The sequence below is a fragment of the Hordeum vulgare genome, chromosome 7H (assembly GCF_904849725.1).
Source record: "Hordeum vulgare subsp. vulgare chromosome 7H, MorexV3_pseudomolecules_assembly, whole genome shotgun sequence".
Lineage (NCBI taxonomy): Eukaryota > Viridiplantae > Streptophyta > Magnoliopsida > Poales > Poaceae > Hordeum > Hordeum vulgare.
Window position 1 is genome coordinate 606,663,240 of NC_058524.1, and position 116,075 is coordinate 606,779,314.

General features: G+C 47.7%; 6 protein-coding genes across 6 annotated transcripts; all 6 read left to right on the top strand.

Moving 5' to 3' along the window:
- Nucleotides 1-725: 725 nt before the first annotated feature.
- On the top strand, nucleotides 726-1,235 carry LOC123412940 (SKP1-like protein 1A). The gene has a single exon (XM_045105899.1). The coding sequence runs from the start codon at nucleotides 726-728 to the stop codon at nucleotides 1,233-1,235; it is 510 nt and encodes a 169-aa protein (XP_044961834.1).
- Nucleotides 1,236-22,868: 21,633 nt separating this feature from the next.
- Nucleotides 22,869-23,378, top strand: LOC123412993 (SKP1-like protein 1A). Its single transcript, XM_045105941.1, has one exon. The coding sequence runs from the start codon at nucleotides 22,869-22,871 to the stop codon at nucleotides 23,376-23,378; it is 510 nt and encodes a 169-aa protein (XP_044961876.1).
- A 21,977-nt stretch (nucleotides 23,379-45,355) lies between these two features.
- On the top strand, nucleotides 45,356-45,865 carry LOC123412994 (SKP1-like protein 1A). The gene has a single exon (XM_045105942.1). The coding sequence runs from the start codon at nucleotides 45,356-45,358 to the stop codon at nucleotides 45,863-45,865; it is 510 nt and encodes a 169-aa protein (XP_044961877.1).
- Nucleotides 45,866-67,919: 22,054 nt separating this feature from the next.
- LOC123412992 (SKP1-like protein 1A) lies at nucleotides 67,920-68,429 on the top strand. Its single transcript, XM_045105940.1, has one exon. It carries the CDS (start codon nucleotides 67,920-67,922, stop codon nucleotides 68,427-68,429), a length of 510 nt encoding a protein of 169 aa, XP_044961875.1.
- A 22,084-nt stretch (nucleotides 68,430-90,513) lies between these two features.
- On the top strand, nucleotides 90,514-91,023 carry LOC123412991 (SKP1-like protein 1A). Its single transcript, XM_045105939.1, has one exon. It carries the CDS (start codon nucleotides 90,514-90,516, stop codon nucleotides 91,021-91,023), a length of 510 nt encoding a protein of 169 aa, XP_044961874.1.
- Nucleotides 91,024-94,513: 3,490 nt separating this feature from the next.
- Nucleotides 94,514-96,365, top strand: LOC123411503 (alpha carbonic anhydrase 7-like). Its single transcript, XM_045104461.1, has 5 exons — nucleotides 94,514-94,681; nucleotides 94,766-95,193; nucleotides 95,310-95,477; nucleotides 95,676-95,729; nucleotides 95,969-96,365. The coding sequence occupies exons 1-5, from the start codon at nucleotides 94,573-94,575 to the stop codon at nucleotides 96,053-96,055; spliced, it is 846 nt and encodes a 281-aa protein (XP_044960396.1). The 5' UTR covers nucleotides 94,514-94,572; the 3' UTR covers nucleotides 96,056-96,365.
- Nucleotides 96,366-116,075: the final 19,710 nt, after the last annotated feature.

A 116,075-nucleotide genomic window follows, 5' to 3' on the forward strand; every position in this document is an offset into this window, starting at 1 on the left:
ACAATGCAGAAAATCGAAGATTGTTAAAGATTCAATTGATAAAGAGAAGATGCACGCAGGGACATGGAGAGAAGGATGAGGAGATGGAAGGTAGGGTTTCCTAACACACGTTTGCGACGGAGACCCTACCCTAGGATTATGACCCCATCAGGTAGGGTTTCCTAACACGCGTTTGCGACGGAGACAAATGGTGCCGGACGCTTTAAATCGGTTCAAGGGTTCAATGATGACGACTGTAGCTACAGGGCATCCGTCCTTAAGGGCTAGTGCATGCAGTCTCTCTGACTGTCATCGACAAGGTCATGCCAACTTCAACAGGGGAGAAGCGACAACGGCATGCCGACAACTCGTTTAGTGGCAGTAGTGGTCGTTCACTGGTCTAGAGACTTCAATGTAATTTTCGTTATGTTGACATATCTTCAGGTTTAGCTAAGGAACTTGAAAGATTTGGATTCTTTTTCATAGAAAAGAAAACACGTGTGATAAAGTCACGCACTGTAACGTATACGTGCGTACTCTTGATCACGACGGTATCCGATAACCGATCGATCTCTAAACCTGACTAAGATATCGATTCGGTTTCTAGCTTCGTGCCTTGTCTCCGTTGTCTGACCCTTTAAATATAGGATAGGAGGTAGCACCCAGCCCAACCTGAACCAAATCCATCCAAGAAGCTTACGAGCTTTCCCTTCCCGAGGAGAAACCAAGGAAGCAAATCGAGAACCATGGCTGATGCGACGCCGGCGGAAGCAAGCAGCAGCGGCGATGCCGCGGGCAAGATGATCACGTTGATCAGCTCGGACGGGGAGAGCTTCGAGGTCTTGGAGGAGGCGGCGGCCATTTCGCGGACGATCAACCACATGATCGAGGACAACTGCGTGGAGAACGGCGTGCCGCTGCCCAACGTGCCCTCCAAGATCCTCGCCAAGGTCATCGAGTACTGCAACATGCACGTCCCCAGCAGCTCCGACGCCGCCGGCGGAAGCGGTGAGAAGGACCTGAAGAGCTTCGACGCCGGCTTCATCGCCGTCGACCAGGCCACGCTGTACGACCTCCTCCTGGCCGCCAACTACCTGGACGTCGAGGGGCTCCTGGACCTGTGCTTGCAGACGGTGGCGGACATGATCAAGGGCAAGACGGTGGAGGAGATACGCAAGACGTTCAACATCGAGTGCGACTTCACGCCCGAGGAGGAGGCGGAGATCAAAAAGGAGAACCAATGGGCCTTCGAGTAGAGTAGACACGTCTCCCACTACAACTTTTTTTAATCTTCATCTGCAGCTGCATGCTTAAGTCAATTGTATTTTGCTCTTTTTCTTGTTCAATTAATTACTCTACTACTTTAGGCTACTTTACTTGGTCTTTTGGAGCCGTGATCAAAACCATATCGGATGCATAGATATTTGGTTCGCTTATAGACTATTACTGGAATGTATGGGATATTTCAGGCGAAATGAGTTATGCACTGTGCTTCTATATACATCCGTATGTAGTCCAATAATGGAATCTCTAAAAAGACTTATATTTAGGAACGGAGGGAGTAGTAACTAAAACGCTAGCTATTGTTCCTCTTTCTGTCTCGCGACTGCGGCGTCTAGGGCACTTACCCCTCCTCCTCCCCCCCCCCCCCCTCTCCAATGTCGGAGACGGGAATCCCGATGCCTAGGCTGTGCGTTCGCAGGGCCGTCTCCAGGAATTTGGGGGCCCGGTACGAAACATAGAATATGGTTTAGATTTTTTTTAAATTCATATATGACTAAAAAGGTTTTCAAAGAATACCTCATATTGCGGGGGTCAAATAATACCCCATAGCTATCCATGGAAAACCTCATGCCAAAGCATACATAAATTTGCTGGACTGCACAATATATCTAGAACTGATAGTCAATGTTTAATGATCAAATCAAATAGATTAAAAATGAAAAAAAGACAAATAATAATAAAGGATACAAAAGAAACCAAATCGAATAGTTTGCTTCATCCACTCCTCCCATCTGTGTAGATATTATACACTCCTGCTGTTCCAGATCGGCAATGAAAAAATTATTTCTTCATCTTATTTTTCTGCAATAAGAAGTAAAATTGATATAAAAGTTAACTAATTCGGATTTAATCCATACATACACACAGTTATTTTTCAGTTTAAAACCAGTTAACTGTTCAAATGCATCAATTTAGAAATCAACACATACAACATGTGAGTTCAAAGTTAGAATAGAACTCCTATTGTTGTTTGCCTGTCTTGGTCTAAGTAATAAATAAATTACCTATATTGGCCGAGGAGACCAGAAGCACTTGTTTTTCTTGGCTTTGGGTGTTAATCATCGGTTTAGTGCCCAGTGGCTGGACGGAGGACGAGAATCACTTTCGGGCAAAATACGAGTGCTAGCAAGGAGCAACTACGCGGCCGCTGGCGATGATCTGCAGAATACTAGCACTCACGGATTCACTGGGAGCATGCCAAATCACGAGAGACGGCGCCCGCCTACGAAGGCGAAGGACTGGGGAAAGCGGTCACGACGCTATAGGGCTTACGCTGCAGATGGACAACACACACGATGTACCTTCACGATTTTTCTTCAACCGAGGGCCCCACGATTTTAGGGGCCCTGTGCGGTCGCCCACTTTGGCCTCCCTCGTCGACGGGCCTGTGCGTTCGGGGGATGATGACGCTTTACGGAGTGAGCGGAGCTTCAACATAGATTCATGTCATCTACTTGGAGTATTATCCCCACTGAAATTTTTACTATGTTTGGAGTGTATTTGTTATGAATGATAGATCTGGATCCTTCTTCTTCTTAAAACTAATAATCCACTAGTTAACTGCCCGTGCGTTGCCACGGTCCCTTTAAGGTTTTCATCATTTCATATAGTATGGACATAATGGATGTCGAAAATCACAAGTGTCATAGTAATATTCAAAAAGAATACAATTCGAGAAAAACTAAAGGAGGACACATTCCTGAAGCAAAAAAGTGTGAGTGGATTTGAATATGGCACTTAGTTTGTCTGCGAACGCATTTTGGCTAAATTTTAGCATACAAAAATGTCGTTGCTTCTGAAATGGAGATAAAAGATGTATGCATTTTTATATGATGAATGGGAAAGATTGCACACATGCGTGACTTTAGCCATATGCAAGATAGAAGTAAATCATGAATGAGCGATCTTTGGCTACAACACTGTAACCGCAAGGATATATAATCATGATAATTTCAGAAAACAATGTATCATATGAATGTCTTCTTCGTTTATTTGTGAGAATTTTAAACTTCTACGTTCTATTTCTATTCAAGTTTTAACTTATTCAGACAATAGATTGGACCTAATATGTCATTTGCAGAACAAAAGAAGAAGAAAGCAAGGAGAGCCTTACCGGATAAAATGCACAAAATAGAGTGGTACACAATCAAGTCATTATTGTGCTGCTAATTAGCAATACATGTAGCACATGAATGCTTTGTTTTTTTCTTAAAACAAATCGTTTGATGAAACGTAAAGGCCTTCACACGAGAAACATGTCATCAAAAAGTTACGCCACTGAAAAATAACAAAGAGTGTAATAAATTGTTATTAAGCTTTGACATACAAGAATAGGACAGAAGTAACACGATATGTCCCTTTGCCACAAAGCAGAGTATCAAAGAGTATCTCCCCTCGGTGTAAAACAACAGAGTCTGTATGTTTGCTACAAATCAGCTCATGCCTGGATGTACTTTCAGCCTGTATTTCGCCCTCTAAGTGCACCACATACCTCCACTCCACTCACCTCTATCAATGGGGCATGATCTCTTTGGTTTGTCAACTTCATTAATGTTTAATGAAAAAATTATCATTGATCATGTTTTATAGTTTGAGACAACACATATATACCGGTACATAAAACATGTACATACAATTTCCCCTTCATCAGATACGTACTTTGGATTATGTTACAAACAAATGCTCCACATACATCAAGCAACTCGAGGCAATGCTCGTGGATGGCAACCTTTGTTGTATGTATTACTACTTAATTAAAAAAAGGTGTGCATAGTTGAACAAACTTTGACCCTCTTCTTACATTAGATAAAGCAAGATTTGCCTACAACATGATGAAAACCAAAGTCACCTACTGCCTGCTAGTTGAGTAGAACATAAAAATAATATATAAGCCAAGACCATTGTGTTTAGTGAGATCAGGATCTTATGACTATATTTCGGTCATCTTAAAAAAACTCGTGATGTCCTTGATGCTTATTATAATTACCTTCCTTGGTGAGAAACACTTTTTTAATACCACCTAGCTTAGAAGATCAAGCATAATCCCTTTAGGTTAGTTCTATATGACACAAGGTGTGGGAATGTTTACATGTGGATCTTAATCTGAACAAATATGACTACTGATAAAGAAAAATTATATCATCCTCACCTGTGCTATTAATTAGTTAATGCGCAAACAGTTGTTGGCATAGTTGTCCCTGCGAGGGTAACCGCGACGTCCACCCTTCCATGTGCATGCATTCCCCGCGGTTGCACAATTCCACTCGCCCTTACTTCTGCCACCCCAAAATTCAGAAGTAGTTATTCCCTACAATGCAAAATTCTTTAAGAAAATTGAGAAGTACAACAACCCTACATACATCAAAAGCTGATGGGACAGTCTTATGCAGTAGTTTGCAATGACAAAATGAGACGTGTCAAGAATGCTCCTAGTCAGCTCAAAACTCCGAACACCAGCAAGGCAACGACCATTTTCTCCAACCTGAGAATTAAGAACTCACCAAGACTGTTTCCTATCCCCATCTCAAATTCCAACAAACTTCAGCCCAAAAGTCCATCCATTTTATGGGTAATGATAGACAAGCCTGATTAGAGCAGTATTACATCAACCGGTATTCAGAGTTGTTTTTTGGTTTGGGGAAAAATTGAAGATCTGAAGCTAAATACGTTGAGTACTAAAAGAATGAAGGTACATGGTAGTGCCGTAACTCCTTGTATACCAAATATTTCATGGTTTTTTCTTCAAGATGTAGATCTCAAAGTACACAAAAATAATCAAGTTTCGTGGTAGTTATAATAGCTCATTTCATTTCCAATGAAAATTCAGAGGTGTTCTTTAAACTAAAATATAAGACCTTAAAATAAATAAAAAATAGGTGTTCCCTTAAAAAAATGTGGAGACAACAAACTATCAAGTTCTTCTATCTATATGTAACCATGCATCACTAAGCTCAATATAACTCACTTCTAGCCGAAGTCAAGATCGATTGTAGATCAATGCAAGCAGCTTCAGTATTGCACCTTCCATATGGAATCCATTCCCATGTCTATGCATTTCCACGGTCAAAGTTGATTCCAATATTTCTATGAGTATCTCTACAGTTGCAATATCATTAGCTTCCGAGTTCTGGCAGTTGCTCCCCTGATATAGTTCAAGCAAGAAAAAAATATTCAGTAAACTGAAATGAAAACATCCTAGGGAGTAGAGGGGCTCAGTGTCAAGTAATGGTTTTAGGTAACTATCTGGTTCAACCAGGTATGCCAATGCGTATGTCGTCTCCCATATTTTCACCTTCTAATAATCATGGAAAATGATTCACTTCTCATTACGTGATATAATTAATTGTATTGTGGTCAGCAGCAAGAGGAATGTCTAAATGAGCAGCAATTCAAATAAAACTAACGTCTCTAGGATTGTGTTCTGAAAACTTAGAAATGGAAGACGAGGTAAATTTTCCAACATCCACTACACTCTTTATGATGAGTGGACTGGCAATCATAATTTATTGATGGGCTATGAGTATTATATTCAGCAACCAAAATGACATACTAATTGTGGATTGCCAGAAAGAATCTCTGTGTGTGAACTATTTTCCTGCTTGCAAACATGCGGCAACGCATTTTCATTTTCATTTTGTCAGTGTATTGTTACCAATTGGTGTCAAAATGAAAATATTCAGTAAACTGAAATGAAAACATCCTAGGGAGTAGAGGGCCTGAGTGTCAAGTAATGGTTTTAGGTACTTTCAGAACAATACACTGACTAAATTTTCATACACCGAGCCCCTGCTGAACATTTTCATTTTGTCAGTCCATGGAAAACTGCTGGACACGGATAAGGCAGCCAATACAATTATTTCACTCGCAAAACACATCAAATCCTCATTTCCTCAAGAGAGTAATAAACCACCAAGAGCTACCTAAATCAAACAAAACATAGACCGGAACAAATGATAATACAAACATGGACACATATATGATTTAACGAATATTGGGATCATTGGAGGCAAGGCTGCGAGAAACTGGTCGGCGAGAAAATCATCGACCACAGCGCAACCTCGTACTATGAGACCACTGCATTTGATCTAGGGCCCCAATTTCCGAGCACCCCGCAGAGAACCTGCAGGTATTCCGAAGCTACTGAAAGAGCTTCCCCAAATGGCATGGGGCCCTTGAACGTGCATTGCAACCAAAACGTATGACTGACCTAATATGACATCATTTCAACACTTATGAGCCTCAAATTAGACCAAGGTCCTTGGATACCTGAATCATCTAGACACAACTGCACTCATTCCTGAACTCCTAACCTGACGAGCAGAAAAGGGACACAATCACTGAAACAAACATACTATATACGAGCATAAACCACTGGAGAATTACTGTTCAACAATCCATTCTACCTTAGGTGCTGCTGGGGTACATGAAGACGCGAACCTTCTCGCCCTGCAAAACAAGAACCGAGTACATCAGCGACGGGTACGACGGATCACGATGACGTGTGAAGGCGCAAGCGAAGGAGAGACTTGTACCATGGAGGTGAAGGCGCAAGCGAAGGAGAGACTTGTACCATGGAGGTGGCAGGGAGGTTGGACCGGAACTGCGCACGGACGACGCCGGAGTCGCCGTGGCGGCGCGTGACCTTGCCCCAGATGCAGCGGAAGGTGGTGGCGCTCGAGGGCGAGGCGTTGACGTTTTTCCCGGGAGAGGAACACCGGGCTCGGCTCCGCTGCGTCCAACGCTGGAGGCGATCAGGGAGCAGGATCCGCCGGTGTGCCGGTGGATCACTCGAAGAACACTGGCTCATTTCTATACCAAAAACTAAATGTGTCATGAACATATGTCATACGTACATGATTGCTTGAACTAAAATTGCAAATGGCAGGCTGCATTGTAGGATCATCGATCAGGCACTCACTCACATGGAGCTAGATTTGTACATGACCGCCTTGTCGAACAGGTGAGCTCCCCATGGCCCCGTGGACTCGCGCTTCACGCACTGCTTCAGGTCCTTGGTGAGGTCGTAGACGACGGCGTCGCCGTAGGAGAAGTCGACGCCGATGGCCTCGAAGTAGAGCGCGTGGTTCGTCAGCGTGAGCCTCCGTGCGACAATGTGGACGGATCACCTTACATGAGGCCCTCCTGAAGGAGCACGGACCAGCAGCACCGGCACACAAATTTACCATAGGGAAGGTGCTTAACCAGGCCACATGGACGTGCCGATGTGCTGCAGGACCGGCTGCGTCATGGCGGCGCCGAAGATGTCGAGCACCACCTCGCCGTCGCAGAGGTCCAGCGCCGGCGCCTTGTGCCCGCCAGAGATGCATTTCGTCGATCTCAGCACGCTGAAGATCAACAGAGACATGGAGATCACGCAAATGTCGTACGCTGTGACAATGGCGGGAGCAGAGGATGTCTGTCGTGTCACCTACTTGTCCAGGCTCTTGAGGTACTTGTGGTAGATGAGGAAGTGGAGGCGGCCGCGGGTGGAGTTGGTGAGCGCGTCGAAGAGGTTGCGGACGGTGATCGGGTGCGCCATGGCCGGGCAGGCGGGGGCGATCTTCTCGAACGCCTCCGGCCCGACCGTCCTCCTCCCGTCAACCTGCACATCCATTCCAGAATCCACCAACGAATCATTATGGAATCGATTGAGCAAGAAGAACAGAGCACAATATATAGTGAGGAGGCGAAGCGGTGGGATGACCTGAATGGCCGTCTTGGTGGGGCTGGAGTAGAATATGGACCCGCCATCGTCGTCGTCGTCGTCATCGGCGCCGTCGCCCCAGCTGAACGCCATTTTCTACAATGATAGGACCGTCGATTAATGTTGATGATCGATCTATTTCAACACACATACACACACAGATGACAGACCTGGAGCTCTGCTTCGGTGTCGGGGTCAGGCGCCTCCCAGGCGAGCATCATGTCGTAGGTGAGGAAGTGGAACTCCCTGTCGCCGAGGTGGTCGTGCCGGCGCCTGGTCTCGGCGCGCAGTGCGACGTAGGAGCAGTACTCCACGATGCTCCTGGCGTAGGCGAGCGGCGGCTGCTCGTCCGGCTCCAGCCGCCGCACCAGCTGCTCCACCGGCACGCCGGCGATCCGGGAGAGGGCTTGACGCGCGGCGGTGGCCGGCTTGCAGCATCGGCGGAGCGGCTCTCCTTGCGGGCGGACTGGAGGCCGAAGAAGATCTCCTGGAGGTCGTCCACGCGGGTCTTGGCGCGGTCGCGAAACTGCTGGTGGCGCATCGACGAGCGGGGACCCTTGCCCGCTGCGGAGCCGCCGCCGCCGGTCGGGTCACCCACCATCGGTGCCAATCAGGGCGGTGCTGGTGGTGCGGTTGCGGCGATTGGGAGTGGGGGGTCGATTCGCCTTTGGGGTTGCCAGCGTTAGCGTATCCAGAGGTCGAACCATCGCTCTGGTTGAACAATCACGACGGCAGATCCCCTTTAATAGTAGAAGATGTGTGCCATCGGTTCCTCCTCTCAACCATACCAGTATATTTTTAGATGAAGCTTCATTTTATTACTTTTTGTATTTATATTTTGTTTCCTTTTTTCATAGAATTCATTTTTATTTCCTGTTTCACTTTCACCTTTTGTTATCTTTTTTGGAATTTATTTGTTTTCACTTTCACCTTTTTTACACAACTATATGTAGACCTTCTAGTGGTACATAGTTTTTTTTTGCATTCATTATTATTTTCTTTAAAGTGCATGAGAATTTCTCATGGATTACATGTACATCACTTTCGAAATACATGAAACTTTTTCCTAACCAAAGCAAATATTTCTTGAGTGCAGTGTTTCTGTGCCCAGGCTCATCTCCACCTGAACAGGAAAAAAATCAAAAGAAATACTATTTTTTTAAATCGAATTGTTTTTCCCATGGTACATAAGTTCTTGCATGAGGTCCGCTCCATTTTTTAGATCATTTGGACACCTGAGCAACTCGCAGCAAAAAAGACAAATCGGATAAAAGCTGTGGATGAAGAATAAACTATGGATTTTTTTGCCGAGAGTTCCTCATATGTCGAAATAATTCAAAAATTGGAACGGACCTCACACATAAAATTATCTACCATGCAAAAAAATTAGAATTTTTTAAATTTTTAGTATTTGTTTCAAATAAATATTCAGCATGGCTGTAGATGAGCCTGCGCTCAGAAATGGATTTTCGATATTTCTTTTGATTGTTTTTGTTATTATCTAAACACTTCATAAGATAGCCGCAGGATGGGCGAACCAACCCTAGGGTTTGTCGGCAGGCAAAGCCCGAACGACGCCGGCGGCAGGGGAAGATGTTGCTTATCAAGAACCAGTATGGAGGAGCTGGCAGGCTGTTGCCAGATGATGATAGTGCTGCATGGCCGGGCTTCGACTATTGGGAGGCAATGTTCAACGGCCGGTGGCGCTCGTGATCCAACAAAGTGATCTTCAACGCTGGCACGACCTAAATAGGTCATCGAAAAAGAGGGAGTTGGTGCATCGTCCTGGATGGCTATGAGCTCGACATAAGACTCCGACCTGTCGTGCAACAACATGGAGATTTTTTCATGTTTTATTTGGGGATACTTTGAGTTCGTTTGGGGTAAGGAGGTGGCAACACTGCCTCTATTTAGGGACAATGTTTTCACCGCTCTATCCTCGTTCCGTTGATGTGTTCATCGTCGGCGGAGGGTGTGTGAAGCCTTGTCTTCAACGTGTCATTCGGTCGGTCTACGTTTCTGGTGGAACCGCCTGGATTCGGCTAGCTTTCATGGTATTCGGAGTTTCTACAAGATCTTATCAACCGAACATGGTATATCATAAACACACCCGAAGTTATATGATATCCTGGCAGTAAATCGTACTTCAATAATCCTTCACAAAAAATAGTTTCATGATGAATGAGAGTTCTGTTTTAAAGTATAGTGGAGATCTTTGTGACTTAACTATTCATAGTTTTTAAGCTAAAACTTGCAAAGAGAAAAAGTTAGACTTTATATTGCTATAATTAATGGAGATAGGCAGGCCCAAGTTTTCTGCTCCGCTCCTTCTTCGTACTTTTGGAGGTCTTAACTTTGCATAGTATTGTCTACCTCCATAAGGGAGATTCGATAGTATTTTGCTCAATGTTAATAGAGACGCACTTACTCGGTGCTTGTAATATGGATGTGTCCTACTTATGCGTCAAGTTTCATGATGTGTGATGGTTTTGATTGTGCTCTGGTGGCAGTCTAGAGGACTGCACAATCAGGTGTCACATTCATGTTCCTCGTGGAGTTGGTTCAAATTTGTGGGACATCAGCTCTACCTATGGATGTTGGTGGGTGGGGATTTCAACATCATGCATTGTCGCAGATGGCACCAATCCCGCTTTGTCGGCGGTGACAATGTATGTGTTGGCATAGGATTGGACAAGCCATCCTTCAAGAAATAAAGGCCGTGGAGGGGTTAGAAGGCGAAATGAGCTGCTTTTTTGTTCAAGGCGTACAAATGACTTTTTTTAGGGGTAGCGTACAAATGACTCGGTATTTTTGTTCGAGGCATGGAGATGAGTTGGGTTGGGCTCTTCGTTAGTGAGTGGGGGGCTTGAAGATCAGCTTACCGGGCCGGTCTTGGATTAGTCCAACCAAGTTGCTTTTCTATTTTTTCTATGATGTCTTACTTCTTAGACAATGACTTTCAGAATGGGTACAAAAACAAGTTCTCCCCGTCTCCAGCAAGGGAGGGGTGATGGCGGTGACGCGCCTTGAAATCGTTTCAGTGCTGGTAGTCCTTGGTTGTCTATGAATCTGCATGTAATTTATTATTTCTGGTGATTGTTGTCTTGTCATGTTTGATGATGGATAGATCGGAAGTTCTAAAAAAAAAGTAAATTGGATGTACAAATTATATTTGCTACAGTAGTCAAGAAAATGATATCAAGAGGAATGTGGGATCTATTTTTAAATCAAGAAGGACGGGGCGTGTGAAGCCTGACATGTGGCAACCGATAATAAGGTTGGAGACTTGGAAGTTCTAAACCACACTATTAATGGCACAACATATGAAAAGTATGATGACATCAAGCTCTTATACAAGTAACAAAAGAGGATCTAGAAGGGACTCATGATGCTTCTCCTCCACCTCAACCTTAAAAGGATGTTACTAGCACCTCTTACGCATCAATTGCGGCTTCTTTGTTTTCCCATCTACTTAATGGAATGGGTTAAGTTCGATCGTGGGGCTTCAAGAACCAGGAATACCCTAACTTGTAGAAAGGTGGCATCATTCTTTGACCAAAGAGGAATTACCCAACTTAATCCCTAACTACTATTATAGTTACTCTATTCACATCGCACATTAAATATTATCATACATAATGTGGTCATCGCTATTGAAGATGGTGATTTTTTTTCTCCCGTTGCAACGCACGGGCCCTTTTGCTAGTATGTCTAAAAACTGGATTCCTTCCTCGGCATCATACACAAAACTGGGTAACACGACATCCATGTCAATAATCTTTGTGGGTCGTTTATTTTCCTCTCGCTACCGACACTAAGCTGATTTTTATTGGACAAATAAAAATTGCACAGGAAACTAATCTAACAAATTTTGCAGAGAGGCGGTTGTAGAAGTGAGGGTCAGATCTTGAGCGGAGTAGAGAGAAGGAGGGGGGGGGGGTGAACTCACGGGTCCAGAGAGATGATATGAGGTAGTGCCGGCATCCCCGGCAACTCCTGGCCCCTTGCGCACCCGGCGGCGCTACAACGCCGCAAACGGCTTTCTCCCGGTGACGCGACCAGATTGTCGAACTGGTGGAGGTGATGATGACGATGGAGGCGCTTCCGGCGGCTGTCGTCTGTGAGTACACGGAGGTGTCGTGGAGGAAGAGGAGGCGACGCACGGAGGACCAGCGTGCGGCGGCGAGGGAGCGGGGCTGTCGAGTTGAGGCGGAATCACGTTATCCTGGGATGGTTGGCTTCGTGGGGAAGGAAGGAAGTAAATTTTATCAGGTGAATACGTTATCCCGGGACGCATTTTCTTCTGCCATTCACTTTTTTTACTTTAATAGTACAGTAAATCGGGGACGTGGCATGCGCAAGCGGGCGGCCTCACCTTCGCTCTTGGAGAGTGTAATACAGGAACTTACAGGCAGTGTTGTCGCATATTCCATGACTCCATCAGAACCCGCCCGGCTTGGAGAGAATGAAGCAGCCCCCACCAACCACGCTCCTGCGACGCGTCTCCCCGACGCCCGCAGCCACCAACAACGCCGCTGTCGCCGCCGACGCGCCCGTCGGCCACCCCACCCTCGCCGGGCCGGTAAGCCCGCCAACATCCCCAACCCTGTGCTGCCAAGCTGAGTTCCCGCCGGGCTTCACGCCGCCCAGATCCGGGCCCCGCTCGCAAGCCGATCTGGATCTGGGGCCTCTCAAATCCCAGCCTCGCGGATCTCCGGTGTCAGGCTCCACCATCGTTCTCGAGTCGCCTCCGGTGCCCGCGGCACCTTCTGCCCCCTGCGTGGGGGCACGTCCTACCCGACGCGTGCGTTTCAATGTCCCCGACCTACCGGCCGCCGGGATGGGGAATAAGGGCACGTGCCGGCCAAGCGGTACTGAAGACACCTGCATCGACGTTCCCTGGGTGCTGGATTAGACGCTGCTGCCTCCCCCGCCTCTCCTTTCAACACGTGCGACGACCAAGGCCGTGGAGGTGCCCGCAAGTGCGTCTGCGTCCGGGTCCTCTGGGCATGCTCTGACTTCACTCCCCAGGCCGTCATCAATGGTGCCCGCGTTACCGGCAGGGAGTTCAATGTGCGCGGCGCCATCCCCCACCCTGCCGCGTCCTTGCGGATCCTCTGGTGGATCCTCTGGTATGGAGTTACTGCAGCAAGTTCAGCCCAGCGCGAACGCCATCAATTTTCGCAGCTGGCGGGTGGTTCGGCCGGCTCACTGGTGGCGTAAACAGACGGCATTCATGTCTCACCAGTGACAGATGGGTTCCCCAGGACAACATTCAAGGCAGAAGCGAGAAGGAGCCACACTCAGACAGAAACAGAGGAAGGTGTGGAAGGAGGTCACCTGCTATCGCTGCCGGGGCAAAGGCCATTTCTCCTACGACTACAGAGACCCTGTTAAATGCTGCCGCTGCTCAAAGCTTGGACATCGTGCCTAGGAGTGCAAACGCAAAGCCGAGTCCACTCCTCCTCCAAGCTACTGCTCCCTCCCAGCCGACGGTTCAACCATGCCGCGTTCGTCCTCACGCCGCCGATCACCGGCTGCTGCTAACCCTTCGACGGGGGGTCTGGGTGACCCGGAGTTCCGGCCTAAAGAGCGCTACGTCACCTTAGTCGCCACGGCGGCCATGGAGCCACAAGCCACACTGCTGGCCAGCAACGCCGCAGTGCTGTGGCTGGGGGGCTCCCGCCCTCTTGCCACCCTCGAAGACATCAGCGAGGAGATCCACGCACACACCCATGTCGAGAAGGACCTGTTCAAGCTGTCGCCACACTTCCTCGAAGACTACATCGTCCGCTTCGTCTACCCGCACCACCGCGACTTGCTGACAACCCGAGGGCGCTTCGGGAGTGGCCGCCTCGATATCCATGCCAACAAGTGGCGGGCAAATGCACACGTCGACGTCACCAAGATTTGCTTCCATGTCCACCTCTCCATCGACTATGTGCCACTCCATGGGTGGGACACTCAGCTCATCTCCAGTCTCATCGGCGACGACTGCGTGCTGCACTACTTCGACTCCGAGACAACCCTCAAGCAACATGCCTCCGCGGTCAAGCTTTGGGCATGGTTCTTTGACCCCGCTCTTATCCCGCGGGTCAGCTGGCTGTCCATCATCGACAAGCAGCCATCTGACGCGATGGGGCGCTCTGGCCTCGCCGGCAGAGTTATCATCCACCTCGAGCGGGTCGAGGACTTCTCCCCGGATGCTGACGGGAAGGTGCCAAGGCGGCCCTGGGCCTCCAAATCCTTCCAGTGGCGTCGCGGGGTGGTGGACGGCGAGGTGGAGTGAAGGGACGACGTGCGGCCCCCTGCAAGAGACCACGGACATGGGCGCCGCAACGACGACCGCAACCGGCGCCGCGACGACGTTGATGATGACAACCGTCGGGGCCGTGAAGAGGGTCGCAGCTAGGCTTCGAGGCTCTTCAGGAGCCGTTCGCACGCTGCACCATCAGCTGATGATCGTCGTCGGTCTGACCGGCCCACTGACGAGCGGCTCTCTGACAGGCGCCCAGACGAGGACCGCAGGGACAGAAGAAGGGAGATGCCACACAGCCGCAGAATTGACTTCGCCTTAGTGCAGCATCTTCCGGATGGCACTGTCATTCCTGCATCGGGACGATGCCCTGCGCACTCTCCACCGACCACGCCAAGACGCGGTGATGCTGCCAGGGGACTGGGATCTGATCGCGGTCGCCCAGTTTATCGCCCAACACGCACCAGTGACCCCTTGGTCATGCCTTCCGAGGATGCCACTCCACCAGCAGGCCCTATCAGCACCAATACCATCCATCCCAAGGAAACACCAGATTTTTCAACGCCAGTCAGCAACGATAACAACCGGTGTGGGGACGCCACTGCCCCCTCAACTTTAGGTGGCCTGGTGGTCGAGTGGGAGATCGACTGCGGCCGGTCTCTGACCCAGGAGGCCACTGGTGGGGCGACCACACCGCCGACGCTGTTCACCACCGTCTGCGCACCTTTACTCCATTCCCCACCACCACCCCAAAGAGCAGCCACGAACAGGAGGAAGACCATGGCTGCTATGGACATCACCATGGGGGGAGGGTGGATTCACCTTGAGACGGTCCAACATCTGAATCAAGAACAAAGGCTGCGTCACACCCATTGCAAAGATGGCGGAGAAGCTGCTGTGCCGTCGCATGGGCATCGTCAACGAGGGTGACCAACTCACCGAAGAAGCCATTGGGAAGTTTGCAGCTTTGTTTCATGGGCGACTGCCTGTCATCGCGATCGATGCTCTTCGTGCCCTTTTTCGTCTAGACTGTGACCTGACCAGGGCGGTCGAGGATGCCCTGATGGCACATGGGGGTGCAGGTGCGCTGGAGCCCCCTTCTGAGGACGCAGTTCACCCTTCGGCGACGCTGGAGCCCCCCTCCGAGGACGCAGTTCAGATGGATGCTGGAACTGCGGCGGCAGCCTGATACGGTCAGCTGTCAGCGACCTGGGCTTAGATAGTTCCCATGTTAGGTTCCAATTGCAGTAATGGGTGTAGGGGGTGTGTCATCCCAGCTTATTGTGGCACGGTGGGGGTTAAAGCTACTGTTAGTTGGCTCGAGCTTTCCACTCTGCTTGTATCGCATGTATCCAGACCATGGTATCTTTCAGCAATCAGTTTCTATTCCAGGGCTACCAAATTTGCTCCCAGGATGGTTTCTTCAACTAGTTATGCATCAAACTGGACTCCCCACTGGACCCCTTGCAGATCATGTCAAGCAGGTTTCGGGTTTTATAGGTTCCAATGATAACACAAGATTGCAATATCTTATGCTGGAATGTCCGCGGTCTAAACAACATGGACAGAAAGACTACCGTGCATGAGACTATAGAAGCGGCGCAATGCCAAATTGTATGTTTGCAGGAGTCAAAACTGTCGGACGTGGATCATTTCACGGCCTCCTTCCTGGGTGGACACAGGCTAAAACAATTTGCACAAAGACCCGCACAAGGCACTCGTGGAGGCATCCTTCTTCTCTGCGACGAAGACAAGGTTCGATGCTCCAACATCCAAGCGGGCGAATTCTGCCTATCGGCACAGGTTCTCATAGTTTCATCAAACGAGCACTTGAAAATCACGACTGTCTACGGCCCAACTGCCTCAAGTAGAAAGGAGGACTTCCACGCCGAGCTGCTGGGGCATAAACCACCATTAGGTGATCGGTGGCTAGTTTGTGGGGACTTCAACCAAATCCACAGAGCTTGCGACAAAAACAAACCAACTTTCAACAGGCTAAGAATTAGGAAATTTCGGGAGGCACTGGCGAGGGGGGAACTAAGCGAAATCCATCTCCAAAATCGACGTTTCACTTGGAGTAATGAACGGGAAACCCCCACCCTTAGCAAGCTTGATTCATTCTTTTGCAACTCGGAATGGGATACCTCCTTCCAGGGTCACATTCTTCATGCGCTATCTTCCTCCCTTTCGGACCATTGCCCGCTGCTCCTATTCCAAGCGCATGGACCGAAATGCCCTAAGACCTTCCGTTTTGGAAACTTTTGGATTTCGATGCCCAACTTTGGGCGAGTCGTTCAGGAGGCTTGGGAGACGGAAACTGGTCACAGTGAGCCATACCACATACTGTTCCACAAATTGCAAAAAACAGCCTCCATGCTTCAAGGTTGGAGCAAACAACTTTTCTCCAACACAAAAATTCAACTTCATGCGGCCCTACACGTCATTCTTCACCTCGATATGGCCCAAGACTCGCGACTACTCTCTCAACAAGAATCGAATTTGAGAGCTAGATTGAAGAGAAGAGTCATTAGCCTTGCCGTTCTCGAAAGGACGAGGAAAAAGCAATGTGCGAGAATCAAGGATCTCAAAGCCGGAGATGCAAATACCAAATACTTTCACACGAGGGTCAATGCGAGGAGAAGGAAGAATTACATTCATAGGCTCAAAGTTGGACCTGGTTGGGTAACCTCTCATGCGGAAAAAGAAAAGGTGGCACACGAGCACTTCTCTGCTATCCTTCAGAATGGGGTCCCTCGGTCCCGGGACCTTAATTGGGAAGGCCTACAATTCAATCAATGCGATTTAACCAGCCTCGGTGACGCCTTTACGAAGAACGAGGTCCTCTCCGCCATCTCGCAAATGCCGGGCGACAAGGCACCAGGACCGGACGGTTTTACAGGAGCTTTCTTTAAGTCTTGTTGGTCGATCATCAAAGTGGACATGATGAAGGCGATCAATGCCTCCTCGAATCTACAAACCACACACCTGCACTGGTTAAACTCGGCAAACATCGTGCTTTTACCCAAGAAAGACGGCGCATAAGAGATTTCAGATTTTCGTCCAATAAGCCTCATACATGCTTTCACAAAGATTCTGTCCAAAATCATGGCATCTCGGCTAGCCCCCTTCATGAATGAATTAATCTCCAACTCTCAAAGTGCTTTCATCAAATCCAGAAGCATCCACGATAATTTCATGTTTGTTCGGGGCTTTGACCGCCGTCTACATAGGAACAAGACCCCTTCATTGCGGCTTAAGTTGGACATTATGAAGGCCTTTTACTCCATCCGCTGGGACTATATTTTGGACTTGCTACAATGCCGCGGCTTCCCTCCCAGATTTAGAAACTGGATTACCGCCATTTGGGCTTCCTCATCTTCGAGAGTCCTTATCAATGGTATCCCGGGCGAGCCAATAAAACTTGGAAGAGGGCTTCGACAGGGTGACTCCCTGTCTCCGTTGCTGTTCGTCATCGCTATTGATCCTTTACAACAGCTTCTTGATAAGGCCACTGATCTTGGCCTTCTCCACCGTCTTCGTGGTCGGGCTTCCACTATGCGTACCTCTCTCTACGCCGATGGCGCTGCTATCTTTATGGCTCCTATCAAAGAGGACATACAGAATCTTGCGGTCATTCTTGCTAACTTTGGGGAGGTCTCAGGCCTCAAGGCTAACCCTCACAAGAGTATTGTCGCACCCATTCACTGTGCCAACGTTGACCTCGATGACATTCTTCAAAGCTTCCCTGCCACTAGAGCTGCTTTCCCTTTGCGTTATCTTGGCCTACCTCTGTCCACACACAAACTTAAGAAATCTGATTGTCAATTTCTGGTGGACAAGGTGGCTAGAAAACTTCCCCCATGGCAAGGATGGAACATTAACATCGCGGGGAGAACCACACTGGTCAAATCCGTACTTTCCTCTCTAGCCATATACTTCATCACCGCACTCAACATTCCGGCTGGGACCTCCGCAGAAATAACGAAGATTCAGAGGGCCTTCTTATGGGCAGGCACCAACTCGGTCTCTGGAGGTCAGTGTAAGGTCAACTGGAAGTTGGTTTGCAGACCATTACATCTTGGAGGATTGGGGATCCTCGATCTAGAAAAGTTCTCCAAAGCCCTCAGACTACGATGGTTATGGTTCCAGTGGGCTCATCCAGCAAGGGCGTGGGTCGGGTTTGACATTCCGTGCGGAGATGACGAGATGGACTTGTTCTACTCGGCCACAACGGTGATCATAGGGGATGGCAAGAAAGCGAGTTTCTGGTTCGCTCCTTGGTTACAGGGGCAAAAACCTAAGGATTTGGCTCCGGACATCTTCGCCCTTTCCAAGTGCAAGGCGGCAAGTGTGGCCCATGCATTGACGAACGATGCTTGGATTAGTCGCATTGACATGCAGAGAGGGTTCTCTTTGGAGGCCATACAACTGTTCATTACTCTTTGGACCAAGATTCAGGAGGTTCATTTGGAGGGCGGCACGGAGGACGCCATTCGATGGAAATTCACGGGAGATGGCCGCTACACTGCCGCCACGGCTTACCAGATGCAATTTGCAGGGGCAATCAAATCTGACATGCCCACGAGGGTATGGAAGGTTTGGGCGCCGCCAAAAGTTAAACTTTTCTCATGGTTAATTATACAAGACAGAGTGTGGACTGCCGATAGACTAACCCCTAGGGGCTGGCCAAATTGTGGTCTTTGTCAACTGTGCAAGGCTGTTCCTGAAACTGCTTCACACCTCTTTTTTAAATGCCGCTACTCAGTCAGGATTTGGAACTCCATCTGCGGATGGCTTGGATTTCAATCGCAGACCAATGTTTGGGCTGATCTTCCGTCTGTGAACAACTGCTGGGATGCTCACGGTCACATCGGCACACACAAAAAGGCTTTCAAATCCATGATGATGCTTGTCTGTTGGGCGATCTGGAACGGGAGGAATGCTAGGGTTTTTCAGAACAAGGCATCTTTACCTTCCCATGTAGTGGCTCCCATCAAGGCTGACGCAATATTACGGACGAAAGCGGGCGCTAGGTCCTTGGGGAGTATTATCCCAGGAGAATAAGTAATTTCTGTCTTTTAGCTTGGCCTGTGTGGCCATGTAATCGATATTCTATGCTACTTTCTTCTTGATTAATGCAAGAGGCAAATCTTTTGCCTCCGTTTCAAAAAAAAAGAACCCGCCCGGCCAATCGTGCTGCTATCTTTATAAAACTTATACGCCTGGTCTGGTGTCGCGTGTAGAACCTGGTAGTAATTCTTAACGAAGAAAGATACAAGCCCTACCACTTCATGTGGAGGGGTTTGATGAGAATCAGCCTGCATTGCCACTGCTGAAAGGAAATTATACATTAATAATTGGTAGATAAACTGAGTTGAGATATTATATATGAGCATAAAGAGATTCTAACATTATTTAATTAGAAGGAACAATGCAGAAAATCGTAGATTGTTAAAGATTCAATTGATAAAGAGAAGATGCACGCAGAGACATGGAGAGAAGGATGAGGAGATGGAAGGGGCGACGTTACCTCGATCAAGCAGCACGGAGGAGCCGATCATACGAGACTGAGGACGAGTCACCGGCTAAAACCCTAGAAGCCACACAAAACAGCACGGGAGAATAGGTTTTTGTGGGACACGCCAGCGAGCACAACAGCAGGGGAGGGGGCGTCCGGGTTAATTTAGAATGCAGTTATCCGATTCTGGTTCCTCTTTCCCTTGCCGTTTGTGCGGGCGTGCGGCTGACCGACATGCATGGGGTTTGTCCAGGAGACGGTGGCCGATCTCCTTTGTCTACATGATGACTACATGGAGAGTTGGAGACGACGGTGACCACGAAATCACCAATTGAGCAGTACTTATTTCAAGAGTCACTTCCACCTTCTCAAGTTGGAACAAGTGGCCTAACGCATGTGTGTCACTTATAGTAACCTATGATTTTTCTTTATTTCGTAGATCCTTCATTTAAAAATGTTTCATCTTTTATACGGTGCGTCATACCTTCGTCCCTGAATTCCTCGCATTGAGATTTTCAAAACGAAATCCCATGTTGATAAGTTTTGACAAACTATTTTTTCAAGACAAAAATCAAACAAAAAAACCGTGCCTCTCGCGAAAGAAAGAAAGCTACCGAGAGGCACATAGGAAGCAAATCTCTATCTTTTGCGAAAGCAAAATCGTGCTTCTCCGAGAGGCGCGACCTTGTCTCTCGCGAAAGCAAATCAATGCCTCTCGCGGAACCAAAATTGTGCCTCTCATGGAATAAAAAACAGAAAACATTTTTTTTTGTTTTCGAGTTGCATGACCGTGTCTCTCATGAAAGCAATTCCGTGCCTCTTGTGAAAGCAAAATTGTGCATGTCATGGAAGGAAAAAAGACATTTTTTCATTTCGGAGCGGCACGGCCGTGCCTCTTTTGAAAGAAAAACAAACTCATTTGTTTTTCGTTTTTGTGTCTCTCACGAAAACAAAACCGTAGCTCTTGAGGAAGAAGAAAAAACGTTTTCTTTTTCATTTTCGAGAGGCGCGATCGTGCCTCTTGTGGAAGAAAAAACAAGCCTCTCGAGAAAAAACATGTTTTTTACGCAAAAATATTGTTTTTGAATTCTTTTCGTCCAAAAACTGTCGGGTCCTCGATCCTAAGCCATACAATTCCAGTTTGTAACACATCATATCACTTTGTGACCTCACGCACGTTAATCACCTCGGCTGCCACCTTATCTTGGCCTGGACCGTTTGTGCCTTTTGGCTCACGTATATGACTATGTTGCCAACAATCATATGTCAGAGAACCTGGGTCGGCATGACTAGTTATAAACCCAAGTGGCACAACCATACAGGAACATGCATCCATAAAACCCAACAATGCAGGTGTCAGTCATCATCGTGTGTAGACGAGTCGTTGCAAGCTACATGGACTCCATGACACCATGTGACATTTCCCCGTGGGGACAGACACAACAACAAAGAAGGATGCATGTCGGTCAATCAATGTGTCCGGAGCAGTAGCAAGCTACCAAGGCTCAGTGAAAGCATAAAGAGGCATTTTCCTGTAGAGCAGGCTACCATAGGCACACAACTAGGTGTCGAATCTCATACATACCAATGCATTTTAAACATACACATAATATGCATGATATGTGTAGATACAACATGGCATCACAACATATAACTCTACAACACATCATTTATTTAGAAGGCTCCCAAGAGCCAACGTAGTATAATGTTACAAATAGAGGGGTCACATGACCCAACATTCAGAGCATACGAACAACAAGCGGAAGTTACATGTCTGGATACAGACATCTATTAAAAGCGGCTGGAAGAGCCTGAAAAGCTGCAACCACCCTACCATAGGAGCCAGATCACTATCTAGGTTCCCAAGTTATTCCTTCGATGTGAACGTCAACACGAGAACATACAATGAAGAACGTCTATGTCTGTCAAAATGTAAATAAGCAACACTGAGTACAAAGGTACTCAACAAGACTTACATCACAACTAACTACATATGCATCATGCATCAATGAACGGGATTGTAGGGTTTACTGCAGAAATGCCAGCTTTGGCCTTTCGCTAACCTAGACAACGACAATGTTTCATACCTCTCTCGTCTCCCTATGAGAGAGCGCACACGGGTTCACATATCCATCATATCAATACACCACCATGGATCCTCTCGTCATCCTACGAGAAAGCCATCCATAGCACTCACACTTATCTTGATCATTTTAGAGTATCCGTTAAAGTTGTTTATCAAACATGCAAGTATTCAAGTAGTCTATATCCAAGGAAGCGGCTATTCGAATAGATAGTTACCTTATAGGGGTGTACTTCATCACAAATGCTCCCGCCACTTATGGCCACGTGCACATAAAACAAGCACCTCGGCAACCTAGCAGAAGCCCAGTGAAGGAGTCGGGCTGTACTTCACTTATCGCAACAGGGGTGTACTTCATCATGGGAATTGTCTTTCGCCACTCTCGTACAAGTGGCAGCATATCAAATCCCTCCTTTGACATATTTGACGGAGCTCTGGCGTAGATTCTTGATGTCTCTTCGGGCGATGAGGGCAGGGTTTCCTAACACGCGTTTGCGACGGAGACAAATGGTGCCGGACGCTTTAAATCGATTCAAGGGTTCAATGATGACGACTGTAGCTACAGGGCATCCGTCCTTAAGGGCTAGTGCATGCAGTCTCTCTGACTGTCATCGACAAGGTCATGCCAACTTCAACAGGGGAGAAGCGACAACGGCATGCCGACAACTCGTTTAGTGGCAGTAGTGGTCGTTCACTGGTCTAGAGACTTCAATGTAATTTTCGTTATGTTGACATATCTTCAGGTTTAGCTAAGGAACTTGAAAGATTTGGATTCTTTTTCATAGAAAAGAAAACACGTGTGATAAAGTCACGCACTGTAACGTATACGTGCGTACTCTTGATCACGACGGTATCCGATAACCGATCGATCTCTAAACCTGACTAAGATATCGATTCGGTTTCTAGCTTCGTGCCTTGTCTCCGTTGTCTGACCCTTTAAATATAGGATAGGAGGTAGCACCCAGCCCAACCTGAACCAAATCCATCCAAGAAGCTTACGAGCTTTCCCTTCCCGAGGAGAAACCAAGGAAGCAAATCGAGAACCATGGCTGATGCGACGCCGGCGGAAGCAAGCAGCAGCGGCGATGCCGCGGGCAAGATGATCACGTTGATCAGCTCGGACGGGGAGAGCTTCGAGGTCTTGGAGGAGGCGGCGGCCATTTCGCGGACGATCAACCACATGATCGAGGACAACTGCGTGGAGAACGGCGTGCCGCTGCCCAACGTGCCCTCCAAGATCCTCGCCAAGGTCATCGAGTACTGCAACATGCACGTCCCCAGCAGCTCCGACGCCGCCGGCGGAAGCGGTGAGAAGGACCTGAAGAGCTTCGACGCCGGCTTCATCGCCGTCGACCAGGCCACGCTGTACGACCTCCTCCTGGCCGCCAACTACCTGGACGTCGAGGGGCTCCTGGACCTGTGCTTGCAGACGGTGGCGGACATGATCAAGGGCAAGACGGTGGAGGAGATACGCAAGACGTTCAACATCGAGTGCGACTTCACGCCCGAGGAGGAGGCGGAGATCAAAAAGGAGAACCAATGGGCCTTCGAGTAGAGTAGACACGTCTCCCACTACAACTTTTTTTAATCTTCATCTGCAGCTGCATGCTTAAGTCAATTGTATTTTGCTCTTTTTCTTGTTCAATTAATTACTCTACTACTTTAGGCTACTTTACTTGGTCTTTTGGAGCCGTGATCAAAACCATATCGGATGCATAGATATTTGGTTCGCTTATAGACTATTACTGGAATGTATGGGATATTTCAGGCGAAATGAGTTATGCACTGTGCTTCTATTCGTTGGATAATGATATCAAGCTTTTTTTTTTTTTTTTTTGGATTGGACGTGTTAAATACTCCCCCGTTCTTAAATATAAGTCTTTTTAAAGATTCCAACAGGGGACTCCATACGAAACAAAACGAGTGAATCTACACTCTACAATATGTCTATATACATCCGTATGTAGTCCAATAATGGAATCTCTAAAAAGACTTATATTTAGGAACGGAGGGAGTAGTAACTAAAACGCTAGTTATTGTTCCTCTTTCTGTCTCGCGACTGCGGCGTCTAGGGCACTTACCCCTCCTCCTCCCCCCCCCCTCTCCAATGTCGGAGACGGGAATCCCGATGCCTAGGCTGTGCGTTCGCAGGGCCGTCTCCAGGAATTTGGGGGCCCGGTACGAAACATAGAATATGGTTTAGATTTTTTTTAAAATTCATATATGACTAAAAAAGTTTTCAAAGAATACCTCATATTGCGGGGGTCAAATAATACCCCATAGCTATCCATGGAAAACCTCATGCCAAAGCATACGTAAATTTGCTGGACTGCACAATATATCTAGAACTGAAAGTCAATGTTTAATGATCAAATCAAATAGATTAAAAATGAAAAAAAGACAAATAATAATAAAGGATACAAAAGAAACCAAATCGAATAGTTTGCTTCATCCACTCCTCCCATCTGTGTAGATATTATACACTCCTGCTGTTCCAGATCGGCAATGAAAAAATTATTTCTTCATCTTATTTTTCTGCAATAAGAAGTAAAATTGATATAAAAGTTAACTAATTCGGATTTAATCCATACATACACACAGTTATTTTTCAGTTTAAAACCAGTTAACTGTTCAAATGCATCAATTTAGAAATCAACACATACAACATGTGAGTTCAAAGTTAGAATAGAACTCCTATTGTTGTTTGCCTGTCTTGGTCTAAGTAATAAATAAATTACCTATATAGGCCGAGGAGACCAGAAGCACTGGTGTTTCTTGGCTTTGGGTGTTAATCATCGGTTTAGTGCCCAGTGGCTGGACGGAGGACGAGAATCACTTTCGGGCAAAATACGAGTGCTAGCAAGGAGCAACTACGCGGCCGCTGGCGATGATCTGCAGAATACTAGCACTCACGGATTCACTGGGAGCATGCCAAATCACGAGAGACGGCGCCCGCCTACGAAGGCGAAGGACTGGGGAAAGCGGTCACGACGCTATAGGGCTTACGCTGCAGATGGACAACACACACGATGTACCTTCACGATTTTTCTTCAACCGAGGGCCCCACGATTTGAGGGGCCCTGTGCGGTCGCCCACTTTGGCCTCCCTCGTCGACGGGCCTGTGCGTTCGGGGGATGATGACGCTTTACGAAGTGAGCGGAGCTTCAACATAGATTCATGTCATCTACTTGGGACAGTGAAGTTAGGGTTTTTCATCTTATGTGCACAACGGTGAAATTTGGTGGCAAGCGCTTAGGAACGATTAATGAGTTTAACGGCGACAATTGTGGCTCCGAGGCGCATGTCCTTAAGCATGTACGCAATGGAAAACTTGCTCCAGTGGGGGAGCAATGAGAGCGCCTGGTTCTAGAGGAGGTAGTTACGCTCGACGGTGTATTATCCCCACTGAAATTTTTACTATGTTTGGAGTGTATTTGTTATGAATGATAGATCTGGATCCTTCTTCTTCTTAAAACTAATAATCCACTAGTTAACTGCCCGTGCGTTGCCACGGTCCCTTTAAGGTTTTCATCATTTCATATAGTATGGACATAATGGATGTCGAAAATCACAAGTGTCATAGTAATATTCAAAAAGAATACAATTCGAGAAAAACTAAAGGAGGACACATTCCTGAAGCAAAAAAGTGTGAGTGGATTTGAATATGGCACTTAGTTTGTCTGCGAACGCATTTTGGCTAAATTTTAGCATACAAAAATGTCGTTGCTTCTGAAATGGAGATAAAAGATGTATGCATTTTTATATGATGAATGGGAAAGATTGCACACATGCGTGACTTTAGCCATATGCAAGATAGAAGTAAATCATGAATGAGCGATCTTTGGCTACAACACTGTAACCGCAAGGATATATAATCATGATAATTTCAGAAAACAATGTATCATATGAATGTCTTCTTCGTTTATTTGTGAGAATTTTAAACTTCTACGTTCTATTTCTATTCAAGTTTTAACTTATTCAGACAATAGATTGGACCTAATATGTCATTTGCAGAACAAAAGAAGAAGAAAGCAAGGAGAGCCTTACCGGATAAAATGCACAAAGTAGAGTGGTACACAATCAAGTCATTATTGTGCTGCTAATTAGCAATACATGTAGCACATGAATGCTTTGTTTTTTTCTTAAAACAAATCGTTTGATGAAACGTAAAGGCCTTCACACGAGAAACATGTCATCAAAAAGTTACGCCACTGAAAAATAACAAAGAGTGTAATAAATTGTTATTAAGCTTTGACATACAAGAATAGGACAGAAGTAACACGATATGTCCCTTTGCCACAAAGCAGAGTATCAAAGAGTATCTCCCCTCGGTGTAAAACAACAGAGTCTGTATGTTTGCTACAAATCAGCTCATGCCTGGATGTACTTTCAGCCTGTATTTCGCCCTCTAAGTGCACCACATACCTCCACTCCACTCACCTCTATCAATGGGGCATGATCTCTTTGGTTTGTCAACTTCATTAATGTTTAATGAAAAAATTATCATTGATCATGTTTTATAGTTTGAGACAACACATATATACCGGTACATAAAACATGTACATACAATTTCCCCTTCATCAGATACGTACTTTGGATTATGTTACAAACAAATGCTCCACATACATCAAGCAACTCGAGGCAATGCTCGTGGATGGCAACCTTTGTTGTATGTATTACTACTTAATTAAAAAAAGGTGCGCATAGTTGAACAAACTTTGACCCTCTTCTTACATTAGATAAAGCAAGATTTGCCTACAACATGATGAAAACCAAAGTCACCTACTGCCTGCTAGTTGAGTAGAACATAAAAATAATATATAAGCCAAGACCATTGTGTTTAGTGAGATCAGGATCTTATGACTATATTTCGGTCATCTTAAAAAAACTCGTGATGTCCTTGATGCTTATTATAATTACCTTCCTTGGTGAGAAACACTTTTTTAATACCACCTAGCTTAGAAGATCAAGCATAATCCCTTTAGGTTAGTTCTATATGACACAAGGTGTGGGAATGTTTACATGTGGATCTTAATCTGAACAAATATGACTACTGATAAAGAAAAATTATATCATCCTCACCTGTGCTATTAATTAGTTAATGCGCAAACAGTTGTTGGCATAGTCGTCCCTGCGAGGGTAACCGCGACGTCCACCCTTCCATGTGCATGCATTCCCCGCGGTTGCACAATTCCACTCGCCCTTACTTCTGCCACCCCAAAATTCAGAAGTAGTTATTCCCTACAATGCAAAATTCTTTAAGAAAATTGAGAAGTACAACAACCCTACATACATCAAAAGCTGATGGGACAGTCTTATGCAGTAGTTTGCAATGACAAAATGAGACGTGTCAAGAATGCTCCTAGTCAGCTCAAAACTCCGAACACCAGCAAGGCAACGACCATTTTCTCCAACCTGAGAATTAAGAACTCACCAAGACTGTTTCCTATCCCCATCTCAAATTCCAACAAACTTCAGCCCAAAAGTCCATCCATTTTATGGGTAATGATAGACAAGCCTGATTAGAGCAGTATTACATCAACCGGTATTCAGAGTTGTTTTTTGGTTTGGGGAAAAATTGAAGATCTGAAGCTAAATACGTTGAGTACTAAAAGAATGAAGGTACATGGTAGTGCCGTAACTCCTTGTATACCAAATATTTCATGGTTTTTTCTTCAAGATGTAGATCTCAAAGTACACAAAAATAATCAAGTTTCGTGGTAGTTATAATAGCTCATTTCATTTCCAATGAAAATTCAGAGGTGTTCTTTAAACTAAAATATAAGACCTTAAAATAAATAAAAAATAGGTGTTCCCTTAAAAAAATGTGGAGACAACAAACTATCAAGTTCTTCTATCTATATGTAACCATGCATCACTAAGCTCAATATAACTCACTTCTAGCCGAAGTCAAGATCGATTGTTGATCAATGCAAGCAGCTTCAGTATTGCACCTTCCATATGGAATCCATTCCCATGTCTATGCATTTCCACGGTCAAAGTTGATTCCAATATTTCTATGAGTATCTCTACAGTTGCAATATCATTAGCTTCCGAGTTCTGGCAGTTGCTCCCCTGATATAGTTCAAGCAAGAAAAAAATATTCAGTAAACTGAAATGAAAACATCCTAGGGAGTAGAGGGGCTCAGTGTCAAGTAATGGTTTTAGGTAACTATCTGGTTCAACCAGGTATGCCAATGCGTATGTCGTCTCCCATATTTTCACCTTCTAATAATCATGGAAAATGATTCACTTCTCATTACGTGATATAATTAATTGTATTGTGGTCAGCAGCAAGAGGAATGTCTAAATGAGCAGCAATTCAAATAAAACTAACGTCTCTAGGATTGTGTTCTGAAAACTTAGAAATGGAAGACGAGGTAAATTTTCCAACATCCACTACACTTTTTATGATGAGTGGACTGGCAATCATAATTTATTGATGGGCTATGAGTATTATATTCAGCAACCAAAATGACATACTAATTGTGGATTGCCAGAAAGAATCTCTGTGTGTGAACTATTTTCCTGCTTGCAAACATGCGGCAACGCATTTTCATTTTCATTTTGTCAGTGTATTGTTACCAATTGGTGTCAAAATGAAAATATTCAGTAAACTGAAATGAAAACATCCTTGGGAGTAGAGGGCCTGAGTGTCAAGTAATGGTTTTAGGTACTTTCAGAACAATAAACTGACTAAATTTTCATACACCGAGCCCCTGCTGAACATTTTCATTTTGTCAGTCCATGGAAAACTGCTGGACACGGATAAGGCAGCCAATACAATTATTTCACTCGCAAAACTCATCAAATCCTCATTTCCTCAAGAGAGTAATAAACCACCAAGAGCTACCTAAATCAAACAAAACATAGACCGGAACAAATGATAATACAAACATGGACACATATATGATTTAATGAATATTGGGATCATTGGAGGCAAGGCTGCGAGAAACTGGTCGGCGAGAAAATCATCGACCACAGCGCAACCTCGTACTATGAGACCACTGCATTTGATCTAGGGCCCCAATTTCCGAGCACCCCGCAGAGAACCTGCAGGTATTCCGAAGCTACTGAAAGAGCTTCCCCAAATGGCATGGGGCCCTTGAACGTGCATTGCAACCAAAACGTATGACTGACCTAATATGACATCATTTCAACACTTATGAGCCTCAAATTAGACCAAGGTCCTTGGATACCTGAATCATCTAGACACAACTGCACTCATTCCTGAACTCCTAACCCGACGAGCAGAAAAGGGACACAATCACTGAAACAAACATACTATATACGAGCATAAACCACTGGAGAATTACTGTTCAACAATCCATTCTACCTTAGGTGCTGCTGGGGTACATGAAGACGCGAACCTTCTCGCCCTGCAAAACAAGAACCGAGTACATCAGCGACGGGTACGACGGATCACGATGACGTGTGAAGGCGCAAGCGAAGGAGAGACTTGTACCATGGAGGTGAAGGCGCAAGCGAAGGAGCGACTTGTACCATGGAGGTGGCAGGGAGGTTGGACCGGAACTGCGCACGGACGACGCCGGAGTTGCCGTGGGGGCGCGTGACCTTGCCCCAGATGCAGCGGAAGGTGGTCGCGCTTGAGGGCGAGGCGTTGACGTTTTTCCCGGGAGAGGAACACCGGGCTCGGCTCCGCGGCGTCCAACGCTGGAGGCGATCAGAGAGCAGGATCCGCCGGTGTGCCGGTGGATCACTCGAAGAACACTGGCTCATTTCTATACCAAAAACTAGATGTGTCATGAACATATGTCATACGTACATGATTGCTTGAACTAAAATTGCAAATGGCAGGCTGGATTGTAGGATCATCGATCAGGCACTCACTCACATGGAGCTAGATTTGTACATGACCGCCTTGTCGAACAGGTGAGCTCCCATGGCCCCGTGGACTCGCGCTTCACGCACTGCTTCAGGTCCTTGGTGAGGTCGTAGACGACGGCGTCGCCGTAGGAGAAGTCGACGCCGATGGCCTCGAAGTAGAGCGCGTGGTTCGTCAGCGTGAGCCTCCGTGCGACAATGTGGACGGATCACCTTACATGAGGCCCTCCTGAAGGAGCACGGACCAGCAGCACCGGCACACAAATTTACCATAGGGAAGGTGCTTAACCAGGCCACATGGACGTGCCGATGTGCTGCAGGACCGGCTGCGTCATGGCGGCGCCGAAGATGTCGAGCACCACCTCGCCGTCGCAGAGGTCCAGCGCCGGCGCCTTGTGCCCGCCAGAGATGCATTTCGTCGATCTCAGCACGCTGAAGATCAACAGAGACATGGAGATCACGCAAATGTCGTACGCTGTGACAATGGCGGGAGCAGAGGATGTCTGTCGTGTCACCTACTTGTCCAGGCTCTTGAGGTACTTGTGGTAGATGAGGAAGTGGAGGCGGCCGCGGGTGGAGTTGGTGAGCGCGTCGAAGAGGTTGCGGACGGTGATCGGGTGCGCCATGGCCGGGCAGGCGGGGGCGATCTTCTCGAACGCCTCCGGCCCGACCGTCCTCCTCCCGTCAACCTGCACATCCATTCCAGAATCCACCAACGAATCATTATGGAATCGATTGAGCAAGAAGAACAGAGCACAATATATAGTGAGGAGGCGAAGCGGTGGGATGACCTGAATGGCCGTCTTGGTGGGGCTGGAGTAGAATATGGACCCGCCATCGTCGTCGTCGTCGTCATCGGCGCCGTCGCCCCAGCTGAACGCCATTTTCTACAATGATAGGACCGTCGATTAATGTTGATGATCGATCTATTTCAACACACATACACACACAGATGACAGACCTGGAGCTCTGCTTCGGTGTCGGGGTCAGGCGCCTCCCAGGCGAGCATCATGTCGTAGGTGAGGAAGTGGAACTCCCTGTCGCCGAGGTGGTCGTGCCGGCGCCTGGTCTCGGCGCGCAGTGCGACGTAGGAGCAGTACTCCACGATGCTCCTGGCGTAGGCGAGCGGCGGCTGCTCGTCCGGCTCCAGCCGCCGCACCAGCTGCTCCACCGGCACGCCGGCGATCCGGGAGAGGGCTTGACGCGCGGCGGTGGCCGGCTTGCAGCATCGGCGGAGCGGCTCTCCTTGCGGGCGGACTGGAGGCCGAAGAAGATCTCCTGGAGGTCGTCCACGCGGGTCTTGGCGCGGTCGCGAAACTGCTGGTGGCGCATCGACGAGCGGGGACCCTTGCCCGCCGCGGAGCCGCCGCCGCCGGTCGGGTCACCCACCATCGGTGCCAATCAGGGCGGTGCTGGTGGTGCGGTTGCGGCGATTGGGAGTGGGGGGTCGATTCGCCTTTGGGGTTGCCAGCGTTAGCGTATCCAGAGGTCGAACCATCGCTCTGGTTGAACAATCACGACGGCAGATCCCCTTTAATAGTAGAAGATGTGTGCCATCGGTTCCTCCTCTCAACCATACCAGTATATTTTTAGATGAAGCTTCATTTTATTACTTTTTGTATTTATATTTTGTTTCCTTTTTTCATAGAATTCATTTTTATTTCCTGTTTCACTTTCACCTTTTGTTATCTTTTTTGGAATTTATTTGTTTTCACTTTCACCTTTTTTACACAACTATATGTAGACCTTCTAGTGGTACATAGTTTTTTTTTGCATTCATTATTATTTTCTTTAAAGTGCATGAGAATTTCTCATGGATTACATGTACATCACTTTCGAAATACATGAAACTTTTTCCTAACCAAAGCAAATATTTCTTGAGTGCAGTGTTTCTGTGCCCAGGCTCATCTCCACCTGAACAGGAAAAAAATCAAAAGAAATACTATTTTTTTAAATCGAATTGTTTTTCCCATGGTACATAAGTTCTTGCATGAGGTCCGCTCCATTTTTTAGATCATTTGGACACCTGAGCAACTCGCAGCAAAAAAGACAAATCGGATAAAAGCTGTGGATGAAGAATAAACTATGGATTTTTTTGCCGAGAGTTCCTCATATGTCGAAATAATTCAAAAATTGGAACGGACCTCACACATAAAATTATCTACCATGCAAAAAAATTAGAATTTTTTAAATTTTTAGTATTTGTTTCAAATAAATATTCAGCATGGCTGTAGATGAGCCTGCGCTCAGAAATGGATTTTCGATATTTCTTTTGATTGTTTTTGTTATTATCTAAACACTTCATAAGATAGCCGCAGGATGGGCGAACCAACCCTAGGGTTTGTCGGCAGGCAAAGCCCGAACGACGCCGGCGGCAGGGGAAGATGTTGCTTATCAAGAACCAGTATGGAGGAGCTGGCAGGCTGTTGCCAGATGATGATAGTGCTGCATGGCCGGGCTTCGACTATTGGGAGGCAATGTTCAACGGCCGGTGGCGCTCGTGATCCAACAAAGTGATCTTCAACGCTGGCACGACCTAAATAGGTCATCGAAAAAGAGGGAGTTGGTGCATCGTCCTGGATGGCTATGAGCTCGACATAAGACTCCGACCTGTCGTGCAACAACATGGAGATTTTTTCATGTTTTATTTGGGGATACTTTGAGTTCGTTTGGGGTAAGGAGGTGGCAACACTGCCTCTATTTAGGGACAATGTTTTCACCGCTCTATCCTCGTTCCGTTGATGTGTTCATCGTCGGCGGAGGGTGTGTGAAGCCTTGTCTTCAACGTGTCATTCGGTCGGTCTACGTTTCTGGTGGAACCGCCTGGATTCGGCTAGCTTTCATGGTATTCGGAGTTTCTACAAGATCTTATCAACCGAACATGGTATATCATAAACACACCCGAAGTTATATGATATCCTGGCAGTAAATCGTACTTCAATAATCCTTCACAAAAAATAGTTTCATGATGAATGAGAGTTCTGTTTTAAAGTATAGTGGAGATCTTTGTGACTTAACTATTCATAGTTTTTAAGCTAAAACTTGCAAAGAGAAAAAGTTAGACTTTATATTGCTATAATTAATGGAGATAGGCAGGCCCAAGTTTTCTGCTCCGCTCCTTCTTCGTACTTTTGGAGGTCTTAACTTTGCATAGTATTGTCTACCTCCATAAGGGAGATTCGATAGTATTTTGCTCAATGTTAATAGAGACGCACTTACTCGGTGCTTGTAATATGGATGTGTCCGACTTATGCGTCAAGTTTCATGATGTGTGATGGTTTTGATTGTGCTCTGGTGGCAGTCTAGAGGACTGCACAATCAGGTGTCACATTCATGTTCCTCGTGGAGTTGGTTCAAATTTGTGGGACATCAGCTCTACCTATGGATGTTGGTGGGTGGGGATTTCAACATCATGCATTGTCGCAGATGGCACCAATCCCGCTTTGTCGGCGGTGACAATGTATGTGTTGGCATAGGATTGGACAAGCCATCCTTCAAGAAATAAAGGCCGTGGAGGGGTTAGAAGGCGAAATGAGCTGCTTTTTTGTTCAAGGCGTACAAATGACTTTTTTTAGGGGTAGCGTACAAATGACTCGGTATTTTTGTTCGAGGCATGGAGATGAGTTGGGTTGGGCTCTTCGTTAGTGAGTGGGGGGGCTTGAAGATCAGCTTACCGGGCCGGTCTTGGATTAGTCCAACCAAGTTGCTTTTCTATTTTTTCTATGATGTCTTACTTCTTAGACAATGACTTTCAGAATGGGTACAAAAACAAGTTCTCCCCGTCTCCAGCAAGGGAGGGGTGATGGCGGTGACGCGCCTTGAAATCGTTTCAGTGCTGGTAGTCCTTGGTTGTCTATGAATCTGCATGTAATTTATTATTTCTGGTGATTGTTGTCTTGTCATGTTTGATGATGGATAGATCGGAAGTTCTAAAAAAAAAGTAAATTGGATGTACAAATTATATTTGCTACAGTAGTCAAGAAAATGATATCAAGAGGAATGTGGGATCTATTTTTAAATCAAGAAGGACGGGGCGTGTGAAGCCTGACATGTGGCAACCGATAATAAGGTTGGAGACTTGGAAGTTCTAAACCACACTATTATTGGCACAACATATGAAAAGTATGATGACATCAAGCTCTTATACAAGTAACAAAAGAGGATCTAGAAGGGACTCATGATGCTTCTCCTCCACCTCAACCTTAAAAGGATGTTACTAGCACCTCTTACGCATCAATTGCGGCTTCTTTGTTTTCCCATCTACTTAATGGAATGGGTTAAGTTCGATCGTGGGGCTTCAAGAACCAGGAATACCCTAACTTGTAGAAAGGTGGCATCATTCTTTGACCAAAGAGGAATTACCCAACTTAATCCCTAACTACTATTATAATTACTCTATTCACATCGCACATTAAATATTATCATACATAATGTGGTCATCGCTATTGAAGATGGTGATTTTTTTTCTCCCGTTGCAACGCACGGGCCCTTTTGCTAGTATGTCTAAAAACTGGATTCCTTCCTCGGCATCATACACAAAACTGGGTAACACGACATCCATGTCAATAATCTTTGTGGGTCGTTTATTTTCCTCTCGCTACCGACACTAAGCTGATTTTTATTGGACAAATAAAAATTGCACAGGAAACTAATCTAACAAATTTTGCAGAGAGGCGGTTGTAGAAGTGAGGGTCAGATCTTGAGCGGAGTAGAGAGAAGGAGGGGGGGGGGGTGAACTCACGGGTCCAGAGAGATGATATGAGGTAGTGCCGGCATCCCCGGCAACTCCTGGCCCCTTGCGCACCCGGCGGCGCTACAACGCCGCAAACGGCTTTCTCCCGGTGACGCGACCAGATTGTCGAACTGGTGGAGGTGATGATGACGATGGAGGCGCTTCCGGCGGCTGTCGTCTGTGAGTACACGGAGGTGTCGTGGAGGAAGAGGAGGCGACGCACGGAGGACCAGCGTGCGGCGGCGAGGGAGCGGGGCTGTCGAGTTGAGGCGGAATCACGTTATCCTGGGATGGTTGGCTTCGTGGGGAAGGAAGGAAGTAAATTTTATCAGGTGAATACGTTATCCCGGGACGCATTTTCTTCTGCCATTCACTTTTTTTACTTTAATAGTACAGTAAATCGGGGACGTGGCATGCGCAAGCGGGCGGCCTCACCTTCGCTCTTGGAGAGTGTAATACAGGAACTTACAGGCAGTGTTGTCGCATATTCCATGACTCCATCAGAACCCGCCCGGCTTGGAGAGAATGAAGCAGCCCCCACCAACCACGCTCCTGCGACGCGTCTCCCCGACGCCCGCAGCCACCAACAACGCCGCTGTCGCCGCCGACGCGCCCGTCGGCCACCCCACCCTCGCCGGGCCGGTAAGCCCGCCAACATCCCCAACCCTGTGCTGCCAAGCTGAGTTCCCGCCGGGCTTCACGCCGCCCAGATCCGGGCCCCGCTCGCAAGCCGATCTGGATCTGGGGCCTCTCAAATCCCAGCCTCGCGGATCTCCGGCGTCAGGCTCCACCATCGTTCTCGAGTCGCCTCCGGTGCCCGCGGCACCTTCTGCCCCCTGCGTGGGGGCACGTCCTACCCGACGCGTGCGTTTCAATGTCCCCGACCTACCGGCCGCCGGGATGGGGAATAAGGGCACGTGCCGGCCAAGCGGTACTGAAGACACCTGCATCGACGTTCCCTGGGTGCTGGATTGGACGCTGCTGCCTCCCCCGCCTCTCCTTTCAACACGTGCGACGACCAAGGCCGTGGAGGTGCCCGCAAGTGCGTCTGCGTCCGGGTCCTCTGGGCATGCTCTGACTTCACTCCCCAGGCCGTCATCAATGGTGCCCGCGTTACCGGCAGGGAGTTCAATGTGCGCGGCGCCATCCCCCACCCTGCCGCGTCCTTGCGGATCCTCTGGTGGATCCTCTGGTATGGAGTTACTGCAGCAAGTTCAGCCCAGCGCGAACGCCATCAATTTTTGCAGCTGGCGGGTGGTTCGGCCGGCTCACTGGTGGCGTAAACAGACGACATTCATGTCTCACCAGTGACAGATGGGTTCCCCAGGACAACATTCAAGGCAGAAGCGAGAAGAAGCCACACTCAGACAGAAACAGAGGAAGGTGTGGAAGGAGGTCACCTGCTATCGCTGCCGGGGCAAAGGCCATTTCTCCTACGACTGCAGAGACCCTGTTAAATGCTGCCGCTGCTCAAAGCTTGGACATCGTGCCTAGGAGTGCAAACGCAAAGCCGAGTCCACTCCTCCTCCAAGCTACTGCTCCCTCCCAGCCGACGGTTCAACCATGCCGCGTTCGTCCTCACGCCGCCGATCACGGCTGCTGCTAACCCTTCGACGGGGGGTCTGGGTGACCCGGAGTTCCGGCCTAAAGAGCGCTACGTCACCTTAGTCGCCACGGCGGCCATGGAGCAACAAGCCACACTGCTGGCCAACAACGCCGCAGTGCTGTGGCTGGGGGGCTCCCGCCCTCTTGCCACCCTCGAAGACATCAGCGAGGAGATCCACGCACACACCCATGTCGAGAAGGACCTGTTCAAGCTGTCGCCACACTTCCTCGAAGACTACATCGTCCGCTTCGTCTACCCGCACCACCGCGACTTGCTGACAACCCGAGGGCGCTTCGGGAGTGGCCGCCTCGATATCCATGCCAACAAGTGGCGGGCAAATGCACACGTCGACGTCACCAAGATTTGCTTCCATGTCCACCTCTCCATCGACTATGTGCCACTCCATGGGTGGGACACTCAGCTCATCTCCAGTCTCATCGGCGACGACTGCGTGCTGCACTACTTCGACTCCGAGACAACCCTCAAGCAACATGCCTCCGCGGTCAAGCTTTGGGCATGGTTCTTTGACCCCGCTCTTATCCCGCGGGTCAGCTGGCTGTCCATCATCGACAAGCAGCCATCTGACGCGATGGGGCACTCTGGCCTCGCCGGCAGAATTATCATCCACCTCGAGCGGGTCAAGGACTTCTCCCCGGATGCTGACGGGAAGGTGCCAAGGCGGCCCTGGGCCTCCAAATCCTTCCAGTGGCGTCGCGGGGTGGTGGACGGCGAGGTGGAGCGAAGGGACGACGTGCGGCCCCCTGCAAGAGACCACGGACATGGGCGCCGCGACGACGACCGCAACCGGCGCCGCGACGACGTTGATGATGACAACCGTCGGGGCCGTGAAGAGGGTCGCAGCTAGGCTTCGAGGCTCTTCAGGAGCCGTTCGCGCGCTGCACCATCAGCTGATGATCGTCGTCGGTCTGACCGGCCCACTGACGAGCGGCTCTCTGACAGGCGCCCAGACGAGGACCGCAGGGACAGAAGAAGGGAGATGCCACACAGCCGCAGAATTGACTTCGCCTTAGTGCAGCGTCTTCCGGATGGCACTATCATTCCTGCATCGGGACGACGCCCTGCGCACTCTCCACCGACCACGCCAAGACGCGGTGATGCTGCCAGGGGACTGGGATCCGATCGCGGTCGCCCAGTTTATCGCCCAACACGCACCAGTGACCCCTTGGTCATGCTTTCCGAGGATGCCACTCCACCAGCAGGCCCTATCAGCACCAATACCATCCATCCCAAGGAAACACCAGATTTTTCAACCCCAGTCAGCAACGATAACAACCGGTGTGGGGACGCCACTGCCCCCTCAACTTTAGGTGGCCTGGTGGTCGAGCGGGAGATCGACTGCGGCCGGTCTCTGACCCAGGAGGCCACTGGTGGGGCGACCACACCGCCGACGCTGTTCACCACCGTCTGCGCACCTTTACTCCATTCCCCACCACCACCCCAAAGAGCAGCCACGAACATGAGGAAGACCATGGCTGCTATGGACATCACCATGGGGGAGGGTGGATTCACCTTGAGACGGTCCAACATCCGAATCAAGAACAAAGGCTGCGTCACACCCATTGCAAAGATGGCCGAGAAGCTGCTGTGCCGTCGCATGGGCATCGTCAACGAGGGTGACCAACTCACCGAAGAAGCCATTGGGAAGTTTACAGCTTTGTTTCATGGGCGACTGCCTGTCATCGCGATCGATGCTCTTCGTGCCCTTTTTCGTCTAGACTGTGACCTGACCAGGGCGGTCGAGGATGCCCTGATGGCACATGGGGGTGCAGGTGCGCTAGAGCCCCCTTCTGAGGACGCAGTTCACCCTTCGGCGATGCTGGAGCCCCCCTCCGAGGACGCAGTTCAGATGGATGCTGGAACTGCGGCGGCAGCCTGATACGGTCAGCTGTCAGCGACCTGGGCTTAGATAGTTCCCATGTTAGGTTCCAATTGCAGTAATGGGTGTAGGGGGTGTGTCATCCCAGCTTATTGTGGCACGGTGGGGGTTAAAGCTTAGTTGGCTCGAGCTTTCCACTCTGCTTGTATCGCATGTATCCAGACCATGGTATCTTTCAGCAATCAGTTTCTATTCCAGGGCTACCAAATTTGCTCCCAGGATGGTTTCTTCAACTAGTTATGCATCAAACTGGACTCCCCACTGGACCCCTTGCAGATCATGTCAAGCAGGTTTCGGGTTTTATAGGTTCCAATGATAACACAAGATTGCAATATCTTATGCTGGAATGTCCGCGGTCTAAACAACATGGACAGAAAGACTACCGTGCATGAGACTATAGAAGCGGCGCAATGCCAAATTGTATGTTTGCAGGAGTCAAAACTGTCGGACGTGGATCATTTCACGACCTCCTTCCTGGGTGGACACAGGCTAAAACAATTTGCACAAAGACCCGCACAAGGCACTGGTGGAGGCATCCTTCTTCTCTGCGACGAAGACAAGGTTCGATGCTCCAACATCCAAGCGGGCGAATTCTGCCTATCGGCACAGGTTCTCATAGTTTCATCAAACGAGCACTTGAAAATCACGACGGTCTACGGCCCAACTGCCTCAAGTAGAAAGGAGGACTTCCACGCCGAGCTGCTGGGGCATAAACCACCATTAGGTGATCGGTGGCTAGTTTGTGGGGACTTCAACCAAATCCACAGAGCTTGCGACAAAAACAAACCAACTTTCAACAGGCTAAGAATTAGGAAATTTCGGGAGGCACTGGCGAGGGGGGAACTAAGCGAAATCCATCTCCAAAATCGACGTTTCACTTGGAGTAATGAACGGGAAACCCCCACCCTTAGCAAGCTTGATTCATTCTTTTGCAACTCGGAATGGGATACCTCCTTCCAGGGTCACATTCTTCATGCGCTATCTTCCTCCCTTTCGGACCATTGCCCGCTGCTCCTATTCCAAGCGCATGGACCGAAATGCCCTAAGACCTTCCGTTTTGGAAACTTTTGGATTTCGATGCCCAACTTTGGGCGAGTCGTTCAGGAGGCTTGGGAGACGGAAACTGGTCACAGTGAGCCATACCACATACTGTTCCACAAATTGCAAAAAACAGCCTCCATGCTTCAAGGTTGGAGCAAACAACTTTTCTCCAACACAAAAATTCAACTTCATGCGGCCCTACACGTCATTCTTCACCTCGATATGGCCCAAGACTCGCGACTACTCTCTCAACAAGAATCGAATTTGAGAGCTAGATTGAAGAGAAGAGTCATTAGCCTTGCCGTTCTCGAAAGGATGAGGAAAAAGCAATGTGCGAGAATCAAGGATCTCAAAGCCGGAGATGCAAATACCAAATACTTTCACACGAGGGTCAATGCGAGGAGAAGGAAGAATTACATTCATAGGCTCAAAGGTGGACCTGGTTGGGTAACCTCTCATGCGGAAAAAGAAAAGGTGGCACACGAGCACTTCTCTGCTATCCTTCAGAATGGGGTCCCTCGGTCCCGGGACCTTAATTGGGAAGGCCTACAATTCAATCAATGCGATTTAACCAGCCTCGGTGACGCCTTTACGGAGAACGAGGTCCTCTCCGCCATCTCGCAAATGCCGGGCGACAAGGCACCAGGACCGGACGGTTTTACAGGAGCTTTCTTTAAGTCTTGTTGGTCGATCATCAAAGTGGACATGATGAAGGCGATCAATGCCTTCTCGAATCTACAAACCACACACCTGCACTGGTTAAACTCGGCAAACATCGTGCTTTTACCCAAGAAAGACGGCGCATAAGAGATTTCAGATTTTCGTCCAATAAGCCTCATACATGCTTTCACAAAGATTCTGTCCAAAATCATGGCATCTCGGCTAGCCCCCTTCATGAATGAATTAATCTCCAACTCTCAAAGTGCTTTCATCAAATCCAGAAGCATCCACGATAATTTCATGTTTGTTCGGGGCTTTGACCGCCGTCTACATAGGAACAAGACCCCTTCATTGCTGCTTAAGTTGGACATTATGAAGGCCTTTTACTCCATCCGCTGGGACTATATTTTGGACATGCTACAATGCCGCGGCTTCCCTCCCAGATTTAGAAACTGGATTACCGCCATTTGGGCTTCCTCATCTTCGAGAGTCCTTATCAATGGTATCCCAGGCGAGCCAATAAAACTTGGAAGAGGGCTTCGACAGGGTGACTCCCTGTCTCCGTTGCCGTTCGTCATCGCTATTGATCCTTTACAACAGCTTCTTGATAAGGCCACTGATCTTGGCCTTCTCCACCGTCTTTGTGGTCGGGCTTCCACTATGCGTACCTCTCTTTACGCCGATGGCGCTGCTATCTTTATGGCTCCTATCAAAGAGGACATACAGAATCTTGCGGTCATTCTTGCTAACTTTGGGGAGGTCTCAGGCCTCAAGGCTAACCCTCACAAGAGTATTGTCGCACCCATTCACTGTGCCAACGTTGACCTCGATGACATTCTTCAAAGCTTCCCTGCCACTAGAGCTGCTTTCCCTTTGCGTTATCTTGGCCTACCTCTGTCCACACACAAACTTAAGAAATCTGATTGTCAATTTCTGGTGGACAAGGTGGCTAGAAAACTTCCCCCATGGCAAGGATGGAACATTAACATCACGGGGAGAACCACACTGGTCAAATCCGTACTTTCCTCTCTAGCCATATACTTCATCACCGCACTCAACATTCCGGCTGGGACCTCCGCAGAAATAACGAATATTCAGAGGGCCTTCTTATGGGCAGGCACCAACTCGGTCTCTGGAGGTCAATGTAAGGTCAACTGGAAGTTGGTTTGCAGACCATTACATCTTGGAGGATTGGGGATCCTCGATCTAGAAAAGTTCTCCAAAGCCCTCAGACTACGATGGTTATGGTTCCAGTGGGCTCATCCAGCAAGGGCGTGGGTCGGGTTTGACATTCCGTGCGGAGATGACGAGATGGACTTGTTCTACTCGGCCACAACGGTGATCATAGGGGATGGCAAGAAAGCGAGTTTCTGGTTCGCTCCTTGGTTACAGGGGCAAAAACCTAAGGATTTGGCTCCGGACATCTTCGCCCTTTCCAAGTGCAAGGCGGCAAGTGTGGCCCATGCATTGACGAACGATGCTTGGATTAGTCGCATTGACATGCAGAGAGGGTTCTCTTTGGAGGCCATACAACAGTTCATTACTCTTTGGACCAAGATTCAGGAGGTTCATTTGGAGGGCGGCACGGAGGATGCCATTCGATGGAAATTCACGGGAGATGGCCGCTACACTGCCGCCACGGCTTACCAGATGCAATTTGCAGGGGCAATCAAATCTGACATGCCCACGAGGGTATGGAAGGTTTGGGCGCCGCCAAAAGTTAAACTTTTCTCATGGTTAATTATACAAGACAGAGTGTGGACTGCCGATAGACTAACCCCTAGGGGCTGGCCAAATTGTGGTCTTTGTCAACTGTGCAAGGCTGTTCCTGAAACTGCTTCACACCTCTTTTTTAAATGCCGCTACTCAGTCAGGATTTGGAACTCCATCTGCGGATGGCTTGGATTTCAATCGCAGACCAATGTTTGGGCTGATCTTCCGTCTGTGAACAACTGCTGGGATGCTCACGGTCACATCGGCACACACAAAAAGGCTTTCAAATCCATGATGATGCTTGTCTGTTGGGCGATCTGGAACGGGAGGAATGCTAGGGTTTTTCAGAACAAGGCATCTTTACCTTCCCATGTAGTGGCTCCCATCAAGGCTGACGCAATATTACGGACGAAAGCGGGCGCTAGGTCCTTGGGGAGTATTATCCCAGGAGAATAAGTAATTTCTGTCTTTTAGCTTGGCCTGTGTGGCCATGTAATCGATATTCTATGCTACTTTCTTCTTGATTAATGCAAGAGGCAAATCTTTTGCCTCCGTTTCAAAAAAAAAGAACCCGCCCGGCCAATCGTGCTGCTATCTTTATAAAACTTATACGCCTGGTCTGGTGTCGCGTGTAGAACCTGGTAGTAATTCTTAACGAAGAAAGATACAAGCCCTACCACTTCATGTGGAGGGGTTTGATGAGAATCAGCCTGCATTGCCACTGCTGAAAGGAAATTATACATTAATAATTGGTAGATAAACTGAGTTGAGATATTATATATGAGCATAAAGAGATTCTAACATTATTTAATTAGAAGGAACAATGCAGAAAATCGTAGATTGTTAAAGATTCAATTGATAAAGAGAAGATGCACGCAGAGACATGGAGAGAAGGATGAGGAGATGGAAGGGGCGACGTTACCTCGATCAAGCAGCACGGAGGAGCCGATCATACGAGACTGAGGACGAGTCACCGGCTAAAACCCTAGAAGCCACACAAAACAGCACGGGAGAATAGGTTTTTGTGGGACACGCCAGCGAGCACAACAACAGGGGAGGGGGCGTCCGGGTTAATTTAGAATGCAGTTATCCGATTCTGGTTCCTCTTTCCCTTGCCGTTTGTGCGGGCGTGCGGCTGACCGACATGCATGGGGTTTGTCCAGGAGACGGTGGCCGATCTCCTTTGTCTACATGATGACTACATGGAGAGTTGGAGACGACGGTGACCACGAAATCACCAATTGAGCAGTACTTATTTCAAGAGTCACTTCCACCTTCTCAAGTTGGAACAAGTGGCCTAACGCATGTGTGTCACTTATAGTAACCTATGATTTTTCTTTATTTCGTAGATCCTTCATTTAAAAATGTTTCATCTTTTATACGGTGCGTCATACCTTCGTCCCTGAATTCCTCGCATTGAGATTTTCAAAACGAAATCCCATGTTGATAAGTTTTGACAAACTATTTTTTCAAGACAAAAATCAAACAAAAAAACCGTAACTCTCGCGAAAGAAAGAAAGCTACCGAGAAGCACATAGGAAGCAAATCTCTATATTTTGCGAAAGCAAAATCGTGCTTCTCCGAGAGGCGCGACCTTGTCTCTCGCGAAAGCAAATCAATGCCTCTCGCGGAACCAAAATTGTGCCTCTCATGGAATAAAAAACAGAAAACATTTTTTTTTGTTTTCGAGTTGCATGACCGTGTCTCTCATGAAAGCAATTCCGTGCCTCTTGTGAAAGCAAAATTGTGCATGTCATGGAAGGAAAAAAGACATTTTTTCATTTCGGAGCGGCACGGCCGTGCCTCTTTTGAAAGAAAAACAAACTCATTTGTTTTTCGTTTTTGTGTCTCTCACGAAAACAAAACCGTAGCTCTTGAGGAAGAAGAAAAAACGTTTTCTTTTTCATTTTCGAGAGGCGCGATCGTGCCTCTTGTGGAAGAAAAAACAAGCCTCTCGAGAAAAAACATGTTTTTTACGCAAAAATATTGTTTTTGAATTCTTTTCGTCCAAAAACTGTCGGGTCCTCGATCCTAAGCCATACAATTCCAGTTTGTAACACATCATATCACTTTGTGACCTCACGCACGTTAATCACCTCGGCTGCCACCTTATCTTGGCCTGGACCGTTTGTGCCTTTTGGCTCACGTATATGACTATGTTGCCAACAATCATATGTCAGAGAACCTGGGTCGGCATGACTAGTTATAAACCCAAGTGGCACAACCATACAGGAACATGCATCCATAAAACCCAACAATGCAGGTGTCAGTCATCATCGTGTGTAGACGAGTCGTTGCAAGCTACATGGACTCCATGACATCATGTGACATTTCCCCGTGGGGACAGACACAACAACAAAGAAGGATGCATGTCGGTCAATCAATGTGTCCGGAGCAGTAGCAAGCTACCAAGGCTCAGTGAAAGCATAAAGAGGCATTTTCCTGTAGAGGAGGCTACCATAGGCACACAACTAGGTGTCGAATCTCATACATACCAATGCATTTTAAACATACACATAATATGCATGATATGTGTAGATACAACATGGCATCACAACATATAACTCTACAACACATCATTTATTTAGAAGGCTCCCAAGAGCCAACGTAGTATAATGTTACAAATAGAGGGGTCACATGACCCAACATTCAGAGCATACGAACAACAAGCGGAAGTTACATGTCTGGATACAGACATCTATTAAAAGCGGCTGGAAGAGCCTGAAAAGCTGCAACCACCCTACCATAGGAGCCAGATCACTATCTAGGTTCCCAAGTTATTCCTTCGATGTGAACGTCAACACGAGAACATACAATGAAGAACGTCTATGTCTGTCAAAATGTAAATAAGCAACACTGAGTACAAAGGTACTCAACAAGACTTACATCACAACTAACTACATATGCATCATGCATCAATGAACGGGATTGTAGGGTTTACTGCAGAAATGCCAGCTTTGGCCTTTCGCTAACCTAGACAATGACAATGTTTCATACCTCTCTCGTCTCCCTACGAGAGAGCGCACACGGGTTCACATATCCATCATATCAATACACCACCATGGATCCTCTCGTCATCCTACGAGAAAGCCATCCATAGCACTCACACTTATCTTGATCATTTTAGAGTATCCGTTAAAGTTGTTTATCAAACATGCAAGTATTCAAGTAGTCTATATCCAAGGAAGCGGCTATTCGAATAGATAGTTACCTTACAGGGGTGTACTTCATCACAAATGCTCCCGCCACTTATGGCCACGTGCACATAAAACAAGCACCTCGGCAACCTAGCAGAAGTCCAGTGAAGGAGTCGGGCTGTACTTCACTTATCGCAACAGGGGTGTACTTCATCATGGGAATTGTCTTTCGCCACTCTCGTACAAGTGGCAGCATATCAAATCCCTCCTTTCACATATTTGACGGAGCTCTGGCGTAGATTCTTGATGTCTCTTCGGGCGATGAGGGTAGGGTTTCCTAACACGCGTTTGCGACGGAGACAAATGGTGCCGGACGCTTTAAATCGATTCAAGGGTTCAATGATGACGACTGTAGCTACAAGGCATCCGTCCTTAAGGGCTAGTGCATGCAGTCTCTCTGACTGTCATCGACAAGGTCATGCCAACTTCAACAGGGGAGAAGCGACAACGGCATGCCGACAACTCGTTTAGTGGCAGTAGTGGTCGTTCGCTCGTCTAGAGACTTCAATGTAATTTTCGTTATGTTGACATATCTTCAGGTTTAGCTAAGGAACTTGAAAGATTTGGATTCTTTTTCATAGAAAAGAAAACACGTGTGATAAAGTCACGCACTGTAACGTATACGTGCGTACTCTTGATCACGACGGTATCCGATAACCGATCGATCTCTAAACCTGACTAAGATATCGATTCGGTTTCTAGCTTCGTGCCTTGTCTCCGTTGTCTGACCCTTTAAATATAGGATAGGAGGTAGCACCCAGCCCAACCTGAACCAAATCCATCCAAGAAGCTTACGAGCTTTCCCTTCCCGAGGAGAAACCAAGGAAGCAAATCGAGAACCATGGCTGATGCGACGCCGGCGGAAGCAAGCAGCAGCGGCGATGCCGCGGGCAAGATGATCACGTTGATCAGCTCGGACGGGGAGAGCTTCGAGGTCTTGGAGGAGGCGGCGGCCATTTCGCGGACGATCAACCACATGATCGAGGACAACTGCGTGGAGAACGGCGTGCCGCTGCCCAACGTGCCCTCCAAGATCCTCGCCAAGGTCATCGAGTACTGCAACATGCACGTCCCCAGCAGCTCCGACGCCGCCGGCGGAAGCGGTGAGAAGGACCTGAAGAGCTTCGACGCCGGCTTCATCGCCGTCGACCAGGCCACGCTGTACGACCTCCTCCTGGCCGCCAACTACCTGGACGTCGAGGGGCTCCTGGACCTGTGCTTGCAGACGGTGGCGGACATGATCAAGGGCAAGACGGTGGAGGAGATACGCAAGACGTTCAACATCGAGTGCGACTTCACGCCCGAGGAGGAGGCGGAGATCAAAAAGGAGAACCAATGGGCCTTCGAGTAGAGTAGACACGTCTCCCACTACAACTTTTTTTAATCTTCATCTGCAGCTGCATGCTTAAGTCAATTGTATTTTGCTCTTTTTCTTGTTCAATTAATTACTCTACTACTTTAGGCTACTTTACTTGGTCTTTTGGAGCCGTGATCAAAACCATATCGGATGCATAGATATTTGGTTCGCTTATAGACTATTACTGGAATGTATGGGATATTTCAGGCGAAATGAGTTATGCACTGTGCTTCTATTCGTTGGATAATGATATCAAGCTTTTTTTTTTTTTGGATTGGACGTGTTAAATACTCCCCCGTTCTTAAATATAAGTCTTTTTAGAGATTCCAACAGGGGACTCCATACGAAACAAAACGAGTGAATCTACACTCTACAATATGTCTATATACATCCGTATGTAGTCCAATAATGGAATCTCTAAAAAGACTTATATTTAGGAACGGAGGGAGTAGTAACTAAAACGCTAGTTATTGTTCCTCTTTCTGTCTCGCGACTGCGGCGTCTAGGGCACTTACCCCTCCTCCTCCCCCCCCCCTCTCCAATGTCGGAGACGGGAATCCCGATGCCTAGGCTGTGCGTTCGCAGGGCCGTCTCCAGGAATTTGGGGGCCCGGTACGAAACATAGAATATGGTTTAGATTTTTTTTTAAATTCATATATGACTAAAAAAGTTTTCAAAGAATACCTCATATTGCGGGGGTCAAATAATACCCCATAGCTATCCATGGAAAACCTCATGCCAAAGCATACGTAAATTTGCTGGACTGCACAATATATCTAGAACTGAAAGTCAATGTTTAATGATCAAATCAAATAGATTAAAAATGAAAAAAAGACAAATAATAATAAAGGATACAAAAGAAACCAAATCGAATAGTTTGCTTCATCCACTCCTCCCATCTGTGTAGATATTATACACTCCTGCTGTTCCAGATCGGCAATGAAAAAATTATTTCTTCATCTTATTTTTCTGCAATAAGAAGTAAAATTGATATAAAAGTTAACTAATTCGGATTTAATCCATACATACACACAGTTATTTTTCAGTTTAAAACCAGTTAACTGTTCAAATGCATCAATTTAGAAATCAACACATACAACATGTGAGTTCAAAGTTAGAATAGAACTCCTATTGTTGTTTGCCTGTCTTGGTCTAAGTAATAAATAAATTACCTATATTGGCCGAGGAGACCAGAAGCACTGGTGTTTCTTGGCTTTGGGTGTTAATCATCGGTTTAGTGCCCAGTGGCTAGACGGAGGACGAGAATCACTTTCGGGCAAAATACGAGTGCTAGCAAGGAGCAACTACGCGGCCGCTGGCGATGATCTGCGGAATACTAGCACTCACGGATTCACTGGGAGCATGCCAAATCACGAGAGACGGCGCCCGCCTACGAAGGCGAAGGACTGGGGAAAGCGGTCACGACGCTATAGGGCTTACGCTGCAGATGGACAACACACACGATGTACCTTCACGATTTTTCTTCAACCGAGGGCCCCACGATTTTAGGGGCCCTGTGCGGTCGCCCACTTTGGCCTCCCTCGTCGACGGGCCTGTGCGTTCGGGGGATGATGACGCTTTACGGAGTGAGCGGAGCTTCAACATAGATTCATGTCATCTACTTGGGACAGTGAAGTTAGGGTTTTTCATCTTATGTGCACAACGGTGAAATTTGGTGGCAAGCGCTTAGGAACGATTAATGAGTTTAACGGCGACAATTGTGGCTCCGAGGCGCATGTCCTTAAGCATGTACGCAATGGAAAACTTGCTCCAGTGGGGGAGCAATGAGAGCGCCTGGTTCTAGAGGAGGTAGTTACGCTCGACGGTGTATTATCCCCACTGAAATTTTTACTATGTTTGGAGTGTATTTGTTATGAATGATAGATCTGGATCCTTCTTCTTCTTAAAACTAATAATCCACTAGTTAACTGCCCGTGCGTTGCCACGGTCCCTTTAAGGTTTTCATCATTTCATATAGTATGGACATAATGGATGTCGAAAATCACAAGTGTCATAGTAATATTCAAAAAGAATACAATTCGAGAAAAACTAAAGGAGGACACATTCCTGAAGCAAAAAAGTGTGAGTGGATTTGAATATGGCACTTAGTTTGTCTGCGAACGCATTTTGGCTAAATTTTAGCACACAAATGTCGTTGCTTCTGAAATGGAGATAAAAGATGTATGCATTTTTATATGATGAATGGGAAAGATTGCACACATGCGTGACTTTAGCCATATGCAAGATAGAAGTAAATCATGAATGAGCGATCTTTGGCTACAACACTGTAACCGCAAGGATATATAATCATGATAATTTCAGAAAACAATGTATCATATGAATGTCTTCTTCGTTTATTTGTGAGAATTTTAAACTTCTACGTTCTATTTCTATTCAAGTTTTAACTTATTCAGACAATAGATTGGACCTAATATGTCATTTGCAGAACAAAAGAAGAAGAAAGCAAGGAGAGCCTTACCGGATAAAATGCACAAAATAGAGTGGTACACAATCAAGTCATTATTGTGCTGCTAATTAGCAATACATGTAGCACATGAATGCTTTGTTTTTTTCTTAAAACAAATTGTTTGATGAAACGTAAAGGCCTTCACACGAGAAACATGTCATCAAAAAGTTACGCCACTGAAAAATGACAAAGAGTGTAATAAATTGTTATTAAGCTTTGACATACAAGAATAGGACAGAAGTAACACGATATGTCCCTTTGCCACAAAGCAGAGTATCAAAGAGTATCTCCCCTCGGTGTAAAACAACAGAGTCTGTATGTTTGCTACAAATCAGCTCATGCCTGGATGTACTTTCAGCCTGTATTTCGCCCTCTAAGTGCACCACATACCTCCACTCCACTCACCTCTATCAATGGGGCATGATCTCTTTGGTTTGTCAACTTCATTAATGTTTAATGAAAAAATTATCATTGATCATGTTTTATAGTTTGAGACAACACATATATACCGGTACATAAAACATGTACATACAATTTCCCCTTCATCAGATACGTACTTTGGATTATGTTACAAACAAATGCTCCACATACATCAAGCAACTCGAGGCAATGCTCGTGGATGGCAACCTTTGTTGTATGTATTACTACTTAATTAAAAAAAGGTGCGCATAGTTGAACAAACTTTGACCCTCTTCTTACATTAGATAAAGCAAGATTTGCCTACAACATGATGAAAACCAAAGTCACCTATTGCCTGCTAGTTGAGTAGAACATAAAAATAATATATAAGCCAAGACCATTGTGTTTAGTGAGATCAGGATCTTATGACTATATTTCGGTCATCTTAAAAAAACTCGTGATGTCCTTGATGCTTATTATAATTACCTTCCTTGGTGAGAAACACTTTTTTAATACCACCTAGCTTAGAAGATCAAGCATAATCCCTTTAGGTTAGTTCTATATGACACAAGGTGTGGGAATGTTTACATGTGGATCTTAATCTGAACAAATATGACTACTGATAAAGAAAAATTATATCATCCTCACCTGTGCTATTAATTAGTTAATGCGCAAACAGTTGTTGGCATAGTCGTCCCTGCGAGGGTAACCGCGACGTCCACCCTTCCATGTGCATGCATTCCCCGCGGTTGCACAATTCCACTCGCCCTTACTTCTGCCACCCCAAAATTCAGAAGTAGTTATTCCCTACAATGCAAAATTCTTTAAGAAAATTGAGAAGTACAACAACCCTACATACATCAAAAGCTGATGGGACAGTCTTATGCAGTAGTTTGCAATGACAAAATGAGACGTGTCAAGAATGCTCCTAGTCAGCTCAAAACTCCGAACACCAGCAAGGCAACGACCATTTTTCTCCAACCTGAGAATTAAGAACTCACCAAGACTGTTTCCTATCCCCATCTCAAATTCCAACAAACTTCAGCCCAAAAGTCCATCCATTTTATGGGTAATGATAGACAAGCCTGATTAGAGCAGTATTACATCAACCGGTATTCAGAGTTGTTTTTTGGTTTGGGGAAAAATTGAAGATCTGAAGCTAAATACGTTGAGTACTAAAAGAATGAAGGTACATGGTAGTGCCGTAACTCCTTGTATACCAAATATTTCATGGTTTTTTCTTCAAGATGTAGATCTCAAAGTACACAAAAATAATCAAGTTTCGTGGTAGTTATAATAGCTCATTTCATTTCCAATGAAAATTCAGAGGTGTTCTTTAAACTAAAATATAAGACCTTAAAATAAATAAAAAATAGGTGTTCCCTTAAAAAAATGTGGAGACAACAAACTATCAAGTTCTTCTATCTATATGTAACCATGCATCACTAAGCTCAATATAACTCACTTCTAGCCGAAGTCAAGATCGATTGTAGATCAATGCAAGCAGCTTCAGTATTGCACCTTCCATATGGAATCCATTCCCATGTCTATGCATTTCCACGGTCAAAGTTGATTCCAATATTTCTATGAGTATCTCTACAGTTGCAATATCATTAGCTTCCGAGTTCTGGCAGTTGCTCCCCTGATATAGTTCAAGCAAGAAAAAAATATTCAGTAAACTGAAATGAAAACATCCTAGGGAGTAGAGGGGCTCAGTGTCAAGTAATGGTTTTAGGTAACTATCTGGTTCAACCAGGTATGCCAATGCGTATGTCGTCTCCCATATTTTTACCTTCTAATAATCATGGAAAATGATTCACTTCTCATTACGTGATATAATTAATTGTATTGTGGTCAGCAGCAAGAGGAATGTCTAAATGAGCAGCAATTCAAATAAAACTAACGTCTCTAGGATTGTGTTCTGAAAACTTAGAAATGGAAGACGAGGTAAATTTTCCAACATCCACTACACTTTTTATGATGAGTGGACTGGCAATCATAATTTATTGATGGGCTATGAGTATTATATTCAGCAACCAAAATGACATACTAATTGTGGATTGCCAGAAAGAATCTCTGTGTGTGAACTATTTTCCTGCTTGCAAACATGCGGCAACGCATTTTCATTTTCATTTTGTCAGTGTATTGTTACCAATTGGTGTCAAAATGAAAATATTCAGTAAACTGAAATGAAAACATCCTTGGGAGTAGAGGGCCTGAGTGTCAAGTAATGGTTTTAGGTACTTTCAGAACAATAAACTGACTAAATTTTCATACACCGAGCCCCTGCTGAACATTTTCATTTTGTCAGTCCATGGAAAACTGCTGGACACGGATAAGGCAGCCAATACAATTATTTCACTCGCAAAACTCATCAAATCCTCATTTCCTCAAGAGAGTAATAAACCACCAAGAGCTACCTAAATCAAACAAAACATAGACCGGAACAAATGATAATACAAACATGAAAACATATATGATTTAATGAATATTGGGATCATTGGAGGCAAGGCTGCGAGAAACTGGTCGGCGAGAAAATTATCGACCACAGCGCAACCTCGTACTATGAGACCACTGCATTTGATCTAGGGCCCCAATTTCCGAGCACCCCGCAGAGAACCTGCAGGTATTCCGAAGCTACTGAAAGAGCTCGAGCTTCCCCAAATGGCATGGGGCCCTTGAACGTGCATTGCAACCAAAACGTATGACTGACCTAATATGACATCATTTCAACACTTATGAGCCTCAAATTAGACCAAGGTCCTTGGATACCTGAATCATCTAGACACAACTGCACTCATTCCTGAACTCCTAACCCGACGAGCAGAAAAGGGACACAATCACTGAAACAAACATACTATATACGAGCATAAACCACTGGAGAATTACTGTTCAACAATCCATTCTACCTTAGGTGCTGCTGGGGTACATGAAGACGCGAACCTTCTCGCCCTGCAAAACAAGAACCGAGTACATCAGCGACGGGTACGACGGATCACGATGACGTGTGAAGGCGCAAGCGAAGGAGAGACTTGTACCATGGAGGTGAAGGCGCAAGCGAAGGAGAGACTTGTACCATGGAGGTGGCAGGGAGGTTGGACCGGAACTGCGCACGGACGACGCCGGAGTTGCCGTGGGGGCGCGTGACCTTGCCCCAGATGCAGCGGAAGGTGGTCGCGCTCGAGGGCGAGGCGTTGACGTTTTTCCCGGGAGAGGAACACCGGGCTCGGCTCCGCGGCGTCCAACGCTGGAGGCGATCAGAGAGCAGGATCCGCCGGTGTGCCGGTGGATCACTCGAAGAACACTGGCTCATTTCTATACCAAAAACTAGATGTGTCATGAACATATGTCATACGTACATGATTGCTTGAACTAAAATTGCAAATGGCAGGCTGGATTGTAGGATCATCGATCAGGCACTCACTCACATGGAGCTAGATTTGTACATGACCGCCTTGTCGAACAGGTGAGCTCCCATGGCCCCGTGGACTCGCGCTTCACGCACTGCTTCAGGTCCTTGGTGAGGTCGTAGACGACGGCGTCGCCGTAGGAGAAGTCGACGCCGATGGCCTCGAAGTAGAGCGCGTGGTTCGTCAGCGTGAGCCTCCGTGCGACAATGTGGACGGATCACCTTACATGAGGCCCTCCTGAAGGAGCACGGACCAGCAGCACCGGCACACAAATTTACCATAGGGAAGGTGCTTAACCAGGCCACATGGACGTGCCGATGTGCTGCAGGACCGGCTGCGTCATGGCGGCGCCGAAGATGTCGAGCACCACCTCGCCGTCGCAGAGGTCCAGCGCCGGCGCCTTGTGCCCGCCAGAGATGCATTTCGTCGATCTCAGCACGCTGAAGATCAACAGAGACATGGAGATCACGCAAATGTCGTACGCTGTGACAATGGCGGGAGCAGAGGATGTCTGTCGTGTCACCTACTTGTCCAGGCTCTTGAGGTACTTGTGGTAGATGAGGAAGTGGAGGCGGCCGCCGGTGGAGTTGGTGAGCGCGTCGAAGAGGTTGCGGACGGTGATCGGGTGCGCCATGGCCGGGCAGGCGGGGGCGATCTTCTCGAACGCCTCCGGCCCGACCGTCCTCCTCCCGTCAACCTGCACATCCATTCCAGAATCCACCAACGAATCATTATGGAATCGATTGAGCAAGAAGAACAGAGCACAATATATAGTGAGGAGGCGTCTTGGTGGGGCTGGAGTAGAATATGGACCCGCCATCGTCGTCGTTGTCATCGGCGCCGTCGCCCCAGCTGAACGCCATTTTCTACAATGATAGGACCGTCGATTCATGTTGATGATCGATCTATTTCAACACACATACACACACAGATGACAGACCTGGAGCTCTGCTTCGGTGTCGGGGTCAGGCGCCTCCCAGGCGAGCATCATGTCGTAGGTGAGGGAGTGGAACTCCCTGTCGCCGAGGTGGTCGTGCCGGCGCCTGGTCTCGGCGCGCAGTGCGACGTAGGAGCAGTACTCCACGATGCTCCTGGCGTAGGCGAGCGGCGGCTGCTCGTCCGGCTCCAGCCGCCGCACCAGCTGCTCCACCGGCACGCCGGCGATCCGGGAGAGGGCTTGACGCGCGGCGGTGGCCGGCTTGCAGCATCGGCGGAGCGGCTCTCCTTGCGGGCGGACTGGAGGCCGAAGAAGATCTCCTGGAGGTCGTCCACGCGGGTCTTGGCGCGGTCGCGAAACTGCTGGTGGCGCATCAACGAGCGGGGACCCTTGCCCGCCGCGGAGCCGCCGCCGCCGGTCGGGTCACCCACCATCGGTGCCAATCAGGGCGGTGCTGGTGGTGCGGTTGCGGCGATTGGGAGTGGGGGGTCGATTCGCCTTTGGGGTTGGCGATTGTTTTCTTTGGGGTGGCGATTTTTTTAATTAAACTGACTGGTTTTTGAATGGTTGAATAAAAATCGGTGGTGAAACATGGATGGAAGGGTTGCCAGCGTTAGCGTATCCAGAGGTCGAACCATCGCTCTGGTTGAACAATCACGACGGCAGATCCCCTTTAATAGTAGAAGATGTGTGCCATCAGTTCCTCCTCTCAACCTTACCAGTATATTTTTAGATGAAGCTTCATTTTATTACTTTTTGTATTTATATTTTGTTTCCTTTTTTCATAGAATTCATTTTTATTTCCTGTTTCACTTTCACCTTTTGTTATCTTTTTTGGAATTTATTTGTTTTCACTTTCACCTTTTTTACACAACTATATGTAGACCTTCTAGTGGTACATAGTTTTTTTTGCATTCATTATTATTTTCTTTAAAGTGCATGAGAATTTCTCATGGATTACATGTACATCACTTTGGAAATACATGAAACTTTTTCCTAACCAAAGCAAATATTTCTTGAGTGCAGTGTTTCTGTGCCCAGGCTCATCTCCACCTGAACAGGAAAAAAATCAAAAGAAATACTATTTTTTTAAATCGAATTGTTTTTCCCATGGTACATAAGTTCTTGCATGAGGTCCGCTCCATTTTTTAGATCATTTGGACACCTGAGCAACTCGCAGCAAAAAAGACAAATCGGATAAAAGCTGTGGATGAAGAATAAACTATGGATTTTTTTGCCGAGAGTTCCTCATATGTCGAAATAATTCAAAAATTGGAACGGACCTCACACATAAAATTATCTACCATGCAAAAAAATTAGAATTTTTTAAATTTTTAGTATTTGTTTCAAATAAATATTCAGCATGGCTGTAGATGAGCCTGCGCTCAGAAATGGATTTTCGATATTTCTTTTGATTGTTTTTGTTATTATCTAAACACTTCATAAGATAGCCGCAGGATGGGCGAACCAACCCTAGGGTTTGTCGGCAGGCAAAGCCCGAACGACGCCGGCGGCAGGGGAAGATGTTGCTTATCAAGAACCAGTATGGAGGAGCTGGCAGGCTGTTGCCAGATGATGATAGTGCTGCATGGCCGGGCTTCGACTATTGGGAGGCAATGTTCAACGGCCGGTGGCGCTCGTGATCCAACAAAGTGATCTTCAACGCTGGCACGACCTAAATAGGTCATCGAAAAAGAGGGAGTTGGTGCATCGTCCTGGATGGCTATGAGCTCGACATAAGACTCCGACCTGTCGTGCAACAACATGGAGATTTTTTCATGTTTTATTTGAGGATACTTTGAGTTCGTTTGGGGTAAGGAGGTGGCAACACTGCCTCTATTTAGGGACAATGTTTTCACCGCTCTTTCCTCGTTCCGTTGATGTGTTCATCGTCGGCGGAGGGTGTGTGAAGCCTTGTCTTCAACGTGTCATTCGGTCGGTCTACGTTTCTGGTGGAACCGCCTGGATTCGGCTAGCTTTCATGGTATTCGGAGTTTCTACAAGATCTTATCAACCGAACATGGTATATCATAAACACACCCGAAGTTATATGATATCCTGGCAGTAAATCGTACTTCAATAATCCTTCACAAAAAATAGTTTCATGATGAATGAGAGTTCTGTTTTAAAGTATAGTGGAGATCTTTGTGACTTAACTATTCATAGTTTTTAAGCTAAAACTTGCAAAGAGAAAAAGTTAGACTTTATATTGCTATAATTAATGGAGATAGGCAGGCCCAAGTTTTCTGCTCCGCTCCTTCTTCGTACTTTTGGAGGTCTTAACTTTGCATAGTATTGTCTACCTCCATAAGGGAGATTCGATAGTATTTTGCTCAATGTTAATAGAGACGCACTTACTCGGTGCTTGTAATATGGATGTGTCCGACTTATGCGTCAAGTTTCATGATGTGTGATGGTTTTGATTGTGCTCTGGTGGCAGTCTAGAGGACTGCACAATCAGGTGTCACATTCATGTTCCTCGTGGAGTTGGTTCAAATTTGTGGGACATCAGCTCTACCTATGGATGTTGGTGGGTGGGGATTTCAACATCATGCATTGTCGCAGATGGCACCAATCCCGCTTTGTCGGCGGTGACAATGTATGTGTTGGCATAGGATTGGACAAGCCATCCTTCAAGAAATAAAGGCCGTGGAGGGGTTAGAAGGCGAAATGAGCTGCTTTTTTGTTCAAGGCGTACAAATGACTTTTTTTAGGGGTAGCGTACAAATGACTCGGTATTTTTGTTCGAGGCATGGAGATGAGTTGGGTTGGGCTCTTCGTTAGTGAGTGGGGGGGCTTGAAGATCAGCTTACCGGGCCGGTCTTGGATTAGTCCAATCAAGTTGCTTTTCTATTTTTTCTATGAGGTCTTACTTCTTAGACAATGACTTTCAGAATGGGTACAAAAACAAGTTCTCCCCGTCTCCAGCAAGGGAGGGGTGATGGCGGTGACGCGCCTTGAAATCGTTTCAGTGCTGGTAGTCCTTGGTTGTCTATGAATCTGCATGTAATTTATTATTTCTGGTGATTGTTGTCTTCTCATGTTTGATGATGGATAGATCGGAAGTTCTAAAAAAAAAAGTAAATTGGATGTACAAATTATATTTGCTACAGTAGTCAAGAAAATGATATCAAGAGGAATGTGGGATCTATTTTTAAATCAAGAAGGACGGGGCGTGTGAAGCCTGACATGTGGCAACCGATAATAAGGTTGGAGACTTGGAAGTTCTAAACCACACTATTAATGGCACAACATATGAAAAGTATGATGACATCAAGCTCTTATACAAGTAACAAAAGAGGATCTAGAAGGGACTCATGATGCTTCTCCTCCACCTCAACCTTAAAAGGATGTTACTAGCACCTCTTACGCATCAATTGCGGCTTCTTTGTTTTCCCATCTACTTAATGGAATGGGTTAAGTTCGATCGTGGGGCTTCAAGAACCAGGAATACCCTAACTTGTAGAAAGGTGGCATCATTCTTTGACCAAAGAGGAATTACCCAACTTAATCCCTAACTACTATTATAGTTACTCTATTCACATCGCACATTAAATATTATCATACATAATGTGGTCATCGCTATTGAAGATGGTGATTTTTTTTCTCCCGTTGCAACGCACGGGCCCTTTTGCTAGTATGTCTAAAAACTGGATTCCTTCCTCGGCATCATGCACAAAACTGGGTAACACGACATCCATGTCAATAATCTTTGTGGGTCGTTTATTTTCCTCTCGCTACCGACACTAACCTGATTTTTATTGGACAAATAAAAATTGCACAGGAAACTAATCTAACAAATTTTGCAGAGAGGCGGTTGTAGAAGTGAGGGTCAGATCTTGAGCGGAGTAGAGAGAAGGAGGGGGGGGGTGAACTCACGGGTCCAGAGAGATGATATGAGGTAGTGCCGGCATCCCCGGCAACTCCTGGCCCCTTGCGCACCCGGCGGCGCTACAACGCCGCAAACGGCTTTCTCCCGGTGACGCGACCAGATTGTCGAACTGGTGGAGGTGATGATGACGATGGAGGCGCTTCCGGCGGCTGTCGTCTGTGAGTACACGGAGGTGTCGTGGAGGAAGAGGAGGCGACGCACGGAGGACCAGCGTGCGGCGGCGAGGGAGCGGGGCTGTCGAGTTGAGGCGGAATCACGTTATCCTGGGATGGTTGGCTTCGTGGGGAAGGAAGGAAGTAAATTTTATCAGGTGAATACGTTATCCCGGGACGCATTTTCTTCTGCCATTCACTTTTTTTACTTTAATAGTACAGTAAATCGGGGACGTGGCATGCGCAAGCGGGCGGCCTCACCTTCGCTCTTGGAGAGTGTAATACAGGAACTTACAGGCAGTGTTGTCGCATATTCCATGACTCCATCAGAACCCGCCCGGCTTGGAGAGAATGAAGCAGCCCCCACCAACCACGCTCCTGCGACGCGTCTCCCCGACGCCCGCAGCCACCAACAACGCCGCTGTCGCCGCCGACGCGCCCGTCGGCCACCCCACCCTCGCCGGGCCGGTAAGCCCGCCAACATCCCCAACCCTGTGCTGCCAAGCTGAGTTCCCGCCGGGCTTCACGCCGCCCAGATCCGGGCCCCGCTCGCAAGCCGATCTGGATCTGGGGCCTCTCAAATCCCAGCCTCGCGGATCTCCGGCGTCAGGCTCCACCATCGTTCTCGAGTCGCCTCCGGTGCCCGCGGCACCTTCTGCCCCCTGCGTGGGGGCACGTCCTACCCGGCGCGTGCGTTTCAATGTCCCCGACCTACCGGCCGCCGGGATGGGGAATAAGGGCACGTGCCGGCCGAGCGGTACTGAAGACACCTGCGTCGATGTTCCCTGGGTGCTGGATTGGACGCTGCTGCCTCCCCCGCCTCTCCTTTCAACGCGTGCGACGACCAAGGCCGTGGAGGTGCCCGCAAGTGCGTCTGCGTCCGGGTCCTCTGGGCATGCTCTGACTTCACTCCCCAGGCCGTCATCAATGGTGCCCGCGTTACCGGCAGGGAGTTCAATGTGCGCGGCGTCATCCCCCACCCTGCCGCGTCCTTGCGGATCCTCTGGTGGATCCTCTGGTATGGAGTTACTGCAGCAAGTTCAGCCCAACGCGAACGCCATCAATTTTTGCAGCTGGCGGGTGGTTCGGCCGGCTCACTGGTGGCGTAAACAGACGGCATTCATGTCTCACCAGTGACAGATGGGTTCCCCAGGACAACATTCAAGGCAGAAGCGAGAAGGAGCCACACTCAGACAGAAACAGAGGAAGGTGTGGAAGGAGGTCACCTGCTATCGCTGCCGGGGCAAAGGCCATTTCTCCTACGACTGCAGAGACCATGTTAAATGCTGCCGCTGCTCAAAGCTTGGACATCTTGCCTAGGAGTGCAAACGCAAAGCCGAGTCCACTCCTCCTCCAAGCTACTGCTCCCTCCCAGCCGACGGTTCAACCATGCCGCGTTCGTCCTCACGCCGCCGATCACCGGCTGCTGCTAACCCTTCGACGGGGGGTCTGGGTGACCCGGAGTTCCGGCCTAAAGAGCGCTACGTCACCTTAGTCGCCACGGCGGCCATGGAGCCACAAGCCACACTGCTGGCCAGCAACGCCGCAGTGCTGTGGCTGGGGGGCTCCCGCCCTCTTGCCACCCTCGAAGACATCAGCGAGGAGATCCACGCACACACCCATGTCGAGAAGGACCTGTTCAAGCTGTCGCCACACTTCCTCGAAGACTACATCGTCCGCTTCGTCTACCCGCACCACCGCGACTTGCTGACAACCCGAGGGCGCTTCGGGAGTGGCCGCCTCGATATCCATGCCAACAAGTGGCGGGCAAATGCACACGTCGACGTCACCAAGATTTGCTTCCATGTCCACCTCTCCATCGACTATGTGCCACTCCATGGGTGGGACACTCAGCTCATCTCCAGTCTCATCGGCGACGACTGCGTGCTGCACTACTTCGACTCCGAGACAACCCTCAAGCAACATGCCTCCGCAGTCAAGCTTTGGGCATGGTTCTTTGACCCCGCTCTTATCCCGCGGGTCAGCTGGCTGTCCATCATCGACAAGCAGCCATCTGACGCGATGGGGCGCTCTGGCCTCGCCGGCAGAGTTATCATCCACCTCGAGCGGGTCGAGGACTTCTCCCCGGATGCTGACGGGAAGGTGCCAAGGCGGCCCTAGGCCTCCAAATCCTTCCAGTGGCGTCGCGGGGTGGTGGACGGCGAGGTGGAGTGAAGGGACGACGTGCGGCCCCCTGCAAGAGACCACGGACATGGGCGCCGCGACGACGACCGCAACCGGCGCCGCGACGACGTTGATGATGACAACCATCGGGGCCGTGAAGAGGGTCGCAGCTAGGCTTCGAGGCTCTTCAGGAGCCGTTCGCGCGCTGCACCATCAGCTGATGATCGTCGTCGGTCTGACCGGCCCACTGACGAGCGGCTCTCTGACAGGCGCCCAGACGAGGACCGCAGGGACAGAAGAAGGGAGATGCCACACAGCCGCAGAATTGACTTCGCCTTAGTGCAGCGTCTTCCGGATGGCACTGTCATTCCTGCATCGGGACGACGCCCTGCGCACTCTCCACCGACCACGCCAAGACGCGGTGATGCTGCCAGGGGACTGGGATCCGATCGCGGTCGCCCAGTTTATCGCCCAACACGCACCAGTGACCCCTTGGTCATGCCTTCCGAGGATGCCACTCCACCAGCAGGCCCTATCAGCACCAATACCATCCATCCCAAGGAAACACCAGATTTTTCAACCCCAGTCAGCAACGATAACAACCGGTGTGGGGACGCCACTGCCCCCTCAACTTTAGGTGGCCTGGTGGTCGAGCAGGAGATCGACTGCGGCCGGTCTCTGACCCAGGAGGCCACTGGTGGGGCGACCACACCGCCGACGCTGTTCACCACCGTCTGCGCACCTTTACTCCATTCCCCACCACCACCCCAAAGAGCAGCCACGAACAGGAGGAAGACCATGGCTGCTATGGACATCACCATGGGGGCAGGGTGGATTCACCTTGAGACGGTCCAACATCCGAATCAAGAACAAAGGCTGCGTCACACCCGTTGCAAAGATGGCCGAGAAGCTGCTGTGCCGTCGCATGGGCATCGTCAACGAGGGTGACCAACTCACCGAAGAAGCCATTGGGAAGTTTGCCGCTTTGTTTCATGGGCGACTGCCTGTCATCGCGATCGATGCTCTTCGTGCCCTTTTTCGTCTAGACTGTGACCTGACCAGGGCGGTCGAGGATGCCCTGATGGCACATGGGGGTGCAGGTGCGCTGGAGCCCCCTTCTGAGGACGCAATTCACCCTTCGGCGACGCTGGAGCCCCCCTCCGAGGACGCAGTTCAGATGGATGCTGGAACTGCGGCGGCAGCCTGATACGGTCAGCTGTCAGCGACCTGGGCTTAGATAGTTCCCATGTTAGGTTCCAATTGCAGTAATGGGTGTAGGGGGTGTGTCATCCCAGCTTATTGTGGCACGGTGGGGGTTAAAGCTACTGTTAGTTGGCTCGAGCTTTCCACTCTGCTTGTATCGCATGTATCCAGACCATGGTATCTTTCAGCAATCAGTTTCTATTCCAGGGCTACCAAATTTGCTCCCAGGATGGTTTCTTCAACTAGTTATGCATCAAACTGGACTCCCCACTGGACCCCTTGCAGATCATGTCAAGCAGGTTTCGGGTTTTATAGGTTCCAATGATAACACAAGATTGCAATATCTTATGCTGGAATGTCCGCGGTCTAAACAACATGGACAGAAAGACTACCGTGCATGAGACTACAGAAGCGGCGCAATGCCAAATTGTATGTTTGCAGGAGTCAAAACTGTCGGACGTGGATCATTTCACGGCCTCCTTCCTGGGTGGACACAGGCTAAAACAATTTGCACAAAGACCCGCACAAGGCACTCGTGGAGGCATCCTTCTTCTCTGCGACGAAGACAAGGTTCGATGCTCCAACATCCAAGCGGGCGAATTCTGCCTATCGGCACAGGTTCTCATAGTTTCATCAAAGGAGCACTTGAAAATCACGACGGTCTACGGCCCAACTGCCTCAAGTAGAAAGGAGGACTTCCACGCCGAGCTGCTGGGGCATAAACCACCATTAGGTGATCGGTGGCTAGTTTGTGGGGACTTCAACCAAATCCACAGAGCTTGCGACAAAAACAAACCAACTTTCAACAGGCTAAGAATTAGGAAATTTCGGGAGGCACTGGCGAGGGGGGAACTAAGCGGAATCCATCTCCAAAATCGACGTTTCACTTGGAGTAATGAACGGGAAACCCCCACCCTTAGCAAGCTTGATTCATTCTTTTGCAACTCGGAATGGGATACCTCCTTCCAGGGTCACATTCTTCATGCGCTATCTTCCTCCCTTTCGGACCATTGCCCGCTGCTCCTATTCCAAGCGCATGGACCGAAATGCCCTAAGACCTTCCGTTTTGGAAACTTTTGGATTTCGATGCCCAACTTTGGGCGAGTCGTTCAGTAGGCTTGGGAGACGGAAACTGGTCACAGTGAGCCATACCACATACTGTTCCACAAATTGCAAAAAACAGCCTCCATGCTTCAAGGTTGGAGCAAACAACTTTTCTCCAACACAAAAATTCAACTTCATGCGGCCCTACACGTCATTCTTCACCTCGATATGGCCCAAGACTCGCGACTACTCTCTCAACAAGAATCGAATTTGAGAGCTAGATTGAAGAGAAGAGTCATTAGCCTTGCCGTTCTCGAAAGGACGAGGAAAAAGCAATGTGCGAGAATCAAGGATCTCAAAGCCGGAGATGCAAATACCAAATACTTTCACACGAGGGTCAATGCGAGGAGAAGGAAGAATTACATTCATAGGCTCAAAGTTGGACCTGGTTGGGTAACCTCTCATGCGGAAAAAGAAAAGGTGGCACACGAGCACTTCTCTGCTATCCTTCAGAATGGGGTCCCTCGGTCCCGGGACCTTAATTGGGAAGGCCTACAATTCAATCAATGCGATTTAACCAGCCTCGGTGACGCCTTTACGGAGAACGAGGTCCTCTCCGCCATCTCGCAAATGCCGGGCGACAAGGCACCAGGACCGGACGGTTTTACAGGAGCTTTCTTTAAGTCTTGTTGGTCGATCATCAAAGTGGACATGATGAAGGCGATCAATGCCTTCTCGAATCTACAAACCACACACCTGCACTGGTTAAACTCGGCAAACATCGTGCTTTTACCCAAGAAAGACGGCGCATAAGAGATTTTAGATTTTCGTCCAATAAGCCTCATACATGCTTTCACAAAGATTCTGTCCAAAATCATGGCATCTCGGCTAGCCCCCTTCATGAATGAATTAATCTCCAACTCTCAAAGTGCTTTCATCAAATCCAGAAGCATCCACGATAATTTCATGTTTGTTCGGGGCTTTGACCGCCGTCTACATAGGAACAAGACCCCTTCATTGCTGCTTAAGTTGGACATTATGAAGGCCTTTTACTCCATCCGCTGGGACTATATTTCGGACTTGCTACAATGCCACGGCTTCCCTCCCAGATTTAGAAACTGGATTACCGCCATTTGGGCTTCCTCATCTTCGAGAGTCCTTATCAATGGTATCCCAGGCGAGCCAATAAAACTTGGAAGAGGGCTTCGACAGGGTGACTCCCTGTCTCCGTTGCTGTTCGTCATCACTATTGATCCTTTACAACAGCTTCTTGATAAGGCCACTGATCTTGGCCTTCTCCACCGTCTTCGTGGTCGGGCTTCCACTATGCGTACCTCTCTCTACGCCGATGGCGCTGCTATCTTTATGGCTCCTATCAAAGAGGACATACAGAATCTTGCGGTCATTCTTGCTAACTTTGGGGAGGTCTCAGGCCTCAAGGCTAACCCTCACAAGAGTATTGTCGCACCCATTCACTGTGCCAACGTTGACCTCGATGACATTCTTCAAAGCTTCCCTGCCCCTAGAGCTGCTTTCCCTTTGCGTTATCTTGGCCTACCTCTGTCCACACACAAACTTAAGAAATCTGATTGTCAATTTCTGGTGGACAAGGTGGCTAGAAAACTTCCCCCATGGCAAGGATGGAACATTAACATCGCGGGGAGAACCACACTGGTCAAATCCGTACTTTCCTCTCTAGCCATATACTTCATCACCGCACTCAACATTCCGGCTGGGACCTTCGCAGAAATAACGAAGATTCAGAGGGCCTTCTTATGGGCAGGCACCAACTCGGTCTCTGGAGGTCAATGTAAGGTCAACTGGAAGTTGGTTTGCAGACCATTACATCTTGGAGGATTGGGGATCCTCGATCTAGAAAAGTTCTCCAAAGCCCTCAGACTACGATGGTTATGGTTCCAGTGGGCTCATCCAGCAAGGGCGTGGGTCGGGTTTGACATTCCGTGCGGAGATGACGAGATGGACTTGTTCTACTCGGCCACAACGGTGATCATAGGGGATGGCAAGAAAGCGAGTTTCTGGTTCGCTCCTTGGTTACAGGGGCAAAAACCTAAGGATTTGGCTCCGGACATCTTCGCCCTTTCCAAGTGCAAGGCGGCAAGTGTGGCCCATGCACTGACGAACGATGCTTGGATTAGTCGCATTGACATGCAGAGAGGGTTCTCTTTGGAGGCCATACAACTGTTCATTACTCTTTGGACCAAGATTCAGGAGGTTCATTTGGAGGGCGGCACGGAGGACGCCATTCGATGGAAATTCACGGGAGATGGCCGCTACACTGCCGCCACGGCTTACCAGATGCAATTTGCAGGGGCAATCAAATCTGACATGCCCACGAGGGTATGGAAGGTTTGGGCGCCGCCAAAAGTTAAACTTTTCTCATGGTTAATTATACAAGACAGAGTGTGGACTGCCGATAGACTAACCCCTAGGGGCTGGCCAAATTGTGGTCTTTGTCAACTGTGCAAGGCTGTTCCTGAAACTGCTTCACACCTCTTTTTTAAATGCCGCTACTCAGTCAGGATTTGGAACTCCATCTGCGGATGGCTTGGATTTCAATCGCAGACCAATGTTTGGGCTGATCTTCCGTCTGTGAACAACTGCTGGGATGCTCACGGTCACATCGGCACACACAAAAAGGCTTTCAAATCCATGATGATGCTTGTCTGTTGGGCGATCTGGAACGGGAGGAATGCTAGGGTTTTTCAGAACAAGGCATCTTTACCTTCCCATGTAGTGGCTACCATCAAGGCTGACGCAATATTACGGACGAAAGCGGGCGCTAGGTCCTTGGGGAGTATTATCCCAGGAGAATAAGTAATTTCTGTCTTTTAGCTTGGCCTGTGTGGCCATGTAATCGATATTCTATGCTACTTTCTTCTTGATTAATGCAAGAGGCAAATCTTTTGCCTCCGTTTCAAAAAAAAAGAACCCGCCCGGCCAATCGTGCTGCTATCTTTATAAAACTTATACGCCTGGTCTGGTGTCGCGTGTAGAACCTAGTAGTAATTCTTAACGAAGAAAGATACAAGCCCTACCACTTCATGTGGAGGGGTTTGATGAGAATCAGCCTGCATTGCCACTGCTGAAAGGAAATTATACATTAATAATTGGTAGATAAACTGAGTTGAGATATTATATATGAGCATAAAGAGATTCTAACATTATTTAATTAGAAGGAACAATGCAGAAAATCGTAGATTGTTAAAGATTCAATTGATAAAGAGAAGATGCACGCAGAGACATGGAGAGAAGGATGAGGAGATGGAAGGGGCGACGTTACCTCGATCAAGCAGCACGGAGAAGCGGATCATACGAGACTGAGGACGAGTCACCGGCTAAAACCCTAGAAGCCACACAAAACAGCACGGGAGAATAGGTTTTTGTGGGACACGCCAGCGAGCACAACAGCAGGGGAGGGGGCGTCCGGGTTAATTTAGAATGCAGTTATCCGATTCTGGTTCCTCTTTCCCTTGCCGTTTGTGCGGGCGTGCGGCTGACCGACATGCATGGGGTTTGTCCAGGAGACGGTGGCCGATCTCCTTTGTCTACATGATGACTACATGGAGAGTTGGAGACGACGGTGACCACGAAATCACCAATTGAGCAGTACTTATTTCAAGAGTGACTTCCACCTTCTCGAAGTTGGAACAAGTGGCCTAACGCATGTGTGTCACTTATAGTAACCTATGATTTTTCTTTATTTCGTAGATCCTTCATTTAAAAATGTTTCATCTTTTATACGGTGCGTCATACCTTCGTCCCTGAATTCCTCGCATTGAGATTTTCAAAACGAAATCCCATGTTGATAAGTTTTGACAAACTATTTTTTCAAGACAAAAATCAAAAAAAAAAACCGTGCCTCTCGCGAAAGAAAGAAAGCTACCGAGAGGCACATAGGAAGCAAATCTCTATCTTTTGCGAAAGCAAAATCGTGCTTCTCCGAGAGGCGCGACCTTGTCTCTCGCGAAAGCAAATCAATGCCTCTCGCGGAACCAAAATCGTGCCTCTCATGGAATAAAAAACAGAAAACATTTTTTTTTTGTTTTCGAGTTGCATGACCGTGTCTCTCATGAAAGCAATTCCGTGCCTCTTGTGAAAGCAAAATTGTGCATGTCATGGAAGGAAAAAAGACATTTTTTCATTTCGGAGCGGCACGGCCGTGCCTCTTTTGAAAGAAAAACAAACTCATTTGTTTTTCGTTTTTGTGTCTCTCACGAAAACAAAACCGTAGCTCTTGAGGAAGAAGAAAAAACGTTTTCTTTTTCATTTTCGAGAGGCGCGATCGTGCCTCTTGTGGAAGAAAAAACAAGCCTCTCGAGAAAAAAACATGTTTTTTACGCAAAAATATTGTTTTTGAATTCTTTTCGTCCAAAAACTGTCGGGTCCTCGATCCTAAGCCATACAATTCCAGTTTGTAACATATCATATCACTTTGTGACCTCACGCACGTTAATCACCTCGGCTGCCACCTTATCTTGGCCTGGACCGTTTGTGCCTTTTGGCTCACGTATATGACTATGTTGCCAACAATCATATGTCAGAGAACCTGGGTCGGCATGACTAGTTATAAACCCAAGTGGCACAACCATACAGGAACATGCATCCATAAAACCCAACAATGCAGGTGTCAGTCATCATCGTGTGTAGACGAGTCGTTGCAAGCTACATGGACTCCATGACACCATGTGACATTTCCCCGTGGGGACAGACACAACAACAAAGAAGGATGCATGTCGGTCAATCAATGTGTCCGGAGCAGTAGCAAGCTACCAAGGCTCAGTGAAAGCATAAAGAGGCATTTTCCTGTAGAGCAGGCTACCATAGGCACACAACTAGGTGTCGAATCTCATACATACCAATGCATTTTAAACATACACATAATATGCATGATATGTGTAGATACAACATGGCATCATAACATATAACTCTACAACACATCATTTATTTAGAAGGCTCCCAAGAGCCAACGTAGTATAATTTTACAAATAGAGGGGTCACATGACCCAACATTCAGAGCATACGAACAACAAGCGGAAGTTACATGTCTGGATACAGACCTCTATTAAAAGCGGCTGGAAGAGCCTGAAAAGCTGCAACCACCCTACCATAGGAGCCAGATCACTATCTAGGTTCCCAAGTTATTCCTTCGATGTGAACGTCAACACGAGAACATACAATGAAGAACGTCTATGTCTGTCAAAATGTAAATAAGCAACACTGAGTACAAAGGTACTCAACAAGACTTACATCACAACTAACTACATATGCATCATGCATCAATGAACGGGATTGTAGGGTTTACTGCAGAAATGCCAGCTTTGGCCTTTCGCTAACCTAGACAACGACAATGTTTCATACCTCTCTCGTCTCCCTACGAGAGAGCGCACACGGGTTCACATATCCATCATATCAATACACCACCATGGATCCTCTCGTCATCCTACGAGAAAGCCATCCATAGCACTCACACTTATCTTGATCATTTTAGAGTATCCGTTAAAGTTGTTTATCAAACATGCAAGTATTCAAGTAGTCTATATCCAAGGAAGCGGCTATTCGAATAGATAGTTACCTTACAGGGGTGTACTTCATCACAAATGCTCCCGCCACTTATGGCCACGTGCACATAAAACAAGCACCTCGGCAACCTAGCAGAAGTCCAGTGAAGGAGTCGGGCTGTACTTCACTTATCGCAACAGGGGTGTACTTCATCATGGGAATTGTCTTTCGCCACTCTCGTACAAGTGGCAGCATATCAAATCCCTCCTTTCACATATTTGACGGAGCTCTGGCGTAGATTCTTGATGTCTCTTCGGGCGATGAGGGTAGGGTTTCCTAACACGCGTTTGCGACGGAGACAAATGGTGCCGGACGCTTTAAATCGATTCAAGGGTTCAATGATGACGACTGTAGCTACAGGGCATCCGTCCTTAAGGGCTAGTGCATGCAGTCTCTCTGACTGTCATCGACAAGGTCATGCCAACTTCAACAGGGGAGAAGCGACAACGGCATGCCGACAACTCGTTTAGTGGCAGTAGTGGTCGTTCGCTCGTCTAGAGACTTCAATGTAATTTTCGTTATGTTGACATATCTTCAGGTTTAGCTAAGGAACTTGAAAGATTTGGATTCTTTTTCATAGAAAAGAAAACACGTGTGATAAAGTCACGCACTGTAACGTATACGTGCGTACTCTTGATCACGACGGTATCCGATAACCGATCGATCTCTAAACCTGACTAAGATATCGATTCGGTTTCTAGCTTCGTGCCTTGTCTCCGTTGTCTGACCCTTTAAATATAGGATAGGAGGTAGCACCCAGCCCAACCTGAACCAAATCCATCCAAGAAGCTTACGAGCTTTCCCTTCCCGAGGAGAAACCAAGGAAGCAAATCGAGAACCATGGCTGATGCGACGCCGGCGGAAGCAAGCAGCAGCGGCGATGCCGCGGGCAAGATGATCACGTTGATCAGCTCGGACGGGGAGAGCTTCGAGGTCTTGGAGGAGGCGGCGGCCATTTCGCGGACGATCAACCACATGATCGAGGACAACTGCGTGGAGAACGGCGTGCCGCTGCCCAACGTGCCCTCCAAGATCCTCGCCAAGGTCATCGAGTACTGCAACATGCACGTCCCCAGCAGCTCCGACGCCGCCGGCGGAAGCGGTGAGAAGGACCTGAAGAGCTTCGACGCCGGCTTCATCGCCGTCGACCAGGCCACGCTGTACGACCTCCTCCTGGCCGCCAACTACCTGGACGTCGAGGGGCTCCTGGACCTGTGCTTGCAGACGGTGGCGGACATGATCAAGGGCAAGACGGTGGAGGAGATACGCAAGACGTTCAACATCGAGTGCGACTTCACGCCCGAGGAGGAGGCGGAGATCAAAAAGGAGAACCAATGGGCCTTCGAGTAGAGTAGACACGTCTCCCACTACAACTTTTTTTAATCTTCATCTGCAGCTGCATGCTTAAGTCAATTGTATTTTGCTCTTTTTCTTGTTCAATTAATTACTCTACTACTTTAGGCTACTTTACTTGGTCTTTTGGAGCCGTGATCAAAACCATATCGGATGCATAGATATTTGGTTCGCTTATAGACTATTACTGGAATGTATGGGATATTTCAGGCGAAATGAGTTATGCACTGTGCTTCTATTCGTTGGATAATGATATCAAGCTTTTTTTTTTTTTTGGATTGGACGTGTTAAATACTCCCCCGTTCTTAAATATAAGTCTTTTTAGAGATTCCAACAGGGGACTCCATACGAAACAAAACGAGTGAATCTACACTCTACAATATGTCTATATACATCGGTATGTAGTCCAATAATGGAATCTCTAAAAAGACTTATATTTAGGAACGGAGGGAGTAGTAACTAAAACGCTAGTTATTGTTCCTCTTTCTGTCTCGCGACTGCGGCGTCTAGGGCACTTACCCCTCCTCCTCCCCCCCCCCCTCTCCAATGTCGGAGACGGGAATCCCGATGCCTAGGCTGTGCGTTCGCAGGGCCGTCTCCAGGAATTTGGGGGCCCGGTACGAAACATAGAATATGGTTTAGATTTTTTTTAAAATTCATATATGACTAAAAAAGTTTTCAAAGAATACCTCATATTGCGGGGGTCAAATAATACCCCATAGCTATCCATGGAAAACCTCATGCCAAAGCATACGTAAATTTGCTGGACTGCACAATATATCTAGAACTGAAAGTCAATGTTTAATGATCAAATCAAATAGATTAAAAATGAAAAAAAGACAAATAATAATAAAGGATACAAAAGAAACCAAATCGAATAGTTTGCTTCATCCACTCCTCCCATCTGTGTAGATATTATACACTCCTGTTGTTCTAGATCGGCAATGAAAAAATTATTTCTTCATCTTATTTTTCTGCAATAAGAAGTAAAATTGATATAAAAGTTAACTAATTCGGATTTAATCCATACATACACACAGTTATTTTTCAGTTTAAAACCAGTTAACTGTTCAAATGCATCAATTTAGAAATCAACACATACAACATGTGAGTTCAAAGTTAGAATAGAACTCCTATTGTTGTTTGCCTGTCTTGGTCTAAGTAATAAATAAATTACCTATATTGGCCGAGGAGACCAGAAGCACTGGTGTTTCTTGGCTTTGGGTGTTAATCATCGGTTTAGTGCCCAGTGGCTGGACGGAGGACGAGAATCACTTTCGGGCAAAATACGAGTGCTAGCAAGGAGCAACTACGCGGCCGCTGGCGATGATCTGCGGAATACTAGCACTCACGGATTCACTGGGAGCATGCCAAATCACGAGAGACGGCGCCCGCCTACGAAGGCGAAGGACTGGGGAAAGCGGTCACGACGCTATAGGGCTTACGCTGCAGATGGACAACACACACGATGTACCTTCACGATTTTTCTTCAACCGAGGGCCCCACGATTTTAGGGGCCCTGTGCGGTCGCCCACTTTGGCCTCCCTCATCGACGGGCCTGTGCGTTCGGGGGATGATGACGCTTTACGGAGTGAGCGGAGCTTCAACATAGATTCATGTCATCTACTTGGGACAGTGAAGTTAGGGTTTTTCATCTTATGTGCACAACGGTGAAATTTGGTGGCAAGCGCTTAGGAACGATTAATGAGTTTAACGGCGACAATTGTGGCTCCGAGGCGCATGTCCTTAAGCATGTACGCAATGGAAAACTTGCTCCAGTGGGGGAGTAATGAGAGCGCCTGGTTCTAGAGGAGGTAGTTACGCTCGACGGTGTATTATCCCCACTGAAATTTTTACTATGTTTGGAGTGTATTTGATATGAATGATAGATCTGGATCCTTCTTCTTCTTAAAACTAATAATCCACTAGTTAACTGCCCGTGCGTTGCCACGGTCCCTTTAAGGTTTTCATCATTTCATATAGTATGGACATAATGGATGTCGAAAATCACAAGTGTCATAGTAATATTCAAAAAGAATACAATTCGAGAAAAACTAAAGGAGGACACATTCCTGAAGCAAAAAAGTGTGAGTGGATTTGAATATGGCACTTAGTTTGTCTGCGAACGCATTTTGGCTAAATTTTAGCATACAAATGTCGTTGCTTCTGAAATGGAGATAAAAGATGTATGCATTTTTATATGATGAATGGGAAAGATTGCACACATGCGTGACTTTAGCCATATGCAAGATAGAAGTAAATCATGAATGAGCGATCTTTGGCTACAACACTGTAACCGCAAGGATATATAATCATGATAATTTCAGAAAACAATGTATCATATGAATGTCTTCTTCGTTTATTTGTGAGAATTTTAAACTTCTACGTTCTATTTCTATTCAAGTTTTAACTTATTCAGACAATAGATTGGACCTAATATGTCATTTGCAGAACAAAAGAAGAAGAAAGCAAGGAGAGCCTTACCGGATAAAATGCACAAAATAGAGTGGTACACAATCAAGTCATTATTGTGCTGCTAATTAGCAATACATGTAGCACATGAATGCTTTGTTTTTTTCTTAAAACAAATCGTTTGATGAAACGTAAAGGCCTTCACACGAGAAACATGTCATCAAAAAGTTACGCCACTGAAAAATGACAAAGAGTGTAATAAATTGTTATTAAGCTTTGACATACAAGAATAGGACAGAAGTAACACGATATGTCCCTTTGCCACAAAGCAGAGTATCAAAGAGTATCTCCCCTCGGTGTAAAACAACAGAGTCTGTATGTTTGCTACAAATCAGCTCATGCCTGGATGTACTTTCAGCCTGTATTTCGCCCTCTAAGTGCACCACATACCTCCACTCCACTCACCTCTATCAATGGGGCATGATCTCTTTGGTTTGTCAACTTCATTAATGTTTAATGAAAAAATTATCATTGATCATGTTTTATAGTTTGAGACAACACATATATACCGGTACATAAAACATGTACATACAATTTCCCCTTCATCAGATACGTACTTTGGATTATGTTACAAACAAATGCTCCACATACATCAAGCAACTCGAGGCAATGCTCGTGGATGGCAACCTTTGTTGTATGTATTACTACTTAATTAAAAAAAGGTGCGCATAGTTGAACAAACTTTGACCCTCTTCTTACATTAGATAAAGCAAGATTTGCCTACAACATGATGAAAACCAAAGTCACCTACTGCCTGCTAGTTGAGTAGAACATAAAAATAATATATAAGCCAAGACCATTGTGTTTAGTGAGATCAGGATCTTATGACTATATTTCGGTCATCTTAAAAAAACTCGTGATGTCCTTGATGCTTATTATAATTACCTTCCTTGGTGAGAAACACTTTTTTAATACCACCTAGCTTAGAAGATCAAGCATAATCCCTTTAGGTTAGTTCTATATGACACAAGGTGTGGGAATGTTTACATGTGGATCTTAATCTGAACAAATATGACTACTGATAAAGAAAAATTATATCATCCTCACCTGTGCTATTAATTAGTTAATGCGCAAACAGTTGTTGGCATAGTCGTCCCTGCGAGGGTAACCGCGACGTCCACCCTTCCATGTGCATGCATTCCCCGCGGTTGCACAATTCCACTCGCCCTTACTTCTGCCACCCCAAAATTCAGAAGTAGTTATTCCCTACAATGCAAAATTCTTTAAGAAAATTGAGAAGTACAACAACCCTACATACATCAAAAGCTGATGGGACAGTCTTATGCAGTAGTTTGCAATGACAAAATGAGACGTGTCAAGAATGCTCCTAGTCAGCTCAAAACTCCGAACACCAGCAAGGCAACGACCATTTTTCTCCAACCTGAGAATTAAGAACTCACCAAGACTGTTTCCTATCCCCATCTCAAATTCCAACAAACTTCAGCCCAAAAGTCCATCCATTTTATGGGTAATGATAGACAAGCCTGATTAGAGCAGTATTACATCAACCGGTATTCAGAGTTGTTTTTTGGTTTGGGGAAAAATTGAAGATCTGAAGCTAAATACGTTGAGTACTAAAAGAATGAAGGTACATGGTAGTTGAGTACTAAAAGAATGAAGGTACATGGTAGTGCCGTAACTCCTTGTATACCAAATATTTCATGGTTTTTTCTTCAAGATGTAGATCTCAAAGTACACAAAAATAATCAAGTTTCGTGGTAGTTATAATAGCTCATTTCATTTCCAATGAAAATTCAGAGGTGTTCTTTAAACTAAAATATAAGACCTTAAAATAAATAAAAAATAGGTGTTCCCTTAAAAAAATGTGGAGACAACAAACTATCAAGTTCTTCTATCTATATGTAACCATGCATCACTAAGCTCAATATAACTCACTTCTAGCCGAAGTCAAGATCGATTGTAGATCAATGCAAGCAGCTTCAGTATTGCACCTTCCATATGGAATCCATTCCCATGTCTATGCATTTCCACGGTCAAAGTTGATTCCAATATTTCTATGAGTATCTCTACAGTTGCAATATCATTAGCTTCCGAGTTCTGGCAGTTGCTCCCCTGATATAGTTCAAGCAAGAAAAAAATATTCAGTAAACTGAAATGAAAACATCCTAGGGAGTAGAGGGGCTCAGTGTCAAGTAATGGTTTTAGGTAACTATCTGGTTCAACCAGGTATGCCAATGCGTATGTCGTCTCCCATATTTTTACCTTCTAATAATCATAGAAAATGATTCACTTCTCATTACGTGATATAATTAATTGTATTGTGGTCAGCAGCAAGAGGAATGTCTAAATGAGCAGCAATTCAAATAAAACTAACGTCTCTAGGATTGTGTTCTGAAAACTTAGAAATGGAAGACGAGGTAAATTTTCCAACATCCACTACACTTTTTATGATGAGTGGACTGGCAATCATAATTTATTGATGGGCTATGAGTATTATATTCAGCAACCAAAATGACATACTAATTGTGGATTGCCAGAAAGAATCTCTGTGTGTGAACTATTTTCCTGCTTGCAAACATGCGGCAACGCATTTTCATTTTCATTTTGTCAGTGTATTGTTACCAATTGGTGTCAAAATGAAAATATTCAGTAAACTGAAATGAAAACATCCTTGGGAGTAGAGGGCCTGAGTGTCAAGTAATGGTTTTAGGTACTTTCAGAACAATAAACTGACTAAATTTTCATACACCGAGCCCCTGCTGAACATTTTCATTTTGTCAGTCCATGGAAAACTGCTGGACACGGATAAGGCAGCCAATACAATTATTTCACTCGCAAAACTCATCAAATCCTCATTTCCTCAAGAGAGTAATAAACCACCAAGAGCTACCTAAATCAAACAAAACATAGACCGGAACAAATGATAATACAAACATGGACACATATATGATTTAATGAATATTGGGATCATTGGAGGCAAGGCTGCGAGAAACTGGTCGGCGAGAAAATCATCGACCACAGCGCAACCTCGTACTATGAGACCACTGCATTTGATCTAGGGCCCCAATTTCCGAGCACCCCGCAGAGAACCTGCAGGTATTCCGAAGCTACTGAAAGAGCTTCCCCAAATGGCATGGGGCCCTTGAACGTGCATTGCAACCAAAACGTATGACTGACCTAATATGACATCATTTCAACACTTATGAGCCTCAAATTAGACCAAGGTCCTTGGATACCTGAATCATCTAGACACAACTGCACTCATTCCTGAACTCCTAACCCGACGAGCAGAAAAGGGACACAATCACTGAAACAAACATACTATATACGAGCATAAACCACTGGAGAATTACTATTCAACAATCCATTCTACCTTAGGTGCTGCTGGGGTACATGAAGACGCGAACCTTCTCGCCCTGCAAAACAAGAACCGAGTACATCAGCAACGGGTACGACGGATCACGATGACGTGTGAAGGCGCAAGCGAAGGAGAGACTTGTACCATGGAGGTGAAGGCGCAAGCGAAGGAGAGACTTGTACCATGGAGGTGGCAGGGAGGTTGGACCGGAACTGCGCACGGACGACGCCGGAGTTGCCGTGGGGGCGCGTGACCTTGCCCCAGATGCAGCGGAAGGTGGTCGCGCTCGAGGGCGAGGCGTTGACGTTTTTCCCGGGAGAGGAACACCGGGCTCGGCTCCGCGGCGTCCAACGCTGGAGGCGATCAGAGAGCAGGATCCGCCCGTGTGCCGGTGGATCACTCGAAGAACACTGGCTCATTTCTATACCAAAAACTAGATGTGTCATGAACATATGTCATACGTACATGATTGCTTGAACTAAAATTGCAAATGGCAGGCTGGATTGTAGGATCATCGATCAGGCACTCACTCACATGGAGCTAGATTTGTACATGACCGCCTTGTCGAACAGGTGAGCTCCCATGGCCCCGTGGACTCGCGCTTCACGCACTGCTTCAGGTCCTTGGTGAGGTCGTAGACGACGGCGTCGCCGTAGGAGAAGTCGACGCCGATGGCCTCGAAGTAGAGCGCGTGGTTCGTCAGCGTGAGCCTCCGTGCGACAATGTGGACGGATCACCTTACATGAGGCCCTCCTGAAGGAGCACGGACCAGCAGCACCGGCACACAAATTTACCATAGGGAAGGTGCTTAACCAGGCCACATGGACGTGCCGATGTGCTGCAGGACCGGCTGCGTCATGGCGGCGCCGAAGATGTCGAGCACCACCTCGCCGTCGCAGAGGTCCAGCGCCGGCGCCTTGTGCCCGCCAGAGATGCATTTCGTCGATCTCAGCACGCTGAAGATCAACAGAGACATGGAGATCACGCAAATGTCGTACGCTGTGACAATGGCGGGAGCAGAGGATGTCTGTCGTGTCACCTACTTGTCCAGGCTCTTGAGGTACTTGTGGTAGATGAGGAAGTGGAGGCGGCCGCCGGTGGAGTTGGTGAGCGCGTCGAAGAGGTTGCGGACGGTGATCGGGTGCGCCATGGCCGGGCAGGCGGGGGCGATCTTCTCGAACGCCTCCGGCCCGACCGTCCTCCTCCCGTCAACCTGCACATCCATTCCAGAATCCACCAACGAATCATTATGGAATCGATTGAGCAAGAAGAACAGAGCACAATATATAGTGAGGAGGCGTCTTGGTGGGGCTGGAGTAGAATATGGACCCGCCATCGTCGTCGTCGTCATCGGCGCCGTCGCCCCAGCTGAACGCCATTTTCTACAATGATAGGACCGTCGATTCATGTTGATGATCGATCTATTTCAACACACATACACACACAGATGACAGACCTGGAGCTCTGCTTCGGTGTCGGGGTCAGGCGCCTCCCAGGCGAGCATCATGTCGTAGGTGAGGGAGTGGAACTCCCTGTCGCCGAGGTGGTCATGCCGGCGCCTGGTCTCGGCGCGCAGTTCGACGTAGGAGCAGTACTCCACGATGCTCCTGGCGTAGGCGAGCGGCGGCTGCTCGTCCGGCTCCAGCCGCCGCACCAGCTGCTCCACCGGCACGCCGGCGATCCGGGAGAGGGCTTGACGCGCGGCGGTGGCCGGCTTGCAGCATCGGCGGAGCGGCTCTCCTTGCGGGCGGACTGGAGGCCGAAGAAGATCTCCTGGAGGTCGTCCACGCGGGTCTTGGCGCGGTCGCGAAACTGCTGGTGGCGCATCAACGAGCGGGGACCCTTGCCCGCCGCGGAGCCGCCGCCGCCGGTCGGGTCACCCACCATCGGTGCCAATCAGGGCGGTGCTGGTGGTGCGGTTGCGGCGATTGGGAGTGGGGGGTCGATTCGCCTTTGGGGTTGGCGATTGTTTTCTTTGGGGTGGCGATTTTTTTAATTAAACTGACTGGTTTTTGAATGGTTGAATAAAAATCGGTGGTGAAACATGGATGGAAGGGTTGCCAGCGTTAGCGTATCCAGAGGTCGAACCATCGCTCTGGTTGAACAATCACGACGGCAGATCCCCTTTAATAGTAGAAGATGTGTGCCATCAGTTCCTCCTCTCAACCTTACCAGTATATTTTTAGATGAAGCTTCATTTTATTACTTTTTGTATTTATATTTTGTTTCCTTTTTTCATAGAATTCATTTTTATTTCCTGTTTCACTTTCACCTTTTGTTATCTTTTTTGGAATTTATTTGTTTTCACTTTCACCTTTTTTACACAACTATATGTAGACCTTCTAGTGGTACATAGTTTTTTTTGCATTCATTATTATTTTCTTTAAAGTGCATGAGAATTTCTCATGGATTACATGTACATCACTTTGGAAATACATGAAACTTTTTCCTAACCAAAGCAAATATTTCTTGAGTGCAGTGTTTCTGTGCCCAGGCTCATCTCCACCTGAACAGGAAAAAAAATCAAAAGAAAGACTATTTTTTTAAATCGAATTGTTTTTCCCATGGTACATAAGTTCTTGCATGAGGTCCGCTCCATTTTTTAGATCATTTGGACACCTGAGCAACTCGCAGCAAAAAAGACAAATCGGATAAAAGCTGTGGATGAAGAATAAACTATGGATTTTTTTGCCGAGAGTTCCTCATATGTCGAAATAATTCAAAAATTGGAACGGACCTCACACATAAAATTATCTACCATGCAAAAAAATTAGAATTTTTTAAATTTTTAGTATTTGTTTCAAATAAATATTCAGCATGGCTGTAGATGAGCCTGCGCTCAGAAATGGATTTTTGATATTTCTTTTGATTGTTTTTGTTATTATCTAAACACTTCATAAGATAGCCGCAGGATGGGCGAACCAACCCTAGGGTTTGTCGGCAGGCAAAGCCCGAACGACGCCGGCGGCAGGGGAAGATGTTGCTTATCAAGAACTAGTATGGAGGAGCTGGCAGGCTGTTGCCAGATGATGATAGTGCTGCATGGCCGGGCTTCGACTATTGGGAGGCAATGTTCAACGGCCGGTGGCGCTCGTGATCCAACAAAGTGATCTTCAACGCTGGCACGACCTAAATAGGTCATCGAAAAAGAGGGAGTTGGTGCATCGTCCTGGATGGCTATGAGCTCGACATAAGACTCCGACCTGTCGTGCAACAACATGGAGATTTTTTCATGTTTTATTTGGGGATACTTTGAGTTCGTTTGGGGTAAGGAGGTGGCAACACTGCCTCTATTTAGGGACAATGTTTTCACCGCTCTTTCCTCGTTCCGTTGATGTGTTCATCGTCGGCGGAGGGTGTGTGAAGCCTTGTCTTCAACGTGTCATTCGGTCGGTCTACGTTTCTGGTGGAACCGCCTGGATTCGGCTAGCTTTCATGGTATTCGGAGTTTCTACAAGATCTTATCAACCGAACATGGTATATCATAAACACACCCGAAGTTATATGATATCCTGGCAGTAAATCGTACTTCAATAATCCTTCACAAAAAATAGTTTCATGATGAATGAGAGTTCTGTTTTAAAGTATAGTGGAGATCTTTGTGACTTAACTATTCATAGTTTTTAAGCTAAAACTTGCAAAGAGAAAAAGTTAGACTTTATATTGCTATAATTAATGGAGATAGGCAGGCCCAAGTTTTCTGCTCCGCTCCTTCTTCGTACTTTTGGAGGTCTTAACTTTGCATAGTATTGTCTACCTCCATAAGGGAGATTCGATAGTATTTTGCTCAATGTTAATAGAGACGCACTTACTCGGTGCTTGTAATATGGATGTGTCCGACTTATGCGTCAAGTTTCATGATGTGTGATGGTTTTGATTGTGCTCTGGTGGCAGTCTAGAGGACTGCACAATCAGGTGTCACATTCATGTTCCTCGTGGAGTTGGTTCAAATTTGTGGGACATCAGCTCTACCTATGGATGTTGGTGGGTGGGGATTTCAACATCATGCATTGTCGCAGATGGCACCAATCCCGCTTTGTCGGCGGTGACAATGTATGTGTTGGCATAGGATTGGACAAGCCATCCTTCAAGAAATAAAGGCCGTGGAGGGGTTAGAAGGCGAAATGAGCTGCTTTTTTGTTCAAGGCGTACAAATGACTTTTTTTAGGGGTAGCGTACAAATGACTCGGTATTTTTGTTCGAGGCATGGAGATGAGTTGGGTTGGGCTCTTCGTTAGTGAGTGGGGGGGCTTGAAGATCAGCTTACCGGGCCGGTCTTGGATTAGTCCAATCAAGTTGCTTTTCTATTTTTTCTATGAGGTCTTACTTCTTAGACAATGACTTTCAGAATGGGTACAAAAACAAGTTCTCCCCGTCTCCAGCAAGGGAGGGGTGATGGCGGTGACGCGCCTTGAAATCGTTTCAGTGCTGGTAGTCCTTGGTTGTCTATGAATCTGCATGTAATTTATTATTTCTGGTGATTGTTGTCTTCTCATGTTTGATGATGGATAGATCGGAAGTTCTAAAAAAAAAGTAAATTGGATGTACAAATTATATTTGCTACAGTAGTCAAGAAAATGATATCAAGAGGAATGTGGGATCTATTTTTAAATCAAGAAGGACGGGGCGTGTGAAGCCTGACATGTGGCAACCGATAATAAGGTTGGAGACTTGGAAGTTCTAAACCACACTATTAATGGCACAACATATGAAAAGTATGATGACATCAAGCTCTTATACAAGTAACAAAAGAGGATCTAGAAGGGACTCATGATGCTTCTCCTCCACCTCAACCTTAAAAGGATGTTACTAGCACCTCTTACGCATCAATTGCGGCTTCTTTGTTTTCCCATCTACTTAATGGAATGGGTTAAGTTCGATCGTGGGGCTTCAAGAACCAGGAATACCCTAACTTGTAGAAAGGTGGCATCATTCTTTGACCAAAGAGGAATTACCCAACTTAATCCCTAACTACTATTATAGTTACTCTATTCACATCGCACATTAAATATTATCATACATAATGTGGTCATCGCTATTGAAGATGGTGATTTTTTTTCTCCCGTTGCAACGCACGGGCCCTTTTGCTAGTATGTCTAAAAACTGGATTCCTTCCTCGGCATCATGCACAAAACTGGGTAACACGACATCCATGTCAATAATCTTTGTGGGTCGTTTATTTTCCTCTCGCTACCGACACTAACCTGATTTTTATTGGACAAATAAAAATTGCACAGGAAACTAATCTAACAAATTTTGCAGAGAGGCGGTTGTAGAAGTGAGGGTCAGATCTTGAGCGGAGTAGAGAGAAGGAGGGGGGGGGGGGTGAACTCACGGGTCCAGAGAGATGATATGAGGTAGTGCCGGCATCCCCGGCAACTCCTGGCCCCTTGCGCACCCGGCGGCGCTACAACGCCGCAAACGGCTTTCTCCCGGTGACGCGACCAGATTGTCGAACTGGTGGAGGTGATGATGACGATGGAGGCGCTTCCGGCGGCTGTCGTCTGTGAGTACACGGAGGTGTCGTGGAGGAAGAGGAGGCGACGCACGGAGGACCAGCGTGCGGCGGCGAGGGAGCGGGGCTGTCGAGTTGAGGCGGAATCACGTTATCCTGGGATGGTTGGCTTCGTGGGGAAGGAAGGAAGTAAATTTTATCAGGTGAATACGTTATCCCGGGACGCATTTTCTTCTGCCATTCACTTTTTTTACTTTAATAGTACAGTAAATCGGGGACGTGGCATGCGCAAGCGGGCGGCCTCACCTTCGCTCTTGGAGAGTGTAATACAGGAACTTACAGGCAGTGTTGTCGCATATTCCATGACTCCATCAGAACCCGCCCGGCTTGGAGAGAATGAAGCAGCCCCCACCAACCACGCTCCTGCGACGCGTCTCCCCGACGCCCGCAACCACCAACGCCGCCGCTGTCGCCGCCGACGCGCCCGTCGGCCACCCCACCCTCGCCGGGTCGGTAAGCCCGCCAACATTCCCAACCCTGTGCTGCCAAGCTGAGTTCCCGTCGGGCTTCACGCCGCCCAGATCCGGGCCCCGCTCGCAAGCCGATCTGGATCTGGGGCCTCTCAAATCCCAGCCTCGCGGATCTCCGGCGTCAGGCTCCACCATCGTTCTCGAGTCGCCTCCGGTGCCCGCGGCACCTTCTGCCCCCTGCGTGGGGGCACGTCCTACCCGGCGCGTGCGTTTCAATGTCCCCGACCTACCGGCCGTCGGGATGGGGAATAAGGGCACGTGCCGGCCGAGCGGTACTGAAGACACCTGCGTCGACGTTCCCTGGGTGCTGGATTGGACGCTGCTGCCTCCCCCGCCTCTCCTTTCAACGCGTGCGACGACCAAGGCCGTGGAGGTGCCCGCAAGTGCGTCTGCGTCCGGGTCCTCTGGGCATGCTCTGACTTCACTCCCCAGGCCGTCATCAATGGTGCCCGCGTTACCGGCAGGGAGTTCAATGTGCGCGGCGTCATCCCCCACCCTGCCGCGTCCTTGCGGATCCTCTGGTGGATCCTCTGGTATGGAGTTACTGCAGCAAGTTCAGCCCAACGCGAACGCCATCAATTTTTGCAGCTGGCGGGTGGTTCGGCCGGCTCACTGGTGGCGTAAACAGACGGCATTCATGTCTCACCAGTGACAGATGGGTTCCCCAGGACAACATTCAAGGCAGAAGCGAGAAGGAGCCATACTCAGACAGAAACAGAGGAAGGTGTGGAAGGAGGTCACCTGCTATCGCTGCCGGGGCAAAGGCCATTTCTCCTACGACTGCAGAGACCATGTTAAATGCTGCCGCTGCTCAAAGCTTGGACATCTTGCCTAGGAGTGCAAACGCAAAGCCGAGTCCACTCCTCCTCCAAGCTACTGCTCCCTCCCAGCCGACGGTTCAACCATGCCGCGTTCGTCCTCACGCCGCCGATCACCGGCTGCTGCTAACCCTTCGACGGGGGGTCTGGGTGACCCGGAGTTCCGGCCTAAAGAGCGCTACGTCACCTTAGTCGCCACGGCGGCCATGGAGCCACAAGCCACACTGCTGGCCAGCAACGCCGCAGTGCTGTGGCTGGGGGGCTCCCGCCCTCTTGCCACCCTCGAAGACATCAGCGAGGAGATCCACGCACACACCCATGTCGAGAAGGACCTGTTCAAGCTGTCGCCACACTTCCTCGAAGACTACATCGTCCGCTTCGTCTACCCGCACCACCGCGACTTCCTGACAACCCGAGGGCGCTTCGGGAGTGGCCGCCTCGATATCCATGCCAACAAGTGGCGGGCAAATGCACACGTCGACGTCACCAAGATTTGCTTCCATGTCCACCTCTCCATCGACTATGTGCCACTCCATGGGTGGGACACTCAGCTCATCTCCAGTCTCATCGGCGACGACTGCGTGCTGCACTACTTCGACTCCGAGACAACCCTCAAGCAACATGCCTCCGCAGTCAAGCTTTGGGCATGGTTCTTTGACCCCGCTCTTATCCCGCGGGTCAGCTGGCTGTCCATCATCGACAAGCAGCCATCTGACGCGATGGGGCGCTCTGGCCTCGCCGGCAGAGTTATCATCCACCTCGAGCGGGTCGAGGACTTCTCCCCGGATGCTGACGGGAAGGTGCCAAGGCGGCCCTGGGCCTCCAAATCCTTCCAGTGGCGTCGCGGGGTGGTGGACGGCGAGGTGGAGTGAAGGGACGACGTGCGGCCCCCTGCAAGAGACCACGGACATGGGCGTCGCGACGACGACCGCAACCGGCGCCGCGACGACGTTGATGATGACAACCATCGGGGCCGTGAAGAGGGTCGCAGCTAGGCTTCGAGGCTCTTCAGGAGCCGTTCGCGCGCTGCACCATCAGCTGATGATCGTCGTCGGTCTGACCGGCCCACTGACGAGCGGCTCTCTGACAGGCGCCCAGACGAGGACCGCAGGGACAGAAGAAGGGAGATGCCACACAGCCGCAGAATTGACTTCGCCTTAGTGCAGCGTCTTCCGGATGGCACTGTCATTCCTGCATCGGGACGACGCCCTGCGCACTCTCCACCGACCACGCCAAGACGCGGTGATGCTGCCAGGGGACTGGGATCCGATCGCGGTCGCCCAGTTTATCGCCCAACACGCACCAGTGACCCCTTGGTCATGCCTTCCGAGGATGCCACTCCACCAGCAGGCCCTATCAGCACCAATACCATCCATCCCAAGGAAACACCAGATTTTTCAACCCCAGTCAGCAACGATAACAACCAGTGTGGGGACGCCACTGCCCCCTCAACTTTAGGTGGCCTGGTGGTCGAGCGGGAGATCGACTGCGGCCGGTCTCTGACCCAGGAGGCCACTGGTGGGGCGACCACACCGCCGACGCTGTTCACCACCGTCTGCGCACCTTTACTCCATTCCCCACCACCACCCCAAAGAGCAGCCACGAACAGGAGGAAGACCATGGCTGCTATGGACATCACCATGGGGGGAGGGTGGATTCACCTTGAGACGGTCCAACATCCGAATCAAGAACAAAGGCTGCGTCACACCCATTGCAAAGATGGCCGAGAAGCTGCTGTGCCGTCGCATGGGCATCGTCAACGAGGGTGACCAACTCACCGAAGAAGCCATTGGGAAGTTTGCAGCTTTGTTTCATGGGCGACTGCCTGTCATCGCGATCGATGCTCTTCGTGCCCTTTTTCGTCTAGACTGTGACCTGACCAGGGCGGTCGAGGATGCCCTGATGGCACATGGGGGTGCAGGTGCGCTGGAGCCCCCTTCTGAGGACGCAATTCACCCTTCGGCGACGCTGGAGCCCCCCTCCGAGGACGCAGTTCAGATGGATGCTGGAACTGCGGCGGCAGCCTGATACGGTCAGCTGTCAGCGACCTGGGCTTAGATAGTTCCCATGTTAGGTTCCAATTGCAGTAATGGGTGTAGGGGGTGTGTCATCCCAGCTTATTGTGGCACGGTGGGGGTTAAAGCTACTGTTAGTTGGCTCGAGCTTTCCACTCTGCTTGTATCGCATGTATCCAGACCATGGTATCTTTCAGCAATCAGTTTCTATTCCAGGGCTACCAAATTTGCTCCCAGGATGGTTTCTTCAACTAGTTATGCATCAAACTGGACTCCCCACTGGACCCCTTGCAGATCATGTCAAGCAGGTTTCGGGTTTTATAGGTTCCAATGATAACACAAGATTGCAATATCTTATGCTGGAATGTCCGCGGTCTAAACAACATGGACAGAAAGACTACCGTGCATGAGACTATAGAAGCGGCGCAATGCCAAATTGTATGTTTGCAGGAGTCAAAACTGTCGGACGTGGATCATTTCACGGCCTCCTTCCTGGGTGGACACAGGCTAAAACAATTTGCACAAAGACCCGCACAAGGCACTCGTGGAGGCATCCTTCTTCTCTGCGACGAAGACAAGGTTCGATGCTCCAACATCCAAGCGGGCAAATTCTGCCTATCGGCACAGGTTCTCATAGTTTCATCAAAGGAGCACTTGAAAATCACGACGGTCTACGGCCCAACTGCCTCAAGTAGAAAGGAGGACTTCCACGCCGAGCTGCTGGGGCATAAACCACCATTAGGTGATCGGTGGCTAGTTTGTGGGGACTTCAACCAAATCCACAGAGCTTGCGACAAAAACAAACCAACTTTCAACAGGCTAAGAATTAGGAAATTTCGGGAGGCACTGGCGAGGAGGGAACTAAGCGGAATCCATCTCCAAAATCGACGTTTCACTTGGAGTAATGAACGGGAAACCCCCACCCTTAGCAAGCTTGATTCATTCTTTTGCAACTCGGAATGGGATACCTCCTTCCAGGGTCACATTCTTCATGCGCTATCTTCCTCCCTTTCGGACCATTGCCCGCTGCTCCTATTCCAAGCGCATGGACCGAAATGCCCTAAGACCTTCCGTTTTGGAAACTTTTGGATTTCGATGCCCAACTTTGGGCGAGTCGTTCAGTAGGCTTGGGAGACGGAAACTGGTCACAGTGAGCCATACCACATACTGTTCCACAAATTGCAAAAAACAGCCTCCATGCTTCAAAGTTGGAGCAAACAACTTTTCTCCAACACAAAAATTCAACTTCATGCGGCCCTACACGTCATTCTTCACCTCGATATGGCCCAAGACTCGCGACTACTCTCTCAACAAGAATCGAATTTGAGAGCTAGATTGAAGAGAAGAGTCATTAGCCTTGCCGTTCTCGAAAGGACGAGGAAAAAGCAATGTGCGAGAATCAAGGATCTCAAAGCCGGAGATGCAAATACCAAATACTTTCACACGAGGGTCAATGCGAGGAGAAGGAAGAATTACATTCATAGGCTCAAAGTTGGACCTGGTTGGGTAACCTCTCATGCGGAAAAAGAAAAGGTGGCACACGAGCACTTCTCTGCTATCCTTCAGAATGGGGTCCCTCGGTCCCGGGACCTTAATTGGGAAGGCCTACAATTCAATCAATGCGATTTAACCAGCCTCGGTGACGCCTTTACGGAGAACGAGGTCCTCTCCGCCATCTCGCAAATGCCGAGCGACAAGGCACCAGGACCGGACGGTTTTACAGGAGCTTTCTTTAAGTCTTGTTGGTCGATCATCAAAGTGGACATGATGAAGGCGATCAATGCCTTCTCGAATCTACAAACCACACACCTGCACTGGTTAAACTCGGCAAACATCGTGCTTTTACCCAAGAAAGATGGCGCATAAGAGATTTCAGATTTTCGTCCAATAAGCCTCATACATGCTTTCACAAAGATTCTGTCCAAAATCATGGCATCTCGGCTAGCCCCCTTCATGAATGAATTAATCTCCAACTCTCAAAGTGCTTTCATCAAATCCAGAAGCATCCACGATAATTTCATGTTTGTTCGGGGCTTTGACCGCCGTCTACATAGGAACAAGACCCCTTCATTGCTGCTTAAGTTGGACATTATGAAGGCCTTTTACTCCATCCGCTGGGACTATATTTCGGACTTGCTACAATGCCACAGCTTCCCTCCCAGATTTAGAAACTGGATTACCTCCATTTGGGCTTCCTCATCTTCGAGAGTCCTTATCAATGGTATCCCAGGCGAGCCAATAAAACTTGGAAGAGGGCTTCGACAGGGTGACTCCCTGTCTCCGTTGCTGTTCGTCATCACTATTGATCCTTTACAACAGCTTCTTGATAAGGCCACTGATCTTGGCCTTCTCCACCGTCTTCGTGGTCGGGCTTCCACTATGCGTACCTCTCTCTACGCCGATGGCGCTGCTATCTTTATGGCTCCTATCAAAGAGGACATACAGAATCTTGCGGTCATTCTTGCTAACTTTGGGGAGGTCTCAGGCCTCAAGGCTAACCCTCACAAGAGTATTGTCGCACCCATTCACTGTGCCAACGTTGACCTCGATGACATTCTTCAAAGCTTCCCTGCCCCTAGAGCTGCTTTCCCTTTGCGTTATCTTGGCCTACCTCTGTCCACACACAAACTTAAGAAATCTGATTGTCAATTTCTGGTGGACAAGGTGGCTAGAAAACTTCCCCCATGGCAAGGATGGAACATTAACATCGCGGGGAGAACCACACTGGTCAAATCCGTACTTTCCTCTCTAGCCATATACTTCATCACCGCACTCAACATTCCGGCTGGGACCTTCGCAGAAATAACGAAGATTCAGAGGGCCTTCTTATGGGCAGGCACCAACTCGGTCTCTGGAGGTCAATGTAAGGTCAACTGGAAGTTGGTTTGCAGACCATTACATCTTGGAGGATTGGGGATCCTCGATCTAGAAAAGTTCTCCAAAGCCCTCAGACTACGATGGTTATGGTTCCAGTGGGCTCATCCAGCAAGGGCGTGGGTCGGGTTTGACATTCCGTGCGGAGATGACGAGATGGACTTGTTCTACTCGGCCACAACGGTGATCATAGGGGATGGCAAGAAAGCGAGTTTCTGGTTCGCTCCTTGGTTACAGGGGCAAAAACCTAAGGATTTGGCTCCGGACATCTTCGCCCTTTCCAAGTGCAAGGCGGCAAGTGTGGCCCATGCACTGACGAACGATGCTTGGATTAGTCGCATTGACATGCAGAGAGGGTTCTCTTTGGAGGCCATACAACTGTTCATTACTCTTTGGACCAAGATTCAGGAGGTTCATTTGGAGGGCGGCACGGAGGACGCCATTCGATGGAAATTCATGGGAGATGGCCGCTACACTGCCGCCACGGCTTACCAGATGCAATTTGCAGGGGCAATCAAATCTGACATGCCCACGAGGGTATGGAAGGTTTGGGCGCCGCCAAAAGTTAAACTTTTCTCATGGTTAATTATACAAGACAGAGTGTGGACTGCCGATAGACTAACCCCTAGGGGCTGGCCAAATTGTGGTCTTTGTCAACTGTGCAAGGCTGTTCCTGAAACTGCTTCACACCTCTTTTTTAAATGCCGCTACTCAGTCAGGATTTGGAACTCCATCTGCGGATGGCTTGGATTTCAATCGCAGACCAATGTTTGGGCTGATCTTCCGTCTGTGAACAACTGCTGGGATGCTCACGGTCACATTGGCACACACAAAAAGGCTTTCAAATCCATGATGATGCTTGTCTGTTGGGCGATCTGGAACGGGAGGAATGCTAGGGTTTTTCAGAACAAGGCATCTTTACCTTCCCATGTAGTGGCTACCATCAAGGCTGACGCAATATTACGGACGAAAGCGGGCGCTAGGTCCTTGGGGAGTATTATCCCAGGAGAATAAGTAATTTCTGTCTTTTAGCTTGGCCTGTGTGGCCATGTAATCGATATTCTATGCTACTTTCTTCTTGATTAATGCAAGAGGCAAATCTTTTGCCTCCGTTTCAAAAAAAAAGAACCCGCCCGGCCAATCGTGCTGCTATCTTTATAAAACTTATACGCCTGGTCTGGTGTCGCGTGTAGAACCTGGTAGTAATTCTTAACGAAGAAAGATACAAGCCCTACCACTTCATGTGGAGGGGTTTGATGAGAATCAGCCTGCATTGCCACTGCTGAAAGGAAATTATACATTAATAATTGGTAGATAAACTGAGTTGAGATATTATATATGAGCATAAAGAGATTCTAACATTATTTAATTAGAAGGAACAATGCAGAAAATCGTAGATTGTTAAAGATTCAATTGATAAAGAGAAGATGCACGCAGAGACATGGAGAGAAGGATGAGGAGATGGAAGGGGCGACGTTACCTCGATCAAGCAGCACGGAGAAGCGGATCATACGAGACTGAGGACGAGTCACCGGCTAAAACCCTAGAAGCCACACAAAACAGCACGGGAGAATAGGTTTTTGTGGGACACGCCAGCGAGCACAACAGCAGGGGAGGGGGCGTCCGGGTTAATTTAGAATGCAGTTATCCGATTCTGGTTCCTCTTTCCCTTGCCGTTTGTGCGGGCGTGCGGCTGACCGACATGCATGGGGTTTGTCCAGGAGACGGTGGCCGATCTCCTTTGTCTACATGATGACTACATGGAGAGTTGGAGACGACGGTGACCACGAAATCACCAATTGAGCAGTACTTATTTCAAGAGTCACTTCCACCTTCTCAAGTTGGAACAAGTGGCCTAACGCATGTGTGTCACTTATAGTAACCTATGATTTTTCTTTATTTCGTAGATCCTTCATTTAAAAATGTTTCATCTTTTATACGGTGCGTCATACCTTCGTCCCTGAATTCCTCGCATTGAGATTTTCAAAACGAAATCCCATGTTGATAAGTTTTGACAAACTATTTTTTCAAGACAAAAATCAAAAAAAAAAAACCGTGCCTCTCGCGAAAGAAAGAAAGCTACCGAGAGGCACATAGGAAGCAAATCTCTATCTTTTGCGAAAGCAAAATCGTGCTTCTCCGAGAGGCGCGACCTTGTCTCTCGCGAAAGCAAATCAATGCCTCTCGCGGAACCAAAATCGTGCCTCTTATGGAATAAAAAACAGAAAATATTTTTTTTTGTTTTCGAGTTGCATGACCGTGTCTCTCATGAAAGCAATTCCGTGCCTCTTGTGAAAGCAAAATTGTGCATGTCATGGAAGGAAAAAAGACATTTTTTCATTTCGGAGCGGCACGGCCGTGCCTCTTTTGAAAGAAAAACAAACTCATTTGTTTTTCGTTTTTGTGTCTCTCACGAAAACAAAACCGTAGCTCTTGAGGAAGAAGAAAAAACGTTTTCTTTTTCATTTTCGAGAGGCGCGATCGTGCCTCTTGTGGAAGAAAAAACAAGCCTCTCGAGAAAAAAACATGTTTTTTACGCAAAAATATTGTTTTTGAATTCTTTTCGTCCAAAAACTGTCGGGTCCTCGATCCTAAGCCATACAATTCCAGTTTGTAACACATCATATCACTTTGTGACCTCACGCACGTTAATCACCTCGGCTGCCACCTTATCTTGGCCTGGACCGTTTGTGCCTTTTGGCTCACGTATATGACTATGTTGCCAACAATCATATGTCAGAGAACCTGGGTCGGCATGACTAGTTATAAACCCAAGTGGCACAACCATACAGGAACATGCATCCATAAAACCCAACAATGCAGGTGTCAGTCATCATCGTGTGTAGACGAGTCGTTGCAAGCTACATGGACTCCATGACACCATGTGACATTTCCCCGTGGGGACAGACACAACAACAAAGAAGGATGCATGTCGGTCAATCAATGTGTCCGGAGTAGTAGCAAGCTACCAAGGCTCAGTGAAAGCATAAAGAGGCATTTTCCTGTAGAGCAGGCTACCATAGGCACACAACTAGGTGTCGAATCTCATACATACCAATGCATTTTAAACATACACATAATATGCATGATATGTGTAGATACAACATGGCATCATAACATATAACTCTACAACACATCATTTATTTAGAAGGCTCCCAAGAGCCAACGTAGTATAATTTTACAAATAGAGGGGTCACATGACCCAACATTCAGAGCATACGAACAACAAGCGGAAGTTACATGTCTGGATACAGACCTCTATTAAAAGCGGCTGGAAGAGCCTGAAAAGCTGCAACCACCCTACCATAGGAGCCAGATCACTATCTAGGTTCCCAAGTTATTCCTTCGATGTGAACGTCAACACGAGAACATACAATGAAGAACGTCTATGTCTGTCAAAATGTAAATAAGCAACACTGAGTACAAAGGTACTCAACAAGACTTACATCACAACTAACTACATATGCATCATGCATCAATGAACGGGATTGTAGGGTTTACTGCAGAAATGCCAGCTTTGGCCTTTCGCTAACCTAGACAACGACAATGTTTCATACCTCTCTCGTCTCCCTACGAGAGAGCGCACACGGGTTCACATATCCATCATATCAATACACCACCATGGATCCTCTCGTCATCCTACGAGAAAGCCATCCATAGCACTCACACTTATCTTGATCATTTTAGAGTATCCGTTAAAGTTGTTTATCAAACATGCAAGTATTCAAGTAGTCTATATCCAAGGAAGCGGCTATTCGAATAGATAGTTACCTTACAGGGGTGTACTTCATCACAAATGCTCCCGCCACTTATGGCCACGTGCACATAAAACAAGCACCTCGGCAACCTAGCAGAAGTCCAGTGAAGGAGTCGGGCTGTACTTCACTTATCGCAACAGGGGTGTACTTCATCATGGGAATTGTCTTTCGCCACTCTCGTACAAGTGGCAGCATATCAAATCCCTCCTTTCACATATTTGACGGAGCTCTGGCGTAGATTCTTGATGTCTCTTCGGGCGATGAGGGTAGGGTTTCCTAACACGCGTTTGCGACGGAGACAAATGGTGCCGGACGCTTTAAATCGGTTCAAGGGTTCAATGATGACGACTGTAGCTACAGGGCATCCGTCCTTAAGGGCTAGTGCATGCAGTCTCTCTGACTGTCATCGACAAGGTCATGCCAACTTCAACAGGGGAGAAGCGACAACGGCATGCCGACAACTCGTTTAGTGGCAGTAGTGGTCGTTCACTGGTCTAGAGACTTCAATGTAATTTTCGTTATGTTGACATATCTTCAGGTTTAGCTAAGGAACTTGAAAGATTTGGATTCTTTTTCATAGAAAAGAAAACACGTGTGATAAAGTCACGCACTGTAACGTATACGTGCGTACTCTTGATCACGACGGTATCCGATAACCGATCGATCTCTAAACCTGACTAAGATATCGATTCGGTTTCTAGCTTCGTGCCTTGTCTCCGTTGTCTGACCCTTTAAATATAGGATAGGAGGTAGCACCCAGCCCAACCTGAACCAAATCCATCCAAGAAGCTTACGAGCTTTCCCTTCCCGAGGAGAAACCAAGGAAGCAAATCGAGAACCATGGCTGATGCGACGCCGGCGGAAGCAAGCAGCAGCGGCGATGCCGCGGGCAAGATGATCACGTTGATCAGCTCGGACGGGGAGAGCTTCGAGGTCTTGGAGGAGGCGGCGGCCATTTCGCGGACGATCAACCACATGATCGAGGACAACTGCGTGGAGAACGGCGTGCCGCTGCCCAACGTGCCCTCCAAGATCCTCGCCAAGGTCATCGAGTACTGCAACATGCACGTCCCCAGCAGCTCCGACGCCGCCGGCGGAAGCGGTGAGAAGGACCTGAAGAGCTTCGACGCCGGCTTCATCGCCGTCGACCAGGCCACGCTGTACGACCTCCTCCTGGCCGCCAACTACCTGGACGTCGAGGGGCTCCTGGACCTGTGCTTGCAGACGGTGGCGGACATGATCAAGGGCAAGACGGTGGAGGAGATACGCAAGACGTTCAACATCGAGTGCGACTTCACGCCCGAGGAGGAGGCGGAGATCAAAAAGGAGAACCAATGGGCCTTCGAGTAGAGTAGACACGTCTCCCACTACAACTTTTTTTAATCTTCATCTGCAGCTGCATGCTTAAGTCAATTGTATTTTGCTCTTTTTCTTGTTCAATTAATTACTCTACTACTTTAGGCTACTTTACTTGGTCTTTTGGAGCCGTGATCAAAACCATATCGGATGCATAGATATTTGGTTCGCTTATAGACTATTACTGGAATGTATGGGATATTTCAGGCGAAATGAGTTATGCACTGTGCTTCTATTCGTTGGATAATGATATCAAGCTCTTTTTTTTTTTTTGGATTGGACGTGTTAAATACTCCCTCCGTTCCTAAATATAAGTCTTTTTAGAGATTCCAACATGGGACTCCATACGGAACAAAACGAGTGAATCTACACTCTACAATATGTCTATATACATCCGTATGTAGTTCAATAACGAAATCTCTAAAAAGACTTATATTTAGAAACGGAGGGAGTAGTAACTAAAACGCTAGTTATTGTTCCTCTTTCTATCTCGTGACTGCGGCGTCTAGGGCACTTACCCCTCCTCCTCCTCCCCCCCCCCCCCCCCCCCCCCTCCTCCAATATCGGAGACGGGAATCACGATGCCTAGGCTGTGCGTGCCATAGATGTGTCTGAGGCCTATCCCTCCGTGGCTTGTCTTGCCCAAGAAAGGGGAAGCAGTTGAGTAACTTTGGTGCTGCTGGAAGGGTCCTAGCGTTGGGTGATAGTACGGGATGGAGAGGAGATGTTGTTTCGTTGGTATAAGGTAATAAGGCTAAGGACATCGCAATCAAGAACTGCTTCTTGGGAGAGGACACTACACAAAGGTTGTGCCCCATGTACGGCTCTTACAACGCTAGCAATGCTCACTATTTTTAGTTTTGTGTGAGGTGATATTTACCCGGGGATCAGTTATTGCTCTCTGTTTTTAGTTTTGCGTGTGGTGATATTTACCCGGGGATCAGTATCGAAGGGTGACACGAAAGTAAGAACTGGCCAAACTCTAAGCCCAAAATGCTAGCACAGGCCGAATAAGCAAATTGTCTCACATGTGCTACCATTTACCAAGTTTAATGTGCGAAACACCATTTGGTTTTACTATGCCTTATTTATTCAGGAGTTGATTTATATTTTGTGTTCCAAGTCATATATATGTATCACTATTGTTCTGACTCATTTGATGGATGCAATTAGCATATGCCAACCAAAAAGGGAAAAAACATGTAAGGTTGCATTTTTTTATATACCGGGCTTCTTTCCTTTGTGGGGCTTCTAAACTCATTTTCATGTAACAAAACATATGCCTATTTTCCATGGATCTTGAACCGTAGCTTACTTTGTTCACAATCTACTTCAGGCAACTTGCCTAAAGACACAAAGCTAATATACTACTTTTGATAGATACCCCATTGGAGGAAGTCTACAGGAAAAACACGATTGGAGGAAGTTTAAGGGGAAAAAACAAGATTGGAACCCTTATGAAAAATCATAGCCAAACAAAATATTTAGCTTCCTATGCTATGCCATGTAGTACCAAAAAATAGTACTATTGACAAAGTACATGGTTCCTGATGGGAAATATGAAAAATAAACTGGTCGGAAAATGATCAGGCACCAATATGAACTCACATGAACATCAACGAGGAATGAGCATTGATAACCATCTAGAGGTGGAGACGATTGCACACAGCTTCTACACCGTTGTCGGCTGTTGTTATTAGCTCTGAATGCAACCCATCTATTTAGTTCATAGTCTTTAGAGTTCAGAGACACTGGAGGACAATCAGAACGCATATCTAGAGTTTTCTTATATTACATCTGAATTTATTTCAATGTTTCAAATAAGGGGTTATTTTCTTTAGCGGTGGCTCGACCAGAAGCTATAAAAAGCTATAGTCAAGCTATAGTAGAGCTAAGCCTCATTTAGCGTTTCTTTTAAATCATAAAAAAATTAAAACAAGAAGTATATAATCAGACATCATATATGACATATTGAGTATATTTTACATAGACACATGTTCGCACATGAAAACACGAGTACCAAGAGGCATCCTAATTCAGTAACCAACCTTCACATCAATGCATCATATATATCATAAACAAGAACCAAAAATAATGTAAGAGTATAGTTTTATATTGTGGCTTAGTGACCTAAATGATTCCAAATTTAACACTATGGCAAAAAATAACAGGCTATTAGCCTAATTTTTGATTTAGCATTAAAAGTGCATAGCTTTAGCGGGAGTGCAGCTGACTATTTAAAACACTGATTTTGTTGTGTGTACGTCAATTACCTACCTACTCCTCCCCCTCCCTTCCTCCCAACCCTAGCCGCCCCCCGGCATCACTCCCTCCCCCCCTTCCTCGCCGCCGCGTGAGGCAGCCGCCGGGCAAGCCCGGGGCGCCAAGGATCGTGGCGGCGGGGCCTTGGCTGCCCTGCCTCTGCGTGGGGAACCCCGGATCTGGAGCGGCGGCTCTATGGACGAGGCACGACAAGCTAGCAGCCGTGCAGGCGGTGGATCTGGGTCCCGGTCGCGCGGGTGGCGGGATCCGGTAGTCGTTGGCGGCCGGCTGCGACTTCTGTGGTGGCCGGTACGCGCGATCTGGCGCATCCCCTCCTCCCCTGTTCGGCGTGCGGGCTAGCCTGGTCGGGCCGCGCTTCCTTGGGTCGCCGGTTCTGTACAGGAGATGCTGCTGGTGGCGGGGATCTAGTTCGGGTGAAATCCCTGACATGCCATGGCCGGCCGCGTCGACAGCGACGCCTGAGGGCGCCCTTCTCCTCCTTGGAGGCATCGGTATGGACTGATCCCCTCACTTCCCCTTCACATAGGTCTTTCGGATGGAAGCCCTAACTTTGTCGGGCGGCGGCGGCGCTCACGCTGTCGTTTCCTTTTTGAAGGCGTCGCTTTGGAAACCTTGGGGCTGGGTGGCGCTTGTGGGTGGTGGGCGACGCCGGTGGTGCGGCCCTATCCTAGCATGGATATGCGTCCGCTACTTGGAGATGGACTCGCGTAAGTGGAGGACATCGTTTGGCGTCATGGTGGCCGATGGCGGAGGCACCTGCTAAGGTTGGCACCTCAATCTGCTCTGAAGATGAACCGGTGGAAGATGGTGGTGGTGACACATGTGAGTGCGTCAGACCAGTTTGTGCCCCGGACCCGGTATGTGGCTCGGTCGGGGCCTCCGGCTTTAAATGTTAGACTTAGATGAAAGATCTGAGTATTTGGCCCAGCTTGTACCCCTTCGTCATATGGATAGGAGTAGCGGTAGATGTTGCCAAGATGACGGATTCATATTTATTGTTGTACTGCTTTATAAGGTCCTCACGAATAATCAATAAAATGGTCGCAAGAGATGGGAGGTCATCCTCGTTTTAAAAAAAAAATGTAGCAGGATAGCTTCCAATTGCCTAACGCGGCCGGGCACGCCTGACTCGTGCCTTTCTCCTCGCAGTATATATGCCGCACCACCAGCTTCGTCCCCGGCTCAACACTCAACAGTCACACGACTCATCAGCTCGACGAGCACACGAGAGCCAGCCAACACACACCAAGGAAGCACAACATGCATCCATGTCGGGACCTCCACCTCATCGTCTCGGCGGCCCTCCTATTCTTCTCCACCTCCGTCCTCCTTTCGGCCGTCCCGGCGGCGAGAGCCCAGCAGGAAACAGGTACGCTGGCTTCCCTTCCGATGGACCCGTGCCTTCATTTCTTGATGGTTCATGTCCGTTGCATCGATCCTGTCTTGATTGCAGACCACGAGGAGGAGTTCAGCTACTCGCTGGACGCCGAGAACGGGCCGGCGCACTGGGGCGAGATCAAGGAGGAGTGGTCGGCGTGCGGCAACGGGGAGATGCAGTCGCCCATCGACCTCGCCAGCCAGCGCGTCTCCCTGGTGCGCCGCCTCGGCCACCTCAACCACTCCTACGCCCCCGCCAACGCATCCATCGTCAACCGCGGCCACGACATCATGGTGCGGTTCGAGGGCGACGCAGGGAGCGTGTCCATCGACGGCACGGCGTACCACCTCCGGCAGCTGCACTGGCACGCGCCAACGGAGCACAGCGTGAACGGCCGCCGGTACGACATGGAGCTGCACATGGTGCACGAGAGCGCCCACAACAAGGCCGCCGTCATCGGCGTCTTCTACGAGATCGGCGCCCACGACGCCTTCCTGCACAAGGTATTACCAACCAAACAGGCGCACGCGGATGCTTTGATGCCGCCATGCCTTCTCTCCTAGCTTGTGTTATATATCTTGATTAATTCGTCGTCGATCTCGATCTTGCGGTGGATCAGCTGGAGCCATACCTGGAGATGATCGCGAAGCAGCCGGAGAGGGAGGAGAAGGTGGGGGTGGTAGACGCCAGGGGCGCGAGGGGCAGGGCCAGCGTGTACTACCGCTACGTGGGCTCCCTCACCACCCCGCCATGCACCCAAGGGGTCATCTGGACCATCGTCAAGCGGGTAGATTTCGTTCCCGCAGTCATTCTTTTCTCTAGTAACTATTATTCAGAACGATCAACGAATTATTTTCTTCACCTTGGTTGATCAGAATTTTAGATCACTGTAAGAGTGAATGTCCTGCTACGTCATATATATGGACCATGGTTGGTGAATGGTGATGGAATTGATTCTTTCTCGAACTTGTCTCTGGTTCTGCAGGTTCGTACCGTGTCGCGGCATCAGCTAGAGCTTCTCCGAGAGGCAGTCCACGATGTAAGATTTTTCTTTTCCCCAATGCAGTTTCATTTTATTTCTCGAATCCTATCCTCCTGTGCACTGAACACTTTCTTTAATTCGGTTGACCAAAAACATGGCTAAAATGCCAAAGCGATAAGAAAGCTGCCTTCAGCACGGTTAATCTCGACACAGCCATGGACTAACATGTGATTGAGTCAGTGCAAAGAAATAAAGAAAAACTCGGACTGATTTCCTTCCTTCCATCGTCCGTGCAGGAAATGGAGAAGAACGCGAGGCCGCGTCAGGAGGTGAACAGCAGAGACATCACCATGTTCTGGCCTATCCAGCAGAATAAACACTGATATTATTATCAGTTTATCGCAGTGGGTTCTCTGCTTAATTGGAGTTTGATAGTACGTACTTCAACAGCCTGAGAGATGGATTAGGCCGGTTGCGCATTGTCTACCTACATGTGGTTATAGAACTGCAATTTGGTTCGTTTTCTATCTGTACATTTCGATGCCTTGTAGAGTATACGGCAACTGAATAAAGGAGCATGACTAGTTCGTGTCCGTGCACATATGTTGATGTTGGGTTGGGTCCTACTTCAACATGATTGTTGTTGGGTACTCGATAGCTCCTCCAACTGCCACTACCATTAAAAATGAGAAAACTGGCAAACATTTGGTTATGCAAGGTTGACATTCGTATCAGGGACTGGCTGAAATAATAAGACCACATCTGTCTGCCGGTAGCCTTGTGCTGTCTCCTTGATGATCATTCAATGACTTGTTTATAATCTGATAACTCATCAACTGCCACTGCCGTTAAGATTGGAAGAACCTGGCAAGGATTTGATTATGGTTGACCATCCAGCTAGCTGCTACCTCCTTGAAGAATCATGCAACCAATAGTTTTCGCCGTGATCGGATCTCTCTGGGTGCAACCATTGCTAGAGCTCCAAAAAAGATAAGCTTGAATATCCTAGAATGTTACCAATCTGATATTCCTGATTCCGTTTGGCTATTAGTTTCATATGGATCAGGGTGCTCTTATAACATAAAATAGAGCGGTGTCGGCCTCACTAGTTGTTGTCCCTGGTACGCTCAATGATTCCATTGAGATTAATTACTACTTGTTTATGGTCGTTCAGGGGAGTACGAATTAACAAAGTACACAAAAAAAGGTTTCGTGGTGAAACCCCTGAAAATTAAGATGGGTGTCAAGTGTCAACTTTCAAGGTAAAGATACTGGAAAGTCTAATGTTTTGTGATTTGTGTCTCAGTTACGTATTTGGCTGTGTTGTGCGAAATAAAACAGCGAACTACGTACCTGGCTTTGTTTTTAGAGAGAATTTTGGTTTTTACCCCCTATTTTACCATTTTTTACTCTAGCTACCCCATTTAACGGGATTTCATTCGTTTACCCATTTAATAGAAGTGTTGCCACAATTTAACCTGTTTAAAATTTGATGAGCGTTCTGACAGGTGGGTACCAATTGTAAGTCTAGCTGGCATGCTACTTCGGCAAAAAAAAAAAAATTGGTTTTTTTGCACGCCGAACCGCGTCACCCTAGCTTCTCCCGACCGTCTAGGCTCGATATGATCACACCAGAGGAGCTTGGGAAACATGTACTACCTCTCTACATGTCAACATATTTGATACCATGGGAGAGGAAACTTCTAAAACATCATTTAACTAGTTTAAACTTTACTAGGTATTCACATATGGTGAAGCAGTATATTTATATCACTTTTAATCTGATCCATACAATCTTGCATACTTAAGGTCATATATATTAATACTCAGGAAAAACATACATGATTTCAGATAAAAATTATCTACAAGCAGTGGTAGTTACCACCTATTTGTTTGACAATCACGTGTCCCAAGGTTAGCACCAAACCAACTGGGATGGTGTTTCTTTTCAAGGGACTAGACTTTTTTTAGTCCCAGGGACTAAAGAAAAAGTTCCTTCAATAGAGTCTTTTTCTAGTCCCTTAAGAAAAAGTTCATCATGTTTCTTTACCTAGGGACTAAAAGAGACTTTTTAGTCTAGTCCCTAGGTAAAGAAACACCACCTGGGTGAATGGGCATGGACGTTCTAAACCCGTTAACACTCCTACCATGTGAACAGGTACTTAAGATAATTACCGGCGCTGAGTTATTGGGACGTTACGTACATCGCTTGGTCGTTGCCACTGCTGGCTGTGTAAGATAAATCGTGTGATTTTAGTCTAATATATAGTAACAAATGTACGTGTTAATTCATCATTCTTCTGTATTCTTGTCTAGAAGGAACGACTTCTCTATAAAATGTGTATATGTTACTTTCTTTAAATAAGATAGTATGTGTACACATCTGTATGGATAGGGTAGTATGGAGTATGATAGTATGGTAGCATAGAGTATGGAGTATGTACGTAGATGTCAGTTTAGGTAAGGTAGTAATACGCCAAAAAAATGATTAGATAAGGTAGTATAGAGATTTCCTTTTTGTGGGTGAGTAGTACAGATTATATACTCTTGTAATTTTTATAGAAAGTTGGATGGAGTATGGTCGCATGTATTATTTGCTATGCAGTACATATACTTCGAATTGCGATATTAAATAGGGAGTACATATACTTCTAACTGAAGCTAATACGGAGTAGATAGTATGTGTGAAGTAGTATTTGCTATGCAGTATTTGCTATGTAGTACATATACTTCGAAAAGTAGTATGAAGTATATATATACAAGACAACAATATGGTGTATTTATTCTGTATATAGTATGTGTGAAAAACGTATAGAGTATGTGGAAAAAGATGTAGTTTCATGCATGTAGGGTCGTTATGTCAGCAAACGTGATCCATCATGCGCCATCTTCTTTCTATATGTGCTTTGTTTAGCTAGGCCTTTTGTTTCACATCTTCCTGATAGCATCTGCTGCCATCACCGGTGCAATTGCCTTAAGTCACTTTGTCGTATTAACCTTGAGCCGCCGTGATCAGTGGAGTCACCCGCAGGTCACCACATCGGATTAACATGGCATCATAGCCTGTTGATCAACGTGGACCAGATGTGAGATTAATCATCAAAGAGCAAGCGATGTAATCAATTGAACGTGTGTTAGAAGAAAACCTCAGGTGCATGGTTTCATGCATATATGCTACTCGATCATGCCTTGTAGTAGACGCCGGTGGCATAAACCTATAGTGAATTAACAAGGTAGCCGCCGGCTTTGACGACATATGGTTTCGGGACGCCGGTCGGCAATCTATTTGCCTTCCGATCTATGGGGACGCCATGGCCAGACCTCTGGATGAGAAACACCCGTGCATCTAGAGAGAGCGAGAAGGAGAGTCTCCTAGCCACAACTGACATGCGATGGAAAAAAAAGATATTGCTGATCGCAATTTTCTTCCGGCAAGATATCCCTGGAATATAGGGAGAATTGTTGGCCCTTGCGGGTTAGATTTTTTTTTACTTTAACCCGCTTCCCGCTTAGTGCATGCCCTCCAAAATGGCCATGGGGCTGCATGAAATATAACTCGTTGCACTTTGCAACAGTTAAGGCTCCAACACAGGCGGAGCCATCATCTCCTCCCTCCTCAATTCGATCACTGGAGCCGTCATCTCCTCCCTCCTCCATTCGATCACCGGAGCCGTCATCTCATCCCTCTTCCGTTCGATCGGTGTCGTTTAGATACAACAAGGTGATATCATCACCTCCGTCGCGGATTATTCCCCAACAACTCTTCTTTTTCTAAGTCTTTGTCTATAGTTTCTGCAAATATTACAACATGGCAATATACAACCATGAGAGATGGATCAGGGAGCAACTTCATGGAGATGCAACACCACAACATGTAATTCCACCGATTGAAAAAAATTAGGCAAAACCCAAGTATAGTAGCGCTTGCATAGAAAAGAAAAATCTAGTAAACCTAGCACTTAAACTCCACTTCTGATCTCACTTCTTGCAAGATGCTTTAGCAACTAACTCTAGCTTGAAAAATCGTATTATATAGTGGGACGGAGGAAATACAATGTAAGATTGCAAAGGAGCTGGATGAGTATAGGTGGCATCCTGACGGCAGTGGCCAACAGCACCTACATGGGCATGGATGCTCTCCGTGCTGCCAGTGGCCAACAACACCTACATGGGCATGAATACCCTCCGTGCTGCCAGTGGCTAACATCACCTACATGTTTGTCCTGTGGGAACAAGAACCATGATTTATCTACTTTGGCTAACTGTTTAGAGTTCCGAAAAGTTGGGCATGAATACTGTTGCTCGATGATTTATCTAATTTGGCTAATTGTTCCTGTTCATTCCAGATTTACTGTTTCCATTTTCTAAATTGTGCTTAGATAATATGTTTCTGTTGGGTACCTTCTATACCCTTTGATTTCTTTGATCATCAAAACAAAGCCAATGAAGGTGACATGACTTTTCTTATCATTTCAGCTTTTCGTTGCTTGGATATGCGAGTATCTCATCACAAATATATATTTATATTTTCCAGCTGTCCCATTTCAGCACAAAACTACTCGTATATTGCTTTTGACCCGAGACTAGAGGCTGACCTTTAGTCCCAAATCCAGACATCAAATCGAGACTAAAGGGGTTGTGCCAGGAGCCATGCTCTTTAGTCCCGATTCGTGTTAGGAACCGAGACTAAAGGTCCCACACAAACCGAAACTGGTGTCTGCTGAGGCTAGACCGGCGTCCTTTCGAGCAGGGACTGATGCACGCATTAGTCCCGGTTCGTAAGTCGACCGAAACTATTGCTCAATGTGAGCTAGGACGAAAGATCTATTTTCTCCTAGTGAAAAAAATTTCGCAACGCTAAGATCATGAAAGTGTCCTTGTAGATGACACCACGATTCTTGATGAAACTATATAAAATCTCTCTCTCTCTACTAATGGACGGCATACAATGTACCAACCAACCATTGTGGGATGGATGCATCGGCACCTTGGTATTATTCGACGATAGTTGGGCCGGGAACATTCCAAACCTGCCTGACAAACATGGAACAGGCCGTAAGGTCAAATCGAATCGGCCCCCCTCATTCAATATATATTAGAAAAAGCTCGACCCCACCCGTTCTGCAATTTTTGCGCTCGTTTCTGTTCGTTCTAGGGTTTCGCCCAGCGTCGGCGCTGCTCCGTGCTCGATCGAGGTACATCTTCCAGCTCTTCGACTGTCCTCTCCATGCCCGCGTGCCGTATGCCTGATCGTCTGCATCTCTCCCGGGTGCTTTTCGATGGCACTGCCTACTTTTATCTTTTCGCATATACCCATCTAACGCTCTTTCATTATGCCGATAAACTAATCTGTGATTATTTCCTTTCAGCAATGGCGACGCAAGCTCTTTCTCCTCAAGTGGTAGCCCTCCTCTCCATCTCCATTAACAAAAGCTATTTACTTGCACCACGGTAGCTTCCATTCACCTTTTTTTTCCTTGGCCAGATATGCGCTGTATTTGTTGAGCAATACTATCATATTCTGCATGAGACACCAGACCAGGCGTACAAGTTTTATCAAGAGAGGAGCACGATTGGCCGGCAAGGTCCTGATGGAGTCATGGAATACGTAACAACACTGCCCGTAAGTTCCTTTATATGCAAATTTGTCTTGCTCCTAGAAACTGGAGTATCAGTCTTTATACGAAAATATTCACAGAAAAAACTTTTCTGAAAAATCATATTATTAAGTACAACCTCTACATTCATAATTTGTACATGCTAGAGTACTAGTTAATTTAGATTGGCAACTGTTAGGAAGTATTAGCATTAGTCTAGGAGTCCTCATTAGTCTATTAATATTAGTCTAGGAGTCCTTATTAGTCTATATTTACTTTCCTTGCATCTCAAGTCTTGTTAATATATATATGCCCCTTGGACAATCAATAAACATAAGTTGCTTATTTCTAACATGGTATTATAGCTAGGTCAATTTTCTGCACGCTGCAACTCGTACGATTAATCCGTGTCTCTGCTCCCGATCGAGCTCATCCTCGATCTCCTCCCACCGCCCCGACTGAAGCCACTGCCTCGGTCTCCAGTTGCGATCCCGCCGGATCCCGCTACGGCTCCCTCCCGTCCCGATCGGCTCGACTCCCGCCCCGCTCGAGGCCGCCGCCAGCCGCCCCCGTTCCGCTCGTTCTCCCAGCCGGATTGATTCTCCCGAAGCCTGCTGCTGCTGGATCCCGGATCGATTCCTGCGGGATCTCGCCGCCTCCAGCCTCTCGTCCCGATCCCACCTACAGCTGCTGGATCATTGGGATCCGGATCCGATGTAGCTGCCTCCAGCCTCCACCAGCGTTACAAGTCCACAACGGCCGGTCTGGTTATCACGTGTTGTTGACCCTGCTGCTTCCAGATCGGATCAACCAGCCACTGTTGGGATCCCGCTGCTTCCACCACCTGCCGCTGGATCTCGCCGCCTCCAGCTTCCCGTCCCGATCCCACCTGCCGCTGCTTGGGTCGTGATCCCAAAAATCATTGATTTTTTTTGAAAAATAAATAAATGTCTTCATCATCAGGCTACATTGTTGTTCCTCGTTGTCCGGTGATCTTCGATGGTACTAACTACACCGAGTTCACTGGCTTTATGCGCATTCACATGCGTGGCATCCGTGTCTGGGGTGTTCTTTCTGGCGAGGTCTGTTGTCCGCCATGTCCGGTTCCTCCCGTGGCTCCCACTCCACCGACCCCACCGGCTCTTCCTGCGGATGCTTCTCAGACCGCAATTGATTCGGCTAAACTTGCTGATGAGGCCGCTGTGAGTGCTTATGATCAGAAGGTCTTAGCTTATGAGGAGGCTCTTCAGGTGTATCGTGGTGCTCTGACCGTTTACACCCAGTGGCTTGATGATGATCCCCGTGCTGCAGCTGTTCTCACTGCTAGTGTTCTGCCTCAGTTTGCCTCTGAGTTTTTTGGCCTTCCTACTGCCTTTGAGATGTGGACTCGCCTTCGTCAGCGCTATGCGCCCTCTGGTGATGCCTTATACCTCTCAGTGGTTCGTCGGGAGAATGCTCTTCAGCAGGGTGACTCTACTGTTGATGACTTCTAAGCACAGAGTTCTGCTATCTGGCGCCAGCTCGATTCTCTCCGCACTGCTGGTTGTCGTACTTGCCCCTGTTGCCAGGCTGTCCAGACCAACTTGGAGTTTCATCGCGTCTACGAGTTCCTGTCTCGGCTCCGTAAGGAGTTTGAGCCTCGGTGTGCTCAGCTGTTTGCTCGTGGCCGTATTTCTCTCATGGAGGCGCTTTCTGAGATTCGTGCTGAGGAGACTCGCTTACGTGGTGCTGGTTTGCTGGAGGTTCCCTCGGTGCTCGCTGCTCGGGCTACTTCTACGCCCCCTGCTGCACCGACCCCTTCTCACTCGAGTGCTCCGCCGCTCTTGCCCACTCCTTCTGGAGGCTCAGGTCGCCCCCGTCCACATTGTGGCTACTGCAACAATGATGGTCATATTGAGTCCCACTGCTATACGAAGAAGAACCACTTGCGCCAGGCGCAATCATCAACTACAGAGACTTCGTCGTCTACCTCGACAGCTTCAGCCATCGCTTTGACTGAGCAGGATATTCTGCGACTTAAGCGTCTGCTCGCTGCTTCAGGTTCTTCCTCAACGGGTACTGCTGGTATTCTGACTCAGGCGTCCCGCACTGAGCAACCACCTTCTACACAGTCAGGACCGTCTCACGCACACTCTGGTTGGAATTGGCCTTCGCTGCCATGATCTTATTTTTTCTCTTTTGCTGCCATCATCCCTAATCTAGTGTGTGTTTTCTAGTTTTCTTTGTTTTCCGCTGCGTCCAGCAAATCCGTTGATATTTTGTGTTTTCTCATGCCATGCGAGTCCACCATACCTTAGTCCGTCAGCCTTTTTCCGGTCCTGATCCTTTCTATGCAATTTTTGTGGCCTACTTGCCCTTGTTGTTTTCTATAGGATTTTTTGGACTTCTTTTGCATTGTGGATCTACGTCCATGTGCCTTAACAGTCGGGCTTCTTTCGCCGTCGGTTGTCGTGGACTATGATTTTCTGCATAATGTTTTTTCTCTTGATGTGCCATCTTCTTTTGACAACCCATCTTCTCTTGATACTTATGTTGTATCTTCAAGTGATGCGGTGTCTTCCTCTGATGTGCCATCTCTTCGGTGTCTTCCTCTTGATGTGTCATCTTCTTTTGACAACCCATCTTCTCTTGATACTTATCTTGTATCTTCAAGTGATGCGGTGTCTACCTCTGGTGTGCCATTGTTATGACCGGTACAACGTTCCAACGGAGGAGACCCAATGGGCAGGGTTAATTATGGGCTTAGCCCAAGTTATCTTACCTATCTTAGAAGTCCAAGTTATATTAGAGTCCAAGTTAGAGTCCAAGTTATCTAGGGTTTAGTGGAGGCTGTCCTCCTTTATAAACACATGTACCCCTTCGATATTAATCAGACAATAAACAGTATATTCTGTTGTCGTCTCCCTGGGGAGACGAGAGCCCCAAACCCTAGCCGCCTCTCTCTCTCACGCCGCGACGGCGCCCAACCGCCGGCGCCGGCGTCCCCAACCTCGCAGCCCGCACTTCCACCCCTACAACCTACGTCCGAGACCTGGTAGAACCCTAGCCTCTACCAATTTGGTATCAGGTAGCTTGGGTTCGATGAGTTTGTCGGACCTTCCCACCACCACCGCCGCCGCCACCACCGCCTTCCCCGCCACCTCACAGCAGCAGCCGCCGCCGCACCACTCACCACCGTTGGCCACCTCAGGCCCGGCCGCCTCCGGTCCCGCGGCCCTGGCGGCCGAACCCGCTCCCGTCCTCTCCCGGCGGAGATGTCCTCGGCGATCCGCGACCTCAACCTGGCGGTCTCGAACCTCCGGACTCTCCTCCAGGCTCCGTACGCAACCCCGCCACCACCGCCTTCGCCGGCGGCGCCTTTTGCGCCACCGCCCCCGGCGACTGTCGTGCCCCAGGGCCTGCCGATCACCCAGGTCCGGTGGCCGCCGTCGCCGTCCTCGCTACCGACGTGGATGGACACACCGACCTACACGACGGCGCCACTACAGCCGACGGTGTTGCAGCCACCCGCCCCCACCTTCGAGGGGTTCGGCGGGTACACTGATCCGTACGCTGGGAGCTCCGTGGTGCCGCAACACTCTCCTTCCGCCGCGCTGGGCCGTCACGAGGGCACCTACGCGGCCTCGCCACACGTGCAGCAGCCACCCCGCTTCACCAAGCTGGAGTTCGCCACCTATGACGGCACCGTTGACCCCCTGAACTGGCTCAATCAGTGCGACCAGTTTTTCAGGGGGCAGCGGACCATGGTGTCCGACCGCACGTGGATCTCCTCCTACCACCTCCGTGGCGCCGCCCAGACTTGGTACTACGCCCTCGAGCAGGACGAGGGCGGGATGCCTTCATGGGAGCGCTTTTGCGACCTGTGTCTCCTCCGGTTCGGCCCCCCATACGTGGGAGCCGCTTGGCCGAGCTCGGTCGCCTTCCCTTCACCACCTCGGTGCAGGACTTCGCCGACCGCTTCCAGACGTTGGCCTGCCATGCGCCTGACGTCACGGCTCGCCAACGCGCCGAGCTCTTCGTCGGCGGCCTTCCCGACCACATCCGCATCGACGTCGAGATGCGCGACCCCCAGGACCTGCAGACGGCCATGTATTACGCACGCGCGTACGAGCAGCGCGCCAACGCCCTGCAGCAGGCGTTCCCGGGCCGCGGCACGCGTTCCCCGCCCCGCCCCGCCCCGGCGGCCGCCACCCCGACACGCCCCGCCCTGCCGGCCGCTACGGCGGCTGCCCCCGCGCTGACACGCACCTTCCGGCGCTTGACGTCGGCCGAGCAGCTCGAGCGGCGCCGCAAGGGCCTGTGCTTCAACTGCGACGAGCCGTATGCGCCGGGTCATACGTGCGCCCGCCTGTTCTACTTGGAGACCGTTGACGACGCGGAAGTGGAGGCCCTCACCGCGGAGCTCGACGCCACCACACTCTCCGAGGCCGGCGTCACGACCTACGGTCGGTCGACGCGACCGCCTTCGTCGTCTCCCTTCATGCCATGGCTGGCATCAAGACGGCAAAGACGATGCTGCTTCCGATGACGATCAACGGGGAGCGTCTAACCGCGCTCGTGGACACGGGTTCGACGCACAACTTCCTGTCTGGGGACGCCATGCGCCGCCTCGCACTCCAACCGGCGGGCTCGGAGAAGTTCAGCGTCACCGTCGCCAACGGGGACCGCCTTGCTTGCCAGGGGGTGGCGCGGCAGGTTTCCGTCCTCATCGGCGACGAGTCGTTCTCCACCGACTGCGCCGGCATCGACCTGGGCTGCTATGACTTCATCCTCGGCATCGACTTCCTGTCCACTCTCGGCCCCATCCTTTGGGACCTCGATGTGCTGTCCCTCATCTTCTGGCGCGAGGGCGGCCGTCGCGTTCAGTGGACAGGCATCGGCGGCTCCGGCGCCGTGACTCCACAGCTCGAGTTGATGGTGTCCGCACTGGACGAGGCGCATCCCCTCCTGGCCGACCTACGGCAGCAGCACAACGACATCTTCGACGAGCCACAGAGCCTCCCTCCCGTGCGGCCCTGTGACCACCGCATCCACCTGCTGCCGGACACGGCACCTGTAGCCGTGCGTCCGTACCGGTACCCTCAGCTGCAGAAAGACGAGCTCGAGCGTCAGGTGGCGGTCATGCTCGCGCAGGGCATCATCCGGATTTCGACATCGCCGTTCTCCGCCCCGGTGCTCCTTGTGCGCAAGTCCGACGGCACATGGCGCTTCTGTATCGACTACTGCGCCCTCAACGCCCTGACGTCCAAGGACAAGTTCCCCATCCCCGTCGTGGATGAGCTCTTGGACGAGCTACACGGAGCGCGCTTCTTCACCAAGCTCGACCTTCGCTCGGGCTACCATCAGGTGCGCATGCACCCTGACGACATCGAGAAGACGGCGTTCCACACTCACCATGGCCACTTCGAGTTCCTGGTGATGCCGTTCGGCCTCTCCAACGCGCCGGCGACCTTCCAGGCCCTGATGAACGACGTGCTCAGCCCATACTTGCGCCGCTTTGTTCTTGTTTTCTTTGATGACATTCTCATCTACAGTGCATCCTGGGCGGAGCATCTACAACATGTGGCCATCATATTCAACGAACTTCGAGCGCATCGTCTTCACCTCAAGCGCTCGAAGTGCTCGTTCAGCACGACCTCCGTCGCTTACCTGGGGCACGTCATCTCGGCGGACGGGGTAGCGATGGACGCGGACAAGGTCGTTGCCGTCGCCGCGTGGCCGATCCCGCGGTCACTGCGGGCGCTCCGCGGCTTCTTGGGCCTCGCCGGCTACTACCGGAAGTACATCCGGGACTTCGGCCTCATCGCCGCGCCACTGACGCGTCTCCTTCGACGCGACGCCTTCTCCTCGGACGAGGAGGCGGCTACGACATTCGAGGCTCTCCAGCAGGCGCTCACCACGGGACCCGTCCTCCAGATGCCGGACTTTGATATGCCGTTCATCATGGACTGCGACGCCTCTGGCATCGGCTTCGGCGCCGTCCTTCACCAGGGCGAGGGACCGCTCGCCTTCTTCAGCCGCCCCTTCGCCACTCGCCATCACAAGCTCGCAGCCTACGAGCGCCAGCTTATTGGGCTGGTTCAGGCGGTGCGCCACTGGCGGCCTTATCTTTGGGGCCGGTCATTCCGTGTGCGCACGGACCACTACAGCCTCAAGTTCTTGCTGGACCAGCGCCTCTCCACAGTTCCGCAACACCAGTGGATCAGCAAGCTCTTTGGCTTCGACTTCACTGTTGAGTACCGCCCCGGCCGTCTCAACACGGTCGCCGACGCCTTGTCCCGCCGCAACACTTAGGATGTCGCGGACGACGTCGCCATGGCTGGCACTATCATGTGCATTCGCTCCTGGCCATCTTTCGCCTTCATCAACGACATTCGCCGGTCAACTTCGACGGCCGTGGACGCCCAGGGCCTGCGCCAGCGCCTTGACGCCGGCGAGCTGGACGCGCCCTGGCGCTTGGACAAGGGGCTACTCCTACATGGCCGTCTTATCTTCGTGCCCGACCATGGCGACCTGCGCCACCAGGTCCTGACCTTGGCGCACTCTGCAGGGCACGAGGGCGTGCAGAAGACTCTCCATCGTCTCCGTGCTGATTTTTACATCCCCGGTGATGGCGCGATGGTCCGCGACTGGGTGCGGTCATGCGTGACGTGCCAGCGGAACAAGACGGAGACACTACGACCCGCGGGTCTACTGCAGCCGCTGGACGTACCCTCCCAGGTGTGGGCGGATATTTCCATGGACTTCATCGAGGGCCTTCCCAAGGTGGGCGGCAAATCCGTCATCCTCACGGTGGTTGACCGCTTCTCCAAGTACGCGCACTTCATCGCCCTGGGTCATCCATATACAGCCACCTCCGTGGCGCGGGCCTTCTTCGACGGCATCGTCCGCCTCCACGGTTTTCCGTCGTCCATCGTCAGCGATCGTGATCCCGTGTTCACGGGACATGTCTGGCGGGATCTCTTTCGACTGGCGGGCGTGAAGCTCCACATGAGCATGGCGTTCCACCCTCAGACAGACGGCCAATCCGAGGTGGTCAACAAGGTGATCGCCATGTACCTGCGTTGTGTTACTGGTGATCGTCCACGAGCTTGGGTGGACTGGTTGGCGTGGGCGGAGTACTGCTACAACACCTCTTATCAGTCCGCCCTGCGCACCACGCCTTTCGAGGTGGTCTACGGGCGCCCACCTCCGGTGATGCTCCCTTACGAGCCTGGGACGGCTCGGTCCGAGACGGCGGGCGACTTACTCCGCACCCGCGACGACATTCTGGCTGAGGCACGCCAGCGTCTTCTTCAAGCACAACAGCTGGCTCGAAAGTACTACGATGCTCATCATCGCGAGGCGGAGTTCGCGGTGGGCGATTGGGTGTGGCTGCGCCTGCTCCACAGAACCACGCAGTCTCTGGACCCGCGCTCCAAGCGCAAATTGGGACCTCGCTACGCCGGTCCCTTTCGTGTGCTGGAGCGTGTCGGCACACTCGCATACCGCTTGGAGCTGCCAGCTGGTTCTCGCCTCCACGACGTCTTCCATGTCGGCTTACTGAAGGCCTACCGCGGGGACCCTCCTGCAGCGACACCGGCCCTTCCTCCTACTTCGGATGGCCGCCTCCTTCCAGCTTCCGCACAGGTGGCGAAGGTGCTACAGGCGCAGCAGCGTCGCGGCGTCTGGCATGTCTTGGTACAATGGACCGGCCTGCCAGAGGAGGAAGCGACTTGGGAGAAGCTCGACGATTTCCGCCAGCAGTTTCCAGATGTTCAGCTCGAGGACGAGTTGTTTCAGAAGGCGGGGAGATGTTATGACCGGTACAACGTACCAACGGAGGAGGCCCAATGGGCAGGGTTAATTACGGGCTTAGCCCAAGTTATCTTACCTATCTTAGAAGTCCAAGTTATATTAGAGTCAAAGTTATATTAGAGTCCAAGTTATCTAGGGTTTAGTGGAGGCTGTCCTCCTTTATAAACACATGTACCCCTTCGATATTAATCTGACAATAAACAGTATATTCTGTTGTCGTCTCCCTGAGGAGACGAGAGCCCCAAACCCTAGCCGCCTCTCTCTCTCTCTCTCACGCCGCGACGGCGCCCAACCGCCGGCGCCGGCGTCCTCAACCTCGCAGCCCGCACTTCCACCCCTACAACCTACGTCCGAGACCTGGTAGAACCCTAGCCTCTACCAGCCATCTCTTTGTTATCTCCTTCGGCGACTCGACAAGTTTTGAAGACTCTTCATGCTACGACGACACTCTCAAGACGCTGATTTGGATTATCATTGTTTTTTAGTATTACACTTCTTCAAATGCAACGCTATTGTATACGCTTTGCATTTGAGGGGGGTGTTAGGAAGTATTAATTAGTATTAGTCTAGGAGTCCTCATTAGTCTATTAGTATTAGTCTAGGAGTCCTTATTAGTCTATGTTTACTTTCCTTGCATCTCAAATCTTGTGTAATATATATATGCCCCTTGGGCCTTCAATTAACATAAGTTGCTTATTCCTAACAGCAACAACTCGCTTGATTTTAGCTAAGGGCGCCCATCAAGTTGGACTCGTGCGAATTTTTTTGGTAGAATTTGTACGTACAAGTAGCATTGTTCACTTTTATATACTTTGATTGATTAATTCTACCCCTTGTGTGCTTGAACAGCAGGAGATTAACAAAAAATTAATATCCATGGACTTCGGCAATTACTTGACGGATATAAACACTGCAGATGCAGTCTCATCTCACATTGGTGGTACGCTCATTGTTATCACTGGGTCGTTAACCGCAGGCGGTGGCGTCTGCCAAAACTTTACGCAGTCCTTCTTCCTTGCACCACAAGAAGGTGGCAGGTTTTTTATTCTCAGTAACATATTTAGAATTATGCCTAAAACGTCACCGCTTGTGATAAATCAATCCGATAGTCAAACAAATGACATCAAGAGGAATGTTGGATCTATTGATGAATCAAGAGAGGCGGAGCGCGTGGAGACTGACCATGTGACAACGGAGAATAAGGTTGAAGAGTTGAAAGTTTCAAACCCCACTGCTAATGCAACAACATACGAAAGTTGTGATGACACCGAGCCGCCTGTGCATGTGACCAAAGAGGATCTCAACGGGATTCATGTTGCTTCTCCTCCTCCACCCCAATCTCAAAAGGATGCTACTAGCAGATCTTATGCTTCAGTTGTGAGGAGTTAAGTTCGATCTAGGGTGTCTTAGGACGAGAAAAGGCCCAAACTTCTTCTAAATGTGGCATTGCTCTTGATCCAATACGGAAGTGTCCAACTTAAGGAGGCTTTCTTTGCTTAGTATTAATTATGAGTTACTACCATAGTGCGTGATATATAATATTGTACTACATTCACATTGCATACAATCATACACTACCTCCTCCGTCACAGTTTATAAGACATGCACGTGTACCTAGATCGTCAATTTGACTTATAGAAAATATATTGTTTAACATAAAAATTATATCACTAAAAAATAGATCATCTAAAGTTTCTAATGATATATTTTTTGTAATATATGTCTCTCGTTAAGTTGGTCAAATTGATGACCTAGATACACGTGCAAGATTTATAATTAAAATGAAACGGATGAAGTATCATCACTTGATTTATTTATTTATTTGTGGAATCCCAATACAACATTGTCAATATTTATTTATTTACCACTTTCTTGGACTAGGAAAAGCCTAACTTGTCTAGTTAAGATTTAAGAAGCAAAAAGCCATGTGCGAGCTATTTGATAAAATTAAGAGTTCTAGTGATCAATGTATCTAGTTAACTAGGCTAGGAAAGTATAGCCAATTTCAAATAGGTTCGAAATTATACCAGTCTACCTGCACGGGCGTATACACATTGCCGCATCAAGGCTATGTATGTTTGCATCAACAAAAAAATTGGAAAAAATAAAGGACACGTTACAAACGAGCAAGAAATATGTGTCCTTCATTATGAAGGTGTGCGTGGGCAGTCAGATGGAAAATTAGGCATGCAAGTGGACGTGTCCGCGAGTATCCCCAAGATGAAAAATTACGCCTAGCACAATTATTAATGCATTTTTGGGTTCGAGGATGTTTGCAGACTCGTGGACGCAGTCCGCCTACATCCCAATGGGAAGGAAATGCTGGAGAAGAGGACGACATGTGGATGATGGTGCTGGGCCGGAAGAACATTACCTTGTTGATGTTCAATGGCAGGTGTGGTTTGTCGTGTCGGAGCTCATCGTCTTGGCATTGTCGACATTCAAACATGTTATAATTAGATGGATACACAATCACTTTTTATTAGGGTGAGAAAGATCATAAGTTGTGACACAGGTGCAACACCATGTTGAAATAAAGGATGTAGTTCAGTAGAGCTTTGTGCACTAGTAGAAAAAGGACATTTTGTCCCGGTTCATAAAGGCCTTCTGTCCCGGTTTTAGAACCGGGACAAAAAGGTTGTTACTAATGCCCTTTGCCTTTAGTCCCGGTTCTTACACGAACCGGGACAGGTGGGCCTCCACGTGGCCGCTGCGGCCAGGCCAGGCAGGGGGGCCTTTAGTCCCGGTTGATGACACCAACCGGGACCAAAAGGCATCCACGCGTCAGTACCTGGCTGGAGCTGAGGTTTTTTTTAAAGGGGCTGGTTTAGGGGTTAATTTAGGTTGTTATTATAGAAAAGTGTCCTCTCTTACATATCTCCGTGCTTGGTCATCCGTCGTGCTTTGTCGAACATATTTACAAAATGTAGACACGAGTTGCATGCACATATATACATCTTTTTTACACTATATCATTTCATATCATTTTCGTCGAATGGCAATAGTATTCTAATTGATCATCTAACAACTCATCATCAACTTAATCATATACCAAGTTATCATATGATACACATAAAATAAAACAGAGAAACATCATAATATATATATATATTCATCATATGCATCATGCATCCTAATTAATCGATCATGTCAAGTAATAATATAAACTAAAATATCTTGTCTCTCATAAGACCTAGTCCTCGCTCTTAGATATAATGTCATAAAACAGAATAACACTTATGGCTCCATGATGAATCACAGAGATCCAACGGTCTCCAGCTTGTGGCTTGCGAACCTTCTTTATTTCTCTCCATGCTTCAATTTGGAGTCTTTTTTATCTTGATTTGAAGTTAATCAAGTATGGAGCATAGAACTCAGCCCTCAGCGGGCTTCTAATTCTCATTTGACCTTCTGGGTCCATTAACGGAGGCACTACATCATTTGGCAGTTGCTGTTGAAGAACATAATAATAACCTAGTTAGCAATGTAATCAACACCATTTATGCAATAGTGGAGCGTACTTAATTAGGAAACTCTTACCAAGACATTTCGACGAATGTCATCTGGACTCAACCTATGCACTAGTGGCATGTAAAATGAATAATTTTGGGCAATTCCAAAATGATACGGGAATGTATCCCTAGAAGCCAGAACACCAGCAACAAGAAAGTGGAGAAGATGATCCTTCTCCTCCAAGTTAGATGTGATCCATACGTGTAGTGTGTCGTGTCAATTAATTTTCGTAATTCAGTCGAAGCAACGAAATAAGCTATAAATTATAATTTAACAAATTTAGTATATAGATGAGCACCAACTATTTTTAAATATAAATGCAAATTACTTCACATAGAGGTAAAACAGGAATCATATCATCGACAACCACCCAAATTTTGTAATAATTTAATGTTTCAAAAATACTTAAATTTTTTGTAATTGTCCACAAGATGTGGGCATTATATAAACCATTCAAAACGACCACATGTGCTACGATCATTCAAAGGACAATTTGGGTTGTTGTTGTTGTTTGTACAACATGTAACATGATATAATTATAACTATGACCCAATAACTAGGAACCTGCAACGTGTGGCCAAAGTTTTAGTAGACGATGAACACCACATGACATGTAAATTGCGAAAGGAAAACATGTTGACTACACCAACTATTTATAAATATAAATGCAAATTACTTGACAAATATGGTTGAGAAACTCACATGGAGGTAAAACAGGAAGCATATCATCGACAACCACCCAAATGTCGATGTTGTCTGACATATTATCTTCAGGACGAAGATCGAAGGTGATTTCCATTCCCTTCTGAAATCCATATGCCTTGCAAAGATCTTCCCACTTTGGGCACCCAAATTCTGTGTGAAAAACTGAATTAAATACTTGGATAACAAATGTGTGACCATGTATAATCCTCAGCTTATCGCTCCTCGTCTCAATTCTCTCATGGTCTTCGAAACCGAGCCTCTTCAACACATATCTTCTTGCATGGCAAGAGATGTACATATCGCCGTTCTCGTCAAGCTTCATGCTGAAGAACCTATCGTCTCGCAGGTGAGGCATGTCGCACATACCCCGAGAGTCGCCGCAATATTCACACTCCCAATATCCATTGTCAGACATTTCCTGTTTTAATGTGGTAAATGTGTGTAAACAACAATATAATCGTGACACACTATATATATATATAAAAAAATTGAACATCTATATATAATAACTCTTCATGCTCGCATCATGCATCATCATATATAACAACAAGTCCTACTAATTAATCATCATTATACATAGTTAAATAAAGTGTATCACGATTATATATAACAACAAGTCGACGTCGATGCGGGAACTATTTCTATATATAGTTAAATAATGTAGTTTTATTAATTAAATCAACTAGTTCAACTACTAAGCACTTACTATAAATAAATAAATTAGTACTCACTAAAAACAAACTACTTCTATATATAGTAAAATAAACTAGTTTATTAAATCAACTAGCTAGTTCAACTATATATGAAGCACTTACTATAAATAATATAAAGTAGTACTTATTAAAAATAAACTAGTTTAACTATAGTTCTATTATTTTTCTAACTAATTATATTAAACACTTTCTCTTCTTATTTTTTCCTTTTTCATCTATTCTAAACATGAACATATTCATAAATGACTTTGATCATGCACAATTTTCCTATACATACACAATATGAACATATACATAAATTGACAAAGAAAATACTATGAACAAAAAAATCATTAAAATTCTATGAACAAAATTACAATAGAAAAAAATCATAAAAATTCTATGAACAGAAAAAAAATCATAAAAATTTGACATATTCAATCTTTGCATATATATCAGCGAAAGAAATAGCGTGCTACAAAATATAGCGAGACCCTTCCCCAAATGCTACACAAGTTATAGCGCGCTAATAACATGCTATATTTCAAAATAGCGTTTGCAAAAACATAAAAAATATAACCATAAATAAAGTATTTAAGTATTTTTTTGCGGGATAAGTATTGAAGTACCTTGAGACACAATAATAGAGAAACATAATCTAGCCAGAAGCATAAATTTTAAATTAATCTCAAATTGTAGTCAATTTATTTAATATATCAACCATAAACATTGAGCAACCTAAATCTATACCATGCACGGACCATAAAGTAAACCTGTGTTGACCTACATCTACTCTGAAGATTGATCTGCTACCTGAGTTAACATACAAAGAGCACCGGACCTATCTGAGTTGACCTTATTTTTGAAAAAAAAATCTTTGCTCACGGCGACGGTGTCGGGGACGACGACGGCGACGGCGAGGTGCGGCGCGGGACGGCGTCGGGGTGGTGCGGGACGGCGCGGGGCGGCCCGGGACGACGCGAGGCGACGACGACGTCGACGGCGAGACGGGCAGCCTTGCGGCGTCGGGATCGAATGGAGAGAGGGGGAGTGATCAAAATTTCTAAACTGAGGCTTATATAGCCCCACCTTTAGTCCCGGTTGGTGGCACCAACCGGGACCAAAGGTCTCTTTTCAGCAGCCCAAAGGGCGGGAAGCAGAGGCATTGGTACCGGTTGGTGGCACAAACCGGGACCAAAGGTCTCTTTTCAGCAGCCCAAAGGGCGGGAAGTAGAGGCATTGGTACCGGTTGGTGGCAGAAACCGGTACCAATGCCTCCCTTTAGTCCCGGTTGGTGCCACCAACCAGGACCAAAGGCCTTGCGCGGTGCGGTGCTATGTTTAGTCCCACCTCGCTAGCCGAGAGGGGCTGGGAGTGGTTTATAAGCCCTGCCGAACCAACCATTTCGAGCTCCTCCCTACTGCAGGTTTACGGGCCTAAATTCACTCACTGTGCTTGTGGGCCTATTGGGCCTACTGCGGGCCTGCATCCTGGCCCTAGTAATGGGTTTCTAGTCGTATGCAGGCCGTGGTGGCCTTGTAGGTGGCACTTTTTTAAAAAAATTTCATGTTTGTTGCTTTCTTTTTTGTTTCTAATTACTTATTTATTTTTTTTACGATAATTCTTTTTGCTATTAAAGTTTGTAACAAAATTCTAATTACTTATTTATTTTCTTTTATGATAATTCTTTTTGCTTTTAATGTTTTGAACAAAATTCGAATTACTTATTTATTTTGTTTTATGATAATTCTTTTTTTCTTTTAATGTTTTGAACAAAATTCTAATTACTTATTTATTTTCTTTTATGATAATTCTTTTTGCTATTAAAGTTTGTAACAAAATTCTATATAATTTTAGTTTAATAATACTATAGGCCAAAACTGGATGCACTTCTTGTACAAAACGGACAATCTCTTTTGAAGTATCAGGGTTTCATACGGAAACTCGTCTGTTACAAAGGGATTTCATTTTTTTGAACTTATTTGAACTCCATAGTTTTTCTGTGTTCAAAATGCACCATTCAAAGCCACATCATCAATTTACAACCATTTCTGACTTCATTTGTTATTTTTCATGCATTTACTGATTATTTTGAGCTA

What these genes read in the sequence shown, in the direction of transcription:
- LOC123412940 (XM_045105899.1), top strand. Translation starts at nt 726, where the DNA reads ATGGCTGATGCGACGCCGGCGGAAGCAAGCAGCAGCGGCGATGCCGCG.
- LOC123412993 (XM_045105941.1), top strand. Translation starts at nt 22,869, where the DNA reads ATGGCTGATGCGACGCCGGCGGAAGCAAGCAGCAGCGGCGATGCCGCG.
- LOC123412994 (XM_045105942.1), top strand. Translation starts at nt 45,356, where the DNA reads ATGGCTGATGCGACGCCGGCGGAAGCAAGCAGCAGCGGCGATGCCGCG.
- LOC123412992 (XM_045105940.1), top strand. Translation starts at nt 67,920, where the DNA reads ATGGCTGATGCGACGCCGGCGGAAGCAAGCAGCAGCGGCGATGCCGCG.
- LOC123412991 (XM_045105939.1), top strand. Translation starts at nt 90,514, where the DNA reads ATGGCTGATGCGACGCCGGCGGAAGCAAGCAGCAGCGGCGATGCCGCG.
- LOC123411503 (XM_045104461.1), top strand. Translation starts at nt 94,573, where the DNA reads ATGCATCCATGTCGGGACCTCCACCTCATCGTCTCGGCGGCCCTCCTA. An exon ending in GAGAGCCCAGCAGGAAACAG is followed by an intron (nt 94,682 to 94,765) that starts GTACGCTGGCTT and finishes TCTTGATTGCAG; the next exon opens with ACCACGAGGAGGAGTTCAGC. An exon ending in ACGACGCCTTCCTGCACAAG is followed by an intron (nt 95,194 to 95,309) that starts GTATTACCAACC and finishes GCGGTGGATCAG; the next exon opens with CTGGAGCCATACCTGGAGAT.